The following is a 129,802-nucleotide window of genomic DNA, read 5'->3' as shown; positions in this document are numbered from 1 at the left end:
AGCAGGAGGGAGAGAGAAGCCAGAGTCAAGCCTGGGTGCAAATCCAGGCTCTGCCCCTGTTTTTCTGTCTGATCTGAACTAGCTACCTAACCTCTCTGAGCTCAAGAAAGACCTGCCACTGACTGACCTTGGGGCTCTCCAGATTACCCCCCGTCCTTCTGTGCCCGCACATTCCTCAGATGCCTGCCTTACTCCCACACATGCCATCAGCATTAGCACAGTCTCCCACTCATGCTGGTGGATGCTTATTGCATGTTTGTTGTAATGCTTCTGAGGTTATGTTTTCTGTTATGTTTTTGATACAGAGTCTCGCTCTGTAGCCCAGGCTGGAGAGCAGTGGCACAGTCATAGCTCACTACAGCTTCAAACCCCTGGGCTCAAGCCATCCTCCCATCTCAGCCTCCGAGTAGCTGGGAATACAGGTGCCCGCCACTATGCCCAGCTAATTTTTTGTATTTTTAGTAGAGATGGGGTTTCACCATTTTGGCCAGGCTGGTCTTGAACTCCTGACCTCAAGTGATCCACCTGCCTTGGCCTCCCAAACTGCTGGGATTACAGGTGTGAGCCACCACACCCAGCCCATTGTATCCTTCTTATGCCTTTGTGTCTTCATAGCTTAGCTCCTACTAATAAATGAGTACATATAATATTTGGTTTTCCATTCCTGAGTTACTTCACTTAGAATAATGGTGTCCAACTTCATCCAGGTTGCTACGGAAGCCATTATTTCCTTCCTTTTTACGGCTGAGTAATATTCCATGGCATATACATATATGTGTGTGTGTGTGTGTGTGTGTATATCTATACACACATTTTCTTTATCCGCTTGTTGGCTGATGAGCATTTAGGTTGGTTCCATATTTTTTCAGTTGCAAATTATGCAGCTATAAACATGCATGTGCAAGTATCTTTTTTATATAATAACTTTTCTCCTCCAGGTAGATACCTGGTAGTGGGATTACTGGATCAAATAGTATTCTACTTTTAGTTTTTTAAGGAGTTGCCATACTGTTTTCCATAGTGGTTGTACTAGTTTACATTCCCACCACCAGTGTAAAAGTTTTCCCTTTTCACCATATTCACACCAACATCTATTCTTTTTTGAGTTTTAAATTATCGCCATTCTTGCAGGAGTAAGGTGGCAACTTGTTGCGGTTTTAATTTGAATTTCTCTGATAATTAGTGATGCTGAACACTTTTTCATATGCTTTTTGGCCATTTCATTTTGTGTATCTTCTTTTGAGAATTGTCTATTCATGTCCTTTGCCCACTTTTTGATGGGATTATTTTTTTTCTTGCTGATTTGTTTGAGTTCCTTGTAGAAACTGGATATTTGTCCTTTGTCAAATGCAGTTTGCAAATATTTTCTCCTACTGTGATTGAGGGTTGTCTGTTTTCTCTGCTGATTATTTATTTTGCTGTGCAGAAGCTTTTTACTTTAATTAGGTCCCATCTCTTTATTTTTGTTTTTGTTGCATTTATTTTTGGGTTCTTGGTCATTAATTCTTTGCCTAAGCCAATGTCTGGAAGAGTTTTTCCGATGTTATCTTCTAGAATTTTTATGGTTTCAGGTTTTAGATTTAAGTCTTTGATCCATCTTGAGTTGATTTTTGTATGAGGATACTGTTTCATTCTTCTACATGTGGCTTGCCAATTATCCTAGCACCATTTGTTGAATAGGGTGTCCTTTCCACACTATATGTTTTTCTTTGCTTTGTCAAAGACTAGTTAGCTGAAAGTATTTGGCTTTATTTCTGGGTTCTCTATTCTGTTCCCTTGATCTATGTGCCTATTTTTATACCAGTACCATTCTGCCATTATGTACCTTTTTTTGTCGTTTTTTTTTTTTTAGATGGAGTCTCTCTCTGTCACCCAGGCTGGAGTGCAGTGGTGCGATCTTGGCTCACTGCAAGCTCCACCTTCTGGGTTCATGCCATTCTCCTGCCTCAGCCTCCCGAGTAGCTGGGACTACAGGCACCCGCCACCACACCTGCCTAATTTTTTTTTTTTTTTTTTGTATTTTAGTAGAGATGGGGTTTCACCGTGTTAGCCAGGATGGTCTTGCTCTCCTGACCTTGTGATCTGCCTGCCTCAGCCTCCCAAGGTGCTGGGATTATAGTTGTGAACCACTGCACCTGGCCCTTGTACCTTTTAAGTGAACCATTTAGCCCATTTTCATTCAATGTTAGTATTGAGATATAAAGTGCTGTTCTATTCATCAGGCAAGTTGTTGCCTAAATACCTTGTTTTTTTCATTGTGTTACTGTTTTATAGGCCCTAAGGCTTATAAAACAATATGCTGTAAGGAGGTTCTATTTTGGTGTATTTCGAGGTTTTGTTTCAAGACTTAGAACTCCTTTTAGCATTTCTTGTAGTACTGGCTTGGTAGTGGCGAATTCTTTCAGCATTTGTTTGTCTGAAAAAGACTTTATCTCTCCTTCATTTATGAAGCTCAGTTTTGTTGGATACAGAATTCTTGACTGACAATTATTTTGTTTAAGGAGGCTAACAACAGGACTCCAGTCCCTTCTGGCTTGTAAGGTTTCTGCTGATAAATTAGCTGTTAATCTCATAGATTTTCCTTTACAGGTTACCTTATGTTTTGTCTCACAGCTCTTAAGATTATTTCCTTCTTCTTGACTTTAGATACCCTGATGACATGTGCCTAGGTGAGGATCATTTTGTGATGAATTTCCCAGATGCTCTTTGAACTTCTTGTATCTGGATATCTAGATCTCTAGCAAGGCCAAGGAAGTTTTCCTCAATTATTCCCTCAAATAAGTTTTCCAAACTTTTAGATTTCTCTTCATCCTCAGCAACACCAATTATTCTTAAATTTGGCCATTTAACGTAATCTCAAATTTGTTGGAGGCTTTGCTCGTTTTTTTTAATTCTTTTTTCTTTGTCTTTGTCTGATTGGGTTAATTTGAAAGCCAAGTCTTCAAGCTCCGAAGTTCTTTCTTCTACTTGTTCTAGTCTATTGTTGAAACTTTCCAGTGCATTTTGTATTTCTTTCATTGTGTCTTTCATTTCCAGAAGTTGTGATTTTTGTGTGTGTGTGTGTGTGTGTGAGAGATACCTATTTCCCTGGAGAATTTTCATCCGTATTCTGTATTTTTTTAAATTTCTTTAAGTTGGTTTTCACCTTTCTCTGCTATCTCCTTGAGTAGCTTAATAATCAACCTTCTGAATTCTTTATATGGCAATTCAGAGATTTTTTTGTTGGCTTGTATCTATTGCTGGGGAGCTAGTGTGATCTTTGGGGGGTATTACAGAAATGTGTTTTGTCATATTACCAGAATTACTTTTCTGGTTCCTTCTCATTTGGGTAGACTATTTCAGTGGAAAGATCTAAAACTCAACTCCTTCTGTTCAGGTTCTTTTGTCCCACTGGTTATTCCTTGGTGTGGTGCTCTCCTTCTCCTAGGAATAGGGCTTCCTGAAAGCCAGACTGCAGTGATTGTTATTGCTCTTCTGGGTATAGTCACCCACTGGGGTTATACTAGGCTTCGGGTTGGTGCTGGGGAATGTCTGCAAAGAGTCCTGTGATGTGATCATCTTCTGGTCTCCTAGCTGTGGATACCAGCACCTACTCGGGTGTAGGTGACAGGCGAGTGAAGTAGACTCCGTGAGAGCCATTGGTTGTAGTTTTCTTTAGTGTGCTGTTTTCTCAAATGCTGGTTATGCTAGCAGTGAAGTTGTCACGTGGAGAGACTGAGGACCTCTGGTTAGTCAGGATGTTGCGGGCAGTGGTATTAGCTCTTGTCTTCTCCTTCCTGGGAATAGAGTTATTCTGTCATGAGTTGCTGTAACGGCCTGAGTTGGTTGTCTCCAGCCAGGAAGTGGCACTTTCAAGAGAGCACCAGCTGCGGTAGTAGAAGGGAGATACAAGCTTGCCCTAGGTAGGCCAGGGTAAGTATTCTAGTTTCTCAGGTGATTGGCAGGGCCATAAAGCTCCCACGAGTTTATGTCTTTTGTGTTCAGCTACCAGGATAAGTAGAGAAATACCATCAGGTGGGGGCAGGGTTAGCTGGGTCTGAGCTCAGACTTTCCTTAAGCAGGGCTTGCTGCGGCCACTGTGAGGGACGCAGATTGTCCTAAGGCCAATGGGGTTTGTTACAGAGGGGATTATGGCTGCCTCTGTTGTGCCATATAGTTCGCCAGGGAAGTGGGGGACAGCTGGCAGCGAGAGGCCTCACCCAGATCACATGCAGTTGGCAAGGCTCGTCTTGCTCCCGCAGTGCCCCACTAACAATGTCAAGTTTAGATTCAGGCAGCCTGTGCGCAGAACTCAGACCTTGTCCCGGGCCATAAGCTTCTCCACTGAGAAAGCAAGCACGGCTTTCAGGCCTTGCTTCTCCCCGTCTGCCCACGGTGTCAGTGGTGGCTCCTGGGCTCGTATTTGCAGAAGTTCCTGTTCTCCCCCTGGATTCTGCTCAAGAAAATTCAAGCCCAGTAGAAATTATTAGAAAATCCAGCTGGAAGCTTCTTTCACCCTGTGACCCCTCCCAAATTCTGCTGGCTGCTTTCCCCAAGGGCCCCTGTGAGATACAGCCAGGGATGGTGCCCTGGGCTTGAGCTGGACACTGGGAGTGCCTACAGGACTCTTCCCACTTCTGCTTCTACTTTTATATTTTGCATGGTTCTCTGAATCAATTTCAGCTATGGGTAAGGTTAAATCCCTGTCCTATAATCTGGATTTTCAGGTTCCCCAGGGGAGATGTGTGTTTGGAGGCAGATTTTCCCTCTCTCACACTTTGGGAACTCACAGTTTTTTGCCCGTCTCGTAGAATTGGCAAGGAGCATGCCACTTCTTTCAAAGGATCTGTGAATTCTTTCAGTTTTTCTGGTACATTCCTGTGGTGGTTCTTGGCATATCATTACATGATGTGGGTCTCCACATGCTGTTCTGTCCATCCAAGTGGGAGCTGCATGTTAGCCCTGTCTCCTATCTGCCATCTTCCTCAGACTTCTAACATTAACTTTTAAAAAGCTTGGTGGGAAGAGACCAGGGCCAAAGGTCTCCTTCTTGGAGATGAAAGCTAAGAAGCATTTTCTTTGGGACAAGTCAGAAAAATCCTGACCAGATCGGTGTGTGTTCCTGGAGATTCTGGCCCAGGCCTATTTCCTCCCCATCTGAGGAACTGCACAAACACAACAGAACCCTTCTGCTGGCCCAGGACATGGAGAGGCTGGAGTGAAGCTGATCAGAGCTGGGTTGGATCCTGGCTTCTGTCCCTGCACAGCTGTGGGCCTCTAGGATTATGCCTTGGAGACTGGCATCTGGCATCTGGCATCTGTCCAATGGGAATAGTAATTCAATCATATAGGAGGATGGTGAAGGCCTTAGAGTGAACTCCAGGTCAAAGGTGGGGGACAAAGTACCATGATCCTGCCCAAAAGTCCAGATAGACCTGGACCAGGGGCAGAACCAGGGGTCAGGGTGGGCAAAAGTGGGCCTAATTGGAGGGTAAGTAGGAAGGCTGGGACACCAGGGCCAGGAGTAGGGTGAGAGGGAGGCACCAAGGACACCAAATGTAAGGAGGTCATGGACTTGCAGAGGACTCGTGAGTGGGAGAGGGTCCCTGATTTGAGCCCATCAGTGATTGGCATAGTGGGCCATGAGTGACAGTTTCCCCCATGCCAAGCCTGAGAACTATGAGAACTGGGGAGTTTTTGCCTGCCCTTTGGGACCCTCTTCTGTTCTACACAGAGTAGCCCCTGACCCTGGAAAAGCAGTGTGACTTAGTGACCACTTCCAGAGTCAGAATGGGTGGCTGCCAATTTGTGTAATTTCAGGGGTTCTAAGGAAACTCATAAGTTGCCAACCAAAGAGGAAAACACTTCCTCTACCATCTTGTCCAAATTCAGGTCTTTTCAGCATTAGCAATTTTTATACATGGTTCTGAAAGTGTCTTGAGTCTTCTAGAGGTTCCATAATATTGCACATGGCCTTGGCGAGCACAGAGGTGAAACCGTCACTCCTAAGGCATCAGTTAGGCTGGTAACATCTGAGAGTGAGATCTGGAAGGTTGGAGGTGCAGGTGGTAGGTCAGGAGGCAGTAAGGTGGCTGGAGAATCCATGTGGGCTCTCCAAAACTAATAGCCAGGTCTCCTCCTCCAGTCAACTGGTGCGGTGCTTGGATCCAGTGACCATCAGTCAGAAGGTTAAAGGGCATGAGGCATTGGAAGAGAGCAGATGCCAGGCAAAGTGATCTTGTGTAGGTCTGATTTTGTTTTTGTTTAAATTCTAAGTACCCAGAGTTACCAAAACTGCAATGTCTGAGGGCACCCTTACCTTTGACACTAACTGCAAATTTAAGGGGATTCCTAAATCCATCCTTAGATTTTATAATTCACTAGAGGAATTCACGTAACTCACTGAAAAATGTTGTTGCATGACTGTGGTTTATCACAGGGAAAAAACACAGGTTAAAATCAGCCTAAGGAAGAGACACACAGAGCAGAGTCTAGGAGGGTTTCAGGTGTGAAGCTTCGTTGTCCTCAGGACGCTGTGTTCTCCTGTGTCAATGTGGGACAAAACACAAGGGATGTTGCCAACCAGGGAAGCTCACCCAGTTAAGGAAAAATTCCTGTGAATCACATTAAATCAGGAAGGAAGGCATTATTCAGAATTGTTTTTACAAGGGAGGGAGACTGAGCCCAGCTCCCAATTCAGTAAAGACAGAGGAGGAGTCATAGCCAACACCAGACTGAGGCGCAGCAGATGGAACAGGACTGACAGGAGACACCAGAGTTGGGAGTTCATGCTAAACTGGCCTAATAGGATTTTCCCTAAAGGCAGGTCAGACACTCACCCATCAAGGGGCAGGTGAGGAGAGTGATCAGATAGCAAGCGTGCTCAGACAGTAAAAGGGGAGGACCCTCCCTAAACCGACTTGGGGAGATTCTTGCTGAGCCAGGGTCGTGCAGGCCCAACAAGCACGGAATGGGTGTGGAAGGCCAGGGTTGGTGCCTAGAGGAGAAGAGGCTCAGAAGAGCGCAACTGGAGTTTGGTCAAACAGAAAGTCTTTCTCAACCCATGCCTCAGTGTCCAGAGTGTTTGCTGGGGCTTGACCACAAGCTGCACTCATGGCTGACCTGGAGTCTCCAGCCCCTCCCTGAGGTCTCACACCTTTAGTCCCCAGATCCTCTGGTTGTGAGAAGAGATACCCAATAGCCCCAAACCCCCATCATCCATCACATTGCTATACTGTCCTGTAGCCAAACCACCAGGGAAACAAAGACGTTCCTACCAGGCAGGGCATTCCAGGGGCCTGGAGATCACTTCCCAGGGGTAGGGGACAAAGGGAAGACCTCTCTTGGGGTAAAGTTAATTCTTCACTGCACAACTGTAGTGCAGTGAAGATTCTATTCCCAGAGGCCTGGGAAGGTTTGCAATTGCTTTGGTGCAGTGGGGCATGGGTAAACCTGCACCTTAGCTATAATAGCAGACAGAACCACCACAGTACAAATACAGGTAGTCAGTTGTGCAACTGTGTATTGATAGACACAATGACAGCACATCACCAGCTAATCCCACAATATGGGGTGACTACCTGTACAACAACGTCACTAAGCCCTTGGGTTAAGCAATGATACATGGCTGGGTTGGTAGAACAAGTCTCTGCATACAGGTGCCTACCACTCCCCATGGAGATGGAGATGGCTGTGGGCCTGTGTCACCCACCCTTGGCCTTATTTGCCATTCAATTGGACTGGCAGATGCATCTCAGGGCATCCTTAATTGCCACAGTATATAGTTCCCCATTTAGACAAGACCCCCAGTAACTGGAAAACGGTAAAAGCTACAGATTACCAGATATGTGCATCCTGGTGGTTCTACCCCTTGGCCTTATTTGCCTCCAAAGTGGCAACCATAAATGCAGAGCTGCAATTCATGTGCTGGCTAAACACACAGCTGCAGCCTTCAATGATACTCACCGTCATTTTACTCTTCCCAGTCAAGAAGCCACCCAGATCAGGCATATTCCTCTGCAAAATCGTATGACCCAAAATCATATAACTGCTGCCCATGGTGGAATTTGTGCATTAATTAAAACAAAATATTGTGTATATAGCCCTCATTACTCTCATAACATAACACAGGCTCTGCTGACATTAGATACCCAGAGTCCAGCCACAGAGTCTTTGTCTTAGGATCTTATCACCTCATGGTTTAATCAACTCCCAGACACGTGGAGAAACTTTGTATCTAGTGTAATTGCAATTGCGTTCATAATCCTTTGTTGTAGTTAGTGTTGCTGCTGGGGTATCTGGCTGCAATGCTCTTCCACAAAACTGGCCCCAGGGAAATCACAGAAAAACAGTGTGATGAGATTGTGAGGGCCATTCAAGGCTATGCGGGAGTGTGGACAGCATGGTGGGCATGGCCTATCAGACAGCAATAACTGAAGAATCCCCTAAGAATAACCTTACATTCCTTGGTGAATTTTTGTTCAATGTTCCAAGGTATGGATCCCGGGAATGGCCAATCCAGATGTTTACATCATACTTATGAAGAACGCTGTTCCTTGGATCAGAGGTTGTGCAAGGAACCAAGATCTTTTGTTTTGGGCTAGATGGAGGTTTCCTGGCAGAGTTGCTAGGCGGAGGTTGCTCTGGGAAGAATATCATCTAACCTGCATGCATTTGACAAACAGGAGGGCATTTCTTGTTTCACCTGCTGCTCCTGGGCTCCCTGTACGTAAGTTCCCTGAATAAAGCTTATGTCTCACCTGCTGTCTCCAGGTCTTTTCTTCTATCTCTCCAAGGCTATGTCCTGTCAGCTCATTAGCATAGGGGTCCAGCATGACAAATATAAAACGGTGTTTAACATTCTTTGAGTTATATTTATATAAATGTGTTATTAATATGTGTTCCAAAATTTTATGAGATTCTATAGGTCTAATATGTCTTAGCATATGTTATCAGAAATAATTATGATTATTATATTAAGTAGTTGTTTGCCACAGAAATAATTTCCTTGTCAACTGTGTCTTTACCAATGCTGTTCTCATACTTTTGTTATCTGCAATAAGTGTTTTACTTTACTTCTCAAAAACCAGTTTATGATCAGCTACAGATTGTGCCATTGGACTAAGAAAAAAAATAAATCTTCCAGGACTCTAATTCAAAAGTTGATGTGGTCATGAAGATTGCTAACGCAATATCAAGTGGAAGAAGGTAATTACATGGCAGTGAATTAATGGAGAACAAAAATAAGTTTTTAATGACTTTTTGTTTAATATACGACTGATTCTTTTGTTTTGTTTTTCTTAGTCAAGGAAACTTCTTTTTCCCTTTGGGCTCCATGTAGCTTTTAACAATTGAATAAAGTATACTCTCGTGAGCAAAATTTGAAGCATATTTCTTTCTCACTATCTGATTTCTCCAGAATTTGGAAACTATTTGTGAGTATTCTTGATTCATGGCAATAGAGTTATTTGCATAAGTTCAGTAGGAATCTGTTTTCTTTCATAAAAGGACACAACTAGAGACACTGGCTATTTTACCAAGGCTTTGACTGGCATGGCATATTTCCACATATGAGCAGGCTGCTTTGAGGAATGGTGGCTGGCTTATAGAGCTGATGAAAGCCTCTTTGAAAAATTTTCCTCAAACTTTGCCTATACAGTTCCTTTACAGGGTTCCTGTCCTGTGGTGAGTAAAGAATGTCACTTTCTGACAGGCCCAGGAAGCCCAAGTTATCTTGGGACCTTGAGGAGAAAGGAACTCACCTAATATATATAGGCATCTGCAGGCAAATATAAATCCTTGGCTGAGCTTGAGGCTTTAAAAGGCCTACTCTGAGATATCTTATGAAAAAGAAAATGTACTAGCAAAGTCAATTTCAAAAAAGAGCCCGTATGCCAAATAAGTATTCTTGCTGCACTTTATGCAAATGATCAGGCCAAGAATCATCAGACTAAAACTTCTTTTGCGAATAAATTAGCCCTACTATGATTTGTCTTTGGTAGAAATACAGGACTAGAGAGGGAAAAGGTGTGTTTCAAAAGAAACTAGAGAATGCCTGTTATTGGATTCTAGCTTTCTCCATTGTTTTCTAGCCGTATTGTTTGTCCACAGTTTATCCGGACTACATACTGAATTCTTCCCTGGCTACCAGTCTCCAAACTAATATTTTGCTTTTCTTTTTCTCTCATTTTTCTGACTTGGAATCACCAGAAATCAAAACTGTGCTTTTCTTAAAGTCCTGCAAACTGAAGCTGGAAAACTTTGTGTTATAGAATTCAGACCAAACTCATGACCAGAGACTCATTTGCTTCTACAGTGTTTTGTACAAAAGATGTTGAAGAACGGCCAGGCGCAGTGGCTCACACCTGTAATCCCAGCACTCTGGGAGGCCAAGGCGGGCAGATCACAAGGTCAAGAGATCGAGACCATGCTGGCCAACATGGTGAAACGCTGTCTCTACTAAAAATACAAAAATTAGCTGGGCGTGGTGGTGCGTGCCTGTAGTCTCAGCTACTTGGGAGGCTGAGGCAGAAGAATCGCTTGAACCCGGGAGGTGGAGGTTGCAGTGAGCTGAGATCACAACACTGCACTCCAGCCTGGCGACAGAGCAAGAATCTGTCAAAAAAAAAAAAAAAAAAAAAAAGTTGTTGTTGAAGAACAAGGAGAAAATGTGAAAGGAAAATCAAATCTTGGGACCCCAAAACTCACTGGAAATAGTTAAGCTTAGAAACAGAGTCACTCCAAAACCTGCCTTTGTTTTTGCTTCTAAGCAGATATTTGCAAAGACAAAAGGCAACATGTTCCCCAGGTAGCCTCTTTCACAAATTGCTCACAAGGAAACTCCTTGTGGGTCCCAGAATTTTTTACCCTGAGGCAGACTTTGTGTAATTTCACTGTGACAATGCAAATTAGCAACTTATCTTGACTGATACATGACAAATAACAAGACTTCTGCCCACCCTCAGAAAAATGCACATATGCCTGCTTCCTCTACTCTATGTTCACTTTTATCTTATATAAAATGTAGATTAACTGTGCATGAAATGAATGAATAATGGACTGTTCCTCTACCCCCTCCTTTCATAGAGAACCTGTGGATTCAGGGAGGATTAATGAAACCCTCACAAGAATGTGACCACTCAGCTCATTACCTATCCTGTCTTTTTTCCTTTCCTCCTTCCACTCCTGCCTGATTTTACCCATTTAAATATCGAAGCCCTCAAAACCCTCTGTGAAAAACGAGTGGACCCCAGATCCTCCTGTGACTTGTGTGTCTTTTTCCTGGGTGCATCCTCAACCTTGGCAGAGTAAACCTCTAAACTAACTGAGACGTGTCCCAGACCCTCTTTGGTTTACAAGTCTTGCCTCCTCTCTGAGTTGCTGGATGAAAGCAACTTCCTCTCTTCTTGCCTCAGTTTCCTCATCTGCAGAATCAGATCATAATCCTGGCCCACTGAGGGGATGATTATAAAACTCAATCAAATGGAGAAGTATTTGCAAATGGAATGTATTGCAAAGTGTATTGCGCAGTCCCTATGTAATCACCTTTCTCTTCCTGCCTCACAAGCTGGTGTGTGTGTGGGGGGGGGGGGAGTGTGTGTGTATGGGTGGGGGGAGGTGGTCACAATGCCCCCAGAGATGTTTGCTGAAGATTAAATAGGCCCCCATGGAAGGGTCAGGCAGTGGTTTAGCTGCCTTTGAGGCCCTTCTACCTAGGGCAAAGCAGAAAAGTCCAACAGCAATCTGGTTGCATGACTTCTTAGCCATGGAAGTGTGGCTGAGCAGTGGTCTCTAGTCCCTCCACCCTGCGTGCCTTGAGAGTGGAACACGGGGCAGTGGCCTCTGCTGGGGAGGATGCTGGGGGATCTCTGAAAGGAGGCAATGCCTGATTTTGTCACTGAAGGATGAGCATGATTTTTCCAGGTGGTGGAAGCAGGTGCTTCTGGCAGAAGACCCCACATAAGCAAATGTCTAGAAGCCACAAGGCATGGCCTTCAACAAGAGCAGGCCTGGTGTGGTGGCTCATGCCAAGGTGGGAGAATCACTTAAGGCCAGGAGTTCAAGAGTATCCCCGTCAATATAGTGAGGCCCCATCTCTAATGCATATATATTTTTAATTAGCTGGGTTGTTGGCTCACTCCTGTAGAACCAGCTACTCAGGAGGCTGAGGTGGGAGGATGGCTTAAGCCCAGAGGTTTGAAGCTGCTGTGCGCTATGACTGCAGCAGTGCACTTCAATCTTGGTGACAGACTGAGACCCTGTCTCAAAAACATAACCAAAATAACCCCAACGGCATTACAATAAATATACAATAAGCATCCACAAGGCATGTGTGGGAGACTGTGCTTATGCCAATGGCACGGGCAGGAGTAAGGTAGGCATCAGGGGAGTGTGGGTGCACGGCAGGACGGGGAGTAATCTGCAGGGTCCCACAGTGTGTCAGTGGCAGGTCTTTCTTCCTCAGACCATAGCAGACCCCTAGCCCTGAGGATGCGAGGCAGGTGGGTTGGATGAGAGGGATCTGGATGTCTGGTCTCAGGCTGCTCCTCTAAGCGCAGCAGCAAGGAGGGTGGGGCTGGACTGCAGGTGCTGCTGGGGAGGAGCATGTTTGCGAGCTGCTGGGAAGTTGTGACTTTCACTTTCCCTTTCAAATTCCTTGGTATATCCTGGGGGCAGGAGGACCTGTCTGGTTATTATACAGACTTGTAACTGGAGGTGGGATCCACACAGCTCAGAACAGCTGGATCTTGCTCAGCCTCTGTCAGGGGAAGATTCCTTGGTAAGCGGGGGACAGTTGACCTGCCTCCATCTTATTCTCACAGCTTTTGTAGATAAGCTGGGAGAGGTTAGATAACTGGTTCAGATAGACAGGAAAGTAGTGGTAAAGCCTGGATTTGCACCCAGGCTTGAGTCTGATTGCTTCCCCTCTCCTGCTGTGCTCTTAAACTATAGAGGGTGGGGGAAGCAGCTCAGATGGATTCACAAAGCTCACTGGGCTCAGCCCTGGTTTTGACTGCTGAGACACGACTGGGTGAACCCAGAAGGAAGGTTTGTGTTGGGGGTGCCCATCTCTTTGGGAGATTTGAAGGAACCAAAGAAGGTGGAGGAGAGGAGGTGACCCAGAGCCCAGCCTGTCCTTATGGCCAGGCCATACCCAGGCTGGCCCCAGGGTGCTGCTGCTGAGGCCCAATGGGGGCAACAGAATTTTTTTTCAGGTACAAGGAGTTCAGAGGTCATCTCACCTACCCTGAGTCTGAGCACCAGCTTGTGCCAGGCCCTGTGGGGAAACTGAGGCCCTGGGAACGGAATGACTTGCCCAGGGTCCCGTGTCAGGAGGCTGAGCAGGTAGATCATAGGACTCCACGTCTCTGGCCCTCACCTCCTTCCCTCCGTTCAGACCTCTGGGGTGATGGAGAAGAAACAGACTGTGCTGTGTCCCTGATGGGAAGCATGGCTGAGACAGGGGAGTGAGAAGGGCGCCTTGCAGAATGGTGCCTGTGGCATGATGCCAGCTTTGCAATCAAGAGATTCAAAAGCCACACTGTGGAATTGTGAGCATAACTTCAGGAGTGAGAACTTAGATCTCTGTGTTCACAGAAGGAGAATCAAACCTAGAAACTTTTGGATTATTAAAATTACACATTTTTGCTTCAATATTAGAGTCACGAGGCCAGATGTTGGCCTCCCCTCTGCCCTCCAAGAGCTGTGTGACTCTGGGCAAGTCACCTCCCCACCCAGCCTGAGTTTTTTCCCCCTCTCAAAAACCTGATAGAGCTGCCAAAAGTCCATGAAATCCGGGGGGTAATTTCTGTGAAATCTGAGTCATGGTCTTATTTGTTCTTCATCAAAAAGGGATGCTGAAGACTGTGACCCCAGTGCTGTGGGAGGCAGAGGCGGGAGGATCACTTGAGGCCAGGAGTTCAAGACAGCCTGGGAAACACAGGAGATGCTGTCTCTATGAAATCAAAAATTAACAAATTAGCCCAGCATGGTGGCGTGCACCTGTAGTCCCAGCTACTCAGAAGGTTGAAGGAGGAGGATCACTTGAGGCCAGCAGATCTAGGCTGCAAGGAGCTAGGATGGTGTCAAAGCCCTGCAGCCTGGGTGACAGAGCAAAACTGTTTATTAAAAACAAAATGAAAGGTGGGGCGCGGTGGCTCACGCCTGTAATCCCAGCACTTTGGGAGGCCGAGACGGGTGGATCACGAGGTCAGGAGATCGAGACCATCCTGGCTAACATAGTGAAACCCTGTCTCTACTAAAAATACAAAAAAAATTAGCCTGGCATCATGGCGGGCGTCTGTAGTCCCAGCTACTCGGGAGGCTGAGGCAGGAGAATGGTGTGAACCTGGGAGGCGGGGCTTGCAGTGAGCCGAGATGGCACCACTGCACTCCAGCCTGGGCGACAGAGCGAGACTCCTTAAAAAAAAAAAAAAAAAAAAGAAATGAAAATGGTGATTTCTCAGGAGGAGCACACTGTCTCAACCCCTCTTTTCCTGCCCAAGGAGGAGGCCCCGCAGCGACATGGAGGGAGCTGCTTTGCTGACAGTCTTTGTCCTCTGCATCTGGTGAGCTTGGCTCAGAGCCCTGAGGCGGGAGGGAGGGCTCTGTGTCTGGGCTGCACAGTTGGGCAGGGCTTGGGCTGGGCCAGGAGCCATCTGGGCTTCTTCCAGGAACCAAAGTCCCTTCCCAGAATTGACCAACTAGCAGACTCGCCCAGGGAGGACCCGCTGTATCCTAGTCGAGGCTAACGGGCAATATCCAGACTCAATATTCAGCAGAGGCTCCAGGTCAGGGTCTGAGCCAGGCCAACAATGACCAAGGAGGATGCGATCCAGGGTGCAGCTCCTCACGAGTGTGGGGGGAATCCGAGGCCCCAGCTCTCTCTGCCCTCCTGCTCCTCTGCTCTCTTCTGGTCCTCCTGTGTCCTCATGGCTCATGAGATGGTGTTGAGATGGCTCCTCTGGCCTAGGGGATCACACAGTGAAGAAAGCAGGAAGAAGGCGAAGGGATGCCCCTCTCCTGTCACCCCTGTCCCTTACAGCAAGAAGTGCCCAGACGCCCCATCTGCGTACTCCCCTGGTGAACTGCTGCCCAGGACTGGGTCCCCGTTTTACCCTTCCTGCATGGGGTCCCCAGAAGACAGACATCTGTGTGTCTGAACCCTGAGACAAAGGCAGGAAAGGGAAAGAGGGAGGCGAGTGGCTTTTGAGGAGGGGGCTTTAGTATGAGAGCTGGAGGATGGAACCCCATCAGGGGGCCCGGGAACCACTGAGCTGTTAAAATAGAGTCTGCAAACAAAGACCAGCTGCTGGAAGTGGGTGTGCCGGGGAGTGTGCAGTGACACACGGTGAAAAAAGAGAAATGGTAATGCTTGGAGCCGCCCCTAACTGGGACGGGCCTGAAGTGGTATTGTTATTATTTATAGTATCATTATTAGTCAGTTTTGTCTTATTTGTACCCTCCCTCTATCTCTCCTCTCCACCTTTTCCTAACATTCTATCACCAGTTTTATGTCTTCCATTAGCAACTTTGTAGCTGTAAACAATTTACTTAAAACTTTCATATACCCTCAGTTGTACCCAGTATTTCTTAACTTTCCTCTTTAAAAAATGACAATATTAATCCTCCTTCTCCTTCGTTCAGTGCTTCACATCCCAACTGCTACCTTTGTGCTTTAAAGTTTGTACTAATTGGTATTGGTAACAAGTATATTTAGTTCTCATATTTATATGTTGTGTATATGGTTGTTTTTTTTTTGTCTTAAAGAAGAGAATACTGAGAGCCAGTAAGACTGAAAGGATGGGCATCTTCATATACTGCTAGTTTGAGTGTGAATTGGTGCAATTTGCATACAATGTGGCTCTAGGTATAAAGCCTTTTGAGATGTTAATAGCTTCTGACCTAGTCATTCTACTCCTACGAATATCTTTAGGAAATAATCTCAAGTGTGGGCAAAGTTTTATGCGAAGGAGGATGTTCTTTGTAGCATAATTTATATGAGGAATTAGAAACACCCTGAGGTCCATCAGCTAGGGGAGGACAGCAGAGGGGACAGGGCAGCACCAGGAGGTCTCGGCAGCCACAGCAGGGGCTGGGCCGGCATCTGGCAAGATCCGGGTCTTTGTGGGACAAAGAATCTTAGAGAAGCAATGGGGACACAGGCTGTCCACTGCAGCACCAGTGAATTCACCAAGACGAAGAGTTGAGCAGAGGGTGTGAGACATGGATTTGCAATGAGGAGTCATTTACCATGAGCGTGTATACGTGACTCAATATTGTATATTTAAGGGAGTAGAGCACAGTCATTGAAGACATGGGATTGAAGCAGAAGTCCTGGCTCTAGCACTATTGTGAAAACACTGGCAAGTTCCCTAACTTTTGTGGATTCCTCTGTGTTTGAATGGGAAAGTTGTACCCATCTCCTGGCCTGTGTGTGATCATCGAATGAGACACATATAGGAGGCCCTGCACATCACAGACACGCAATACACACTGGCTATTACCAATTAATTATCACACATGCTCCCAGGCCCTGGTCATTGTCAGAATGTTCCTCCCCATCTCTATTCCTGTGTATAGACTCTGTAGTTTCTGTAATGATCAGATGGCTGCCCCTCCTCTGATTATGTTCTCCTCATACCCCAACAGGACGAGTGCACTTCTCCTTGGTGTGGGAGTAAGGGCAGAGGAAGCTGGAGGGAGGTGAGTGTCTGTAAATGGCAGACGATGGGGGCTCGGTGACAGACAAACAATCTGGGTTAGGTTGGTTTTGGTGTTTGCTTCCATCCCAGAGGGATCTGCAGAGCCCTGGCTGCTCAAGCCTCCCTCTGTCCACTGGTGGGTCACATTTGATCCCACGATTTGTTTTCTCCTCCTCAAGGGTGCAACAGAACGTTCCAAGTGGGACAGTGTAGGGTCCAGCCCCACAGGATCGGTGGGTCTCTCCCCGTGTGCGGTGACGAGAGAGTGTAGAAATAAAGACACAAGACAAAGAGATAAAAGAAAAGACAGCTGGACCTTGGGGACCACTACCACCAATGCACGGAGACCGGTAGTGGCCCCGAATGTCTGGCTGTGCTGTTATTTATTGGATACAAAGCAAAAGAGGCAGGGTAAGGAGTGTGAGTCATCTCCAATGATAGGTAAGGTCACGTAGGTCACGTGTCCACTGGACAGGGGGCCCTTCCCTGCCTGGCAGCCGAGGCAGAGAGAGAGAGGAGACAAAGAGAAAGACAGCTTACGCCATTATTCCTGCATATTAGAGACTTTTAGTACTTTCACTAATTTACTACTGCTATCTAGAAGGCAGAGCCAGGTGTACTGGATGGGACATGAAGGTGGACTAGGAGCGTGACCACTGAAGCACAGCATCACAGGGAGATGGTTAGGCCTCTGGATAACTGCGGGAAAGCCTGACTGATGTCAGGCCCTCCACAGGAGGCAGAGGAGCAGATTCTTCTCTAAACTCCCCTGGGGAAAAGGAAACTCCCTTTCCCGGTCTACTAAGTAGAGGGTGTTTTTCCTTGACACTTTTCGCTACCGCTAGACCACGGTCCACCTGGCAACGGGCGTCTTCCCAGACGCTGGCGTCACCCCTAGACCAAGGAGCCCTTCTGGTGGCCCTGTCTGGGCATAACAGAAGGCTTGCACTCTTGTCTTCTGGTCACACCTCACTATGTCCCCTCAGCTCCTATCTCTGTATGGCCTGGTTTTTCCTAGGTTATGATTATAGAGGGAGGATTATTATAATATTGGAATAAAGAGTAATTGCTACAAACTAATGATTAATGATATTCATATATAATCATATCTAAGATCTATATCTGGTATAACTATTCTTGTTTTATATTTTATTATACTGGAACAGCTCGTGTCCTCGGTCTCTTGCCTCGGCCCCTGAGTGGGTTGCCACCCACAGGACAGATACTGGAAATCCTCAAGGTAAGCCCCTCGGTGACTGGGCTGCTGGCAGCATGGACCCAGGTAGGCTTACCTCCTCTTCCCTGCTGGTTCCTATTTGCACTTAGAATGGAGGGTGGCACCTCCACAGCTGAGTGAGCCCCAGAAGAACCCAGATGGACAAGGGGGCCAATGAGTCTGCCCTGAGCAGCAGAAGAGGTCACGTGGAGTCCCCCGACCCAGGGGTCTGTGGGTCATCTGCATCCTGACCTCTCCTCAGGGTGACACTGCCCAGGTGCCCACTTCCTCCCTACCCTGGCACCTAGCAAATGACTCAAGTGGGGCAGGACAGCCTTGGGGAAGTGGAACCAGCAGGGGAGGGGAGTTGAGGAGGAGAGCAGGGTCCAGGAGGAGAGGAGGGGTGGGAGAGGAGGTTAACCAGCAGCCCCAACCTGTCACCTCCCGCTCTGCTCCCAGCTGACCCTGGAGTATTTCCACCTGAGGCTGGTCCCCTCCCTCCAGCTCTTGCCCTGCCCTAGCCCCTCTGCTCTGAGTGGCCCTGTGGGAATGCATCGGGCCTGTCCAGCTTCCAACTTAACTGGACCCCAGTCTGGCCTTTGCCACGTCCCCTCTGTGTGACCTGGCACTCCTTACCTCCCCTCTCTTGTACCATGAGAATAATATTTCCCCATGTTGTCTTGAGGATCAAATATTACATGGCTACCTGGCCTGGCCAGCGCCTGCCACACAATAGGGCCTTCCTAAGGGCTGGTTCCCATCCCCTCTACTGGTCTCCTATAGATTCCAGGTGGAAGCCACCCCGTCCCCCCAGCTGTGTTAGGACACCCGCCCTGCCCTGCCCATCACAAGCACCTGCTTACCAGGGATGACTGCCTCAGGCGGGAGCTGAGTCCAATCATCTAAAATACCCCTGGTCAAAGAAAAATCTGAGGCCCAATAGAATTTTAAAGAGTTTATTTGAGTAAGAAAGAATTGCTGAATTGGGAAACAGCAAACTGGAGGAGGCTTCGTGCTATGGTGAAAAAGTGTCGGAGACAATGTTTATCGGGTGAATATGAAACTGCAGTAAGGACATTATTTGATTGTTTGCACCTACAAAACTGCCTGTTTTGGTTTAGCTTGTTGGAAAATCCCTGGTCACGTTGGTGCCGGTGTGAGTTTAGGGAGGTCTCCGAATACAGGTGAGACCGGACCTTAGCCTTGCCCAGGTTTTTGACAGTGAAGAGAGAAAAAAGTCAAAGCAAAAGCAAATCAGCTTTTACTGCAAAACAGAAGTGCAGGCTCAGGGGTGGGAGTGCAGGTAGACTCAGAAGAGCCAGTCAGGCCCAGTGGGGTTTGGGGTTTCTGTCTTTGCTGGTTTATTAAATTAAGGTGTGCAGTAAGCATAAGGATTTCTGGGAAGAGGTGAGGATTTCTTGGAATTGGGGGGATGGGGGCCACGCAGTTTTGTACCAAACGTGTATACATGGAATGGCTGTGGTGCGGGTGGGTGTGGGGTTTAGTGAGACAAGGAGGATATGATTGAGTGTGAGGTGAAACCTGGGTCAGACCCAGCGCTGAGTTAGATCTTACTGGTCTTAGCCAGATTGGCCACTTCCTGTTTGTCAGGATCCTATGGGCCCGTCCCCTCCCCCTGTCCCTACAGCTGATTTCAACAGCTCCTTCTGTGTCTGTCATGTGAACCTGCTGCCTGGAGTTCTTGTTTCTTCTGTGACCTCCCAGTATCCACATCTCAACATGGCCCTCTGTCAGCTGGCTTTAAGTTTTATTTGTGTCTAACAGAAGTGCCCATCTGATATGACCGCAGTTTAGTTTCCCATAGCTTGCAGTTTCAGGAGGGTTACAGCTGTTCCGAAGGCCTCGCAGGTATTGTTTGCCCAAGAATGTTTCAGGGCTGATTTTTGTTTTAATTTTGCTTTGATATCCACCAGCCCCACCACATCAAGAAATACACAGATTTAGTGCTGGCGGTTCCTTCCACCCAAACCTGGGTTTCCTTCCTCCTTTTGGTGAAGAAGGAAAAAGAAAAAATAAGACAAGCCCTTGCCCAGCCAAGTCAGCACTGCGTTCATTTCCCTAAGCCCCATTTCCTCAGGATGGCTTCCTCCCCTTTCAGAGTTGCCGTGGCAACCAAGGCAGCTCTGCTCAGGAGCCGCCCTGGACCGCAAAACTGGGCTGTGCTGAGTCCTGTCCAAGATGAGGGGAGGGCAGGGAAGATTAGAAGCTGAGAGCTCTCAGCCGACCCTGGAATCCTTAGGAAGGGCTGGGCTGGGGGGCCAAGGAAGAAACTCTCCCTCCGAAACAAGATGATCTGTGGTTTAATAACGGGGCCAGCTGGGTTCAGAGGTGACAGTGGGGAGCCATGTACCCTGAGACCAGCCTGCAGAGGACAGAGGCAACATGGAGGTGCCTCAAGGATCAGTGCTGAGGGTCCCGCCCCCATGCCCCCTCGAAGAACCCCCTCCACTGCCCATCTGAGAGTGCCCAAGACCAGCAGGAGGAATCTCCTTTGCATGGTAGTTGTACTCAATGCTGCGGAGTTTGAGACATTATTTTTTAACTTTAAATAGCCCCACAGGTAAGCTATAAGGGAGAATGCAGAGACCACAGACATTTTTAAAACATAAGGAGTTTTAATGTTAAGGAATTTAAGGAGCAATGTCAAAGAAACGTTGGCCTTGGAGTCAAACCCTGAGCTTCCTGCTTGATGGTTTTGGGCGGTGACTCTCACTGTCTGGATTTTACTTTCTTCTTCTGTGAATTAAGAATGAGGTGGCCGGGCGCGGTGGCCCACGCCTGTAATCCCAGCACTTTGGGAAGCCAAGGTGGGTGGATCACGAGGTCAGGAGATCGAGACTATCCTGGCTAACACGATGAAACCCCGTCTCTACTAAAAACACACAAAAAATTACCAGGCGTGGTGGCGGGCGCCTGTAGTCCCAGCTACTCAGGAGGCTGAGACAGGAGAATGGAAAGAACCCAGGAGGTGGAGCTTGCAGTGAGCCAAGATCGCACCACTGCACTCCAGCCTGGGCGACAGAGCGAGACTCCATCTCAAAAAAAAAAAAAAGAATGAGGTCTCTTGTGTGTCCACAGCAAGAAACAATTTTACATCATGTCTCGGTGCACACACAAATACATACTGGTCCGCAGTTCCTTATCTGCAATTCCATAATTCTCAGATCCCTGCAAACCACACATTTTGGGGACAGCTGACTTCGGTAGTAATCCTGCTCTGTACTGACTTGAGTTCTTTGTAGACCTACCATTATTTTTTACATTTAATGTGAATATTTGCTTGTTTCACTGTTGAAACATGTGTGGGTTTCATTACAGGGAGCAGTCCAGCTTCTGCTGGGAATGGTCAGGAATATACCATATGCATCCTGTGTCCTTTCTAAAATAGTGAAAATTCTGAATGCCTAAACACATCTGGATTCCAGGAATTTACGTTAATGGATATATATTTGAAATAACCCACAAAAACAATACTCACCCCTGCTATGCTTGGTACACTCTGATATTTTCAAATTGATTTTCTTTTTAAAATGCTGCTCTTGAACCAATAATTTCATAACCCAATGATGTGTTGAAATTCAAATTTTGAAGACACTGGTATAAAGTGTTTGACCCAACAGGCACGTGGCAGATAGAAGTGATCACTAGGATGTTTCCACTTCCTTGGCCTGGAAGGCTCACTTTGTGTTGGCGCTGAGCTGAAAAGGATTCATTCCCCCGCCCCAAAGCACCGTGGCACTCCCCTGGTGTTTCAATGTTCTCAGGCTGCCATAGTAAAATATCACAGGCTGGGTGACTTCAACATCTAGCTTTTATTTTCTCACAGATCCAGAGGCAAGAAGTCCAGGGTGAAGGTGTCAGCAGGGCTGGAGTCTGGGGAGGACTTTAATGCTGGCTTGTGGAGGCTGCCTTTGCACTGTGTCCTCACGCAGCCTTCTTGTGTCTCATTCTCTTCTTACAATAGGACACTAGCCCTCTACATAGAATTAGAGCCCTAACCTTGTGATCTCATTCAGTCTTAATTGCTTCCTTAAAGGCCAGATCTCCAAATGTAGTCACCTGAGTTTAGGGCTTCAGCATATGAATTTTGGGGGCACACAATTCCCTCTATAGCACTAATGACTCCATCAAACATGTCCCACATCAGAGCTGTCCAGGAAAATTAACATGTAGTCATCTCTTATGCAATGGCTGTTATGCTCCCCTACACTATCATCCAACCTTATCCTTTCTTCGTTCCAACTAGAGAGCAGCATCTTTATTGAGGATGCCATTAAGTATTTCCAGGAAAAAGTGAGCACACAGAATCTGCTACTCCTGCTGACTGATGATGAGGCCTGGAACGGATTCGTGGCTGCTGCTGAACTAACCAGGTAACCTCCATGGGGTTACTTCCATTGGGCGCCCCAGCGATGCCACCCAGCTCTCCCCTGGGCTGGTTTTCCCTGACAGGCACACCTCCTCCAGGCAGCCCCCTCTGCTGGGCTTGAGGATGACCTTCTCAGCACTCCAGGAGGAATATTTCCTCCATGTCCTTCGCTGGCAGTGAGTAGCCTCAGGCTGAGGGGAGAGGAAGCCCACAGGGACAGGGTCATTTCTGCCATCTGCTGGTGATGGGAACTTTGCCAGTTACTTTCTCACTTTCAGCCTTTCTTCATCCATGGAGTCTTATTGTGAGAAAAATGAGATCATGCATGTAAAGTGCTTAGCATAATGACTGACACATAGTAGGTGCAAGTTAACGTTAACATCTTACAAGCTTAGTGGAAAGAGACCAGGGTTAAGGGTCTTCTTCTTGAAGATGGGAGCCCAGCAGGACTTGACCTTTGGGACAAGTCAGAAAAATCCTGACCTAACCAATGTGTGTTCCTGGGGATGCTGGCTGGGGCCTTTTTTCTCATCTGAGGAATTCCACAAACATGGCAGGACTCTTCTGCTGGTCCAGGATGCTGAGAGGCTGGAGTGGAGTTGCACACCGCTGGGTCTCTTTCCGGCTCTGTCTGTGTCCAGTCCCTGGGCTCTGGGCTTATGTCGTGGAGACTGGGAACTGTCATCTGTCCAATAGGAATAGCAACTCAATGTGATAGGAGTGTGGTGAAGGCCTTAGAGTCAACTCCAGGTCAAAGGTGGGGAACCAAGACCAAGATCCTGCCCAAAGGCCCAGGAAGACAGGAGCCAGGGGTCAGGATGGAGCGAGAGTCAGCCTTCATTGCAGAACAAGTAGGAAGTTTGGGGCACCAGGGCTGGGACCAGCGTGTGGCAAGAGAGGCACCAAGGGCTTGAAACTTAAGGAGGTCATGAACTTGCAGAGGACATGTGAGTGGGAGAGGGATATTTCTTCCCTGTCTGGATGATCCCAATACTCATGGGCATACAGGGTCATGGTTGCCTGTGTCTCTCACACCATGCCTGGGAACTGGCAAGTTCTGGGCTACCCTTTGAGAACTTCTTCTCTTCTACACAGAGAAGCTCCTTACCATGGCATGCCTTAGTGACCCTTTCCAAAGTAGAATGAGTAGCTGTCAATTTGTGTAATTTCAGGGGTACTGAGCAGACTCACAAGTCCCCAACCAAGGAGGAAAACACTTCCTCTACCATCTTGTCCAAATTCAGGTCTTTTCAGCATTAGCAATTCATATAGATGATTCTGAAAGTGTCTTGAGTCTTCTAGAGGTTCCATAAAATTGCACATGGCCTTGGTGTGCACACAGGTGAAGCAGTCACTGCTAAGGCATCAGTTAGGCTGGTGACACCTGCGAGTGAGACCTGGAAGGTTGGGGGTGCAGATGGTAGGTCAGGAGGCAGTAAGGTGGCTGGAGAGTCCATGTGGAGCCAGAATGAATAGCCAGATCTCCCACTCCAGTCAACTGGGGCAGTGGTTGGACCCAGTAGCCTTCAGCCAGGTGAAAGGGCATGAGGCATTGGAAGGGAGCAGATGCCAGGCAAAGTGATCTGTCTCTCCGGGGTTTTGTTTTTGTTTGAATTCAAAGTACTCAGAGATAGCCAGACTGCAATGTCTGAGGGCATCCTTACCTTTGACACCACCTGCAAATTTATGGGGATTCCTAAAATCATCCTTAGATTTTATAATTCACTAGAAGGACTCACATAACTCACTGAAAACTGCTATTGCACCATTGTGGTTGATCACACCGAAAGAACACAGATTAAAATCAGCCTAAGGAAGAGACACAAAAGGTAGAGTTTGGGAGGGTTTCAGGTGTGAAGCTTCATTGTCCTCAGGACGCTGTGTTCTCCTGTGTCAATGTGGGACAAAACACACAGGGTGCTGCCAACCAGGGAAGCTCACCCGGTTAAGGAAAAATTCCTGTGAATCACATTAAATCAGGAAGGAAGCCTTTATTCAGGATTGTTCTTACAGGGGAGGGAAACTGAGCCCAGCTCCAAATACAATAAAGACAGAGAGGGAGTCACAGCCAATACCAGGGTGAGGGGCGGGAGATGGAACAGGACTGACAGGAGACACCAGAGTGGGGGGTTTGTGCTAAACCGGCCTAACAGGATTCTCCCTAAAGGCAGGTCAGACACTCACCCATCAATGGTGGGGGTGAGGAGCATGATCAGATAGCAAAGTGTGATCAGACATCAAGCGGGGAGGACCCTCCCTAAACTGACTTGGGGCGATTCTTGCTGAGCTGGGCGGTGCAGGACCAGAAAGCAGTGGGTGGGTGTGGAAGGCCAAGGTCGGCGCCTAGTGAAGAAGAGGCTCAGAAGGGCCCAACTGGAGTTTGGTCGAACAGAAAGTCTTTCTCAACCCGTGCCTTAGTGTTCAGAGCATCTGCTGGGGCTGGCTCACAAGCTGCCCTCATGGCTGACCTGGAGTCTCCAGCAGCTCCCTGAGGTCTAACCCCTTTAGTACACATGTCCTCTGTAGGTCAGAAAAGACACCAAATAGCGCCAAACTCCATCATCCATCACATTGCTATACGGTCCCGTGGCCAAATCACCAGGCAAAGAAAGATGTTCCTACCAGGCAGGACATTCCAGGAGCCTGGAGATCATTTCCCAGGAGCTGCGGACAAAGGGAAGGCCTCTCTTTGGGTAAAGTTCATGCTTCACTTTGCTGCCATCCTGGGAGTAAAGTCTCTTTGTCCCACTCTCACTGCTCTTAGTTCATCTGCAGAGTTTCCGCTCTCCAAACACTTTGGCAGTTGCGGTGTTGACCTGCCCTTGAGTGAGGAGGCATCTTTATCAAACACCTGCCATGAAAGAGCATCTGAGATGCCTTTAAGATGTTTATTTCCATATGGAATAAGTACTGAGGAGTATCTATGATGAACATAACGTGTTTGAGTTTGAAAGGAAATTCTCTTCATTTGTAAAATTTGTTTCTATTTGATTGATAGTGGAAGCTCTGCAATTTACACAGGATAGAGATCGCATGGAGCTCATTTCATAGACAGGGAAACTGCATTTCTTAATCCTTTAACCTTTCCTTGTGCAGGGATGAGGCAGATGAGTTCCACAAAGCTCTGAACAAGCTTGCAAGACACGTAATCATGAAGGACAAAAACTGGCATGATAAAGACCAGCAGCACAGGAAGTGGTTTTTGAGAGAGTTTCCTCACTTGAAAAGGGAGCTTCAGGATCACATAATAAGGCTCCATGTCCTTGCAGACAGGGTTGAGCAGGTCCACAGAGGCACCACCATCACCAACGTGGTGTCCAGCACCGCCGGTGTTATCTCTGACATCCTGACCCTCATCAGCGTGGGTCTGGCACCCTTCACAGAAGAAATCAGTCTTGGGCTCTCGGAAACTGGGATGGGGAAGGGAATAGTGGCCGCTGTGACCAGGATTGCCGGCAATGCTGTGGAACAAGCAAAGAAATTGTGGGCACAAGCCCAAGCCGGCAACTTAGACCAAAGAGACCCTGACGTAGCGAAGGTAATAAAGGAATTTATGGGTGAGAACACACCCAACTTTCTTTCCTTAATTGACAATTCTTACCAAGTCGTACAAGGCATTGGGAAGGACATCCGTGCCATCAGACAAGCTGGATCCAACTCTCAATTGGTACCATCTGCCACACCCCTTGAGATCATTGGGCAAATCTCAGCTGAACGTGATGAAGAAGTGGGGAGAGTTACTGAAAGCCCCACCCTGGAAATGAGCAGAGGAACCAAGATTGTGGGTGTGGCCACTGGAGGCATCTTGCTTGTGCTGGATGTGGTCAGCCTTGCGTATGAGTCAAAGCACTTGCATGAGGGGGCAAAGTCAGAGTCAGCTGAGGAGCTGAAGGAGCGGGCTCAGGAGCTGGAGGGGAAGCTCAACATTCTCACCAAGATCCATGAGATTCTACAGGCGGACCAAGAACTGTGACCCCAGAGCAGAGCAGCCACCAGGGGAAGTGTGCCAGGCACAGGCCAGGACAAAATGCAAACTTTTGTTTTTTTTTTGAGATGGAGTCTCACTCTGTCGCCAGGCTGGAGTACAGTGGTACGATCTCGGCTCACTGCAACCTCCGCCTCCCAGGTTCAAGCCATTCTCCTGCCTCAGCCTCCTGAGTAGCTGGGACTACAGGTGAGCAACACCACACCCAGCTAATTTTTGTATTTTTAGTAGAGATGGGGTTTCACCGTGTTGGCCAGGATGGTCTCGATCTCTTGATCTCATGATCCGCCCTCCTCGGCCTCTCAAAGTGCTGGGATTACAGGCGTTAGCCACCACACCGGCCAAAATACAAACATTGTATTAGGTGGATAAACAGGGTGAGGTAAAGTTTATGGAACTGAGTGTTAGGGACTTTGGCATATCTGTAGCTGAGCACAGCAGGGGAGGGGTTAATGCAGATGGCAAGTGCGCCAAGGAGAAGGCAGGAATGCTGGGGCCTGGAATAAGGGAAGAGAGGGGACTGGAGAGTGTGGGGAATGGGAAGAAGCAATTTACTTTAGACTAAAGAATATATTGGAGGAGGAATAGAGGGAGACGTGCAGGAACCAGCAATGAGAAGGCCAGGAAAAGAAAGAGCTGAAAATGCAGAAAGCCAAAGAGTTAGAACTGTTGGATACAGGAGAAGAAACAGCAGCTCCACTACCGACCTGCTCCAAGATTTGATGTCCTTCCAAGAATGAAGTCTTTCCCTGGTGATGGTCTCTCACTCTGTCTTTCCTGCATCCACTCTCACTTGTCCTTCTGGGGGTGTATCTCAGTCAGCCAGTGGCTTCTTGATGATGGTGGTTGGGGTGGTTGTTGTGTGATGGGTCCCCTCCAGGTTACTAAAGGGTGCATGTCCCCTGCTTGAACCCTGAAAGGCAGGTGGTGGGCCATGGCCATGGTCCCCAGCTGAGGAGCAGGTGTCCCTGGGAACCCAAACTTCCCAGAGAGTATCTGAGAACCAACCAGTGAAAATAGTCCCATCGCTCTCACCCAGTGAGTAAACAGTCAGAAAATTAGCATGAAAGCAGTTTAGCATTGGGAGGAAGCGCAGATCTCTAGAGCTGTCCTGCCGCCGCCCAGGAGTGCCCTGTGTGTAAGTCCTAATAAACTCACCTACTCACCAAGCTGGACTTGTTCGAGTCATTCTTTGGTCTCGCAGCTCCTTCCAAGCTTTGGGGGCCATCAGTCTCAAGTTTTTCTCGTAATGGTGGTGATGGTGGTTGTGATGGCAGCAGAGTCGTGGGGGCCTTGGCAAGTGGCCGGTGCTCTTCCAGACCAGGGGACACTGATGGACCGAGGAAGTTCCAGGGGAACTTGAAACGCTGTGTTGGAAAGAGGTTAATTCGGGAAGAAATGAAAAATGAAAGGAGAGGCCAGGAACAGGTCGAGGAACCTTGAGGTGTGTCCAGGAGTTCAACCCCACTTGTGGTCATGAGACCTCGCCTCTCTGAGCCTCAGTTTCCTCATCAGCTATAGAAGGGGGCCTGGACAAGGTGATATCTCAGGTCCACCCGGCTCTCCCCATCTTGTGTCCTGGAGACTTGGGTCCAATCAACACTGACTGATGGCTGTGCCTTTGTGGTGCCGATGGAGGCTCCCCTGGACTCTGGGTGCCTGACTTCCCTTCCTCATGATCCTTCTTCCAGGGTCTCAGGGAGCGAGGCTTCCATGACCCCTCCTGCTTGCTCACTGGACTCTCACTTTCCCAGCTGGTCATTTCCCTGAGACCTCAAAACCCCACCAACCCCACTGGGGCACCCGCAGAAAGCTTGTACATGTCTGGCTCTGGCTGAGCATGGGTGTGGTTTCCATCTGCGAGTCAGAGCCTGGGATTGACATGGGACACTAGAGGCTGACTAGTGTCAGAGGGGCCTGTGTGCAGATTGGGAGAGGATTATCGACTAATAGAGGGACAAAGGGGGACATCCAGACAGCAAACACCCCCATCCAGTCTGTCCTCACGTTTTGCCCAGACTCCTGCAAGAACTTCCAGAATGGTCTTCCATGTGCAACTGCCCGTCCCTCCCATGTCCTGGATCATTCTCCACACTGAGCCAGGTTGGGCTTTAACAAGATCATTTTTTGGGTTTTTGGGTTTTTTTTTTGTTGTTGTTTGTTTGTTTGTTTGTTTTTTCAGACAGTCTTACTCTGTTATGAGGCTGGTGTCCCATGGCATGATCATGGCTCACTGCATCTTGGACCTCCCGGCCTCAAACTATCCTTCCACCTTGACCCCCTGAGTAGCTGGGACCATCCATGTGTGCCACATTGCCCAGGCTGGTCTCAAACTCCTGAGTTCAGGTGATCTGTTCACCTTGGCCTTCCAATGGGTTGCAATTACAGACACGAGCCACCGTGCCCACCTAAGAACATAGATTTGATTGAGCACCTGCTTCTGACCATTCAATGGCTTCCCATTACTCTTAGCACAAAGATGTAGGCCATGATGCTGCCTAAAGTAGCCTGTTGTGGCCTGGGGTCCTGTGAAGGCAGAGCCAGAGGCAACGTTCTGGGGCAGAGGGTTTCTAGGAAATGATTCTAGGAGCAGAACTGAGGATCCAGGAGGGAAGGAGGAAATGTTGATACAAGAAGTTTTTGAATGGGCCATCCATATGGGCAATGAGACCTTCTGAGGTGCCTTCAAGGAGCGTGCTCAGAATCTTTGTCTCCAGGGAGGAGATATGGAGGCCTTTATCCACTGCTTTAGCTGTGTCCCAGGGGTTCTGGTACATTGTCTCTTTGTTCTCATTGGTTTCAAAGAACTTCTTGATTTCTGCCTTAATTTTGTTATTTACCCAGTAATCATTCAGGAGCAGGTTGTTCAGTTTCCATGTAGTTGTGCGGTTTTTAGTGAGTTTCTTAATCCTGAGTTCTAATTTGATTGCACTGTGGTCTGAGAGACTGTTTGTTATGATTTCCATTCTTTTGCATTTGCTGAGGAATGTTTTACTTCCAATTATGTGGTCGACTTTAGAATAAGTGCTATACGGTGCTAAGAAGAATGTATATTCTGTTGATTTGGGATGGAGAGTTCTGTAGATGTCTGTTAGATCCACTCAGTCCAGAGCTGAGTTCAAGTCTTGAATATCCTTGTTAATTTTCTGTCTCGTTGATGTGTCTAATATTGACAGTGGGGTGTTAAAGTCTCCCACTCTTATTGTGTGGGAGTCTAAGTCTCTTTGTAGGTCTCTAAGAACTTGTTTTATGAATCTGCGTGCTCCCGTATTGGGCGCATATATATTTAGGATAGTTAGCTCTTCTTACGTTGATGTTTGTTGGTTTAAAAGATCTTTGTTGGTTTAAAGTCTGTTTTATCAGAGACTAGGATTGCAACCCCTGCTTTTTTTTTTTTTTTTTGCTTTCCATTTGCTTGGTAAATGTTCCTCTATCACTTTATTTTCAGCCTATGTGTGTCTTTGCACATGAGATGGGTCTCCTGAATACAGTACATCAACGAGTCTTGACTTTATCCAATTTGCCAGTCTGTGTCTTTTAATTGGGGCATTTAGCCCATTTACATTTAAGGTTCATATTGTTACGTGTGAATTTGATCCTGTCATCACAACGCTAACTGGTTATTTTGCACATTAGTTGATGCAGTTTCTTCATGTCATTATAAAGATCTTTATATATAAAAGTCTTTATATTTTGGTGTGTTTTTGCAGTGTCTGGTACCGGTTTTTCCTTTCCATATTTAGTGCTTCCTTCAGGAGCTCATGTAAGGCCGGCCTGGTGGTGACAAAGTCCCTCAGCATTGCTTGTCTGGAAAGGATTTTATTTCTCCTTTGCTTATGACAAAATCCCTCAGCATTTGCTTGTCTGGAAAGGATTTTGTTTCTCCTTTGCTTATGAAGCTTAGTTTGGCTGGGTATGAAATTCTGGGTTGAAAATTCTTTTCTTTAAGAATGTTGAATGTTGGTCCCCACTCTCTTCCAGCTTATAGGGTTTCTGTAGAGAGATCCACTGTTAGTCTGATGGGCTTCCCTTTGCAGGTAACATGATCTTTCTGTCTGGCTGCCCTTAACATTTTTTCCTTCGTTTCAACCTTGGTGAATCTGATGATTATGTGTCTTGGGGTCGCTCTTCTTGAAGAGTATCTTGGTGGTGTTCTCTGCATTTCCTGAATTTGAATGTTGGCCTGGCTTGCTGGTTGGGGAAGTTCTCCTGGATAATATCCTAAAGTGTGTTTTCCAGCTTGTTTTCATTCTCCCCATCACTTTCAGGTACACCAATCAATGGTAGGTTTAATCTTTTCACATAGTCCCATATTTCTTGGAGGCTTTATTTGTTCAGTTGTCATTCTTTTTTCTCTAATCTTGTCTTCACACTTTGTTTCAGTAAGTTGATCTTCAATCTTTGATATTCCGCTTGATCGATTCGGCTATTGATACTTGTGTATGCTTCACGAAGTTCTCATGCTGTGTTTTCCAGCTCCATCAGGTCATTTACGTTCTTCTCTAAACTAGTTATTCTAGTTAGCAGCTCCTGTAACCTTTCATCAAGGTTCTTAGCTTCCTTGCACTGGGTTACAACATGCTCCTTTAGCTCAGAGGAGTTTCTCATTACCCACCTTCTGAAGTCTACTTCTGTCAATTCGTCAAACTCATTCTCCATCCAGTTTTGTGCCCTTGCTGGAGAGGAGTTGCAATCATTTGGAGGAGAAGAGGCATTCTGGTCTTTGGAATTTTCAGCGTTTTTGTGCTGGTTTTTCCTTTTCTTCATCTTTGATCTTTGAGGATGATGACCTTCGGATGGGCTTTTGGGGAGGGGATGTCCTTTTAGTTGATCTCGATGTTATTGCTTTCTGTTTGTTAGTTTTTCATCTAATAGTCAGGCCCCTCTGCTGCAGGTCTGCAGCAGTTTGCTGGAGGTTCACTCCAGACCTTTTTTGCCTGGGTATCACCAGCGGAGGCTACAGAACATCAAAGATAGCTGCCTGCTCCTTCCTCTGGAAGCTTTGTTCCAGAGGGGCACTGACCTGATATCAACCAGAGCTCTCCTGTATGAGGTGTCTCCCTCAGGAGGCGCGGGAGTCAGGGATCCACTTGAAGAGGCAGTCTGTCCCTTAGTAGTGCTTGAGCGCTGTGCTGGGAGATATGCTGCTCTCTTCAGAGCCAGCGGGCAGGAACGTTTAAGTCCACTGAAGTTGCGCCCATAGCTGCCCCTTCCCCTAGGTGCTCTCTCTGTCCAGGGAGATGGGAGTTTTATCTATAAGCCCCTGACTGGGGCTGCTGCCTTTCTTTCGGAGATGCCCTGCCAGTGAGGAGGAATCTAGAGAGGCAGTCTGGCCACAGCTGCTTTGCTGTGCTGTGGCGAGTTCTGCCCAGTCCGAACTCCCCAGCCTCCTTAGCACTGTCAGGGAAAAGCTACCTACTCAAGCCTCGGTAATGGCGGATGCCCCTCTCTCTACCAAGCTCTAGTGGCCCAGGTCAACTTCAGCCTGCTGTGCTGGAGCGAGAATTTCAAGCCAGTGGTTCTTAGCTTGCTGGGCTCTGTGGGAGTGGGACCTGCTGAGCAAGACCACTTGGCTCCCTGGCTTCAGCCCTCTTTCCAGGGGAGTGAACAGTTCTGTCTTGCTGGGGTTCCAGGCACCACTGGGGTACAAAAAAAAAATTCCTGCAACTAGCTCAGTGTCTTTCCCAAACAGCCGCCCAGTTTTGTGCTTGAAACCCAGGGCCCTGGTGGTGTAGGCACATGAGGGAATCTCTTGGTCTGTGGATTTGCAAAAACTGTGGCAAATGCATAGTATCTGGGCTGGATAGCACAGTCCCTCCTGGTTTCCCTCGGCTGGGGGAGGGAGGCCCCTGGCTCTTTGCACTTCCTGGGTAAGGCAACACCCCACCCTGATTCTGCTCGCCCTCTGTGGGCTGTACCCACTGCCTAACCAGTCCCAGTGAGATGAACTGGTTACCTCCGTTGGAAATGCAGAAATCACCCACCTTCTGTGTTGGTCTTGCTGGGAGCTGCAGTCTGGAGCTGTTCCTGTTCAGCCATCTTGCCAGATCTTCCCTTATCTTTTTTTTGTTTGTTTGTTTGTTTTTGAGACAGAGTCTTGCTCTGTCTCCCAGGCTGGAGTGCAGTAGCACAATCTCGGCTCACTGCAAGCTCCACCTCCCGGGTTCACACCATTCTCTTGCCTCAGCCTCCTGAGTAGCTGAGACTACAGGCCCCTGCTTTTTTGTTTTGTTTTGTTTTGTTTTTTGTATTTTTAGTAGAGACAGGGTTTCACCGTGTTAGCCAGGATGGTCTCGATCTCCTGAACTCGTGATCCGCCCGCCTCAGCCTCCCAAAGTGCTGGGACTACAGGCGTGAGCCACCGCGCCTGGCCGATCTCACCCTATCTTAAGCTATTTCCAGAAGTAGAATGACTAGGTCAGAGGGTATTAACGTCTAAAAATATTTCCATACCTAGAACCACATTGTTATGCAAATAAATTGTATCAATTTACACTCACACCGGCTTTACAGGAGGGTGTTCATCCCTTCAGTCTTAAGAATTCTCAGTAGTCTTTCTCTTTAAAAAGAAAAACAGATCTTTACACGGAGAAAAGTTTTTCAAGTTCAGCTTGTGATTATCCTGCCTGCAGAGATGAGGGAAAAGAGCGAAAGTTGATCATGTTTAGGCATTACTTTAAGAAGACAAAAGAGCATTTTTCAACCACCCCTTCTGAGACCAGACTAAAATGACAGTCAAGGCACTTATAGGTATAATTGCAGCTGATATGGTTTTGGGCTGGGTCCCTGCCCAAATCTCACATCAAACTGTAATCCGCAGCGTTGATGGTGATGCCTGCTGGAAGGCGACTGGGTTGTGGGAGGAGATTTCCCCTTTGGTGCTATTCTCTTGATAGTGAGTTCCCTTCACCTTCTGCCATGATTGGAAGTTCCCTGAGGCCTCCCCAGAAGCTGATACCACCATGCTTCCTGTACAGCCCGCAGAACTGTGAGCCAATTAAGCCCCTTTTCTTCATAAATTACCCAGTCTCAGGTATTTCTTTTCAGTAGTGTGAGAATGGACTAATACAGCAACTAATGCTAATAGTGGCAAACATGTGTGGACTTTACTTTGCACCACTAACTGCTCTAAGATGTTAGAAAAAACTCACTGTACTCTTTCAAGAACCTTTGAAGTGTGTATCATCTGTACCACCATTAACAGATAAGGAAACTGAAACAGATGTTCAATGACTTGGCCAAGGTCAGAAATCTACTGATGGCTAAAGACTGGGTTCCTACCCAGTCATACGGATTCCAGAACCCACACACTGCCTCTGTACCTTCTCTGCTGACAATGAAAAACTTGAATGAGACCAACAGGAGATCAGAGATTTCAACAGATATTTGGAAGACAGAACTGGCTGAAGAAGTGACAACTGAATAGAGATGGGTGAAGGGAGCTGCGATCCACAGCAATACGGAGAGGACATCCAGCCAAGAAGAATCGCCTGCCAGGCAGAGCCTCAGAGAGAGGAGAAGTTCACCAGCCCCATGACCCATATAGGATTCAAGGCAGCCTCGGGTCTACACCAATGAAAAAATCAGAGAGTTCATGACTCAATTGAAAAGTCCCAGAAATAATATCTTTGTATTCTGACACTTTAGGGGATTCCCATTCAATCACCCCACAGGTAAGCCTGCCAGTGGACTTGTCTTCCTCCTACATAGGAATGGATCTAGGATCAGGTATATGAGAAAGACAAAATAAGGAAAAGACACCAAGACTAACAAATACAAAATGAGCCCAGAAGAAATGAATAATTTTAAAAATGGACAATAATTTTGAAAAACTCAAACTCATGTCCTTGGAGAGATTTAAGCTCATGCTGGCCAGGTGCAGTGACTCACACCTGTAATCCCAGCACTTTGGGAGGCCGAGGCAGGCAGATCACCTGAAATCGGGAGTTTGAGACCAGCCTGACCAACATGGAGAAACCCCTGTCTCTACTAAAAATACAAAATTAGCCAGGCATGGTGGCACGTGCTCGTAATCCCAGCTACTCGGGAGGCTGAGACAGGAGAATCGCTTGAACCCGGGAGGTGGAGGTTACGGTGAGCTGAGATCGTGCCATTGCGCTCCAGCCTGGGCAGCAAGAGTGAAACTCTGTTTCAAAATAAAATAAAATTGTATGCTTAACATGAGAACAAGATGTACTGAAAAGGGGGGGAAACAATAGAACAAAAAAAGTTCTTGGGAATTAAATGATTGACGAAATAAACAACTCAAGAGAGGGTTGAAAAAGTCTAGAAAAGCTTCCAGAAAATAAACCAGAAAGATGACAGGAGAAATGGAGCTAAAGTGGAAGTGAAATGTTACCATACATCATGATTTCCTGGAAAGCTACTTGAGAAAGAGCTGCAGGGGGAGTGGGAAGGACGTGCATGTGTGTGCACCCATGGTGAGTGGGTAGGGATAACCAAAAGAGAAAAAGACATGGGATCCAGGAAACAGGAAAATCAACCCAGTGAGAAGGGAATCCAAAGATCACGGCTGAGCATGCAGCAGGCCTACAGAACAACCAGTCCAGGATGGAATAAGAAGGGAAGGGTTCTGTGGGGACTTCACAGAATACCTCATATGATTCATAATTTGAGGGAAACTGAGGAAATCATGAAGGCAAACAGTGCCAAGGGGGGAAAACAAAGGCAATTAGAAACATCAGGAAAAACTAAAGCTGTGCCACAAAGCATGTGCAGCCATATTGTACAACTCAACTCTATAGTAAACAGTATTTAAAACATCACAAAAATGTAAACACGCTTGTTTGATTTTTAACTTTGAGCACAAAACAGAACATTTAAATACGAGAACCAAATAAACTTGTTGCCAATCAGTACCAAAATTAAAGTACAATGGTAGTGGTTGGGAAGGGAGGAACTGAAAAAGAAGGAAGATTAATATCCTCATTTTATAAAATGGGGAGTGAAGAAACACTGGCCATAGTGAGGGAGTAAGGAACAACATTGCAAGTAAATTGTTTACAGCGACAAAGTTTCTAATGGAGATTATAAAACTAGTGATATAATATTAGGAGAGGTGGGGAAGGGAGTTAGAAGTGTAAAGATAACTTAATAAAATAATAATGAATAAAAATATTAATAATAAAAATAGTAATAAAAAAATTCTATCCTAATAGGAGGCAAATAGTGATGTCTAAATTTCAAAATGGAGAAAAATAAAAATGCAATAGCTTATATTTATTGACCATCTGCTTTGCACCAGGAACCTTCTAAATGCTTTGCAGGCATTAACTTATTTTTAGTTCTCACAACAACTGTTAGAAAGATACTATTATCACCTGCACGTTTCAGATGAGGAAAATGAAGCTCAGAGAAGTTAAGCTAGTGACAGCACCCAGCTAGGAATTCAAACTCAGGCTTCCTATCTCCAGAGCATGCACTCTCACTATTTCATGTCCCAGCATAATTGTTCAAATATATTTATTTACTCCCTAAAGAAAAAGCTAGGGCCGGGCATGGTGGCTCACGCCTGTAATCCCAGCACTTTGGGAGGCCGAGGCGGGTGGATCACCTGAGGTCAGGAGTTCAAGACCAGCCTGGGCAACATGGTGAAACCCCGTCTCTACTAAAAGTACAAAAATTAGCTGGGCGTGGTGGCACGTGCCTGTAATCCTAGTTACTCGGGAGTCTGAGGCAGGAGAATCGCTTGAGTCCGGGAGGTGGAGGTTGCAGTGAGCCAAGATTGCGCCATTGCAATACAGCCTGGGTGACAGAGCGAGACTCTGTCTCAAAAAAAAAAAGAAAAAAGAAAAAGCTAAAATTGGGACTAATTGCTCTTAATTTGGGTAAGTGGAGCCGTCTGTACTAATTGATTGATTGACTGGGAAGGGGTAAGTAGAGCCCTCTGTACTAATTGATTGGTCTTAACCATCTGCTGCACTCACTCATTACTTTATTTTTTTAAGTTAAGAGGACAGAAGTCAGTTTATAGTAGTTAGTAACTGCTAACCTCAATAGCAAGTTAGGTTCTGGTGTCACTTTCCTTAAAGGTGATGGAGCAATGTGAGCCTGTGCTGGTGAGAAATAAGCCTGCCTCTGATATGGAAGTGCTGGGAAGGGAAGAGTGTAGTCCCTTTAAATGATATGGAAGGGGGAAGCTGAGCGCAGTGGCTCACACCTGTAATCCCAGCACTTTGGGAGGCCAAGGCAGACAGAGCACAAGGTCAGGAGTTCGAGACCGGCCTGGCCAATATGGTGAAATCCCGTCTCTACTAAAAATACAAAAATTAGCTGGGCATGGTAGCGGGTGCCTGTAGTCCCAGCTACTTGGGAGGCTGAGGCAGGAGAATTGCTTGAACCCGGGAGGCAGAGGTTGCAGTAAGCCATGACTACACCACTGCACTCCAGCCTGGAGACAGAGCAAGACTTCGTCTCAAAGAAAAGAAAAGAAAAGAAAAGAAAAGAAAAGAAAAGAAAAGTAGTGGGGGCCTCACACACAGTTTCCTGGATAACAGGAACTATTGTAAGAGATCCCCCCAAACCACAACCATGCAGAAAGAATCACAGCCCTGCACAAAGGCCACCTCTATGAGGACATCTGCCCAACAACTGTCTGTTTATCCTTGAGCTAAGGTGACCCTGTTATTAATTCTTGTACCTAGGGATCATTATTTAAAATAACTTACATAATTATCCTCATTTTGCCTTTAAAAACCTCTGCTTTCGGCCAGGAATGGTGGCTCATGCCTGTAATACCAGCACTTTGGGAGGCCAAGGAGGGCGGATCACCTGAGGTCAGGAGTTCGAGACCAGCCTACCCAACATGGAGAAATCCCATCTCTACTAAAAGTACAAAATTAGCCGGGCGTGGTGGCACATGCCTGTATTTCCAGCTACTTGGGAGGCTGAGGCAAGAGAATTGCTGGAACTCGGGAGGCGGAATTTGCAGTGAGCCGAGATCGCGCCACCACACTCCAGCCTGGCTACAAAGTGAGACTCCGTCTCAGGGAAAAAAAAAAAAAAAAAAACCTCTGCTTTCCTTTGTCTCCCTGAGTCTGCCTGTGGTCCCACCATGGGCTGTCCTGGCACATCATGTATTCCCGGATTTACAAATCCTTCTGCTCATTTTGGAATAAACTTGTTATCTTCAGAGACTCCCTCTCTGCTGTTATTTCAGGTTGACGATAGACTCCCTGAACGTAATCTCATAGCGGAGAAACCAGAATGGGGACTGCAGACTCAAATCCAGGTGAGAATCAGGTGTCTCTTAACTCCAGGGACATGGGACGTGAGCAGAGACCATCCATTTGGAGATTCCAAGGATCTACTGACTATGAATAGGGTTCAGCTTCACCGTCGACACTACAGGAAAAGTCACCCAGGATGTCTGCAGCTCCAGAGGAGGAGGCTTGGGCCAAAATCTTGGGTCCAGACGCAATTTCGGCCACTGAGAAGGCAAACCCAACTCGAAGAGGGAAATGAACTCTGAAATTGCTTTGGAAGATGTACGGTGACGTCGCCAGCACCACCTAGTGGAAGCTGGAAGTGTCGACAGCCCCCCTCACAGCCACCACCCCCACCCCGCCCTGCCCCGCCAATGGAGAGGTGTGCTTGGCCAGGTCATGCCCGATGTCATTGTCTGTGTGCACCATGACAGGGACCCCAGCGCCCTGTTCTGCTCTTTTTCAAGGCACCCTGGAAGGAGGTGGCGAGCTTCAAGCTGGGCATTTGACAATGGGGGCTTCTGAAGGCATCAGTGGCTAGCAGAGACAAACAGCTTAGGACTGCAAAGTGCAGAGGAAGGGAATTGTGTTTCATGCCCACAGCCCCTGGGGACCCCGTAGGAGGCTGAGGGAGCAGCCACTGGTCCCGGCCACTCACAGCCCGGCCACTAGCAGCGTCTCATGGACAATCCCTTTTGTCTTTCCTCAGATGGAAAAATTGGGCCCTGAGTAACAGGTGTCAGCTTCAGGAAGGTTCAGAAGTAGGTATAAAAATGACAAACACAATCAAGCTCATAATATTCTCCTGCTGAAGTCAAGACAAATGTATGTTTCATTTTGATGCACATATAACATTTAAGAGAACTGGACTCATTCACAGAGTTAACAGAGTAGTTTTTGGATTCAAATTTGAAATAGGTAATTGAGTAATTGATTTAGATGCAGGATTTCAGCTTGAACGCCTCTCTGCTAATAGGTACTGAGGGTGCTGCAAATAAGCTTTAGCCCAGGGAGAGGGAGAAGCCTCTAGCTCAGTGGATCCCAAACAGGAGAAATGAGGAGGGGAGGGGAGGGAGGGTGCTGTGGGCACCCACAGCACCAGGATCTCTGGAACATGCACCAAGGGGCACTGCCAACCTCTATCCCCTTCCCTCCAGCAGCCAATAGACAAAGGAGACTCTTGTCTGGAGTCATTGCGGTGCCAAAGCATGACCTTAAACATGATAGCACCTTGGCTGGGCGTGGTGGCTCACACCTGTAATCCCAGCCCTTTGGGAGGCCGAGGCTGGAGGATCACCTGAGGACCTGAGGTCAGGAGTTCAAGACCAGCCTAGCCAACATGATGAAACCCCGTCTCTACTAAAAATACAAAAATTAGTCAGGCATGGTGGCAGGCACCTGTAGTCCCAGCTACTTGGGAGGCTGAGGCAAGAGAATCATTTAACCCTGGCGGTGGAGGTTGCAGTGAGCTGAGATCGGGCCACTGCACTCCAGCCTGGGCAACAGAGCGAGACTCTGTCTCTAAATAAATAAATAAAAAAAAAAATAGCATTTAGCTGCCATGGAAAACTATATGGCAGTTCTTTGAAAACTTAAACATAGAATTACCATAGGATCCCTCAATTCCACTTCTGGGAATATACCCAACAGCATGAAAACAGGGATCTGACCAGATATTTGTACAGCCATGCTCATAGCAGCATCGTTCATCATAGCCAAACGGTGGAGGCAACCCAGGTGTCCATTGACAGATGAATGGATAAGCAAAATGCAACGTGTACGCGCAGGGAATATTACTCCGCCTTAAAGAGGAAGGAAATTCTGACCCATACTACAACAAGGATGAACCTTAAGGACATTCTGCTAAGTGAAATAAGCCTGTCACAGAAGGACACATGCTGTATGATTCTGTTCATGTGAGGTTCTTACGGTGGTCAAATTTATGAAGATAGGGAGCAGAGTGGTGGTTGTCAAGGGCTGGGGGAGGGAGAATGAGGAGTTCATGTTTACTGGGTACAAAGTGTCAGTTTTGCAAGAGAAGAGTTCTGTGGATGATGGTGGTTGCACAACAGTGTGAATGTAATTCCACCGAACTGTACACTTAAAAAGGCAAATTTTAGGTTATGAATATTTTACCACAATTAAAATCTTTAATTAAAGTCCTTTCAAAGCCCAACCTTTGCAGAAAAAAATAAGAGCACCTGAGCCCTTTTTGGTTTGCAAAACATTTTCACACACATAGTCATACATGCTTCAGCAACGGCCCTGTGATAAAAACATTTATTAATTTGGCTTCCCAGAGGAGAAAACCAAGGTTCAAATGGGGTGAAATGGCCAGGTGTGGTGGCTCATGCCTGTAATCCCAGCATTTTGGGAAGCCGAGGCAGGTGGATCTCCTGAGGTCAGGAGTTCGAGACCAGCCTGGCCAACATGGAAAAACCCCGTCTCAATTAAAAATACAAAAATTAGCCAGGTGTGGTAGTCCACGCCTGTAGTCCCAGCTACTCAGAAGGCTGAGGCACGAGAATCACTTGAACCTGGGAGGCACAGGTTGCAGTGAGTCAAGATCACACCACTGCTCTCCAGCCTGGGTGACAGGGACTCTGTCTCAAAAAAAAAAAAAAAAAAAAGTCCAGGTATGGTGGCTCATGCCTGTAATCCCAACACTTTGGAGGTCAGGAGTTTCAGATCAGCCTGACCAACATGGTGAAACCCTGTCTCTACTAAAAATACAAAAAATTAGGCGTGGTAGCAGGCACCTGTAATCCCAGCTACTAGGGATTACACGCCCGGCTAAATTTTTTTGTATTTTTAGTAGAGATGTTGGCCAGGCTGGTTTGGAACTCCTGACCTCAGGTGATTCCCCTGCCTCAGCCTCCCAAAGTGCTGGGATTACAGGCTTGAGCCACCATGCCCAGCCTTGAACCAAGGTTTCTAAGATGCTCTTAGCCTCCTTGAATCTGGCCTAGCCCACCTTTCCATCTTAGCTTTTCTGCACAACCGCCCACAGCTAGCCCAACCTATGCCTCAGCCAATCTGGTTCCCAACGACGCAGAGCTGGCATTGGCTGCGGAAGCCAGGCCTAGTCCTGTCCAGGGCCCCCCTGGCCACAGACAAATGCTACAGACACGGCTCGTAGCACATGGTTCTCTTTATTGTGATGCTCAGTGGAAAACATCTGTAAACCAGCTTACTGTAGTGGTGACAGCTGCAACACATGCTAAGGCACTTTTATTATATAAAAAAGGGGGTAGGGTGGGAGTTTCACTCACTCCTTTGTGACAGCAACTGGGACCTGAATTCAGAGCTTTGTAGGCATACGCAGCTTTTATATCGCTTCATGATTTGAGAGTTTGTTTCTTTAAAAAAAAAAAAAATGCCTTCTTGCCGTAAGTCTCAATGCAGCATATACAAAACAGTTAGGAATACAAGTAAATTCGGCAACCAGTGTAGACCAGTGAGGACGAGCTACTCTCTTCTAAACAAAGGCAGTGAGAAAGACTCGGAATTTTATCATTTATTACGAGAAAGGGGAAAAAAGAAAACCTTACTTTGCTTTCAAAAATACCTGTGCAGGTGGCAGATTTTTAAACTATACTGAGTCAACGGTGCAGGTAAGCTACCCTCGGGCCCAGTCCTAGAGTAGACACAAGATCGCCTGGGAGGGCCGCTGGCCCCTCTAACGCTCTGGCTGTCAGACTTGGGACAAGTCCCTTAACCATTAAATATATTTGGTCCCCAAGAGTGTTGGGAGAAGCCACTGGAAGGCTGCTGGCCTTTCCAGCTTGACCCCGACAGCCTTGCTGTGGCAGAGGCAGGCTGTCCTCGGTAAAGGAGGGGAGGGGGCATTGCACTTGAGACATTTTAGAATCAGGAGGGAGACAGTGGACAGTGGCGCTGCCTGGGACGGGGTGGGGAGGAATCCACTCCTCCCCTGACCCCAGCCTTCTGTGCCCTGCACAGAGGTGGAGCCCCAGGGCCTGCTCCTTCCGGACCACCCAGAGCCATGGGAATGGGAGGCCCAAGGGGCAGAGGTGTGTGAGGTCACCACGTGTGATTGCAAACAGCAAAGAAAGGAAGAGGAGTGGGGGCGCTGGTGGCAGAGGTCAGGGAGGCTGACGACTGCGGGGGGTCCGACTACCAAAAGGCCTCAGTCTGAAGAAAAAGAGATTCATAGAAAACTCTGGCCCCTCCCCGGGGGCCTGCCCTCCTCGCCTCAACATCTTGTGCTTTTTGGCAAGAGAGGGCTGAGGAGCCTGCTGGTCGCTCTCTGCCTGGGCCCGGGCCCTGTCTCTTTGGTATCAGATTCTGGGCGGGGGAGGGAGCTGGAAGGGGATGCAGCAGAGGAAGCCAAATGCCCTCAACAACACCTGGAGGGAAACGGGATGGGGGGACGGGGCAGAGGGCAGGAGGAGGCACGTTCATAGCAGTCCCAAGAAGGTGGGGAGAGGCGTGCTGCGGGGTCTGGGAAGGGGAGGCTGTGGTGTCCATCTGTCCATCCATTTCAGGCTGCAGGAGAAGAGGCTTATTCGGCAGGTTTGGCCTCAGCCCCATCCGCTTTGCCATCCACCTCTTCGTCGGAGCCATCCCCGGTGCCTTTCCGGGCCATTCGGCGGGGCACAACAAACGGCAGGTCCCCGCGCCTGGGGGCAGAGGCAGAGGCAGAGGGTCAGTAGGCCCGGCCAGGCCAGGGGCAGCCACAGCACAGCACACACATCTCAAAGCGAATTCGAGAGGGAAACCAGGTGCCTGGCTGCTCCCACCAGGAAGAAGCAAAGCAGAGCCTTGGGAGCCACAGCTGAGCTGGACAGGACCACTCAGGAAAGCAGGCGAAGCTTCCCGCAAAATGTTTAGGTGTCGGACATCTTCACATACAACAGTAGCACAAAAACAGCTCAGGCAAACAGGACCAATTGCAACAGAAAAGGCACAAAAGTAAGTGTAAAATGCCATCCTCTGTTGCAACTCCTATAAAACCGGTGAAACCAAGACAGGTAAACAGGTGTGCCTGTTCACACAGAGTACAAAGACAGGCACCCTCTTTCTACTACATGGCAGAAAATTCATATCCAATACTGACTACTTATGCTTAAAAAAAGAGCCCCATGAAGGCCTGGCGCAGTGGCTCACGCTTGTAATCTCAGCACTCTGGGAGGCCGAGGCGGGTGGATCACCTGAGGTCAGGAGTTTGAGACCAGCCTGACCAACATGGTGAAACCCCGTCTCTACTAAAAATATAAAAATTAGCCAGGCATAGTGGTGCATGCCTGTAATCCCAGCTACTCCAGAGGCTGAGGGAGGAGAATCGCTTGAACCCAGGAGGCAGAGGTTGCAGTGAGCCGAGATTGCACCATTGCACTCCGGTCTGGTCAACAAGAGTGAAACTCCGTCTCAAAAAAAAAAAAAAAAAAAAAGATCCCCACGAAAAAGATGTTAAGAAGTGAGAATCTCAGAGAGTAAGATCCTCTGCTTCAAACATTCACTACTTCTTGAGTGTTAACACTCCCTGAAAAATGCAAAGGAGCCTTTTTATCCTCTGTAGGCATTGTTCATGAGGCTCGTATTTGCTTTGCAGATATTTACGAGGCACCTAAACACGTGCCAGGACTGGGCCGGGTGGCCTCAAGCAACTTCCAATTCAAAAGACAATAGACTTTTAGAACAGGCTGGAAATAAACTACCTAGAGTTTACTGTGTGTAAACTAGTGTTCAAAACACTAAGCTAAAGCCTCAGAGGCAAGAAGCCAGAAGGGGCAGGGATTGCTTTGTGCAGTCCTTTCTTGGTGGCATTCGTGCCTTGCTGGTAGGTTCTGGTTGAGGAACAAGCTACCTTTTGAGAGACGTGCCCAGGCAAAGGGGTGGGTGGGCGGGGCGGCTCACCTGAGCTTGTTCTTTAGGGAGCTGACTTCACGGTTCATGGCATCGGCCGTCTCGGTGGCGTCCTCCAGCTCGCGCTGCAGTTTCCGGCGGGAGGCGTTGGCCCGCTGGGCCTCCTCTTCGGCCTCCTCAAGCTGCCGTTTGAGCTGCTTCAGGCGGGTGGATGCCTTGTCGGCCTGCGGAGATGGACGTGTGGCCCGTGGCCCCGGTTAGGGGCTCTGGGCATGCAGCCAGCCAGCCCCACTGCCCTGCCTGTTACCCTATCTGCTGCCCTGCCCCACTGCCCTTCTCACTGCCCCACCAGCGCCCGCACCTGGTCCTTGTACTGCTCGGCGTTCCTCCGCTCGTCATCCACCTGCAGCAGCACATCTTTCAGCTTCTTCTCGGTCCGACGCACCTGTTTGCAGGCTGCCTGGCGCTCCCTGCGTGGCAGACAAGGTGGCTCAGAGGGAACACCCTCCTCCAGAGGGTCCAGCCAACGAGCCCTAATCTGGACCACCCATTCCCCGGGGCTCACTGGCATCTAGGGATCACCTAGGGAGGCCTTTGCTGGACACCTATGTGTGCCTGGCTTCTTACGACGGGCACTGCAAATAGCCCCATTTACAGATGAGGAAACGGGCTCAGGTAAGGGAAGCGACACACCTCAAAGAGCATCTGTGTAACTGGAAAAGAGGTTTGGGGGCCTAGTGTAAATCCCACTCCCTCCAAGGAAGTCTCAGTCCTGCTGAGCACATAGAACAACTGCCCCAGTGGGCAGGACCCCCCTCTACCTCCTGCTCTGATTCACCCTCAGACACAGCCACCAAAGCTCCTGGCTTTAGAGGTGGAACAGAGAATCCTGTTCAAACCCCACAAGCTCCCCCAACCACCCAACCTGTGGAAGGGATGAGGGCCCCATCAGGAGGGAGGGAAACAGCCCCCAGGCTCAGGAGACAGAGGGCTGGTTGTGGCCCAGATTTGGGCGGGACTGCAGGGGGGCCGGAGTTTTTTCCAGGACGGCTGGGGTTGGGCGGGGCCAGGGGCACGTACTTGGTCTCGTTGTCCAGCTGCTCCTCCAGCTGTGCGATCTTGGCCTCGAGGGCGGTGATGGAGGCCTTGTACTTGGACTTGACAGTGCCCTCCATCTCCTGCAGCTTGACCTTGAGCTCCTTGTTCTGGCGTTCCAGCTGCTGCCGAGCATTCTCGTTCTTCTGGGCGTGGCTGCGCTCCAGGTTCAGGTCAGTGTTGATCTGGTCGATCTGCAGAAGGAGGGCCAGTGACCTTGGGGAGGGCTGGGGCCCTGGCTGGAGGGCATGAGCAGGGCCGGAGGAAGGTGGCAGCAGGATCCCACCAAACCCTTGGGGTCCAGAGTCTTGGGTCTCCCAGAAAAGGGAGGATTAGAAACTGCTGAATACCCAACACAGAAGCCAGAGGGGGACCTTTCATGTCCAGGGGCCTGGACATTTTCTCAGCACCTGGGGAGCAGCTGGCACTTGGCCTGTGCTTCTGCCGGCTGGGTCCGAGGCCAGCTCTGCCGTGGTGGCTCCAGCCAGAGCCCAGGGTGGGAGAAGGCCTGGCACCCACCTGCAGGTTGGCCTTCTTCAGCCGGTCGTTGATCAGCTCCGTGTTGCCCTGCTCCTCCTCCAGCTCCTCCTCCAGCTGGGCAATGCGGGCCTCCAGACGCCGCTTCTCCTCTAACGCCAGGGCTCTGCGGGTGGGCGGGAGAAGTGAGGGGCCTACCCTGGGGACACACCTGGTCCCCTCCAACTCTGCCCCCTCACTCGGCTCACCCTTTGCCGCTGCTGTTGGCGATCTCATCAGCCAGCTCATCCCGCTCCTGCTGGGCCTGGCGCTTGGCACGCTCCGCAGCTGCCAGTTCCTGCCACAAAGACCCAGAGTGTGACCTGAAGGCAGCCACAGCCCCACAAGACCATCCTTCCCAGCCCCAGGCACCCTCCTCTCAAGCCCTTCCCCAGGCCCACCTCCCACAAGAAGCCCTTCCTCCAGAAACCCTCTAGCTCACAGGGCTGGTGCCCCCCTGAAGATATAGTTTAAGCACCGTATGTTTATAAAACTCTTACATTTAAGTGCTAGGAATCAAGCCAGGTGCCAGGGTGTGGCGATAAGTAAGAAGTGTCCCGGCCTAACCAGGGAGACCACGTGCACAGAGCCACTCGGTGCGGCCCCTCCCTGTTCTGGGTGAGCCAGAGCCCGGAGTCAGCTCTGGAGGCCGCGGGCAGATGGCTACACCCCTGGACGCACTCGCAGCCGGCACATCACACTGCGGGGCACCCTCCAGACCTGGGAAACACTTCAGGACGGGCTCAGGTGCGATGGACAGGACGGCCGAGGGGACACTCAGATCCCTTCTCACCAGGCACCATTCACAGCAGGAGGTGGTGGCGGCCACAGAGTCTCATCTCGTGTGAGGGATGCCCATTTCACACATACACACTCTGATCATACCAGGGAACCCCCTATGTCACGGAACCCCGGAGGGAATCCTTTTGTAACTTGAGAGCCATCCCCAGCCAATTCCTGGAGCCCAGTCAGACTCCAGCCCTGTCCTCAGCTGAAAGCCCCACGCTGCCACCTGCTGGCCGCAGGGCAGCGGTGCCGCTCTCCACTGCAGCCCCACCCACCTCCTGCAACTGGATCATCTCGGCCTCCATGCTCTTCAGCTTCTTCTCGTTCTCTTTGGCCTGGGCCAGGATCTCCTCGCGGGAGGCGCGGGTGTCATCCAGCTCGCGCATGCAGTCCTTCATCTGGGCCTGGGGTGGGGACAGAGGCTTGGCACCCCACGCAGCTCCTTGGCCCTCCACCCCAACCCTCGCAGGTAACCTCGCCAACAGAGCTCATGGCTAGTGCTCCGCTCAATGCTGTATTTAACCAACTAACCGTGATGACAGGGCGAAAAGGCAACTAAAGACAACCATCTCTGTGTCCCACCCCATAATGCACACTTTGACAGTGTTGGTCACTGTGGACGCGAGCGCAAGCTGAGCTTCATTTTCTACTTTCTGTCCCCTCCTGTGGGCCGGAAGCCAGTGCCCACGGTGCCACCCCTAATGCGCACCTGCCACTCAAAACCAGTGCCCAGCCTGCCGGGCCGTCCCCACCACAGGCAGGAAACACCTTTCCTTTTGTTATTCTCCTGTTACTTGTTTTAACACTAAAGATCTTTGTCAAATAGCCATTTTTTCCTTTTGCAGATAAATCCGAAATTGAGATTCCCCAAATCAAAGAGCATGACTGGCTGCGTGCAGCCCGACCACACCAGTAAAAAAATGCCACCAGCAATCAGAGCATCTATGCCCACAACCTTGACCACAGCGAGGTTTTAAAGTTTTTGTGGGTTTTTTTTTTTACACTTTAATTTTTTTTTTTGGCCAGGCGCGGTGGCTCACGCCTGTAATCCCAGCACTTTGAGAGGCCGAGGCGTGCGGATCACAAGGTCAGGAGATGGAGACCATCCTGGCTAACACGGTGAAACCCCGTCTCTACTAAAAATACAAAAATGAGCCGGGCGTGGTGGCGGGCGCCTGTAGTCCCAGCTGCTGGGGAGGCTGAGGCAGGAGAATGGCATGAACCCAGGAGGCGGAGCTTGCAGTGAGCCGAGATCGCGCCACTGCACTCCAGCCTGGGTGACAGAGCGAGACTCCGTCTCAAAAAAAAAAAAAAAAAAGAAAAAAAATTTTTTTAAACTGAGGTTATTCTTGTTACATGATATGGCGTATCAGAGCTGTTTTTACGTGTTAATTATTCTTTAATTATTGGTGAGGTGAAGATTTCCAAGTATGTGTCCCACACTCTGGGCTGCTTCTCAGAACCATCGCCCCAGAGCCCAGAAGGCTGGAGGGTGTCAGGACCCAGGTGGTTCTGGAAGTCTGCATTGAGACCTTCTTGAACTCCACCCATGTCTAGGCTTGTACTTGTTTGCTGCTGTGTCTTATGTACTCAGTCATACACCGTTTTGCAAGTTTGCTGTTGGACTATCATGTTTCCACTCACCTCCGAGCCTCTGAGCCTCTGTCAGTGAGATGGGGCTGGAAGCACCCAGGACCTTCCCAGGAGGCACCACCCTGCCACGTTCCCGCCCCAGGCCGAGCCCTGGCACCTTCACATGTAGTTGGCTCAGTTGGGTGCCGCCCGCCCTCACCTGGGCCCCGCCCACCCTCACCTGCAGCTTCCGCAGCTGTTTGATGGCTTCGTCCCGGTTCTTGTTGGCCGAGTCGATGTGTGCCTCCAGGTCCTTCAGGTCCATCTCCAGCTTCTTCCGGGCAGCCACTGCCATCGAGCGCTGCTTCCTCTCGTCCTCCAGCTCTGCCTCCATCTCCCGCACCTGGGGGAAGGAACATCAACAGCTTGGGAAGCTGGACCTACTCGGAGACCCTGCCCTAGCTCTGAACTCAGGAGCCTCAGGCCAGTTCTGCAGAATCCATGGGGACTTGGGGGGCCACTGGGGATTACTGACCGTAAGAACTCTAAGAAGATGAGTCACTGAACCCTGAGACAGGGGGCTGGAAAGAAGGGATATGGGAGGGGTGGCATGGTCAAGGGGCCCTAACACAATCCAGGTGGAAGGAGAGAACAGAAGCCTGCATGAAGCCAAGGCAGCCTTGGGCACCCGCGGGGTAGCAGGAGGCCATGCACACCTGTCTGACCAGCTGCTTCTTCTTCTCCTCGCTCTGCTCGTCTCGGCCCTGCAGGTCCCGCTCGAACTGGGCCTTCATGGCCTGCAGGTTGACCTCCAACCGCAGCTTGGCATCTTCAGTGGCCTGCAGCTCGTCCTCCAGCTCTTCCAGCTGCGTCTTCATCTCCTCCACCTGCTGCTCCAGGGCCCGCTTGGACTTCTCCAGCTCATGGACCTGAGCCCCAGAGATCCCAAGTCAGGAGCAAAGGGACTGGCAGGTACCTAGGTCTGCGAGACCCGGAGTCCGTGCACACACCGACCGTCTGTGATGACCCCACTCGGGCCCCTCCCAAGACCTGGCTGCCAGGCCCAGCACTCACGCTCTTGCCCACGTCGTCCTTGGAGCTCATGAGGTCCTCCATCTCCGTGCGGAACTGCTTGTTGAGCCGCTCCAGCTCCGCCTTCTGCTCCATGGCTTCCTCCAGGGCCCGGGCCAGTGACAGCGCCTTGGTCTCCTTCTCTCGGGCCTCCGCCTCAGCCCGGTCACGCTCCTCTGCATACTTGGCAGAGATGGTCTTCTCCTCCGCCAGGAGCTGGGAAAGAGGTGGGCACCATGAGGCTCAGCACCACAGGCTCAGAGCTACGGCCCCCAGCAGGGCAGAGCAGCTGGGCCTAAGCTCCCTGGGGAACGAGGAGCCCAGAGGCCACGGCGGAGAGGAGCAGGCCTAGGAAGCACAGGCCCAGGGCTGTGCCCGGGACAATACACACAGTCCTGTGCATCCTCATGATGGGATGACTGCCGACCGGGGCAGGCACTACTGCGAACGCCATGTTGTAACGTCTGTTTAATTTTCATCACTTACTAATCACAACCCTTTATGGCATGCTGCCCCTTCCATGAGAGCCCTCCAAACCTGTAAGAGCTTTGGTTCTCCTGAACCAAAGTTGGCATTTGGTTGGCATTTTTCACGAAGTGAATACCAAGCTGGCTGCCAGGAAGCCTGAACCCCATTTGTGGTCTCCTCTAATGATAGCTTCTGTCCCCTGGCATCTGTTCTCTGTGTGCACCCACCTGGCTCTATCCTACTTCCCCACCTTCCCTTCCTTTCGGCCCAAACCTTAATTATCCCATGGGTTGCTAACCATTTCCTAAAGGACCAGATAGTGCATTCTTTAGAGTATGCAGGCCCTACAGTCTCTGCAGCAATGGCTCAACCCCACTACCACGGGCAAAGCAAACAGAGACAACACGAGAACGACGGAGTGTGGCTGTGTTCAGTCCATCTTTCCCTGTGAAACTAAAGGGGCCGGATCCGGCTGCCGCAGTTGGCTGCCCGATGTCTTCTACTGTTCTATCCCACCCCCGAGTCCGCATCCCCCTCAGCTGCCCTCAGATCTTTTGGAATAAGGAAGTGATATGAACACATAAATAAATCATTTAAAAGACAGTCAAACCAGTTCATTACAGAAAATCTGAAAAATGTAAAAAACCAGAAAGGAAAAGTCACTCCTCAACCCATCGCATGAAGACGCCCTCTTCCGCTGGCCTTCTCCCTGGGACCCTCGACAAGCCAGAGACTGGGGGGGCCTCTAAGCGCTGGCCCCGCACGGCCCCTCCCAGGCGAGACCTTGAGGAAGCCCGGGCTTTCTCTGACAGGCCCTTCACCTTAGACTCAGTGCTTGAGGGAGAGGAAATGCAAAGGATGGGGCCAACGGCCACACACCTGGTCAAACTTCTTCTGCTTCTTCTCCAGGTTGCACGCGCTCTGGCGCTGGTGGTCCAGGTCCACCAGCAGGTCGTCCAGCTCCTGCTGCAACCGCGTCTTGGTCTTCTCTAGCTTGTCATAGGCAGCCACCTTCTCCTCATGCCGCTGGCTCAGGCCCTCCAGGTCCTTCTGGAGCTTCCTCTTCACCTCCTCAGCAGTTTCCAGGCACCCCACACTGTCCTCCATCTTCTTCTTCATGTCGGCCACCTGGGCAGGAGCAAGGAGTAAGCAGATGCCCGAGATGGCACCTGCTCAGGTGGCACACCCGCCCCTGGGGCAACTGGGAGCCTGCCTGCCACACTGTGGAAGGGGCAGCAGGGATCCGCCCAGTTATGAAACTGCCTCCCCCAGTCACTTCCCTCTCCACGGGGGTGAGACAAATAGAGCTTCTGCAAAGGGGCATCTGTCCACTGTGTGAAGCCCGGGGGAGGCTGACCCCCAGGCCCGCTGTGGGGGTTCCCAGCCCTCATCCACACCAAGCCTCTTGCTCTGCGGAGACTGCTCCCAGAGAGCAGGGCCAGTGCCCTGTAGGGGTGTCCACGGGGTCCCCATCACCCAGCCCCATCCTTGCACTTGGAGATAAACCTGCAATCACGCACGCTCGAGGGCTACTCCTACCCTGACTGTGGAATGGACTCCCAGCCCATCCTGAGGTGGTTCAGGCCTTCTGGCCTGGCACATGGAGGCCCAAGATAGGATCTAGAGCAGGAGCTCTGAATACATATTAGGCTACGGACCCCTTGGCAGTCTAGAGAGGCCTAGGGACTCCTTCTCACGACAGTGTTTTAGCAGGCATGAAATAGACATATGGGATCAATAGGGCAACCAGTACAGAAAAATGCAGTTGTCACACATTCTAAAAAACCATGGCTCAGGAAGCCACATGCTGCTAGGTAGCACATCAGATAGCAAACTCAGTGCAGGCCTGGGACCCACGAGGCCACGGAGCTCGGCTGCGACCCTGACAGGGTAACTGGCCATTTCTACAGATGACGAGGGTGCAGGGACTGCCACCACCATGGCTTGCTGCCTACATCCATAATGGAAGCAATGCTGAATTTCAGCTAAAGACTGGTGGAAATAAAGGTGTAAAATAGCGAAAATAGTGGTGTCCCCCATCTAAGTCCACAGATCCCTGGATTCCTCTCCTAGGGACTCAGGCTGAGAGCACTAATGTGGGAGAGCAGGGTGGGCTTCCCTGGGGGAGAGCAGCAATGGTCCGGCCCAGTGGGCAGGGCTGTCCTGCAGTGCCCAGGCCAGTGCCCGGCCAGCAGTTCCCCAGCCTGCAGAGTCCGGCCGGTTCCCCAGGCCTCCAAACCTGGGCATGGAGGGTGGCGATCTGCTTCTCCAGGTTGTGCTTGGCCTCCTCCTCCTCCTCCAGCTGCTCCCGGAAGGAATTCTTCTCATCCTCCACCTGCTTGAGCTTGGTGCTCAGGCTCAGCTTCTGCCGGTTCTCCTCCTGCAGCAGCTCCTACTCGCAGGTTGGGAGGGGTGCGGGCGCTCAGGAGAGCGGTGTCCAAAACCCAGGAACCCCACACCCTTGAGGAGAGGGAGGAGCTGGTCCTGCTGATTTAGGGGATGGCCACGTAAAGACCTGGTGGGAGCTGGGAGGACGCAGAGACCCACCCACAGGATGAAGGAGATGAAGGAGAGGATGGGCAATCCCATGGGCTCTGGAGCCAATGTTGCGTGGACACAGGGGCCTTTCTGGAGGAGTCCACCTTCTGGGAACCTGGCGCCACCCTTACCTGAGTGTCCTGCAGCTGGGACTCCAGCGCAGAGAAGTCCTTGGTGAGCTTGCTGGACTTGCTGTCGGACTGGCTGAGAAGCCCGGTCATGTTGTCCAGCTCCACCTGCACCGGGCGGGGAGACACAAAGGACCATGGACCCAGCCCCACTGCTCCTGCCCCACCTCAGCTCCTTTAGATAAAGCTGGACCTGAGTCACAAGCTGAACCGTGAGGGTCTGAGGATCCAGTTTGGGAAGAGAGAGGGAGAGCACACATGCACCCGGGGACCTGGGCCACAACTGCTGCTGGGGCCCAGTGCCCGTGCCAGGGTCCCGGCGGAGGCCTCACCTGCAGCTTGGTGACCTTGTCGGCCAGCTCTGTGCGCACACGCTCTCCCTCGTTGAACTTGACCTGCAGCTCCTGCAGCTGCGCCTCCACTTTCTTGCGCTTGTGCTCCGAGTCCCCTTTGCCCTGCAGCAGCACCTTCACCTCGTTGGCCAGCTCCCCGCGCTCATTCTCCAGGGTCTGCTTTGCCTTCTCAAGGTTTGCTTTCACCTAGCGGGGAAGAAAGCAAAGACATGAGTGGCGGTCTCCTGACACAAGGCTGGCTGGTCTATCATCACTGGACTCTAGATCCAGACATCGCTGCTTCTGCAGCCCTGACGACGGTGTGCCTGAGTCCTGGACTCAGACGGCTGAGGCCTCATCTGTCCTGTCCTCTTCTCTCTTAGCTGGTGGGTGACACTTGGCTCCTGTCTTCACTGCTTAGGACATCTCACAGCTTCCCATCTCTAAAATAATACCTGCCCAGCCTTCTGCCCCGGGTAGAGGCCAGGTTCTAGGGCGCGGCACTGGTGTTGCAGATGTTAGCAATATTTATAACGCAATGAGGGGGAACTATAATTGTTTGTAGTTAGACTTCCAATAAAGCCTGTCTGAAGTCTGATGTTCAAAGTAACAACATAATGTTTTCACCCTCAAATAACCACATGAGACAGACATATTATAATCCTCCCTTATGAACAGGGAAACTGAGGCACGAGTCACAAAGCCCCTAAGAGGGGGAGCCTGGCCTCAGAACCAGGCAGTTGGGTTGGACCCTGCAACTGCTCTGCAGGACTGGTTTGGATTCTGTGGGCCCAGAACGGGGAACCCTGCCTCCCCGCTGCAGTCTCAGGGAGGCTCCGCACCCGCTTCGTCTGCTCCAGCTGCTCCGCCAGCTCCTCCACGGCCTGTGAGTGCTTCTGCCTCATCTCCTGGATCTGGGCCTCGTGGGTCTTGGCCTCCTCCTCCAGGGTCTTCTTCAGGATGTTCACCTCCTGCTCACGTTTCGACCTGGACAGAGAAATCCCCTCAGAGCGGAGGCCGGGGGCGCTGGAGCGAGGCTGTCCCGGGGGCTCTTCCCTGACCAAAGAGAGGCCTGGCCAGGGCACAGGCACTCCACGCAGCTTTTCTACCCATCGGCCCCTCCTAGCCATCTATCCCATGGCCCAGGCTCAAAGACGCACTATGAGAGGCTTCTGTAGCCTTGCAGCTTTAAAGCCCAGCCTTGCCTCACCCCCAACTTTGAGCCAGGTTCTTCAACAGGCTTTCTACTCTGTAGAGAGAAACCTCTGAGGAACCAGCAGCTTCCATGTCTGCTGGTGCATAACATGGCCACGGTGTGTGTGTGCAGAGGCCCGGGGTCCATGTCTCCAAGCCAAGGCCCCCCTGGCTGCCCTCCCCATCCCCAGGGACTTGGTCCCAGGGCACACCTGAGCTCCTGCTGGGCAGCTGTGGAATCCAGCGTGTCCTCCAACTCTGTTTTCAGCGCCTCTAGCTCTTCCCCAAGGTCCCGTTTCTGCTTCTCAGCTTTATTCCTGGAAGCACGCTCAGACTCCAGGTCTTCCTGGAGTTCAGAGATCTGAGACTCCAGCTCCCGGATCTTCTTGAGGGCCATGTTCTTCTGGGCAGCTTCCTCTTCCACTCTGCCAAAGCGACCAGCAACATCAATATAAGGACAGTTTCACCTCCAAGGAGCAGAGTTTGCAGGACAGGCCTGAGAGAGGTGCAGCAGCCAAAGCTGCCTCCTGTGGTCACAATCATGGCACTTAGGATTGGATGCTCAGCAGAAACAACATCTGAGGCAACCAGATTGAAGGGCAACACCCCTCTGAGAACTAGAAAACGTCATAGAGGAATCGTTTCAATTTCCAAAGTAAGATTCACTGCTTCAAATATTTTTAAAAGTCAAATGATTTGTTAAATGGGAAGAAAAGGAAATAAAATGCTACACCACAGGATGACTGCAACTCAGTAAAAATACAAATGTGCTACGGACTTTAGATGGTTATGACGGGTCAACGTAGGCTCACCAACTAGAACAAACACACCACTGCGGTGAGGGGTGTTGACAGCGGGGGAGGCAGCGCGTGAGTGGGGCAGCGGATAGATGGAGAAACTTCTGCTGACTCTTGCTGTGAATCTAAAAACCACTCTAAAAAATAAAGCCTTTTTTTTTTTTAAACAGAGTCTCACTCTGTCACCCAGCCTGGAGTGCAATGGCACAATCTTGGCTGACTGCAACCTCTGCTTCCTGGGTTCAAGCGATTCTCCTGCCTCCGCCTCCTAAGTAGCTGGGATTACAGTCGTGTGCCACCACACTGGCAAATTTTTTATATTTTTGGTAGGGATGGGGGTTTCACCATGTTGGCCAGGCTGGTCTCGAACTCCTGATCTCAAGCTTGGCCTCCCAAAGTGCTGGGATCACAGACGTGAGCCACCGTGCCCGGCCAAGTCTTTTTTTTTTTTTTTTTTTTTTTTTTTTTTTTAAGTGTGCCTATAGCAAGAAATTAGGAAAGGACTATTGTAGGTGGGTGATAGAGCCGTGGATGACTTTTTTTCAAATTACAAACAAAAGACAATGAGGCCCCTCACCGTGCCCTGAGTGCACAAGAACTGTTTTGCTATGAAATAATGGCTCTTCTAAGACAACAGTGGAAAGAATGCTCACAGCTCACTGGTGCAGAGAACCAGGGCCAGCAGCAAGCAGGAAGGGCTGGCCCAGGCCATCTGGCCTCGGGCGGGCAGGCGGGGTCCTCACCTGGCCAGGGCGGCCTGGAGCTCCTCCTCTTTCTTGGCCAGCTGCATCTTGAGCTCCGCGATCTGCGCCTGGAGCTCGGCGATCTGGTCGCTGAGGTCCGTGGAGTCTCCCTCCAGCTTCCGGCGGGTCTTCTCCAGCTCCTGTCGCTGCTTCTCCTCCCTGCGGAGGCGCTCTGCAATGACGGGGGAGCCCACATAGCCCTCAGTGCCATGGGTTCTGTCTCCATGTCAATTACTTATACAAAATACTGAGTACTTGTTATGAAACGTGTGTCAGGCTTAAAGCATCACAAATACACAGACACTCACACCCAACTCCTGGATGCAGGAAGAGGACATCACCGCAAACTGCCAGCCCGTGGCGTGTCTCTCTCCAACTCACCCCTTGTCCTTCCCTGCCAGGAATTAAGTACTCTCCTAAAGCTGGTGTTCGTAATTCCCTTGGTTCCCTTGAAGGCCATACCATGTCTGTATTTCTAAAAAACATGTTCAATTGTGTGTGAATCTGAACTTATATAATGGAACTGCCTTGTGTGAATTCCACAGTTGGAATCGCATGGTCAGGGCTCGACATCTAGCTTTATAACCCTGTGATGTCACTTGGGAAAGCTACTTTCTATACCTCGTCTGAATAATAAGCAAAAGGAGACGGCCTACTTCATTAGGATGTTGTGAGGCGCCAATGAGTTACTATCTTAAAAAGCACCTAGAACAGTGCCTGCCTCGTGATGGTATTCCCTGCCGTGCCTTTGCCACCCCATCTCATGATCTTGAGATGTGGCCCGTGAAGTTTCACTGGAATAGATGTGTAAGGACATTTGTCTAGGATTCCATTATGAGAATACACCACAACTTATTTATGTACCCGTCCTGCAGCTGGCAGGCAGCTGGCAGGCATGCGGCTGTGTTCATCTGATCAATGCTGCTGCAAGCATCCTGCTCACTCTCAGTGCACACAGCTGAGTGATGGATGGAACGGCCAGGTCACCTCACTAGGACTGCCGGATCGTTCTCTAACGCCGTCTACCAGTTTGCAGTCCCAGCAGCAGCATGTGTGTGCTCTGACCGCTCCGTGTCTCTGTTAGCGCTTATTAGTGTCAACCTTTCATGTCTGTCCATCTGGTGGGTGCCACCCCTAGACCTCCTGGATGACCAAGTCTTCTGGGCTCCTCCCAGGTGAGGGAGGGTGTCTGTGAGGGAAGAGATCTCTCTGTGTCCAGACCTCTCTTCTGCTGGACCTGACTCACCTCATCCCCTGCAGATGTGAGGGGGCCGGACAAGACTGTGAAACTAAGCTGGGGATAATCCTCCCGGCGGTCAGGTTTTGGTCTCCCTCCCCTGCGTATGAGCTCAGAGTTCCCAGAGTAGTCAGGGTTCCCCTGTTCCCCCAGCTGTCCACTCCTCTCAAGGGGCAGGGCCGGGGGTCCTCAGACAGCCACGGACCTGTGCTTCTACCCCAGCACCCCCTCCCTGCCACAGATCCCGAGAGCACACAGAGGCAAGGCAGGATTTGTCACCCTGCCCCAAGTCAAGCAATGAGCTTCCGCAGTATTCGTCTAGGACTTTACGGTACATATGTGTTCACATGTATTTAATGAAATTTTCACAGACACCCTAGCACTGTGTCCCCTTTTTAGGTAAAACTAAAGCTCATGGAGCTTAAGTCATAGGTGCAAGATGAGCCAGCTAGTCAGTGACAGAGCTAGTGAGTCCTGTGGGTCAAACCCAGGGCCACCTAGGAAGTCTCAGAAGCTTCCAAAACCCATGGCACACAACAGAGCAACGCCAAAGCTCTCTAAACATGCTTCATGCAGGGGGGCATCTAGCCACAGAGCAACAGGGGCCTGGAGGCTCAGGTTCCCCCAGGCACCAGACACAGCTCCCCTCGACCTGGTGACCTCAGGTCTAAAGGGCAGCAGCCAGCGCTGTAGTGTAGCCCAGGCTCACCCATGAGCTGAGGAGGCCTTGGTGTTCCGGTCAGACAGGCCGGCCCCTGCCCGCCAGCCCCTGCCCATCACCTCCTGCCTGTCACCCCCTCACCTTCCAAGTCGGTGATCATTGCCTCATGCTTGTTCTTGAGCTTGGCAAGGCTCTTAGATTTCTCCTCCTCTTCCGTGAGGTTGGTGGTGAACTCAGCTATTCTGTCTTCCAGCAGTTTCTTTTCCTGGGGAGAGGGGAGTAGGCCGGCATTTAGTGTTGGTTGAGCACAGAACACTAGCTAGCCTCAAAGCACGACTCGCTCGGAAATTTGGGGCTGAATGGAAAAGGCTTTAGACACTTGATCATGTTCATTAGGATTTTCCTGGATCAAAGGATAATTTTGAAAGGTCACGAATTCCCCTGAAACAGCGAGATATGCTTCCCTAGAACTGAAAAATGTGGGTGCCCAAGCCCTTTCCCTTCCCCTGTGGGCTTGGGTGAGAAAGGATTCCAGGTGACAGCTAGTGTCAGCAGGGACAGATGGCTCCGCTCCTTCAAGAGGCTGCCACACGGTGCTCACCTGCGCCACCAGGCCACCTTCTCCGTGCCCCCCTCTCACCTGCCAGGTGGGCCACGGCCCCTCCCCCTCTTCAGCCCTGTGGTGCCCCAGGCTGCTCTCCTTGCTTTCTGCTCTGTGTGGCCCCCACAACACCCCTGCCCAGGGGCACAGCTCGGCACAAGCGCCTGAGTCCCCTCATCCCAGTCCTGGGTGGGCGTCCTGCCACCTCAGCCTCTGCAGGCTTTGGGGCTCCCATGTTCTGAGGAGCCCCGAGAGGTGGGGAGGCTGCCTTCTCTAACTGGTTCCCCGGCTGCTATCTGCTCCCTGGGCAGACACCGACAGGGACCCAACTCATTCTCAGGAGGAACAGCTGCCACCCGGGGACAGTGGAGGAGGAGTACTCCATATTTCAACACAGAGCCACCAAGGTATCCCCAACCCCGCAGTGACCAACACTTGCAATGCTGCACAGATGGCCACCTTTACACAGGCTCAGGTCTCACGGCTGGCAAAGAAGAGCTTTCCAGAGGGGAACGGACAAACCCTTCCCCAGGACCCCTTCACTTATGATGAAATCCCTCAACTAAGGCCCATGGGACCTCCAGGGAGCACTTGCAGTTAAGCAGAAGCACTCATGCTGCAGGCAGAAGGGACAGGAAACAGCAGCAGCGGGGCTGGAGCCCCGCCCTGCAAGGGTGACCACACTATCCCATCCACGGTGCCCCTGGAGCAGCGGCAGGTGGCAGCCGCGGGCCTCACCTTGGCCAGCTTGCAGTTCTGGTCCTCCAGGATGATCTGCTCTTCCTCCAGCTTTTTCAGCTTCGCCTCAGTGGTCACCTTCTCCAGCTGCAGCTTCTGCCGGGCGCTCTCCTCCTCCTCCAGCTGCTCCTCAAGCTCCTGCCGGGGGCCAGAGACACAGTAAGGACAGCAGGCCCGGGGGCATGGCCAAGATGAAGGCAGCAAGGTCCGAAGGCCAGGTCCAAACGCCAAGGAGAAAATAGCAAGGTCTGTGAGCCCAGGGCCATGGCCGAGGTGGGGACGGCAAGGTCTGCCAGCCCAGGGCCACAGCCGAGGCAGGGCCCAAGCCCCATTTGTAGGATTGCAGATTTCAAACTGGGACACAGGGCCAGAACACCGGTGCAATGTTCTGAAGGGTTTCCTGCAGCAAGCTCCCGCCCATGAAACAGGCAGGACGCAGAGCTGCTGGCCCTGTGCCCCTTCGGCTAGCCAGGGCCAGGGCTAATGGCAGGGAAATCAAACTGGCCTTGATGCTGGCCCAGGCAGTGTTCATGGAGATCTCAGATGCACGTGTCACAAACTACCAGCCCAAAGGGGAACACCTCTCACTGAGTGCCCCAAGCAGACAGCGTGAGGAGCGGCCTCCTCGGACCCTAATTCCATGTTCTCCCAGCTCCTGGGTCCCTGCTCCTCCGCCCCGCCCTGCCCCTCTGGCGCCACCCCTCCCCGGGTGCAGCCGGCAGGAACCTGGATGTTCTGCTGCATCTTCTTCTTCTCCGTCTGCAGGTGCTGGCAGCGCTCCTCCTCCTCCTCCACCCTGGCCTCCAGGTCATGGCAGATCTCTTCTAGTTCCTGCTTCTTGGCAGTCAGGCGGGCCCGGAGCTCCTCAGCCTCGGCACACAGCTCGGTTTCTGCCTGGAGCTGCTCCTGCAGCTGCAATTTCTCTGCCATGAGCTGCAAACAACAAGTGGAAAACACAAGCTCCTTGCAACACCCTCAAGCCACTCCATCCTCAAGGATGGACGCCGTGGCTCAGGATCCCAGAAGGAAAGGAACATGCAGACGAGAGGAGCTTTCATCTGGAGAGCTCTGAAGCTTCCAGGCACCTTCCAGACATCGTGTCCTTGATTTTTCACTACCCCATGAGCTCCAGAGCAAGGTCCCAGGAAATGGGCTCAAGTCATGTGGTAGTGCTGAGGTCTGAACCCAACACTTGTGAACGTTCCATTCTATTAAGTGGCCTCCCTACATCACTTAACACCGAATGGGGTCTGCAGAGAGACTGCTCACTGTTCCTACAGTAATAGGAAACTCAGTTGTAGAAAACTCCTATAGTAATACAAGCTTCCAGCATGCCGTGCCTGCCGATGGCCAACAGGTGGCAGCATCGGGCAGGTCGCGCGACCTGGACAGAGCCTGCGCTGACACCCACCTGAGACTGCAGCGTCTCCATCTCCGTGAGCCTGTTCTCCGCAGCCAGCTGCTTCTCTCGGACCTTCACCAGCTCCTCCTCCTTGGCCATCATCTCCTCCTCCTGCCGGCTCACCTGCAGCAGCGGCTTAACCTGGGAGAGGAGATGGAGGTAGAGACATGCTTGGCTGGAAGATGCCCGCCTCTGCCAACAGGTGTGAGGCCTCTCCCTCACCTCTGGAAACATGAAAGTGAGGGGCAAGAAGACACGCAGTGGTGGGAGCTGCAAGCAGGCACATCCTTCCTGGCGCTCTGTACCACGGGCTTCTGATCTGCTAACTACATTCCAGGGAAACTATCCCTGCATGTGCGTGAAGATGTTCACCTCAGCATTGTTTATAACAGCAAGAAAATGAGGAAGGACCCATCTCTGAAAAAGTACCCAGATAATGATGTGTCCCCTAGGGAACAGCACACTACCTCTAAAAAAATGATACTTATGAAGGAATCATAAATGGAACGTACAAACTATAATACTGTTTATATGAGTCAAACTCAGCTGTGGAAGAATGTACACTGTGTACATAGCTGAGGTTTATAGGCAATGAGAAAAAGAGCCAGAGATTAAACACTAAAATAGCTGCTGCTGTTGGTTTAGGCTAAGGGTTTATGTGTGAATTTTTATTTAATTCTTTAGGCTCTTTGTTAGTTGGTTTTTCGCCATTACCATAAATTATGTATTATACACAAAACCAGCCCGGACAAGTTTAAAAATAAAGAGATTTGTTTTTTTTTTTTTAAAGGCCAGGAAGGTCAGCCTGGGCAAGAAAGTGAGACCTTGTCTCTACTAAACATCAAAAAGGGCCGGGCACAGTGGCTCATGCCTGTCATTCCAGCACTTTGGGAGGCCAAGGTGGGAGGACTGCTGGAGCCCAAGAGTTTGTGACCAACCTGGGCGACAGTGAGACCACACCTCTACAAAAAATACAAACAATTAGCCAGGTATGTATGGTGGTGTGCACCTATAGTCCCAGCTACTCAGGAGGCCCTTCTAGCACGCACCTTGGTGAAAAGCCGCCACCACTGCCAGTTCCGCAGCTTGAGGTAGGCAGCGCAGTTCCGCTGGAGGACCTTCATGGCGGTCAGCTGCTGCTGCCGCTTGGCAAACGCTCTGTGGGGTGAGGAACATGGTCAGCGCGGGGCAGTGGACAGCAGATCCGACCTAACAGTCCTGGCCTTGTCCTCAAGCTTTTCTGGGGGTCTACCCTTGTTTGGGGCACCTCAAGAAAGAAATTCAGGGAAGGGGTCTGGTCTTGGGGTTGAGGTAAGTTTCTCCTACTTACTGGCTGTGTGACTCCATGAGGCACTAATCTTACAGTGGGCGAAGGACCTAGGTCACCAGACTACCCCTCCACTGAGGAGCCCACGGAGGTGAAGGCTCGTGTGAAGTAACCAGAGATCCTACTCAGCGTGGGGACTCGGCATGACCCTTGGTCATTAAGCCGACTGGCCCTGGGTGACTCGGGACTTCAGCTTCCCACCCTTCGTGCTGTTCCCTATCTGAGCTTTTCTTTGGTGGAAGAACGTCAGGAGCTGATGTTCTGTGAAGGTGGGCTGCGGGTGTCAGCTGGAGGGCTTTTGGATAAACAAGCCTCCATCTGTGCAAATGCCACATGCTTGGGCTTCGTCTCCCAGAGCTCGGCCCTCCTGCTAGGACCCTCATCCCCGAGCACAAGGGCACAAGTGTGCAGTGCCCACACCCGCTGTCCTGCAGCAGGGGGGCCGCTCCTGCTAGGACCCTCATCCCCGAGCACAAAGCACATGCATGCCCACCCCTGTCCTGCAGCAGGGGGGCCGCTCCTGCTAGGACCCTCATCCCCGAGCACAAAGGCACAAGTGTGCAGTGCCCACACCCGCTGTCCTGCAGCAGGGGAGCCCTCACTCCCCAGGGGGTCAAGGATGAGTCTGGACTGAGGATGGCCTGCTGCCCTGGAATCACAGGGTTCTTTAGGGACAGGCAGACTCTGGGTGCTATCCCCACAAGGGTCACATGGTGAGGAGTCCTGATAAGCAGGATCTTTCAGGCAGGCAAATCCAAGCAGAGTCGGCCTCTTCCCACCCGTCACTCTAAACCCCAATCAGAAATGCCCAATTCAGCCAGGAACAGTGGCTCACGCCTGTAATCCCAACACTTTGGGAGGCTGAGGTGGGCGGATCACTTGAGGTCAGGAGTTCGAGACCAGCCTGGGCAACATGACGAAACCCCGTCTCTACTAAAAATACAAAAATTAGCCGGGTGTGGTGGCATGCGCCTGTAACCTCAGCTACTAGTGAGGCTGAGGTAGGAGAATCACTTGAACCTGGGAGGTGGAGGTTGCAGTGAGCCGAGAACGCGCCACAGCACTCTAGCCTGGGTGACAGAGTGAGGCTCCGTCACAAAAAAAAAAAAGAAAAAAAAAGAACTGCCCGATTCTACTCCTCAAAGGTAGAAATCCAGGAACGGGGGTAGGAAGAGCCACGTGGGCCTCCCTGACAGGCATGTGACTGGCTGCAGTGGGGTGTCCTAGACCACGGCCTGCTAAGTGCTCTTTGGCAACAGAAGGGCGTGGCAATGCCTGGCGTGTGGGGCAGGAGTATCTCCCGGGACTCACTTCCTGGCCAGGTAGCCCCTGCAGCAGGCCTGGAACCCTATGATGACGTCGGTGATCTTCAGGTCCCGCTCCTCCTCCAGGTGGGCCAGCACACCGGCGCGGAAGAAGACTTTGCTCTGGCCAATGCGGTACAGGTTGCTGTCGAGCTCCAGGGCTTTTATCTAGGTGGGAGGAGTAGGCCGTTTACCTGGCCAGCAACTGGCCACGGCTCCGTGAAAGGGTGGCCCAGGCACAGCTGGAGGTGTGCCCTTCACCCTTCTTCCCACTGGCTGACGAGCATCTGGAGAGCAGAAAGCCATCTCCTCTCCCTCCTTCTTCCTGTTCCCCATCTCCCCGTCACCAAATGCAGGCTTTGCACATAGTAGGTGTTGAATTTTTCCTTCTCCTTTCCTCCCACCAACTCCCTACTCTGCAGCCAAAGCTTTCTGATTCTTTAGAAAGAATGTGAAGTAAAACGAGGCCAAAGGTAGCGGCTGCTAACCTGGACACGCCAGAAACAACAGGATGCTGGGAAGGGGAAAAAAGGAGCAGGGTGGGATTTAGCCCTGGCTTGGCACTGAGTCACCGCAGGGCCTTCATTCAACCGGAACTCAGAGCATGCGCACGGCCCGTCCAGCACTGCGCTGGGGCTGGGAGTGGGGAGGGAGGGAGGAGAAGCCCAGGTCACGGAGCACCAGGCCTGCTGCCCTGGCTGTGAGCTGCCCTGGCTCTGAGCTGCCCTGCTCACCACACTGGACGTGGAGTCAGACCCGTGAGCAAGAAAGCAAGAGAATGTCCCCCAAACCAAAGAGGCCATCATCTTACATCAGAGCCCGGCCACGGCTACAGTTCTCGTCTCCTCCACACCACCCTGGTGCCAAACACCATCCCTGGCTATCTGAGGACGAGGGGCTGCTGCAAAGGGCGCCCGGCAGAGTCAAATGCGGAGCATCAGAAGGGACACAGCCTGGGCATCCACCGACCACTGATACAGCAAGGCGGGCCCTGGCCATGCGGGCACTCCCCAGACAAGGGGCTGCCCATCCAGAGAGGCAGGGACAGCAGCTCAACTCACCATGAGCACGCACGCCTGCTTCCCGTCCATGAAGCCCTTGGGAATGGAGTTTGGAGTCAGGATCTCATATCTGAGGAAGGAAAGAGAAGCCTGGTCATTTTACCCATTGCCTCGATTCCACATGCCTGGAATATAAGCGAGAAATTAACATCATTTCTACAATGCAACAGACACAGAATTCTTTACACAAACTCTCCTAAGGAAAGAAGACACAGGCAAATCCCACCCCACTCTTTTCTTCAGCTGAATGAGACAAGGAAGGCTTGGTGTTTTCCGGAAAGTGAATGGAAACTCGTGTAGGACCATTTCAATCACTCAAGGGCGTGCTTCAGGTTGGACTCACTAACTGCTAATTGCCTGGGATCCTCATCTCTCACCCAGGGACAGCCATGTTCACACAGCTTCCCTGGGACGCTGCAGGGAGCTGCTAATAAACAAAGATGGCCCAAGAAATAAACGGCTGCATCCCGACAGCAACTGACACTCAGCACAGTCATTAGAGAAATAGGAAGGCATCACCGTCTTCGCACACAGCAACACACGGCCATGTTTTATGACTTTCATTTCCACAAAGTTCCTGTAATACCCCAGGTCTCTGGCTGATTCTTCTACATTTCTTTTCCTAGCTCCTCTAACTGTAGCAAATAGCACCAGGGTCGGCAGTTGCTAGGAACAAAAGTCAACGGGATGATGATGACCTGCATTTCGGTATTAAAATGGGGAAGTCTCCTTTCCTGCCAAGGGTGGAAAAGAGAAGGAGGTGGGGAAAAGCTGGCCAGACTCAGTTCTACATGGATGGAGGATGTCGCTGCCGCATGACAGGACCCTGCCAGGGAGCAGCAGCCCACCTCTGGGACTCACTGCATGCACAGCCGGGCCCAGGAGAAGCGGGCTCCGGGCCCTGGCTCACCTCTGCCGAAACTCCTGGAAGACCACCCTGTTGGGGAAGCCCTGGCGGCAGATGCGGATGCCCTCGAGAACGCCGTTGCAGCGCAGCTGGTCCAGCACGAGATGCGGGTCCAGCTTGCCGGCCTGGGGAAGAAAGCACACGCATGCAGTCTCACTTCTGTGCCTAGAACAGTCGGAGAAAGGTCGGGGAACCCCTATGAACCTGACAGGGCAAGAGCCTAAGGCAGGGGGTCAATGCAGCCCACAGGTTTGGACAATAAAGTCAAAGGATCCAGGTCTGGGAGGGGCCAATGTCACCAAGAGGAAGTGCGGGCTGTGAATGTAGCATATCTCCTAAGCGAGCCAAGGCCCACCCTGCAGAGAAACGACTGAGGGCTCTGTGCATGCTGAGGGGCTGGAGGGGTGCTTTTGCTGGGAAGAAAGACGGGCTGAGCACCCCACACCACGGTGCCCTGCCCGGGCCACCCCACCAGGCAGCCGCACCTTCTTCTCGTGGTTGGGGATGATGCAACGGACGAAGTTGGGGTTGGTGTTCCTCAGCGTAGCCATCAGCTTGGCCAGCTGCTCCTTGTAAAGCTGCCCCACAGTTCGGAACATGCCCTTCCGCGTCTTGAAGGCCCCAGGCAGTGCCGTCTCTGACATGCCGGCCACCTGGTCCAGGCCAACGATACGGTCCACTGTGGAGACCACAGAGAACACGTGAGTGCCCACGCCAGTTGCAGCCGGGTGGGCGGGGGCAGCACGTAGGAGAGAGAGACAGGCACACGTCGGACAGAAAAAGAGGAGACAGAATGAAACAACAGGACCCTTTCCAATTGGAGCCTACACTGGGTGCTAAGGTCATTCCCAAACACAGAGGGAAGCCAAGGGGGCTGCAAAGGCACTGGGCTTGTCTCTCGGGGAGCCATGCGTCTGCCACGGCCACCTCACCTTCCTATCACCTACCTTCAGCCACTCTCGAAGCTCTTATTTCCAAAAAGACTCAATGAAGCTAGTCATGTATTTTGGAATAGTGAGAATTCTACTAGCCTGGCTCTGAGGAGGGGTGTGAAAACCTGGCTTACGAAATTCTGCTGTCCTATGGTCACAGTTAGAAAAAAAAAAAAAAAAAAATCAGTATCTTCAGTTCTCACTGACCCTGTCGTAAGAGCACCAGGCTGGGAGTCAGGAGGCGGAGCTTGGAGCCACCTTGTCACCGTCTGCAGAACCCGGCAGGGTCCCCTCTATATCTACGCAGACATCTCAGGAAGAGAGAGCTCCAAAGAACTGCTCTTGATCAAAAATACTCCAAAGTTTAGGGATCTTTTCATGTCCTTGTATTTCATTTTGTCTCCTGGTGCATGGGTCTTTCTCATGTAAACCGACCCTCAAGGGAAGCAGCCCCTAGCACTGGAACTCACACCCAGCAGCAATTAAACCAATTGCATCCTCCAAGGTAAAAAACAAACAAGCCAAATCAAAGTGGCCAGCGATTTGAGATCAGTTTAAGCAAGAGCTAACGTTAAATGTGAAGCCTTACATTACTGGATATAAAAGTGAAGAATACTGACGAAGCCCGTTTCGTATTCCTTCACGGCCAGATTACTATTATTTACTTGAAGACAGCAAAAAGGATGCTTGCTTAAGACAGAAGCCAGGAGTGTGGATGCAGCCTACAAACCAGTCAATTAAAATGGGAGGTGGCTGGGAGTGGTGGCCTGTGCCTGTAATCCCAGCACTTTGGGAGGCTGAGGCAGGTGGATCACCTGAAGTCAGGAGTTCGAGACCAGCCTGACCAACATGGTGAAACCCCATCTCTACTAAAAATACAAAAGTTAGCTGGGCGTGGTGGCGGGCGCCTGTAATCCTAGCTACTTGGGAGGCTGAGGCAGGAGAATCACTTGAACCCGGGAGGCGGAGGTTGCAGTGAGCCGAGATTGCACCATGGCACTCCAGCCTGGGTGACAAGAACAAAACTCCATCTCAAAAAAAAAAAAAAAAAGGGAGTCATCTTTGACCTTACGTACCCACCACAGGGCCAATATTCCTGGCTACCACAGGTTTCCTGGGCATGGCAACTTGCAAAAGCCACTCAGGTTGTCCAGGGAAATGTTAATGTGGCCTCACCATAACTGGCCCTTTTAGCTGAGTGTGTCCTGGCCCCACCCCCATGGAGCAGACCTTGCCGAGCAACTGTTGAATGAACACACAGATGCCACTTCAGCTTTCAGGTGCACAGACACAAGCAGTGTGCATACCTGAACCTCATGCTAAGACACTCGCAGCCATTCAAGCAGTTTAAGACACTGTCTTTAGGGATGAAGCTCTAAGGAGGATACAAATTTTTAAACAACTTTTGCTGTTTTAAGATTTTTTTTTTTTTTTTTTTGAGGCAGGGTCTCACCCTATCACCCAGGCTGGAGTACAGTGGTGCGATCACAGCTCACTGCAGCCTTGACCTCCTGTGCTCAAGTGATCCTCCCGCCTCAGCGTCCCGAGCAGCTGGGACTACAGGCATGCACCATCACACCCAGCTGATTTTTTTTTTTTTATTTTTTTGTAGAGATGAGGGTCTCCCTATGTTGCCCAGAATGGTCTCAAACTCCTGGACTCAAGCAATCCTCCCGCCTCAGTCTCCCAAAGCGCTGGGATTACAGTGTTTTAAGATTTGAATGTGACGTCTCCAAATTCCAGACACAGCCCCTCATTTGCCCAGTTTGCTACTACAGGCCGGCAATAGGTACAGTGCGGGGAGCCTGCCCAGGAGCCCAGGGGCAGATCAGGGAACTGGGGTGTAAGCAGGCAGGAAAAGCCAAGGCGGGGGCGAGAAAAACTAGGCAGAAGCGTTTCTTGCACAGCTCTGGACGCACCACACACACAAGAGACACCACTCGGGCGGCCAGTCACCTGGTTCTAGGTGGAGAATAGGAAAGCGATGATAGAAATAGGCTCTCTGAGTGCTCTGCATCTCTGCAACAGAGAGGTTAAAGCAAAACCCAGGCAAAGGAAAAGGAGAAACCAACAGAAAGAATTAAAAAGAACCACTCAAAGCAACCAGCCTACCAAGGAGTAGAGGCGGGAATGCGACATGGCGCGGGGCTGGCAGCCTAGGCTGCAAGGCTCAGGGCCGCCTTTGACTTTCCCACACGCGGAAAGCGCTCCGCCCAGGAGGACCCAGCCACGGTGTGTGCTCGAGGGCCGTGGCCTCCTGTTTCGGTCCGAGGAGCCCTCTCTCATGGGAGCTACAGAGGGTGGAGACCACCTGGCCTATGTCAGGGGGACATGTGTACCCCTTGTTTGGCGGCCCGGCCCACTGTGGAGGTGGGAGGATGACCAGCCGCAGCCAAGAGGAGGCAGGGGGCGAAGGGCAAAGGGCGTACCATCCTTCCACAGCTCCGACACAAACTTGTCAGACGACTGGTGGAGCAGCGTGGCGATGTTGTCATTCAGGGGGTCCATGTTCTTCATCAGCCACTCATCAGCTTTGTAATCCACCTGCCAGGGTCAGAGAGGCTGGAGTCACAAGTTGCGCTGGGGACATGCGTGCTCACAGGCTCTCTGGAGCCCAGGCTAACCGTGTGTGTGGAAGTCAGAAAACGTGAAGACCCTTTGACCCAGCATTTCCACCCCTAAGAAGGAAGTGATGAGGATAAGGGGTGCAAGGCATCAAGACGTTCTCTGCGGCATCTCGTGCAGAGCCAGAGCCTCAAAGCAAGGTATGGCCAACAACAGGAGCCTGGCTCTAGACATGGCGTGGTGGCCACACAGTACCGTGCTGGGTTTCAGCTTTTTTTTTTAATTTTTAGGTAATATGAACAAAGGAAAAACAATCCTGGAAGGACAACAAAATGTTACTATTTATTTTTAGTCATAAGACAAGTAATTTTTGTTTTTTCTTTGGCTTTTTAGAATGTTCACATTTTCTCTGAGTATGTGTCAGTTTTATCTTTTTGGAAATATATTCTGTTTTTAAATATATTTTTTTAATTGGGCAGCCTCCTAAACCAGAGGGTTCAGAGAGACTCCTAGAAATAGATTCATTTTTCCTTATTTTAAATAGAGATAGGGGCTGGGCATGGTGGCTCACACCTGTAATCCCAGCACTTCAGGAGGCCGAGGTGGGTGGATCACAGGAGTTCAAGACCAGCCTGGCCAACATGGCGAAACCCCATCTCCACTAAAAATACAAAAATTAGCCGGGTATGGTGGCACGTGCCTGTAATCCTAGCTACTAGGGGGGCTGAGGAAGGAGGATCGCTTGAACCTGGGAGACGGAGGTTACAGTGAGCCAAGATTGTGCCACTGCATTCCAGCCTGGGCAATAGAACGAGACTCTGTCTCAAAAAAAAAAAAAAAAAAAAAAAAAAAAAAAAGAGAGATAGGGTCTCACTATGTTGCCCAGGCTGGTCTCAAACTTCTGGGCTCAAACTGTCTTCTTGCCTTGGCCTCCCCAAGTGTTGGGATTACAGGCATGAGCCCCGTGCTCTGCTAAAATATATACTTAACAAAACAAGTAATACACCATGACATCTTCATTGCAAAAGGTCCCAGAACAATACCCAGAGAGCAGCAGGGACCTGGGCCTCCCTCTTCCCAACACAAACTGCAGCCCACAGGTGCTCCCCTCAGTATGCAGGCGAATGTGCGCTGCTGCAGCCCAGGGGTGCTCCCCTCAGTATGCAGGCAGATGCATGCTGCTGTTTATCATGAGGTAGGTGATGCCAGTTTCCTTTCCCCAGGCTCAGACCCTCCCACCCAGGCCAACATGCTTGTCCTTTTAGCGCACAGCACAGCCCATGGAAAGACGCACCATAGCTGATGCCATCATGCAGGCCCCTTGGTGGGCTCTAGGGTGTTCCTAATTATTCAGCATTACAAATAATCCCACAGCAAAAGCCCTCCTGGAAGCTTCTGCACCAATGACTGTGTGCGTTTCCCAAAGGTGAGAGTGGAAAAGGAGGCTCAGGAAACATTCGCTGGTTAATGGTGTAAATCGCTTTTTTGGCTTTATTATTTTTTTCACTGGTAGTTTAAGACAGTTGCTTCCGCAGCCCCAGGAACCAGCCAAGCTAAGTAGAAGAGGCCGGCAGTGGGGAGCCGTGTGCTAGAACCGGGCCTGGACTCCCTGTGGCTTGGGAACAGACCTGTGAAAGCTCCCACATCTCCTCGCCAGTCACCACCAACTAGTCACCACCAGCAAGATGGCACAGCCCCTGCCTAATCACAGCAATTAACTGTTAGGGTCTTTGTGCAAGAAGCACACAATATGCTGAGAAAAACCAGCTTTTGTCTAAGCATGCACCTCTATGGACTAAGTTGGGTCTAAGCCCCAGTCACATGCAGACTGGGAAGATGTCTGCTGGGTAAGTGTTGAGGGCAGGTCCACCACTGACTGACTGCGGCAGACTTGGCAACAGCAGCTGTCACCCACAGCAGTGGCAATTCCCCACCTCCCCCCTCCGCAAACTGGGACATGTTTGGCGATGTCTGGAGACATTTGGGTTGTCACAACCAAGGACAGTGCTCCTAACTCTAGTGGGTAGCAGCCAGGGATGCTGCTAAACATCCTAGTATGCACAGGAGGGTCCCACAATAAAGAATGACCCAGCCAGCAATACCAGGAATGCCAAGGTTGAGGAGCCCTGCCCTGGAGCACTGATCCGTGCCACGGCTGGGCCTCAAGAGCTCATTTAATCCACGTAATCCTGTATGGTGGGTGGTCATTCTCATTTTCCAGATGAGGAAACCAAGGATCAGAGAGGTTAAGTAACTGACCCGAAGTCAAACAGCTTATGAGTGGCAGAGCTCTATTCAAACTCTGAGCCCATGCCTTTAGCCAAATCTCTGCACCTGGCAGACAGGTCCAATAATAATGCATGACAGCATGACGACAACCAGCCTGGGCACCGCGGTGGAGTGTCGCAGGCTTCTAACAGCACGGACCAGGTGAAGGGGCTCTGCAAGCTGTGTAAATGCTGATGCTGTCACCGGCCACATTACTGGGTGAGTCACTGTGCAAGAAATGTACTCAGGTCACACCCCTGCGTCCCCAGGAGCTGCCCAGCTCCTGGTCCTAGACAGCCTTGACTCCACCTCTTCTGCGAAGGTCTGGCCAGCACCTCCCCGTGAGTGCTCCTCACCTTGCCAGCGTAGTGGATAATGCAGAAATCAGCTTTGTCCTTCAGCTGCTTGGGCTTCTGGAACTTGGGGTGGGTGCCCTGCTCCTGCATCACCTTCTCCACAAAGCTCTTGTCAGTGGCTTTGGGGAACCAGCACTCCTCGTCCAGCAGGGCCAGGATGCCCGGGGGGCCTGCCTGGAGGAAGCGCAGCATCAGCACAGGTGAGCGCACACTGGGAGGGGCACCCCACCCTTCAAGAAGCCAAAGCCCGGACATCAGAATCCCCTGAATCCCACAGAGGGTGGGCGACGCGCTCCCCAGGAGGAGCAAAGCACTCAGTTGAAGATTTCTAGTTTATAAAGAAACCTCTGGGGCCCAGGCTGTGGCTGACACCTTTACCCAAGGATCCATCATGGTGGTTCTCCATCATTAGTGAAACCCCCAGTGGGTTTGATGAAAAGTGCAGATCCACTGACCTGCGGGGCCAGAGTTTGACTTCACGGTGTACTGGGGTCTGCCCAGGAGGCTGCCCTCAACAAGTACCCTGTGATCCTGCCACAGGAGATACCACCCCACATGCTTTGCGTCTGCACGTCTATGATGAGATGGAGTACGCAGGAGGAGCCCCTTGAGGAACAGTCCCCAGGGACCCAGCAGCCTTCCACACACTGAGTTTACAAGACAAGAAAGCAGATTCGGACACTGCAGAGAGGCTGTCTGACAAAACTTGAAGCCCGGTGGGTTCTTATTAGTTGGAAAATTCAACTAATTAAAGAAAAAAGCTCATTACAAAAGTAAATTTTTGGCCAGGCGTGGTGGCTCACGCCTGTAATCCCAGCACTTTGGGAGGCCGAGGTGGGCGGATCATCTAAGGTCAGGAGCTTGAGACCAGCCTGGCCAACATAGTGAAACCCTGTCTCTACTAATAATACAAAAATAAGCCTGTAATCCCAGACACTCAGGAGGCTGAGGCAGGAGAATCGCTGGAACCAGGGAGGCAGAGGTTGCAGTGAGCTGAGATCAAGCCATTGCACTCCAGCCTGGGCGACAAGAGCAAAACTCCGTCTCAAAAAAAAAAGGAAATTTTTTCAAACTAAAAAAAACTTTGTCCTAGGCCTTCTGATTAATTAACCATAATCAAAAGAAAACCCAGAGACAGGCCAGGCATGGTGGCTCACTCCTGTAATTCCAGCACTTTGGGAGGCTGAGGCAGGCGAATCACGAGGTCCCGAGATCGAGACCACAGTGAAACCCCACCTCCACTAAAAATACAAAAAAATTATCTGGGCGTAGTGGCAGGCGCCTGTAGTCCCAGCTACTCGGGAGGCTGAGGCAGGAGAATGGCGTGAACCCGGAAGGCGGAGCTTGCAGTGAGCTGAGATCAGGCCACTGCACTCCAGCCTGGGTGACAGCGAGACTCCGTCTCAAAAAAAAAAAAAAAAAAAAGAAAACCCGGAGACAGAAACAGCTCAGGCTTCATTACAGATCACAACCCCAACAAGCCTAAAACACAAACAGGCGACCCAACCTCCACCTCGCAAGAGGTTTAAGTATGAACTCATTAGAAAAGGTTCCTCTTTTCCATCTTCACACAGCTAATGCTGGCAACAAAAGCACTGCTGCTTGCTGGTTTTATGGAGGGATGAGCTGAGCTTTGGTACGTGTACACCTGGGCAGAGCACTCAATGCCCAGGGTCTGCACCGTTCCATGCTACAGTGAAAGCAGCCCGCGGTAGGGCCTTACTACATCCATGCATGGCTGTTTCTTTAAGACAAAGAAATGCTTATCGAGCCCAGCCTTCAGGAGGATGCTGGGTGGTCTTCTGGGACTGAAAACAGGATGCTAGGGCCTCAGCCACATCCACACCTGGTCCGGCAGCTGGGAGAAGCCCAGCCCACAGCTGCAGCCCAGAGCATCTCCTCTAATGGAGGCACCCACCCAGGCCTCCCAGGCACCGGATCTCAGCCTCAGGGCTTTGTCCTCCAGGTGGCACCAAAAGGAAGGGGAGTTAAGACATCTCCACAACCAACACAGAGCTGAGGTGAGGAGCGGGTGACCCGGAAGGGAAAAGCCAGAGGCAGGTGTGAGGTCAAAGTGCGCCTGGCACTCACTGGCTTCTCAATGAGGTCGATGCAGGGCTGCAGGTCGAGGCCAAAGTCGATGAAGTTCCACTCGATGCCCTCGCGCTGGTACTCCTCCTGCTCCAGGATGAACATGGTGTGGTTGAAGAGTTGCTGCAGCTTCTCATTGGTGTAATTGATGCAGAGCTGCTCAAAGGAGTTCAGCTGCAAGGAGAGAAAACAGTGTTAGAGATATGCCAACCCTGCACTAAGAGGCCCAGACACCCCTTGAGAAGCAGGGCGGGGTAGGGATACAGGAAGTGCCTCCTTGGGCACCTCCATGCCGCTGCCTTTAGAGCCCGGATGCTCCTGGCCTTCCCTTTATCCACCCAGCAGTGGGTAACATTTACTCTTTGGAGCCGGGGACCGTGGGCAGTCTGGTAAAGCCTTTTCAGAATAGTGCTTTAAACTGCATCCAATAGATTACAAAGAAAGTAGTTATGTTGAAATATAATCATCAAAATATTGTGATCGAGTAATACATTATGCTTCCTTGTTTTTTATTTTTATTTTTTATTTTTTGAGACAGAGTCTCATTCTGTCACCCAGGCTGGAATACAATGGTGCAATCTCAGCTCATCGCAGCCTCTGCCTCCCAGGCTCAAGTGATCCTCCCAGCTTAGCCTCCCTAGTAGCTGGGACCCCAGGCACACACTACCGTGCATGGCTAATATTCTTATTTTTTGTAGAAATGAGGTTTCACCATGTTGCTCGGGCTGGTCTTGAACCCCTGAGCTCAAGCAATTCTTCTGCCTCAGCCTCTCGAAGTGCTGGGACTACAGGCGTAAGCCACTGCACCAGGCCTTTCTATTTTTTTATTGAAGAGATGGGGCCTTGCTTTGTTGCCCAGGCTGGTCTTGAACTCCTGACTTCAAATGATTCTCTTGCCTCAGCCTTCCAAAGTGCTGCGATTACAGGCGTGAGCCACCGCACCCGGCCTCTGTGCTTCCTTATTAACGAGAACTAGCCATGGGCTTATAACTTCCAAAATTTTGAGGTAGCGATGGAAAAATGACACTACCAGATCTCTGCAACAACCGGAATGTGACACGAAAACATCTGATTTCTATTGGTGACAGATCACAAGTACCGCTAATACAACTGTGGTTTGTATAGTTTGTTCAGTTTGCAACTGGAAAAAATACATGATTTCAATGAGAGGTTAGTAAAAAATAAAGATGTAATTTTCTCATCCCAGCTCATGGCTCCTCTCAAACCTCCCATGGACTCCAGGTTAAGAACCTCTAATCTACTATAAGTATTGGTTTCCCTGCTAGACCTCAAAGTCGTCATGGGCAAGGGAGATGTCTTATCCCGATGCTCAGGGAATATTTGCTGGAAGAATAAACAGGAAGCATCTGCCCAGGAAGCCTCCAAGAATGTGACCTAAAAGGTCCCATCCTCCCAGGCTGGACAACATAGAGAAACTCCATCCGTACAAAAAAATACAAAAATTAGCCAGGTGTCATGCCACATGCCTGTAGTACCAGCTACTCGGGAAGCTGAGGTGGGAGAACGGCTTATGCCCGGGAGGTCGCAGCTGCGGGGAGCCATGTTCACACCACTGCACTCCAGCATGGGTGACAGAGCAAGACCCTGCCTCAAAAAAAAATAAACAAAAGGTCTCATTTTCTCCAGCATTTCTAGTTGAAAATGAGCACTTCTGTTTAGCTTAAAACACATCTAACGGAGCCTGGGCCACACCGTGAGGCCCCATCTCTACAAAAAATTTAAAAATTAGCTGGGAGTGGTGTGTGTGCCTATAGTTCCAGCTACTAGGGGGCTGAGGTGGGAGGATTGGTTAAGCCCAGGAGGTAAAGGCTGCAGTGAGCTATGACTGCACCTCTGTACCCTAGCCTGAGTGACAGGGCAAGACCCTGACTTTTTTTTTTTTTTTTGAGACAGAGTTTCACGCTTGTTGCCCAGGCTGGAGTGCAATGGCGCAATCTTGGCTCACTGCAACCTCCGCCTCCTGGGTTCAAGCGGTTCTCCTGCCTCAGCCTCCCGAATAGCTGGGATTACAGGCATGCACCACCAAGCCCGGCTAATGTATTTTTAGTAGAGACGGGGTTTCTCCATGTTGGTCAGCTGGTCTTGAACTCCCGACCTCAGGTGATCTGCCGGCCTCAGCCTCCCAAAGTGCTGGGATTACAGGCGTAAGCCACCGTGCCCAGCCACAACCCTGTCTTTTAAAAAAGAAAAGAAAAAAAAAATACCACACCCAACCAAAGTCTCCATGCAAACGAGATGGCCAACTCAGATTGGTGCGGGACCATGAGAAGCAGGGTTCTTAACTAAGGATAAGGCAACCAACAGGCCAAGGAGGCAGCGGGGTGGGTAATGAAGGGCGAGGCTCACGTCAAAGATCTCGAAGCCGGCGATGTCCAGGATCCCGATGAAGGAGGCGCCCTGCCTCTTGGTCTTGTCCAGAGCCTTGTTGATGCGCAGCACCAGCCAGCGGAACATCCGCTCATAGGTCGCCTTGGCCAAGGCCTCGATGGCGAAGTCAGCCTGCGGGGCACACCCAGGAAACGTGGTGTCAGATACAAAGGATCTGAAAACCCTCATACCCTTTGCCCCAGTAATTTCACTTTTAGAGTCCTCCCCCTAGAGGAACAGCCCTAAGTATGTGGGGGAAAAACAAAATCTTCCTGCACAAATAGGTTCACTGTGGTGAACCTATTTAAATGATGAAAAGTTATTTAAAATGATGAAAAGTAGAAACAACCTAATATCTAACAATACAGGGACAATAAACTTAGATCTTTCTAAATAAAATGGGGACACACTAAAGGATTTACAGAAAAAGTGATGCTTCAAAATAAGGCAGTGGTCTACGGCCATACCACCCTAAACGTGCCTGATCTCATCAAAATAAGGCAGCGGTCTACGGCCAAACCACCCTAAACGCGCCCGATCTCATCAAAATAAGGCAGTGGGCAGAGGGGCAGGGGGAGATAAGATGAACGATGAGCCGAGACTCGCTGTGAGTTAGTAACTCTGAAGCCGCCTACGTGACAGGCACGTGGGGCCCTTTACACTCTCCCCTCTTCTTTGTTTTGCACGTTTGAAAAGCTCTGTAATTAAAAGCCAGAACGAGAACAAAGTTTAATTCTTTTTTTTTTAAGTCTTGTAGGAAAGAGCTGCCCAACAATATTCATCACTGGGAATTGTTTTCCTTCTCTCGATTTTTCTGTATTAAGAGTCATGTAATATTTTTGTAACAGAAAATGGAGGTTTCTCCTTAATTGTCAGGGAAACGAACAGGTGGCAATAATAATACGCAATGTCTTTTGAAAACAACAGTCTTGTCTTTCATGCAATGCTTCTGCACAGAAACAGCCGTGAGCTGTCAGTGTACAGCAAATGGGAGGACTAACAAAGTGAGCTTCCAGGTATTTTTGAGAGATGGGTTTGGCACCCTAAAAATCCCCATGGCCAGCACCATAAAAGAAACTAGAAACCCTGGAGAGAGGCAGAAAGCAGTCCGCACTGGGAGGGACCTCCACTCCGGGGACAGGCAGGCACATCAGTCTGGCAGGAAGGAGGAAGCACTGCTGCTCATTTCTCAGCACACGTGGCAAGCCCAAGGCAGCAGGTGGTAGAGAAACAGCCGCTTGGCACAGGCTCGAGGATGGCAGGAACCGCCACCAGTTGAGCTACAGTGGCATCAACTTCCTGCTTTTATACCAGACAGGACATGCCTATATCCTTGATGACCAATCAGCCAAAATACCGTCTCAATGTAAAGAGGCACAATGCAGCCTCAGGATGGCACTTCCTGGGCATGCCATGAAGCTTCTCCAGTGCTCTAGATGGGGTGATGCCACCTCTCTCTGGGTTGCTGTGAGGACTGCATCAGGGAATCATGTGCAAGTGTCTGACACGGACACCCCAGGATGGCCCAGAACAGTCTCAACTGTGCTGCTGCAGGGACATTCACCCAGGAGGCAGCCGGCTGCCCTGGCCCCAGAGGACATACCTGCTCTTTAGTCTGCGCCTTCTGGACGTAATCCCGTCCCACCTTGATGCGCGGGGTGAGGATTCCTCTGGTGAAATCGGTCACATTGATACCCAAGAGATGGGACACCTTTTGGGCAGCTAAGATTTTTCAGAGAATAAGAGAGGGACAAAAAGTCCTAATTAGACCCAAGAGAATAAGTCCCTCTGCTTGACTTGGGAGCAGAGAGGAAGAAAGCCATGGGGTGAATGAGCAATCATTACCACGACAACCGCATCTGGGCCCTTCTTTAGCAGGGCCACAGACACCTAGCACCCCCCAGACTCAGCAGCCACATGCAGGTCAGTGGGCAGGGCAGCTGTACCTCCCCCAAGCCCCACGGGGCAGAGAGGAAGGCATCCTGACTGGAGGCCCCAGCGGCAGCAGCGGTTCCTCTGTCCACTCTCAGCCGCACACCTCAGAGTGTAAAAGCACGTCCCTACCCACCAATGGGGCTGAGAGGAGCAGGCCGGCCTGGTGCTGGGGCACGGAACAGCACAGGATCCCACAGGAGTGTCTTTTTTTTTTTTTTTTTGAGACGGAGTCTTGCTCATGTTGCCCAGGCTGGAGTGCAGTGGCACGATTTCGGCTCACTGCAACCCCTACCTCCTGGCTTCAAGCAATTCTCCTGCCTCAGCCTCCTGAGTAGCTGGGATTACAGGTGCATGCCACCATGCCCAGCTAATTTTTGTATTTTTAATAGAGATGGGGTTTCACAATGTTGGCCAGGCTGGTCTCAAACTCCTGACCTCATGATCTGCCCGCCTCAGCCTCCCAAACTGCTGGGATTACAGATGTGAGCCACCACGCCCAGCCAGGAGTGTCTTTTACAATCCACACACCCATGCGTTACATCTTTAGAGAGACCCTAAGGAGGGCATGTTAAGACTGAATAACTTGTATGGGGTCATTTGCAGCAACCCTAACAAAGGGGCTGAGTCGGGTGCGGCAAGGACATAATTTCAGGATCTCAACATAGTCACGGGCAAGGCTCCCGTTAAGGAGGAGCTACGGCAGAAATCACTGGTGTCCTGACGAATCGTTTGCTCTCAGGAATGAATGAGGGAAGCCCTGGTCCACATGATCACAAATTTAAGTTATTCTGAAATGCTTACTTGGTGAGAAAAAAAAACAGGGTCATGTTTACGTGTGTTTTACATCTGTACAGAAAATACCGACAGATATACGGCCATAAACACAACTAACATTAAAAAGAAAGAACAGTGTCCGAAACTTCTGCAAGACCTTCCCTCCTGAGCAAATCCGTGGCCAAGCACCTGCCCCATTATTTCCGGCGAGAGGCCCCGGGTGTTACCTGTGTTGTCGGGCATGGACGCCTGGTCAGTGTTCCGCTCCTTCTTGAAGACGATGTTGCCGAGCTGAAGAACCCCTGAGATGACCCGCAGCAGGCCTTTGGGTGCAATCAGAGGCAGCTCAGAAGCACACATGGGTCATGGTGATTCCCGGGGGTGGGGGCCACTCATCCAGGGATCCTCAAGCCAGACAAGCCAAGCAGGGACACCCCCCAATTCCCTGGGGCCACAGGGGCACCAGGTCTACGTCTAACAGTGTGTGGTGGGCCCAGCCACCCTAGAGGGCTCACCCCCTCCCGGCCGGCACGGCCTATCCACACTGCCATTCATGCTGGGCTTCACCAGCACAAAGTACCCATCCATCCCCAGCTTCTTCCACACTCCCCGAGACAGGACATGAATATTCTACTTTTAGCAAATGGCAAGGGCTGTGCAGTGGACCCGAGCCCTGGGCAGTTAAGGACATGTCCTTTGCACCCTTTCTGAATGCCTGTGGTACCACCAGGAACAAATAACCCTGAACCTCAAATCTGAGGAATCATTTGCCCACACACTGAAGGCCTTCCCCTTCCCCTGGCCTCTAGCAGGCTCCCCAGGCCCATCAGCTACCCTGATGCCCCTGAGGGTGTGGGTACCAGCCTTCCTCCGCCCCACCCTCGACCACAGGAGGGCCAGCCCTGTACCCATTTGCTCCTCTTCTGGGATGCCCATAATCCTCATGGCCTCCATGGTCTCCTGGAACATGTCCTTGTCCTGCTGCCCAGGGATGGTGACGTGTCCATTGGACAGGAAGCGGTATTTGTTGTACGGCTCCAACAGGAGATCGGCTGTAAGGGGTGGAGGGCAAGAGCACCTCAGCGAGGTGCTGAAAGCAGAGGCTCCATCAGCGCTGTGACCTCGAAGGTTGGAGAGACTGGGACAGACCCTGAGCCCTGAAGTGCCCTGGAAACCGCAGAGTAGCCGGCGACGTTCAGCTTTCCTCAGTGTCTGAGACTCTGACACTCCCATCTCCTGGCCCAGGAAAGCGCCAGGGTCCTGTGATTTGCAGCTACACGTGCAACCCACCCTAGCTTTTCTCTGGCATGGTCAGAAACCGAAGACCAAGTCCTTAGGATGGCGCAGAGAATAGGAGTCACTCTCACTTCTCCCCGCTAAACCCAAGGCCAAAAGTTTTCATTTCCCAAATGATGTCTATGGCCCAATTCTGGCAAGAGGCCCAGAGCCCGGCAGCCCCGGTGTCAGGCTGAAGCCGACTACTCACTCTTCAGGTGCTCTCCAGCCCCAGAAAGAAGATAATAGAAGATGTGGAAGGTCCGTTCTTCCTTGGCTTGGCGGATAGCACGAGATTTCTCCAAAAGATCTTTGCAAATATTAAGGAGGAACACAAGCTGGGGGGAAGGCAAGCCCTCCACTGTCCTCATTTTTTTTTTTTTTTTTTTTTTTTTGGAGACAGAGTCTCGCTCTGTCACCCAGGTTGGAGTAGAATGGCGTGATCTCGGCTCACTGCAACCTCCACCTCCTGGATTCAAGCGATTCTCCTGCCTCAGCCTCCCAAGTAGCTGGGATTACAAGTGCCCACCACCACACCCAGCTAATTTTGGTATTTTTAGTAGAGACAGAGTTTCGCCATGTTGGCCAGCTGGTCTTGAACTCTCGACCTCAGGTGATCCACCCACCTTAGCCTCCCAAAGTGTTGGGATTACAGGCATGAGCCACTGTGCCTGGCCAGCCTTCCATTTCCTCTTATTCTCATCCAAAGGAACTGAACTTCACCAGGAAGGAAGAATGGCACAAAATGGCAAAAACACAGCAAAAGCGAACTACCTTGGTTCTCACCTTCAAGGGGCACGGCGTGTCCAAGAGGAACTCACACCCTCAGGAGCCTTGTCTCATTCTTACAGGTAATGGGAACAAGAACATTCCCACAAGCAAAGGCTAAACGCTGGCACGCAGAAGAGATAAAGTGGCATCCCCCAAATGCCCACCTCTGGGAGCCACACTAGACGGCTTTCAACAGCTCCATCCCATTCAAAGCACAGGTTATCCTGCCTGTAATAAGGAAAGCCCTACGCTCTGTGTTGGGTTTGCACTAGCCGATCCTGACAGTCCCCAACTCCACAGAGAAGGTGTCACGACGGGCCCATAGGGGGAAAGTGCTGGAATCAGGAGGCAGCTTCTTCTCTACAGAGGTCATGCCTCCCCTCCGGATCCACAACTCTTATCCCAACGAACCACAAGGATACAAGTCTCAATGTTGGCTCCAACGATGTAGCCGTTGACATCAAAGTTGATGCGAATGAATTTGCCCTAAGAAAGGATAGCAAGAGATCAGGGGTGCCCCTAACATGGGGAGCTAGAGAGCAACGGGGAGACCAGAGCCCCCCACCCCACCTCCGGTGGGCACAGCTTGGAGGGAGAAAACCCAGAAACGGGACCCATGTACCAGGCCAGGGGCCCCCTACGCCCACACCGAACGGGACCTCGGGACTCAGGCGCCACACTGCCTAAGGCCATGAGCCTAAGACAAGCTGATCCCACACCCAGGTTCCTCCACAGAGGGGGAAAGAGACCAGCTATCTGGAAGTGTTCCTCTCTGCCTGACCCGGGAACTAACTGGCTACTGGTGACAGCAGAGCACTCTGGGGCAGAGCAGGCAGCACCCTCACTGGCATTTCCACCTCTCATGAGGGAGGCTGAAGAAGCTACTCGTGGCCTTCGTCCTCAAGAGGGGCAGGGCAGGTCCACACCAACTGGCATTCAGTCTGGCCTAGTCCACACGACAGGCCAGATAGCACCGAGTCTGAACCGTCCTCGGTTTTGAGGGGAGGGCACCCAGGAAAAGGCAGCATGAGCCAAAGCTCCGGGCAAGGCCCTCTGTCCCCAGAGCCGGGGCGCCACCGCGCTACTCACGAAGCGAGAGGAGTTGTCATTCTTCACGGTCTTGGCATTCCCGAAGGCCTCCAGGATGGGGTTGGCCTGCAGCAGCTGCCGCTCCAGCTCGCCCTGCAAGGAACCCAGGGATGCAGTGAAGGCCGGGCAGCGACCTGGGCTGCCGAGCCTGCCCTGCCTGGAAGGAGAACGATGGCAGAGCCGTGTCAGCATGTCCAACGTGCCAGGAACAGAGGTTTCCGGGTGGGCTCCAGTGTGCGACTCCAGCGAAGGCCAGGCCCCGGTATCATCCAAGTGCGGCCTTCCTGCCAGGCTTTGGAAACCTTGGTCAGTTTGAACTTACTTCCATGGCCCTGGAAACGGCAGGCAGGAAGCTCCCTCAGCTCTAGGAACCTGGCCCTGGAGGACCCATGTGAAAGCAGCACTTAAACTAGGGAGCCGGCAGCACAGACACCCTGGGACAGTGTCTCCATCCTGTATACACCAGCTTCCCTCTACCTCCTTGCCTCTAATCCTCACATTTTTATTCCTTTTCATAGAAAAAGCAAATGAGGGGATCGGATCTGGAAAATATACACGCTCATCTCATCTGTGTCCTGATAAATGCTTCACTTTCTTGTACCAGCCCCTCCACTGCTGCGCCCAAAACCCACCACGGCAGGCAGTGAGCACGGGACCCATGAGGCCCACTTTGGGCTCAGCTGTTTACTGAGAATGTCAATAAATCCTACTGTGAACTCCAGGGTGCTTTGTGGTAGACAAAATGCACCCTTGTGCCTTCTTATCCCTGGACCCCCACCATACTCAGGGGGCAGGGCAGAGCGGCCCCATTTCACAGAAGAGGAAGCTGAGGCCAAGGGAGGGGTGCTCAAGGTCATCCAGCTATCAGTCAGCAGAGCGGGGTGGCAGCATTCCAGTCCCCTCCCTAACCCGTCAGCCACTGCCTTGTCTTCACACCTGCACAGCAGGCCCATGCAACCAGGGATTAACTAACGCTGGCTGAGAAGACTAGGGTGCTGGTTCCCCTTAATGCCTGAGTGCCCTCTGGGGGAAAGAACATCACACAAGGGCCAGGCAAGGCTTTGTATTTATTAAAGGCTGGAGTCAAGCCAGGGTTTTCCGGGAACAGCAGCCGCCTGTGAGTGATGACAAGGAAAACTGGGAGGAGTAGGAGCTCCCAGGAGAGCCACGGACCCTGGCCTTACAAGCACACCTGCCACAGACGAGATCCATCTGCAGGGCACCACGGACACTCTGGAGTCTAGCCGAGCCAGACTGGAAGCCCACCTGAGACCACAAGGGACAGAGCAAAGCCTCCTCCTCTGGCAGCCCTCCTAGGCCAGGACCCCCCAACCCAGGGCTAGGAAGCCTTCCGCTTGTGAACCATCCAGACAAGTGAGGGCATTGCTCTAGTGCCCGCCCCTGAAGGAGGGTCAGCGGGGCCAGGTCAGAGGGCAGGGGTCAAGCTCACAGAGCAGGCTCTACGTGTGCGCTGGGCACCCGTGGTAACTGGACACCGGGCTTCCACCCACAGGCCTCGGGCGGGCCTGGGAAGTCGGCTGAGGCAGCCCACGGAGCCAGATTTGGATGAGAATGGCTCCCCCACCCACTACGCCGTTCCTCTCAGAGCACAGGCCAGGCTGCCAGGCTGCCAGGCTGGCTGAACTGTTCCCGTTCCCGCAGACAGAAGGGAGCGTAGCCCCCTCCAGCGCCTGTGCTCGCCCTGGCTGGGAGGCGAACTGAGGCCTCTGTTTGGGACCACACGCTGTTGCCGTGGAAAGTGGGGCCGCGGGGCCAAGTCGGGAGCAGCCACTTCAGATTCCAGAGCCGTGTTCCCTGCTGACAACAGTGATGACTAACCTATGGCTTTTTCTCTACTGACATCTAATTGGGCACAGAAGAGATTTTAACTTTTCAATGAACTCTGTGTAACATGAAATGATGCGGTACTGTATAAGGTTTGGGGTTACCCATCGGTTTCTGAAGGGCTTCACTGGGTGGTGTTTCTGCCAGTGAGCCCCAACTAGTGCACAAATAACACAGCAGGGAGAGTCAGAGGTCACCGTTCAGGCTCCGGGCATCTGCCTGGAAAGCCCCTTGGACCAAGCTCTGCTTTGCCAACCTACAGCCCAGGCCAAACCTGGCCTCCCTGCAGCAAGGTGAGGTCTGTAACAACCCCTCTGCTGGTGTTGGGAGGGTCAACTCGGCCACTGCAAGTGAGACAGTGCTGGCTCCCAAACCAAGTTCAAGGGTGTTCCGTGCTCCGGCTGCCTGTGGAAAATCACAGCACAGCTTCAGGCAAGGAAATCAACCAAACCAGCCAATGGCCTTTCACGCTGACAGCCTAAGCTATGACTGGAAGCCTGGGGCAACCTACTCCCTCACTCTAGTGGGCTCAGGGCAGGGACGGCGTGCCTACCAAAGTCTGCGTTTTGACAGCGTGGCTCCCACTGTCACCCCCAACCCCAGCATGCTGTCTTTGCTGAGTGCTGCCTTCCCCTCTACAACAGGAACCCCAGATGTAAGGCATATGATCTATTTCACTGCTCTCTGTGTCCTGTCTCCTGTCTTCCAGGACAGGAACTCCAATGTCACCCTCCCAAGAACCAGTCACATACTAGGCAATCAATAAATACTTGGGAAATTGATTTTACTGCAAATTCAGAGATGGAAAACCACAGCTAGAGAACTCCTAACCTCACAGCTCTGCTTTTAAAATAGGCCTCCTAAAAAGAATGGAAAATGGGGGGTAGGGAGGGAGAGAGGGAGAGAGGGATGGAGAGAGAGAGACAGAGAGAGAGAGAAGAAAAGAAACTTTATTAGTTTCTAAATATAACTCCTGACGCCCCATGGAAAAAGATTCCAAACGTCTTGAGAAGCTTGGCACATGAAAAGTTACTTTTGGTTCGGTTCCAGAAGACTGTACTCATTAGGCCATTCTGCAGGCCACACCCCAGACCTGCATGCAGACACACACCCCTCCTTACTTACGAAGGCCGCACACGGCATGCCAGTAAGGTGGAGCCACTGGGAGCGGCCAAGCTCCCCTGACAGGCTTCAAGGAACACCACTGGCACTTAGCTTTCACAGGGGAGTTTAAGAGTGTGTGCTTGAGAGAGAGCATCCCACAGCCATGCTTAAGTCTGATCACCCCAACCTCTGAAAAACTCCAACATGAGAACTCCCCGGCACTGCTTCTGACTGGCACGGCGGTGGCAGGTGAGGGCAGCCGGCCATCTGCATCTGATCTGGACCACAGAGCATGGAGGGCTCCGTGAGAGAGGAGTCCCCGTCCACCATGCCGGGGTCAGGTTCCGCATGGGACATGACAGCTGTGGTGCGCTGTGGGGAAATCTGGGCATGACTGGAGTTTCTGAGAACAACTAGGTGTGAGGCCCGTCCCCATTCTGCAGGAGCTGTCATTTCAGAGTGCACAGGAGGTCACTGTGTGCCACACCCAGCCCCTCCTCCCAAGACAGTCAGTGAGCTGAGCCTAAAAGAAGAGTTCTAGCTGCAGAAAGTGACAAGTGTGGGGTGAAAAGCTGCTTAGAACAAAATACAGAATTCAAGGGCACACGATGGGCAGAACACGCATTCCCAGTGCAGAACGTGCAGTAAACGTGCAGCTCACCTAGCGAGGACGCTGCTGGGTTCAACCATAATCCATCAAAAGGGAGAGGAAAAAAATGGAGGTGAGATGACTTTCCAATTGCCCTTTCTCTCTTCGCTGGGGTGGTGGGGGTGGGTGGTTGTCCACCCAGAGGCATTTCAACAGCAGGAAAAAGAAATGGAATCAAACACAGGTCTGCCTGAGACCCTTCAAGCCTCCATCAACCTGAGGACCAAGTCTTGGAATCTGCCTTCCAGCCTCAGAAGGGGAGGACACACAGCAATCAGCTGCAAACGCCAAGAGGGCTGCTATGCAAACTCCAGGACCTCGCCAGTTTCCACAGCAACTCAGAAGGCTAAGAGGCCAAGGACGGAATGGGCTTGCTACCGCCAGACCACTCCCAGGACAGGCCACACTGTCGCCTCAACGGAAATGGGCCCAGCCTCTGCCTCATTCCCCAAAGCATCCTCTTGTAAAGCTGAAGCCAGGACCACTAAGTGCTCTTCCTCCATCATCCCACCAAGGCCAAGCAAGCGGCCACGGGGACAAGGGCTGCAGCACTCACCTGGTCCTTCTTGCTCTTGTGCGAGGACGCCACGTACGCCAGATACTGGATGACCTTCTTGGTGTTCTCCGTCTTGCCAGCTCCAGATTCGCCACTACCAAGAGAGGCAAGGAAGTCCTGGGCTTAGGCATGGCCAAGTCCTTGACCTCTGTCCCTTCCCACTGCACACTCCGCTGCCTTGCGTTCTGTCGGGTGCCCGTGAAGGACCCAACATGTGGCAGAAAACGGGACTGCCACATAAACGCTCTGGAATCCTCAGGCAGTCCACTTCCCATGGCTCTCCAGGGGCCAGACAGAAGTAAACTGCAATCCACTGCCTGCCCTGGTCACTTGGCAGCTTTCACATCCAAGTGTTTTAAAAATCAGTTTCAGGCAGCTGTGGACTTAGGGGTCAAAGGCACTTGTACATGTTCCTTTGAAATGTCACTTTAAGGAACGTTCTGTGCCATTAGCTCCCTTGGCAATGGGGTTTATGGATCTCCTTGTTAAGTTCAGAGGCTGAGAGGCCCCAGTGTCTACATCAATCCAGGTAAAGAAAAGCCACCATCCAGAGCAAGAAGGAATGCCTTCCGCCCAGAAGTTACGGAGGAGCTGGTTCCCAGCTGGATTGTGGAGAAATCTTGCTTTTCCTTTCTGCCATAAGCTCCACCCTCCTTCCCACTGGCTCCTTGAGGAAGGATGATTGAAATTGAGCTCATCCATGCAGTGGGACCACTGAGTAGCAAACATACAAACTGAAGTCCTATCCCTTGGAGAAGTGGAGGAGGGGGCCTTGAATTGGGAATGAAGGACTCCACAAGCCCCAGTTGTGGTTTCAGTAGGAGACCTCAAGAATGAGAACAGATTGGGGTGAAACGAACCACTACCCAGACGGAGAAATACTTACGTGCACAAGATGGATTGATCTTCTCGGTCTGAAACAAAGGAGACATCAGATTAACTCCCGCCAGATACAAAAGCCTCCCCCACCTTGTTCCTGAAGAGCTGCCCGTCTCCCAGACAGGGAGTACAGTGCCACAGATGCTGTCTTTGCGGGGATCTCACAGCCCACCCTCACACCTGGCTGGGAGGAGCATTTGCGGGGGAGAGTGCCATTGGGCAGCTGCTCCTGCCGCCCAGGAGCTCAGACTGCCCATGCACGCAGTTCAGCCCCCACCAGAAAACCAGAAATAGTTCTGTGTCTCCCACCTTAGAGGAACTAGTGTGTGGAAAGTTCTTCAGGAGTTGACTTTCCTGGGAGCTGAGTGGGGACCTGCCCTGTGTGTTTATAACGGGGCGGGGGGCTGAAGCTGTTATAAGTAAGCCTGCTGCAGGTGCTCTAAAAACCATCCCCACCGAAGGAAGGAGTGCCATTTAAGAGGCTGGGGGAGGAGGGGTGACGAGGCCTGGCTTTGCAACGGGACAGCCCTGGGATAAGATGCTGCCTCACAGCCTGAGACCCAGGACAGGTGCGCAGGCTTCTCTGAGCCCCAGCTCCCTCCTCCGCAGCGTGGGATAACAGTACTTGTGTCCACAACACATGTGAACACACCAGCATGGTGTCTGGCAAGTGGAAGGCGTGCAATGATGTCACTTTAGAGGCAGCTTGTAAAGAATGACAGCTTCTGATGGGTTTCTGTGACAACCTGTTCTCTAGCCGGGTGTCAGGAACTTTCAGCAACTATCAACAGCTCTATGAACTGCTCGGCAAGGAAGGTTATAAATACCCACCCTCCCCCAGTACAGGAGGGGCAGTAATGCCCACACTCTGAAAGCTAAGTTTGCCAGAAACACTAAGGCATCCTGGCTGTTCAGTACTGGGTATTCAAGCAACAGCTGAAAATACAAACTCATTTTTTTCCGTTTTATCCCACCCCATCTAATAGCCTCACCGTCCTTGAAGTCAAATTGGCCTGAATCCAGGATCAGGCTACTTACAAATATTTGAGCTGCAGTGAGGTATTTAATTCTGAGTCTCAGTTTCTACATCCACAAAGTAGATCTGCTACTAATTCCCTTGCAGGATTAGTTTGAAAAATAGAAATAACACATAAAATGGACCTGCCACAGTCTCCCTGTAAAGACAGTAAGCTCCACAAACGGTTGCTGTCTATACCGACTTCCCCATCGCGACGTCGCCACGATGGGTGGCAGTGGCGTTGTCAGGGCAGTGGGAGCATCCGTGGCTGTTGGTACAGTATCGGCACCGGGTGGAAACACGGATTCAGCGATGTGTGAAGGACACACTGAGTGGCTCGCACAGCCTGGTCAGGGCCCTGCATGACTAGGCACTGGGAGAATGACTCACGGCTTTCCAAGTGCATGGCCTCAGGAGACACATTTAACCGTTCAACACCAGTAGACACCGACCAGCTAGGCTGCCTGCCTCTTCCGAGGTGAGCTTTCTAGCGTGCCTGACCTCAGCAGCGTGTGGGGCTGGGCACTGCCTCCAATCTCTTCTTCTGCCCACTGGTCGGTCATTCAGGAGGGAAAAGGAAGCCCAGACAGAAAGAAGAAAAAACAAACCTCACACCCAACACCAATGGCAGCTGCCCCTGCCCTGGGCCGCAGCTTCCTCCCAGCCCCCTAAGCATCAACGGGGTGGGGGCGCAGAGGGGCTGGGTCACTCCCATTCACAAACACACCCCACACCCTGCTCTCTGATGTGGAAACTGCTCAGGAGACAAGCTCTAGGGGGGCCTTACTCCCCCTTGCCTTTCTCAAAAAACACAGAGTCCGTCAAGCCTGCACAGCAAGGACAGAGATTAGAGACCTGCATCCTTGACAAGACAGACGGGAAGACAGAAGGGAGGGAGGCGGCAGGAACGACAGCCTGGGGAAGACAGAGCAATTTCATCACTGGCCCCTAACAACAGTGTGGCAACCGATAAGGGTTCGGAACAAACATTTTTGTCATCCCAGCCCCTTGCCCTCCCCGACTGCGTCTCCCTGTGGTCTGCCCCAGCTGTGGGCATGTTTAGTCACCGGCTCTACTAGCAGGCAAGAATGTACCTGCGAGTGCTGGCAAGTCATGAGCAGCAATGGCCCAATGCTACCATAAAAGGAAACATTCCCCAACCCTTCCAGAGGAACCGTTTTCCCAGGGCTGTCCCTAGGATGGCTGGAATTCCTCTAATTGTGTGAGGAGGAGTCAGAGGCTCTGCTGCTGAACAACAGGAAGCAGAGCCCCCAAACACACTCGAGGGCATGCACACACAGGCACATGCACGCACAAGGACACGGACACACACATAGACACACAGCATCTGTGCATACACAGTCACTTATGGAGGTAGGTGTACAGAGGTACGTGTGCACAGAAATACATGCACACACACATGTGCAAAGCCATATACATAGATCCACACATGGACGCACACAAGGCACACAGCTGCACATGCATTCACAGATGCATATCCACAAGCACAAATGCAAACACAGGCACGCAAGGCACATGTATTCACAGGTGAACGTGAACATACATGTATGTACATAGCCATGCACACACACTTCAAATTCCGAAACCCCAGAGCCAAACTCATTGTCTCCTCTCCATCCACCCCAGCATCCCCAGCTCTCTCACTTCTCCAGCCTTCCCCCTCCAATTCCTGAAGCCAATTTACCACTGTCAACACAGTCTAACCATACCTTAAAGAAATCTGGATTTGTTCTGCCAGGAACATTCATTTGGACAAATGCTTTCTGAAAGGCAAACTGCTGGGAGGCCTCCTCATTGCACCTCTTGCCGCACTGCTTAGTATCCCAAATTCACCTGCCCCATGCACCACGAATCGTACCATGGCCCCAAGCAACCCAAAAGGTCCTTCCAATGCTCAGGAAGGGTTTTGGTCGTTATCTTGTGTGGCCTCCAATAACCTTACAAGGTGTTGTATTGTAATGTACAAAGCAGGTATTATCGTCATTGTTTTGCAATCTTTCCACACAGCGGTTCGTCTGGATTTGTTCCTGATCTCAGAGGCATCTCTTCTGGGCAGTGGGGTGGTTAGAATTCTTAGCAACCAGTGGGCTCTTGGCCTACTCAGTTTACTCTGCAGCCCACCTCCCCACCCTGTGCATTCTGCTGGAGACTGCCATTGGCGCCCACCTCACCAACCCTTCCCCGCACTGTCATCTCACAGGATGAGCACATTCAGAGTCCGGCCCAATCCGCTTATTTTGGCTCAAGTCCTTATTTGGCCTGTAAGGACTGAAGGCTTATTTGAAAACGCCCTTCCTTCCTCTACACGGGAGGAGGCCGCCAGGGACAAGCCTTTTCTGGGACACGAGCCCCCTGCCAGATGAAAGTCTAGCCGTGGTAGGCGCCTGAACCCACTGCCCCAGCCCCTCTCTTGGTGAGGGTGGGGTAGAGACGGGGTTATGAGTCACTCTGCAGTAGTTTTCAGACTTTTCAAAAAGCGGCGGCAGTCCTTCCTCAGATAAAATCTTCCCAAATCCCTGAGCAAGGGACAGTGGGTGGTGGAGACAGGGTTCCTCAGAGCACAGTTTGACAACCACTGGTCCATGTGTCTGGAGCAGTTCTGCAAAGGAGGAAGCCACAGCTGAGAGCGCTGCGGCCCTGGGTTCCACTCTTCCCCACGCGATGCCTGGCCCCTTGACCTCTCTGGGAATGAAGGGACTGCTCTGAGGATGGAAGGAAATGGTGTTCCCGTCATACACGGTGTGAGGCAGATGCCCAGACATGCCGTCCTCACCCCCCTGCTGGCTCGGAGCTCCCAACTGAGCAATTCCCTGGCACCGCCACAAGAAAGTCTTTTATAAAAGTTACAAATTCAGGAACCAGGCCATTTTCTCCCTGGATTTCATTTTAAACCTGAAATGTCCTGAGGCCAAGCCCATACAGTGAGGGCATCTGAGCTGATGTGGCCATCTACCTGTGGACAGGTGTATCCAGCCAGCTCAGCAGGCTGGGCCCAGGAGGGAGGAAGGGAAACCTGACCACAGGTATTTCATCCCAGGTGCAGACTTCTGCTGGGGGCTTAAGGCTCACTTCCTCTGTGAGAGGAGCTGCCGCTCACTCTTGTCCATAAAAGGCCACAAGACTCACAGAGGGGTGACATCAGCCCGACAGGAAGTACAGAGGAAGGGGCCTGGTTCACCAGCAGCCACTGCTGGGACTGACTCATCACCCTGCTCCCAAGATCACACCTCCCGAGGTTCCGGCATGGAGCAGCTCTCTCGGGCTCCACCTGGGAGAGGCCCCTGCAGGACCCCATCTTCGGCTCCACTGGACTTCTTGAGAAATGGGTATGGGCCAAGAAAGAAAGACAGGAAAAAGGGCAGTTTCAGGTTGGACAACATGCCCACGTTGGGTGAGACTGATGGGATAATCTGACACAAATGGGACCAAAACTTTCCACCACCAGGGAGCCTTCTGCTTTCAGGGAAACTCCAGAGTGGCCCCTGGGGGTGGCTTGCTGTATGTGTTGGCACTGTGAGCCCTGCCCTGCGTTGCCAGGATGGGCGTCTCAGGCTGTCCTGGGCAGAGTCCTAGACCCAGAGTCACTTCTCCCCGAGACCCTCATGTGAACAGCATCTGGGTCTCAGTTGGTCAAAGCACAAAGCACCTACGGGGCTGAAGCCTGGAACTCAGGGGCTTGGGAAGGCCTTGGAGAGCACCTACTTTAACTCGGCCCCAAGATCAGGGCATCATTCTTCTTTCCTAAGAAACCCGATGACTTGATCAGAGTTGCACAAATGGGGCTGAGAACTCAGGTCTCTGGAAGCCTCACCCACCCCCAGACTCCCCTCCAGCGAACACCCCTATGGGCACAGCACTCGGCACCTCCCGCAGGCCTGCCTCAGTGCTGCAAAGAAAGGGCCGCGACACTCTCATGACGGGAAGCTCTGCTTCTCCACAGCCAGCTCAATTCACAAGCTTGGGTTACAAGTCTTTGGGAGGCAAACAGAGAGAAGAAAAGCCAGTGCAAAATGATGCTTCATATTAGCAGAGGCTGCAGATCTATGCCGAGTGGGGTGGAGCTTCCTGGCAGCCTGCCTGCCTAGCAATCCGCCAGCAAAGGAGGAAGCCCCTGCCATGGCTCCCAGGCACACAATGAGATCATGGGCAAGTGTGCCCTCCATGCCACCACGGTAGGCCCAGACCAACGGACATGCCTGCTCAGCAGCATCCACGCCAGAAGCCAGTTCGACTTGGCCCAGTGCCTCTGCCCACAGCCCCTGTGTTCCCCCAGGTGGAACCTTGGTTTGAACCTGCTGAGACCCAAGTCCCCAGTTACAGGAGGGAGAGAATGGGTAGCCCTCCCCGTCCAGGCACCCTGGATAATTTAAAAAAAAAAAAACTTCGAGGGATCACTCTTAACTTTCATTATGTCAGACTAAGCAAGGCCCCAAACAAGCCTTCTCTTGGCCAAAATGCATTAGGAAAACACAGGTAAGTTCCCAGCACACAGGCAAATCTGCCAGAAACAGCACTGCTGTTTCTGTGGGTGGGGCCAAGAGGGGGAACTTTCTCCTTCTGGGGTTGTTGCCAAGGCAGCTCCAACAGGTTTGTCAGACTGGAGGGAAATTCAAAAGCCACATACAAGTGCTGACCACCCACAGCTCATGCCACCGGGACACTCCCAGTCCAGTTCCGCCTTGCTCCTACCTAACATTCCCCTTGGGAAAAGGAAAGGCAAGGCAGGAGGGGCCCCTGTTGACTTTTGCAGAGGGCTGGAGCAACAGGGAATAGGAGGGAAGGAGCTGGGACACACACAGGGAGCATGGAAGACACAGCCAGGCACTGCTCATGACAAACTCGGCTCCCTGTTGGAGCACAAACAGGCCTGCAAAGACAGCAACCAGCTTTGTGAAACTCCCTTTGATGAGTCAAACGTGCTTGAGAGCACCAGGGACACCAATGGCAGGAGGTGAACAGTAACAGCGCATGAACATGCTGCCTTGGAGGTGCGGTCGGTAGAAGGAAAGGCGTGTCGGTGACTGTTAGGCCAGGATTCACTCCTGGAGCACAGCTCACACTTCCTCTCCTTTCAGCTTAGACCTGGGCCCTGTTGTATCTGTGGACCAGCTCATGTGGAAGAGACAAGATTTTCAGGAAGAATCCTGAAGCCAGGTGGGAATGACATCCTGAGCCCCCATCAGCACCGTCTGTTTGCCAAAAGAAAACCTGGGGTCTCAAGAGTTTATGGAGTTTATGATCAAGGTCCACACGGGGCTGACAGCCTTGGTCAAGACTAAACAAATTTGACAGAAGCCACTTGCGGAATCCCAACTTTTATACCTGCAGACTTTCAGCTCATTTATCTTTCTTTAGTTGTAGGGAATTACTTTGGTTCTCCACTGATACCTTCATTCCAGAAATCAGGTAGGTAAAGGAAAGCAACTCCTTTCTCTGCACACACTGTTGTTCAGCCCTGACAAACTGGGACACAGTTCAACTGAAGTCTCTGAGCCGGAGCTGGAGAGAACAGGAAAAACGGGCTGGTAGGTGACACTCACCAGGCAGCAAGAGAACTCGTCACGGGAGGCCAAAAGCACAAAGTGGCTTAGTGATTAGGGATTTGATGTGAGTTTTTGTTGTTGGTTTGTTTCAGGGGATGGGAAGCAGAAACAAAAAACACTGGGCAAAGCTTCCAAACACCCCCACCCAAAGTTTCAGGTTCTAAGAGGCCACTTCCTATTTCCCGCTCGGTGGGCATGTTGGGCCTGTTGGGTTGGATTTACAAAAAAAAAAAGTAAGCCTAATGCTGAATCCTTGAAAAGGGCCCGTTAACCACAGATTCCTCTTCTAGAGAGAAGACGTTCTAGAAATGAGACTGACAGGCAGGACCATCAGTAGTTCAGCAGCCTCATGCTGGGGCCAGGCTTTCCTTCCTGGGGGAGCAGCACAAAGCAGCCAGCTCGCATCAGCTCGAGGACAGCACCTCCCGGCTGCAGCCATGGTGTTGGGTGGTGGCCCAGGGCCTGCTTCCCACAGCACCTGTCTGGTCCACCAGCAGCCCAGGGAACAGAAAAGCGTTTCAGGGCTGCAGAAGAACCAACTCTGGATCAAGCACATCTCCTAAAGCTCCACTGAGGCCACATCAGCCCCAGGCCTCAGCTCTGCATGGACCAGACCAGACAAGCCAGAGACCGCGTCTGCTATCACGTTCCAGTGTGTGGTACGGTCGCTGCAGGGGAAGCGGCTGTGACAACTCACTTCCTGCGCCTGGCCTCTCGGGGGAGTCTTTTTGGGGAGATTCAAATGGCTGCCTGGAAGATGCATTTGGCCATCACCTTCGTTAAGCGACCAGGAGTGTGGATGGAAGGAATGAGAGATGTGAAGGCTCCGTGGAAGGTGGGGCAGTTCAGTCAAGAAGTGTTTGGACTCCTACTGCCAGCTCTAACAGGTGCTTATCACAGGCATCACACACATGGCATCTTACTTTTTACCATGGCCCTGCCAGGGAGTGTTATGAAGCCCAAGAGGAGGACAAGAGAACGAAGACTCAATTAGAGTGAGTTGACTTGTTCCAGCCAGGTTGCAGTTAGGAAGCGAAAGAGGCAGATTCCTGCTCTGTCTAGTCCAAAACCCACAGTCTCTCCTCCACAACACACTTCCTCTTGCTCAAAGGCAATACGTGGCACTTTTCCCAAATCTAAGGCTGAGACAGGCCCAGCAGCCCCTTTTTGGTGCCCTGTAGAAGTGCTGTGTCATCTATCAAAGGCCCGTACCCACCCCAGAGGCTCTCAAGGCTCAGTGGGGCGCCCCTCTCTGTGCTGGTCTCTTGCTCTCATCTTGAAGCTGATGTGCCTATCTCTGTGCATGAGACAGTCACCTCTTCCAGGCAGGCCCCAGCCTGCTGTCTGTACACTCTCTGCAGAGTGCCCAGCACACACACAGTAGGTGTTCAGACAGCACAGGGAGACCAGCGGGTGCAGACACAGAACACGCCCCATCTTGGAGAGCCCACGCTGCCTCCATGGGCACATTTAGGCACACAGGGCCTGCTCCCGACCTCCCCAGCAGACAGCGGGGCCTTTGTGTGCTGATGGCTGGCAGGGCTGGCGGCCTCCCGGCTGGGTGCATTCCTCCTTCAGCAGAGTCATCCCATCTGTGGCTTCCACGGCACTCCTTCCTCAGCTGCCTGTCCCGGTGAGTTGACTTAAACAGAGCTTTTCTGCCCCTTGAAGCTTTTTCCTGAGCCTCTGCCGAACGTGGCACTTTTCCTCAGAAAGACCTTGGAAAGCAGATGGTTCCACAGAGACACAACTAGCGGGGCAGGGAGAATGTGGAGAGAAGGAAAGAGAGGGCCTCTCCTCCCCTAGTGCCCCCCAACCACTGAGCCGGAGATAAGAATTCCCTCAAGACCAGCCAGAGAAAATGAAGGGCACCAATGCCCCGTGAGCCTGTGCCGGGGTAACAGGCACCAGGACAGAAAATCAGGAGACTGCTTTCTGGGGCTGGCTCTCTGCGGGCTTTTTGACAAGCCAATTAACATATCTGTGCCTGCCTCTTTATGTATGAATTCGAAGAGCCATGCTCAGACGTGAAGATACACAAAAATTCTACTTCTCATTGTTTACAGAAAAAGGTCAGACACCGAGGGGCATGTGCACACTCACTGGCACTCTGAGCGGCTGCTGGGTGACCAACCACCTCTGGTGCAGCTTCCATTGGGAACCAGGGATCGGGTGGGAGGGAGACAGGCCACAGAGCAAAGGGTTAAATTGCTCTCAGACAAGTTTAGGCCTAGAATGAAAGCAGATCTGCTTCCCCCAAAATGCTGGGAACTCATTAAAATATTAATACCATAAAGTCACTGAAAGTGAACCAAACCTGGCATTCTACCTAATTCACATAGAAGGGGCTTTTTCTACTCACTGGGGAGATAACTGGGCTCATGTCAAATTCCTCAACCAGCGAGTTCTCCTGTAGAGACATACACACCTTTCCCCACAGGGGAGACCCCAGAGGGTCTGGCCCGGGATCCAGAAGCACCATTTCCTAGGCGAGGCAGACCTTTTGCAGACCACAGCTGCTTCCACCTGAACTCTACAGCAGACCATTGTGCCTGCCCCGGGACAGAGTCCCACCCATCCTCCGCTGCCTGGCAAGGGCCAGCAACACAACGTTTATGCTCTCTCACTCTCCTGGCCTTGGCCAGTTCAAAGCCTTCGGTGCCATCACAGAGTTCCGAGGAACAGTCCAATCCCCAAGGCAGGAAGACCCAGGAACGGCCATGACAACGAATTAACAACATGGGAAAGCCAGGGGCAGGAGGGTGAACCGACCATGTCACCCAAGGCCATGCTGGGCACGTCTGGGATGCCCTGTAACTACTTACTGACTGACACACACCACCGCCTTTCTGCAAGATCCGAGCACCCCAGGCCTCGCCACACCTGACAAAACTCCCAGGACACCTGACGCTGGCTCAGCCATGCTGGTGCAGGTGCAGGCAGCAAATGTCTTGTTTTGCAGCTAGGGCCACAAATATCTGTCTATAAACATGCCTCGTCTCTCCACCTGGACCGCCAGGGCATCCAGTAACAGGATAATGTCAAAACCTCCTGGCATTCTGGCACCCTCTGTCAACAACCTCCACGGCCTAATCCAAGGCACTACATGCTGTTATGCCCCACCCGTGCCCACGGCAGACAGCACTAATCCATCTCAGAGTTCCTGCATCGAGTCTCAAATCCTTGCCAGCACAGGGCTCCAGGCAGCCACTACTGATCGATCGGAGATGACACTCAAAGTAAAACTAATCTGCAATGCTTAGTCCAGTAGTTCTTAACTGGGAATAATCTTGCCCCCCAAGGAACACTTGATGGCAATGTCTGAGAATATTTTTGGTTGTCACAACTGGAGAGGGAAGGTGTAGCTGGTACCAAGGGAATAGAGGCCAGGATGCTGCTAAAAATCCTACAGTGCTCAGGAAGATCCCCCACCCCCAACAGAGAATCATCCAGCCTCAAATATCACTAGTGCCAAGTGTGAGAATCCCTGGCTTAGTCTGACAATAGGTGAGTGACATATAATTTATCCTCCAAACTGGGATGCTTCTGAAAGTGAAAGAGAGTGCTATTAATAATAACTGTGGAACAACAGGCATAAATCAGGACTGTACAGGCAAACCAGCACACTAAACAGATAAAGGCAGATGGAGGTCCCCAGGAAGGGTCAAAGAGCTCCTCTCCTACAAGTCCCCAGACAGAGCCACCAACTGTCCTATTTGGCAGAATAAATGCTAGTATGTCATAAGGCACAGCCAGCTCAGGAAGGAAATCTTTGTCCAGTTCTTGTTTAAAGAAAAAGCACAAAAGGAACTTTCCGGCTGTGCCTTTTAAGATGTAAGTGGCAGAGAACAAATCTGTTTCCCCCAAAGCCAGGTGGGCAGCATGCACTAAGACTTCACTCCAAAAGACAGGAGCAGATTTTAACAGCCTGCAGACCCCGAGGCTCCACAGGTGACACATGACCCAGGGCAAGAACCAAAGGTTCCTCTGGACATTTTTCTTTTACTAGTGAACCAGCTTGTCATAATATGGACAACTTCTGTTACTAACTTCCTCCCTGCTCCAAGAACAAGAAACCTATTAGTATTTGCTTTGCTGGTCAGCTATATACAGAAAGAAGGAACTTTCTTTTCTTTTTTTTTTGAGACCGAGTCTCACTCTGCTGCCCAGGCTGGAGTCCAATGACACGATCTCAGCTCACTGCAACTTCTGCACCCAGGTTCAAGCAATTCTCATGCCTCAGCCTCCTGAGTAGTTGGGACTACAGGCATGCACCACAATGCCTGGCTAATTTTTTTGTTTTTTTAGTAGAGACAGGGTTTCGCCATGTTGACCAGGCTGGTCTCGAACTCCTGACCTCAGGTGATCCACTTGCCTTGGCCTCCCAAAGTGCTGGGATTACAGGTGTGAGCCACCACGCCCAGCCGAAGAAGAAAGAAAATAGCCTAGAAATGTCCTCCGTCAGTCAATGTGGGAGCTCAAGAGCTGCAGCAAGTCCAACGCTAGGCAGAAGGCAAAGTGAAAACCTCTCAGACTGAGGGTTAGGAAACACATGGACCCAATTCCTGCACGGACTGCTTTAAAGGAGGCATCAACAATGCAAGTTTCCCGTGCTCACAAATGTATTTCCTATCCCTGGTCTCCGAAAGATGAAATCTCCCACCTGGCCGGGTGCGGTGGCTCATGCCTATAATCCCAGCACTTTGGGAGGCCGAGGCAGGTGGATCATGAGGTTAGGAGTTCAAGACCAGCCTGACCAACATGGTGAAACCCCGTCTCTACTAAAAATACAAAAAAATTAGCCGGGCGTGGTGGCATGCGCCTGTAATCCCAGCTACTCAGGAGGCTGAGGCAGGAGAATTGCTTGAACCCAGGAGGCGGAGGCTGCAGTGAGCCGAGATTGTGCCACTGCATTCCAGCCTGGGCGACAAGAGTGAGACTCCATCTCAAAAAAAAAAAAAAAAAAAAAAAAAAGAAATCGCCCACCTACCTGCCCTCATAATTTGCAAATCTGATCAAAGCACTTGATTCAGAATCTTGACAAATCATGAAGAGACCCTGAATTGCACAGATGTACGAGGGCAGTCCCTAAGTTCCTATCAAGGCCATTCGGTTATGGCCAAGACAAAGGAAAGCTCTGGTTATATGCATCCTTTTTTTTGTCCCCCAATTACTTTCAGTGTATGGAGCTTTCAGGCCACCATCAAATTTTTGTTGTTGTTGAACAAATAAAAATTGAATGAATCTCTTGGAGAAGGAGTCCCACAGGTTAACTGAAGACAGTCTGAAGTCCAGATCTGAAGACTGTCTCCTGCCTCATCAGTACACATTACTGAGTCTTAATGTCTTGCCTAAAAGCAAAAATGCCCAGTTGCTAGATAACCATCCCAATCCAGGATCCAAGTGTGAGAACAGGCCCTTACTCAGTAGCTCAGATCTCAAGATGACTCCGGAGTACACTTCTTGCACTAGGCCAATTAAGACAGCTGGGAGCAAACTGACTCATAACCTCTAGAGACAAAGAATCAGACTTTTCTGGAATCCCACAGAATGTTTTTCCACCAGGCTGTTCTAGTTAGCATTTTGAAACAGACATTCTACTTTAGAACTGAAGGGCTGACTTCCTCAAGATATTCTGATAGACGTGAACATAAGCCAAAGACTCGGCCAAACTTGAGCATCCTACATAATGCATCAAGCTCAACAGTGAAATGCCTCCTCCACAGCACAGCGCGGGTGGTGGGGGACAGGCCGCAAGCTGCCACTGTAAACCACTAAACCAGAGACAAAGTGGTTAACCCAACAAGATGCATTACCACCACTGTCTAGATAGACTGCAAAGTTTAAAGAAAAAAGGATCCGTATGTAATGGGACATAACAAACCACTATCCATACAAGATAGGAGAACACAGCCCTGCCCGAAAATTGGGTTTGAGTCAGGATTACGTATGCCAGGTACTTAGCTAAGCTCTGAGAATATAAAGGCAACGTGGGCCCCATCTGTATCTAGGAGAGAAAAAGAAACGTGTAAACACTGCAGTCAAATAAAGCACTACCAGGGCTCTGATGCAAATCTAGCCCAGATATTCTCCTTGAAGGCCCTAATGCTTCAGTCATGTTTTTTAAAAAAAAGAATAGGGATTTGCCATGCATTGCAGGCAGATAGGGCAGGTAGGGTGTTTTGAAGCAGAAAGGGCTTTTAGGGAAACGTAAGGAGTTCCACATAGCTAGGAAGGTGGAGAGGTAGGTAAGGGGCCAATTTTGAAGGGCACTGTACACTACCACAGAGTCTCAGTGTTATTAGGCTAGTGCAAAAGTAATCGCGGTCTTTGCCATTAAAAGTAATGGCAAAGACCGCGATTACTTTTGCACTAGCCTAATAGCTCTGGGGGAATGAGGAGCCTTTCCATGATTTGTCAAGATTTCAAATCAAGTGATTTGATCACATTTACATCCCAGAAAGATGGAAAGATGACCAGCTGGTGGAAGCAGAGGGTGGGGGTCTCTATTAAGAGTAAAGGTGGCTGGGCACAGTGGCTGACGCCTGTAATCCCAGCACTTTGGGAGGCCAAGGTGGGTGGATCACCTGAGGTCAGGAGTTCGAGACCAGCCTGGCCAACATGGCAAAACCCCATCTCTACTAAAAATACAAAAATTAGCCGTGCATGGTGGCACGAGCCTGTAATCCCAGCTACTAGGGGGGCTGAGGCAAGAGAATCGCTTGAACCTGGGAAGCAGAGGTTGCAGTGAGCCAAGATCATGCCACTGCACACTCCAGCCTGGGTGACAGAGCGAGATTCCATCTCAAAAAAAAAAAGAAAGACAGAAAGGGAGTGGTAAAGACTGTCCAATGCTGGGGAGAGGTGAGGTAGGAATTCCTGAGAGCCGTGGACTTAGCAACACACAGGTCATAGGTGACCTCTGTCGGCCAGTCTGGAGAAGGGGTGGGGACAGATAGCCAGGACGAAGGGAGTGACCAGGAGGTGGGGATGGAGGCAGTGAGCACAGACACTTCCTCCACAAAGCTTCACTGCGATGGAACAGAAGGGGCACAGAAGCCAGAGTGACAGGGGGGCAGAAGCCACCCGAGGCTCTGCATCTGTTTGTATAGAGATGGGAAGAACTCAAACGTGTTTCTAGACTGTGGGGAAGGAGCAAGAGAGGAAGAGGGAAAAACACAAAGGGAAGGGAAGAACAAGAAGAAGAAGAAGGGGCCTAAAAGAAAGCAGAGGGGGCAGGCACAAGAGCTCTTGAAAAGTATGAGAAATTGAGAGAAAAATTAGGAAATGTATATTTTAAAGCTTCTAGAATATTCTATCAACATATAAACATGTCCTCTGGATAGCCATTGGCCCTGGCTTTCGTACAGAGGTCTACAGACCTCCATGATGCACTGCCCATCACCAGCCACTAGATCAATGTGGCACCAAATGTGACTTAGCACCTGCAAAGGTGTCGATGAGGCCCCAGGTGAAGACTCAGCCCCAGGTGGGCTCACAATACGTCACCCACCTTGCATCATACTCCTGTAGGCGGTGTCTGTGATGGCGTAGATGTGAGGGGGCATCTCGTGCCTCTTCTTGCCCTTGTACATTTCCACAATCTCTTCAGAGTAGATGGGCAGGTTCTTGTAGGGATTGATGACCACACAGAACAGGCCTGAATAGGTCTAAAGAAAAAAGCGGCAAATAGGAATGGGTTAGGAAGTCTGATTCTCAGTAGTGTACAAACTTTGCAGCAAAATATCTGCGGCTTCAAAGGATCCCTGAGTCAGCCTGATGTGAAGGCACTCCCTGACGGCCCTCGCTCCCAGTGGCCCAGCTCCCGCAGCCCTGCTGCAGCTGTGGAGCACCAGCATCCTCCTTCTGCCCTGTAAGTGAAGATCCTCCCTCTCCACTGCAGGAGTGCTCCAGCCTCGTAGGTCAGTGAGTGTGCGTATCCACCAGGCAAGGTCCGTGGCCAAGCGGACAGCAGAAGTCCAGTTACAAAACTCAGATCCGAGGACAATGAGAGATGTCTTTGTCATCATGAGAGAGGCACAAACAGAAAAGGGATCAGCTGCAGCACAGCAAACTGTAGAAACACAAATCATTCCACACCGAAGGACGCTGAGAGACAATGAAGCTTACACCTTTCTAGCACTGGAAAAACGCACTGTGTCCTAAACCAATTAGATCTTTTGTGGGATAGTGGGTCCCAGACAGACACCTCTTTCGCTGGAATCTTCTAGAGACATTCACATGCAAATCCCTCAAACACTTTAAGACTATTTCACATCCCCTGTGAGCTTTCTCCAAGACTTCTTCTCTGGAGGGGAACCCAATTAATCAACATCCTTAATGTGAGGTACCTAAAATATACCCAATACTCCAAGTGTGACTTGATCAAGTTCAAGTAAGACCCCCAGAGTCAGATGTCCTGAGTTCAAATCTCAGCAAGGGTAAGGTTCTTAACCTCTACTCCCCTCCATTTCTCGATGTGAAAAACGGGGACAGGCAGAGCTCTAGACCTCATTGGGTGGTTATGAGGATTAAACGAAGCACTTAGCACAGCATGCAGCATCGCCTTGGAGAGTAGCTCTGAGTAGGTCAGGAGAACCATTTCCAACAGCAACAGTTTATACACATCTGTCCTTCCTCGTCTTCAGGTAAATACACCTTACCTTGTGACTACCTCCGTGTCTTCAGGGAAATATACTTTACCTTGTGACTACTAATTCTTTTCCTAATAAATTTCCTGTTACTTTTTCTCCCAAGATCCCTCTCCCCAACAACAACAAAAAAGACTCCTAATAGCTGCACAAGACTCCCAAGACCACCCAGGGTGGCAGGTGCTCAGTTGGGGGAAGCAACTCTCTTTAAGCAACTGGAGTGACCCAAGTACCCTCTTCCTAAGAAAATGGGCCTGAGGGGCCCGGCAAAGTGAGGCTGGGGCTCCACGCACCACATCACCTGTGGCCCTGCCTCTGTGAAGTGATGATGGAAGGTCACAAGGCATTGGGTAGAGCTAGGAGCAGAATCGGGTCTCCAATGCCAACCTCCTTGGTCATGGAGGCCAGTTCTCCGAGCTCCTTCCAACCTTTTGTTTTCTCCATCACAAGTGGCCTGCACCTTCATTGTTCATGAAGCAGCCACCATCTGAGGGACTGTATGCACTGTGGGGTCAACTCAGCCCCCTCCACCTGTGCCCTCTCCAGTCGCTCCAAAACTGGGGATGGATCTTGTGGCTAAACCCCAAGACAGGGTCCACACAGGAACCAGTCATGAAGAGAAGGCTCTTCTCAGGCACTGGCCAAAGGCTATGGCACAGGGAATTTCCAAGCAGCAATTAGACTAAAGGCAGAACCCAGAGGGCCCCACCAACCACAAAATGGTATGCATTCAAAACAGCTGAGGCCAGGCACAGGGGCTCACACCTGGAATTCCAGCACTTGGGGAGGCCAGGGTGAGAGGATCGCTTGAGGCCAGGAGTTCGAGACCAGCCTGGGCAACAAAGCAAGTTTCCATCACTACAAAAAATAAAAAAAATAAAATTAAAATTAGCTGGGTGTGGTGGCATGCACCTGTAGTCCCAGCTACTCAAGAGGCTGAGACAGGAAGATCACTTAAGGCCAGGAGTTCGAGGTTGCAGTAAGCCATGATGGCAACACTGTGCTCCAGCCTGGGTGAAAGAGGCAGACCCTGTCTCTTAAAAAAAAAAAAAAAAAAAAAAAAAAAAGAGCAGCTGAGCTTAGAAATGGACAAGCGTGTTTGGCTGCTTGGAAAAGGGGATGCAGGGCCCTTGATTTCCTTTCTTCCTGGGATAATTAGTCACTTGTTTTCCCTCCAACTACTCTTTTCATAAGAGACCAGGAAAGCGCTGAAGAAGTGTAAACACGGTATTGGCAACCTGCGGGTCCAGGCATTTCAGGAGGAAGAGACACGGGAGCCTGTTCTGGTTTTTCCTCTGCGTGAATGTCGAGTGGGGACAAGACAGAAGGCCAGGGAGCAGCAAGGTCACCCCAGGAGCTCAGAAACAATCAAGCTTTGTTTCTGGACTTTGAGAAAACCCACACTCTAGGAAATCCAGCCCAGGAAAACCAAGGACACGTGGTCGCACACTAAGGGAGTGCCATGGAGCCAGATGTTTGGAAACAGCTGGTGCTGACAGCAGAAGGGGACTGCGGGTCATTAGGACAAGTCTTGCTGACAGCTGGGTGGGCAGATGGTCCTGTGGAGTGGTCTACGGGGGCTCAAAGTTCTCTGGGCTAATCCCGTCAAATCAGTGATGATGGAGCTAAGCCCTGCGGAATGAGCACTGAGGCTCAGGTGGGAGGAAGGAGATTCACTGGATGCTCGTGGAGGCAAGACATTGAGCAAGCGGCTTTGCTCCCACGCGGCGTGGCCACGGCACGGCGCTGCTCCATTCACAAGCCACAGAGGCTCTTTGTGCCCATCCGCCCCCATCCCAGGGCCTCACCCCCTGAAGAAAAAGACAGAGCAGCTGTGGCTCAGAATTAGCCACGCCGCCCACAATGCTGGGCAAACAGGCTGCACGAAGGCTCCTGAGGTCATGATTTGGAAGCTTGATGGAGAGATAGACCATGAATGAGGCAGCACCTCCCGCCCAGGCGGCCCCGCCCAGGGGTGCTGACATGCTAATAGCTCTGCACCTGCTGGGGTCTCCACTAGAATGACTGCAGAGGCCATCAATGGGCCTCTTAGTGATGATGCTTAGAAGAAGGCTGGTGAGAGGCAGGAGGAACTGCACACCAGAGGTGACAGCAAGGAAGCAAAAATGAGGGTTAATGCCTCCAGCCAAAGAGTTCTGGAGAAAAGATGTGGGCACTACCCACCATGCCCACCCACAGTAAAACCTCTGCATGTGGCTTGCAATGGAAAGACGCAGCCACTAACACTGAATGTATCTGAATAATGACTGTTCCCTTTCGTGGGAGGGAGAGGCCCTGTGCAAGCTCAGGCAGGCTCGGGTGCTCCACTTGTTTCAATTCATATTCAGCAGATCCCAAAAAGAGACTCAAGTTAAAAAGGCACCAATAAAGAGCCAAGCAGAGAAACAGGAGTTACTTTCACTTGTAACACACATCAGCAGCCTGAGTCCAGGCCCCCAGGCCTTGCCCTGAGCCAGGTGCCAGCTGGGTGCTTTAGAAAGTTCCCATGGACGCCGGGCGTGGTGGCTCACGCCTGTAATCCCAGCACTTTGGGAGGCCAAGGCGGGAGGATCACAAGGTCAGGAGATCGAGGCCATCCTGGCTAACACGGTGAAACCCCGTCTCCACTAAAAATACAAAAAATTAGCCGGGTGTGGTAGTGGTTGCCTCTAGTCCCAGCTACTCAGGAGGCTGAGGCAGGAGAATGGCATGAACCCGAGAGGCAGAGGTTGCAGTGAGCCGAGATCGAGCCACTGCACTCCTGCCTGGGCGACAGGGCAAGACTCCGTCTCAACAAAAAAAAAAAAACTTCCCATGGAATCCTCGCAGATGAGGAAGTGAGACTCCACATAGCCATGTCTCACGGCCAGTAAGGGGCAGAGCTGAGATTTGAACCAGGTCCTGGAGGCTCCAACTGTAGCACTTAAGGGCTCTGCTTTACTGAGCAGAGGCCATCTCAGCTTAGTGGCACAGCAGAGTGGGTGTGACATAAGCTATAAAGCCTGCCAAGAGGAGCGCCTCCCAATCCCAGACAATGAGGCTGCGGCTCCCATGTCACCCCCACAGACACACTGTGCTTCCTTAAAGCACAGTCTGCCATTCATTTATTTGCAAGTCACTAATTCTGAATTTCAGTGGTTAATACTCCTTAGGGACAGGGGCCTTTAATTTGGTCCACATGATAATCTCACCAAGTAACAGATGAGACACAATAGGTCTGAAAATCAAGAACCCAAGTTCCAGCCTCAGCTTGGCCAACACCTGGCTGTGTGATCCTGCTTAAGTTCCTTGCTATCTCTGGGCCTCAATTCTTCCCACCTGCCGTGTTAGAAAGCTGGGCTGGGGCCGGGTGTGGTGGCTCATGCCTGTAATCCCAGCACTTTGGGAGGCCAAGGTGGGCAGATCATGAGGTCAGGAATTCGAGACCAGCCTGGCCAATATGGTGAAACCCTGTCTCTACTAAAAATACAAAAATTAGCCGGGTGTGCTGGTGGGCACCTGTAGTCGCAGCTACTCAGGAGGCTGAGGCAGGAGAATCGCTTGAACCCGGGAGGCAGAGGTTGCAATGAGCCAAGATGGCACCACACCACTGCACTCCAGCCTGGGCGACAAAGTGAGACTCCGTCTCAAAAAAAAAAAGAAGATTGGGTTGTAAACGAGACTGTTCCACATATCTACTTGTTGATAGGTCTTTGATGAGCCAGGTTCATCCCCAAAGGGTGGGCATCGATGGCAGAAAACAAAGACCTCGTGGTCACAGACTTACTTAGCAATCAACAAGGAAATGCAGTCCTAGTCAGGAATTCCGGGCAAATAAAATGGCCCATGGCTCCACTGAAGGCTTTAGCACATTGCGGGGCACTCAGAAGCATGAGTCTACCTCGTAGAAATGTGCTTAAGTCTGTCTGAAATCATACAGAAAATTAAACAGCTGACCCTTTGAGAGTTGCTGTCTCTGTAACAGAATGAGCCTGCCACCACCTGCTTTTATTACATATGTGATCATGAGCAAAATCCCTCAGTCTGAAAGTTGGTCTTCCCATCTGTAAAGTGGGAAGGTCATAATAATCTTTTTTCTTTTTTTTATTTGAGACAGGGTCTCACTCTCTCGCCCAGGCTGGAGTGCAGTGGTGCAATCTCGGCTGACTGCACCTTTGACCCCCCAGGCTCAAGTGATCCTCCCACCTCTGCCTCCAACAAGTAGCTGGGACTATAGGCATGCCACACTATGCCCAGCTAATTTTTTTATTTTTTGTAGAGATGGGGTTTCACCATGTTGCCCAGATTGGTCTCAAACTCCTAGCTCAAGCAATCCTCTCGTCTTGGCCTCCCAGGGTCCTGGGATTGCAGGCATACACCACCAGGCCTTAGCCTATAATAACCTCTTCATGGCTTTTTTCCACTAGGTCAAAAACATTTTGAGGACTGTTTTATTCAGCCCAAAGTTCAAGGTGGCTAGAGCAGCATAAAGAAATAAAGAGCTATTTTAGGAATAATAACAAGCAGATATTTCTTTCCCACTGGGGACAAAACCAGAAGGAAATATCTTTGAGTTGAACAGAGGAATTTGGGGTTGATATTGGACAGGACTTTGTGACCCCAGAGCCTGTTGCCTCCGGGATGCATAAATGCTCATCTCCCTGTCTCCTAACTTGGTGAGGGACTGTGTTTCTGCATTTTCTTTCTTGCCAGAAGAAAGAAAATGATGCCCCTGATCTGCTGCATGTGCTGGCCCTTTGCACATGCTGCTCTCTGGACCCTCAATATACTTCCCCTTGGTCAAGCCTGGCAGGGGACCAGCACTAAAGTGCTGGACAGAGTCCTGGAGCAAGTCTTACTCTTGGTGGCTCACCTCTGCTCAAAGCACACTCCCTAGGGAAGTAAGCCACACCAACAAGCATCCGTAAAGAACAAGATGGGCCGGGCACAGTGGCTCGCCCCTGTAATCCCAGCACTTTGGGAGGCCCAAGCAGGAGAATCACTTGCGCTCAGGAGTTCGAGACCAGCCCTAGGCAACATAATGAGACTCTGTCTCTAATAAAAATATTAAAAATTAGCCAGGCGTGGTGGCACAGGCCTGTAGTCCCAGCCACCAGAGAGGCTAAGGTGGGAGGATTGCTTGACCCTAAGAGTTTGAAGCTGCAGTGAGCTGTGATCACGCCACTGCACTCCAGTCTGGGCAACAGAGCTACTTTGGGAGGCTGAGGTGGGCGGATCACGAGGTCAGGAGTTCGAGACCAGACTGGCCAACTAAAAAAGACCCTGTCTCAAAAAAAAAAAAAAAAAAAAAAGTAAGATGGCAGAGATACCAAAAATGGGCTTGGAGCAAATGGTGAAGGGAGAGGAGATCCAGTGATACAAGAGGAACAAAGCAGGAAACCAGGAACTGGCACTCCCTACTTTAGAAGGAATCTACTACATTTTTAAAGTGCAAAAGGCTTATTGGAAAGAAATCGCAAGAGATAAAAATATTTTTAAAAATATCTTTTAAAATATTTTATTTTAAAAGCATTTTTTTTTTTATTTGAGACGGAGTCTCGCTCTGTCGCCCAGGCTGGAGTGCAGTGGCGCCATCTCAGCTCACTGCAAGCTCCGCCTCCCGGGTTAACGCCATTCTCCCACCTCAGCCTCTCCGAGTAGCTGGGACTACAGGCGCCCGCCACCACGCCCGGCTAATTTTTTTGTATTTTTAGTAGAGACGGGGTTTCACCGTGGTCTCGATCTCCTGACCTCGTGATCCGCCCGCCTCGGCCTCCCAAAGTGCTGGGATTACAAGCGTGAGCCACCGCGCCCGGCCTTAAAAGATATTTTTAAAAATATTTTAAATAATTAAGATATTTTATTTTAAACAATTTTAAAAGATATTTAAAAAATAAAATGTTAAAAAAGAAGATTTTTTAAAGATATTATTAAAAATAATTAAAATTTTAAAAAAGAGGCCAGGCGCGGTGGCTCGCACCTGTAATGCCAGCACTTTGGGAGGCCAAGGCAGGTGGATTACCTGAGGTCAGGCATTCAAGACCAGCCTGGCCAACAGGGTGAAACCCCGTCTCTACCAAAAATACAAAAATTAGCCAGGCATTATGGCAGGTGCCTATAATCCCAGCTACTCAGGAGGCTGAGGCAGGAAAATCGTTTGAACCCGGGAGACAGAGGTTACAGTGAGCCAAGATCACACCACTGCACTCCAGCATGGGCAACAGAGCAAGACTCCATCTCAAAAAAAAAAAAAGAAAATTAAAAAAGAAGGAATCTACAACATTGACCTGAACCTTCATATCTCCACCAAAACTTGAGGATGAAGGCCAGCGGGTGGGCATCCCTCAGACAGGGCCATGTTCTTCTCCCTACATATGTTCTAAAACAGGCTTCCTGTTTTGTTTTTGGCTGCAAAGGGAACAGAATAATGCTGTAAGAACATCCCACTAGGATGTTCAGACGTCAAAGTTCAAGGATGTCGCTCCAGCACTCCTTCAAGCCCCCTTCTCAAACAGAGAGCCAGGGCCCAGGCACGTGAGGGTGATGGGAAGACCTGGCCCGCCCCCACCTCGGAGCCCTCAGACCTATCCTGCGGGGTGCCACAGCAGCCACTTACGTAGATAAGCCCTGAGTAGTAACGCTCCTTGAGGTTGTGCAGCACCGAGGCTTCGTTGAGGCACGTGAGCTCTGCCATGTCCTCCACCTTGGAGAACTTGGGCGGGTTCATCTTCTGGATGTCATCCTTGTTCACCTTCACCTTCTTCCCGTTCTCCACCAGCTCCACGATGGCCTCTTCGCCCACCTCCTCCTTGAGGCTGGCTGGCTCGAAGCCACTCTTGTCGGAAGGCACCCATACCAGCTTCTTGGCAGCCCAGTCGGCCTGGGCCAGCGGGTTATTGATGAAGTTTTTATCCACATAGAGATACTTATCGGCAGCTTGCTGTGCCATGGTGACTTATAGCCAGGACCTAGGGGGGGAAGAAAAAGGCAACACATTACATACAACTACGTCAGCCACACAAGATCACTCATGCTCACACCTCTTCTCTTTGCAAACTGTATAGGATTAAGACGCAGTAAAACTCTATATAACCAGGCTGCACAATTTTCTTGCTCCACGCTTTTGTGATAAAGATATACATCACTGAAAAAACAAGCTGGGCTCAGGACAGTGGCCCATGCCTGTAATCCCAGCACTTTGGGAGGCCAAGGCAGGCGGATCACCTGAGGTCAGGAGTTCAAGACCAGCCTGGCCAACCTGGTGAAACCCCGTCTCTACTAAAAATAAAAAAATTAACCACACGTGGTGGTGCACACCTGTCATCCTAGCTACTCGGGAGGCTGAGGCAGGAGAATCACTTGAACCCAGGAGGCGGAGGTTGCAGTAAGCCAGCTCACACCACTGCACTCCAGCCTGGGCAACAGAAAAACAAGGTGATAGCAGGGATTTTGTTAGCAACTAATGGTAAGGTGTATCGCCCTAGGGTCAATACACAATCAAGAAAACTATTGTGCCAAATGAACATAACAAGTCTCAAAGACAGATGCAATTCAAGTCGCTATGCTACAGATACAAAGGTAGCAAAGTAGCCACACAGTTTAGGAGGATTTCCAACAAAAACAGGTTTCTAATCAGCCAAAAAACACAACTGACTACAACCCCACATAGTGGAAGTTTCCAGTTTAAACAACTTGTTATTAGTTCATGAAGTCAACCAAGACAAGAGAAGAAAATAAAACATCAATACATGTTGCCACCAGATTTTAATTCCATCTTGATAACACAGCCCAAAAAAAGCAAAGAGAAAAGACGCCAGGTTACAAGAAACATGGAAAATGCTAAGAGTGCTTCCCTTTGGGGACACTAAGGTCAAAAGTGACCCTCACAATTCATGGGCCAAGAGAACTTAAGTTCATGTGTGTTTGCTTTTTTCAAAACTCATTTGCAAAATGAAGATATAAAATAGGCTGGGGACGCCGGCTCAGGCCTGTAATCCTAGCACTTTGGGAGGCCGAGGCGGGCCTGAGGTCAGGAGTTTGAGACCAGCCTGACCAACATGGAGAAACCCCGCCTCTACTAAAAATACAAAATTAGCCAGGCATGGTGGTGCATGCCTGCAATCCTAGCTGCTCAGGAGGCCGAGGCAGGAGAATCACTTGAACCCAGGAGGCGGAGGTTGTGGTGAGCCGAGATTGTGCCATGGCACTCCAGCCTGGGCAATAAGAGCAAAACTCCGTCTCAAAAAAAAGACATAAAATAATAATGCCTTATATATCTGTATGGTTTTATAGTTTATGAAATGTTTTCACACGTATTTCGCTATCTCGAAAGCTCTTTGTCATAACAACTCTGTAAACCAGGTAAGGTATATATTATTACCACCAATTTACAGATGAGGAAACAAGCTCCCTGGATGTAAGGGGCTTCTCCATAGTCATCCAGTCCTGTGGCCTTTCCACGGCTAATACCATCGTTATTCCTGCTCAGAGGCGCAGGCTGGGATCACCTGAGGTGACTACTCTAGTGTAAAACAGACTCAGCTTGTGGCCACCAGAGGAGGCAGCCCAGAAGCTCACTGCCCAGCTCCCGCTGGGAAATCAAGGAAGATCAGGAAGGTTTTTTTCCCTCTGTGAGATCAAGCCCCCTCCCCTCAGGCCCCTGCAATCCAGGAAGTCCCTAGATCCAAATACAGAACACCATGGGCTTTCGTGCATCCAGATTCCAAGAGGGACTTGGATCCCAAGGAGGCTGGGGGCATGGGAGGGAAAGAACAAAGGGAAAAGTCTAGGCTGCCCAGAACTTTTCATCTGGGCTCATTAGTGGTTTTCAGTCAAGGCCGAGGGGCTCCCCTGAACTCACTCCAGGAGGGGCTGTTTTCCAGGAAAAAACCTTTTTGCTGGCTCCCTTTTGCCAGGAGGGACACAAGTCGCAGGAACAGAGCTTGGCAGTGTCACCAGGTTCCCCGACCGGTGGCTCTGTTGACATTCCCAACACAGGCAAACCCCACAGACCCTTGTGGGGGCCAGGGGGCACATCCACTCTGCAAGGACCACCCTGAGAGAAGGCCGGGCTCAGAGTGAGTCAGAGCAAACAAGACAGGAACAGTGGCTGTGAACTGCCTGGCCGCCCCTCGTCTTTGCTGCGGGTCTGAGGTCTAGGGTCTACGCCAGGAGCAGCCCCCAGGGCACCACCAGCTTATTTTCAACTGTCTGCACTTCCACCCTGGCCAGTCCATTCAAGCAAATCCAAGGTTTCTCCCTGCCAGGTAAATCCTAGTTGTTCTTTGCCTCCCTACCATGTGTCTAACCACTAACTAGTCAACAGGCACCCCTAGCGTCCAGCACCCAAGCTCCCCAAAGTCTCCCCATTGCGTCCCTGCCCTGCTCAAGACCTTGCAGCAATCACAGAACACAGGTCTCAGGGGCTGCGGGTTCTCAGCCTTTTCATAGACCCCAAACCCACGAAGGATAACTCCATGAATAGCAGAGAGACTCACTTGAACCCCATACCCCCAAATCCTAAGTGTGCTGCTGACCCCGCCAATGAAGGCATCTGAGGACATCGGTGCCCCTCACGAGACTCCTACCGAGAGCAGAAGGGGCAGGGGACGGTTATTAACTACCTCCCAGCACCAAGCTCAGTTTATTCACCACCTCACCTAACTGGCAACCATCCTGGGAAAGAGCTGTCTCATCATCCCCAATTCATAAACTAGGAAACAGACTCAGAAAGGGCAAGTCACTTGCCCAGAGTTGCCCAGCCCAGGCATGGAGTGGGACGCTAACCCAGGGACGTCTGGCCCCTGTGCCTGGCCTCCTCCCAGAACAATTGTGCCTGGGGTCCCTCGGAAGCCAGGCCAGCACTGGAGCTGGACCCTAACTGTCCCCACGAGATGAGTGTGATTTGGGGAGTGGAGAGGAATGCATTCCAGAGCGTTCAACAAATATTTGCCGGATGTTATCGGGTAGGCAGGAAGGCTGAGTGAGCCTTCCCAGTGTGGACCACATGGCCCGTCAAAAAGCAGGCACGTTACAACTCAAGATTTACTCCCTCAGCCCGCTACTGTCGGCAGCAAGCTTGCAGCCCATCAGCAATGGCAGAATGAGCTCTGACCATCCTCAAACTCTGCTTCGCCCCAGCAATGCCAACCCTAACAGCAAAGAACCCATCTGGTAGCCTGGCTTCTCGGCAGCCCATGGGCACCCTCAGGCTGCAGGACCCAGGCACTCAGACTGCCCTGGAAATCTGCTCTGGAGGGTCACAAACATCACACCAGCTGGCAGGAAGGAATTCCACCCAACCAACTGCCCTCAGAACCTCACCCTGCCCGACTTTCAGGCCTTGGTAGGAGGGCAGGAGACAGTCACAGGCCAGTGGTGTCCACTTGAAGACTAGCAGAGGCCTGGCCACCAAGCCATAGTTCCTGCAAGAGGAAGAGAGAATGCATCCCGCCAGGGACACCCCCCGCCTCCAAGGACCAAGGCTGCAGCCGAAGGTCAGAGCCCCCGCTTGCTGGGCACCTCCCTCCCAGAACTTTTCATTAAGCAAGGCTGGGCTCTGCTCAGCCTGGCCAAGGACAGGGCTATTTGGTTTCCGCAACTCTGCTAGAATGACGTGGGTTAGCAGTAGCGCCAAGATCAATACACGGGTTAGACCAGCAGGGAGAGCCGCAAAGGTCAGGATAAACAGTGGAGTTTCTATGAAAGCCCCCTCGCCCACCTGGGCAGGATTAGCCACATTCAATGATGGGGGGCCACAGGGCTGCAGCAGAGCTGCTGTTTCCACCTGTATCCTGTGCCCCTGGGGGCATGTGTGTGTGTGTGTGTTTTCATGTGTGTGTATAAGTGTGTTCAGTCAGGTTAATACTCAGACCTCTCCAGGATGCATGCGGGTTAAACCACCTTATCTATAATCCATATGCCTCATTTATGAATGGGGGATAGTGAAGAGCTGCTAAAAATTCAATAAGGGGCACGACAGCGGGATACCCGGGAGGCAGCCTATCAAACACAGCAGCCAGCATGCAGCCACTCCTCCCTACTCTGTCCTGGGGCTGTTAAACGGCCTCTTTGAAACTTTTTTTTTGAGACAGAGTCTCGCTCTGTTGCCCAGGCTGGAGTGCAACGGCGAGATCTCAGCTCACTGCAACCTCCACCTCCCAGGTTCAAGCAATTCTCCTGTCTCAGCCTCCCGAGTAGCTGGGACTACAGGTGCCCGCCACACAGCCAGCTAATTTTTGTATTTTTAGCAGAGATGGGGTTTTAGGTCAGGCTGGTCTTGAACTCTTGACCTCAGGTGATCTGCCCGCCTTGGACTCCCAAAGTGCTGGGATTACAGGCATGAGCCACCGTGCCCGGAAGAAACTTTTTAAAACTGCCCATAATATAAAAGTTTTTGAAAATAAAAGAAAAATAATCCCCTAAATTCTTGAACTCCCCCCATCACCCCTCCCCCCTTGCAAAATCAGTTTTCTCTTTCTTTTCGTGGTCCTTTCTGGACCTGGTTCATGGAAACACTTGATTTTTAACTATCATGCAGAGGACAGAGTTTCAGATTTTGTATTTTCCTTACTTACTATGACTATTTTCCTGTAGGGCTAGGATTTTGCTTGGTTTTTGTTTTTTGAGATGAAGTCTTGCTCTGTCACCCAGGCTAGAGTGCAATGGCACGATCTCAGCTCACTGCAACCTCCGCCTCCCGGGTTCAAGCGATTCTCCCACCTCAGCCTCCCGAGTAGCTGGTATTACAGGCATCCGCCACCATACCCAGCTAATTTTTGTAGTTTTAGTAGAAATGGGGTTTCACACCATGTTGGCCAGGCTGGTCTCAAACTCCTGACCTCAGGTGATCTGCCTGCCTCGGCCTCCCAAAGTGCTGGGCTTACAGGCGTGAGCCACCGCGCCCGGCCCTAGTGTACTACCACCTTGAGATACATTCCCAGAAGTGGAGTTATGGGAGCAAAGAACATACAAACATTTCTACAGTCCTGGGATGTCCCATCCAATTGTTTTCCAAATGGGCTGAATCGACATGCATTGCCATTTGAGCAGGATGTACATGTGAAAGCAACCAATCAGCATCATCTACCACTTAAACACACACACACACACACACACACACACACACACACACACACACGAAAGATCTCCGTGGCTCAGAAAGTCCCGAGCTCCTGTGGGAATGGGCAGGCCAGCAAGAGGTTCAGAAGGAAGCAAGCAGCTCTCGCCCCTGGAGATGAGATTGGATCAGGCTGAGGCCATCCCCCAGCGCTTTCCTTCCCGCCGGCTTCCTGCGGGTGCCAGTCCAACTCCAAGAAACCCAAGCAGTTGCCTTTTTAGGCCATAATCGAGCGGGACACAACCAGAGGCTAAATTAGGACTCTCAGGAAATGATGAAACTGAAAGTAAATAGGTTGACCAAAAACATCTTCTTTCAACCCAAAATGTAATGCCTCAATTATTTGCCTTCTCCCCTTCCCCGCAAACATCCATATGGATCTTTTATTTCTCCCTGTTTTCCCAGAGAATCCTCTCCCTCCCTCCCTCCGTTTCTCTTTTTACTTATTTGTGGGTTTGTCTGGAAAATGAACAGCTAGCACCTTAAAGACAGAATTTATTCTGCTCTCAGATCTTTGGTCGAAATGTTGAGAGCATTTCCACTCCCAGACAATGAGGGCTGATGTAAACCTTTCCGTGGGCCAAGTTCTAGGCTGGGAGTGTCCAAGTCATCACCTGCACCATAAAGCTGCATAGACCGAGGGCCTGCTAGTAAGCGCTGTGTGTTCTCACTCAATCCTTGCAATAATTTCATGAGGCACATACATACTCATTTTACAGGTGGGGGAAATGGGGCTCAGACAAGGCACAAAACCTAGAGTCAGACTCAGCCCCGTGTGGCTTCAATGCCCTGCTCCATTTCCCCCTTAGCTGCCTTCCTGGTGAGGTCAAGGGGGCTACAAGAAGCAAACAAACAGAGAACCCCCCTTATTAATTAAGCAGACATTGATAATGCCACCTCAAAGCTGTAAACCCCATCTCCCCATGCTGGCTTGCACAAGGGACTCCATCCTTCCAACCTAAATCGCTGGGTGCTAAAAGTAAGAAAGAAGGTGGGAGTGTGACCTTGGGTGAGCCATTTGAGTTCTCTGTGCCCAGTCTGCCAGGAGTTGACCTAACCAATCTCCAATGGCCTTGGGCACGCCAAGGCTTCAGTTCAGACACCCCAGCAGCCTCAGCCCAGACACTGGAAGCCCTATTCCAGCCTCACCACTGATGTATGCAAGCAGCCCCTCTGTTTGTTTTTTTCCATCCCTACCCCCATCCTGGAGAACACAGGTGAACATGTCCTTTCTCTTTCTACTTGCGGCCGTTGGTTTTGAGTTAAATAAAACTATCAACGTAGCTGGCTTCCATTGTTAAGAAAGATTCTTTGGGCCAAGCGTGGTGGCTCACGCCTGTAATCCCTGCACTTTGGGAGGCTGAGGCGAGTGGATCACCTGAGGTCAGGAGTTTGAGACCAGCCTGGCCAAAACAGTGAAACCCTGTTTCTACTTAAAATACAAAACTTAGCCGGGCGTGGTGGCGTGTGCCTGTAATCTCGGCTACTAGGGAGGCTGAGGCACAAGAATCGCTTGAACCCAGGAGGCAGAGGTTGCAGTGAGCCGAGATCATGCCACTGCACTCCAGCCTGGGCAACAGAGTGAGACTCCATCTCAAAAAAAAAGATTCTTTGAAAGCAGCTGCTATAATAATGTAGAATTTTTCAAGCTCATTTGATTCACTTATTCAATCAACTAATACATAGAGAATCCACATGCAAAAAAATCATGACAAAGGCTTAAAGATCTCAGGGGGTTTCTAATGAGGTCATGCGGCAGGACGGACATGCACCTAGGTGACTAGGTGGAGTGTCCACCTGGGCAGTGTGGTACAGTAGACAGAAAGCAAGCTCCTGGGCTTCCTTCTGTCCTGTTCACTGCTGAATCCAACACCCAAACGCAGTAAGCACCCGCTAGACAGATCTGCCATGTGGATGAATGCAGAAACTCCTTGCTGTGTGGCCTTGGGCCGGTGCCACCTCTCTGGCCTCAACTGTAAATACAGATAATATTTTATGCTGCCTTCCTGCCTCGCAGGGCTGCTTAATGCAGCATGTATTCCTTAAATGCACATAACGATGAGACAGGACACCTACCATAGTGGAACATTCATGCAGAGAGGAAGACCCACGTCAACAACCAGCTCCACCACAGACTCAATGAAGAAGAGGAGAGGAACATGCAACTTGCCGTGGGAACAAAGAGAAAGGGACACTTCCTTGGACACTCAATCGAGAGTGTCGTGGAGGATGTGACATTTAAACTGGGTCCTGGAAGATGGGTAGAATATTGGCAGGGAAGGGAAGAGATGGTGGAAAGGTATTCCAGGCCGAGGGAGAAAAGCAAGAGCCAACGTACAGAAAGAAGGTACGGTCCCTTAATAACCACATACAAAACGATGCTACGGCACTATGGCTATCTGGGGCCAGAGAATCCTTTGTGGTGGGGCTATCCTGTGCCTTGTGGGGTATTCAGCAGCAGAGCAGCACCCCGGCCTCTACCCACTAGATGCCAGTCACACCCTGTCCCCAGTTGTGACAACCAAATATGTCTCCAGACGTCACCAAAGGTGGAAATTGGGGGTTGCGGGGGAAGACAAATCACGCCCAGTTGAGCCCACTGATTGAAGGGGTTCGTATGAGCAAACGCAGCACTATGAAGCCAGACCTCTCAGTCATCACCGTCCCCCATCTCTGAAGTGCACGGGCCAAATCTCCTTAACAAAACAGAAATCCTCAGGGCAAAAGGATTCCCAGGACCCCATAAAAATGGCCATTATAGATGGCATTGTCACCAAGGAATGACAGCCCCTTGTAACATACTGTATTCTAAGAGATCTGACCTAGATTCTCCTGCTGGACTGTGCTTTAAAGATCCTGAATACCCAATTTAAAAGTAAACCAATCAGGCCGGGCGCGGTGGCTCACGCCTGTAATCCCAGCACTTTGGGAGGCCGAGACGGGCAGATCACGAGGTCAGGAGATCGAGACCATCCTGGCTAACACGGTGAAACCCCGTCTCTACTAAAAATACAAAAAATTAGCCGGGCGCGGTGGCGGGCGCCTGTAGTCCCAGCTACTCGGGAGGCTGAGGCAGGAGAATGGCGTGAACCCGGGAGTCGGAGCTTGCAGTGAGCCGAGGTCACGCCACTGCACTCCAGCCTGGGCAACAGAGCAAGACTCCGTCTCAAAAAAAAAAAAAAAAAAAAAAGTAAGCCAATCAGCTGGGCAGAAGAGACTGATGTGCCTCCCCAGGCAGGCAAGAAGCACCTTCAGAACCTCCAACACGGCAGCCAGCCTGCGACTCATAAGCAAAGTCACCAGCATCAAAAGGTCCAGATGATTAACGGAAGACAAGCGGGAGCCACATTTTGGAGGTTGGGGGTGGAAGTTGTTGACACAGCTGTGCCAGCTCACCCCACCCTGGGAATCCCATCAAACGCTAATTTTTTGTTTTTTGGTTTTTTTTTTTTTTTTTTTGAGACAGTCTCTGTCACCCAGGCTGGAGTGCAGTGGTGTGATCTCAGCTGACTGCAACCTCCACCTCCCAGGTTCAAGCAATTCTCCTGCCTCAGCCTCCCGAGTAGCTGGGACTACAGGTGCACACCGCCACACCCGGCTAATTTTTTGTATTTTAGTAGAGATGGGGTTTTGCCATATTGGGCAGGCTGGTCTCAAACTCCTGAGCTCAGGCAATCCGCCCGCCTCGGCCTCCCAAAGTGGTGGGATTACAGGTGGGAGCCACCACACCAGGCCCAAACACTATTTATTGAATAGTTTTGGCAAATCAATCTGGATTAGACACAGGAAATCCATGGCTTCCACCACTGGGACAGCCAGATTATTTCCCGCCCAGAGCTCTTCCCCATACCCCTTCATATATTAATAAATATATTTAAACACCTACCAACAAGCCATCTCCACCTGGAGGATGCACCATCACACCTGAACTCCCCCACCTTCTCTCCCCAGACCCATACTCTCTTCTGGGTGTCCATCTCTGGGAGACACTGTCCATCTGGTCACCCAAGACAGTCATCGTAAACTCCTCCCCAGCCCTCCGCCAACACCACTGCCCGTGCCCTGTTCCAGTCCAGGCCCACAGGCCCTCCCTTCTGGACTGCTCCAACTGCCTCCCTCCTGGCCTCCCCTGCCACTTCTACAGAACTCCTGATGACTCACAAATTCAAATTCCTATTTATATGACTTCCTATTTTATTGACATTACTTGGTCAGTTCAAAATGGTTCAACTGCTCCACACCTTCTCCAGAATAAAATCTGCATGGTAAGCATGCCCTCTAGGACCCCATCCATTCATCTTGCCCCTGTCCTTCCTTTCTGCCACAGTGGTTCCCAGCGGCATATAATCAATTCCCCATTCACACTACACTCTGCTCAGGCCTCCAGGCCTTCAAAGAAACCAGAGAAGTGTCCTTCGTACTGGGAACCCTCTCTGAGATCTCAGCTCAAACGTTCCCTTCTCTGAAGACTTTCTGCAGCAAAAAGACGTTTCATATATATGTCCTTCCCGTCTGTGCTCTGTACTTGTTCCACCATAACCAAACAGCTAAATACTCATTATTTGTAGTTTTATTTGAGGACAGGAATTGGGTCTCATTCCTCAATTCCAAATGTCTGGCACAATGCCTGGCCCAGAGCAGGTACTCGGTTAAAGTGTCCTGAATGAATAAATGAGAAACAAGGCCAAAATGAGGAAGAAAGACTTAACAGGGAAGGTCCCAAGAGGCTGGAAAATCCCCTTGGGCTGTGGCTGTGCAAAGAGGGACAGGGCTGGAGAGCTGAAGGTAACAGGAGAGCCAAGTTGAAACCACACACGCATGAGGGTTATAGCCACCTAATTTGTTACAAACGCCAAGCCATTTATGGACTAATTTTTATATCCTTAAAACAAAAAGGGAAAGAAGGCATACTGGGGATTTCAATCTACAAAGAGAAATAGGACTGAAGATAATTTACTGGTTTTGCATAAAGTGCAACCATCTCTGTTTTCTAGAACCTTCTAGCACCCCCGATTAACTAATGTAGAGGCACCTACCACCTACTACCAGTCCGACATACCAGAAAGAATCTTGGCTGGTATGGCCTCTGCTCTTGCTAGGATGCCATGAGAAGGTCGTGTGCCCTCCTGGAATGCTACACCTCCATCTATCAAGTAGGTGCTGGGAACATCAACCTTTGGTATCAACTCAGAACTGAGAGACAGAAGTGGAAAAACCACAGCCATGTGAGGTCCTGATTCTGCAAATCCCAAGGTAAATGCTTGTAATGCACCATGATGGGGTTTATGGCTTTGGGGCCAGACAGACCTGGGTTGGAGTCCCAGGTCCCCTACTCACAATTCCTGTGACCTTGAAGCTGCTAGCACCTCAATTTCCTAGCTTTAGAATGAGGACAAACAACACCACCACCACCACCTAACATCAGAAGAGTTGTAACTCAAGTTCCCTGCGAGAACGGCATGATAGGAATTTCCCTCCCAACTCCTCTATCTTGTGATCCTGAGCTATTTAATCCCCATTCTTCCTAGGAATGACACCTGGGCACTCTGAAAATCAGTTACCAGGAGTCTAGTGACTCTTTCTGCAGGCTATGTCCATCCATAGAGAACAGTTCTCAGCGACAGTGACTATAAAGACAGCAATTTGCAGAGGGAAGAGGGTTTCATGGCCAAGTAAGGATGGAATGCCGCCTCCCTATGGCCCTCTTGCAATCACAATATACACAAAAGGTTGTAGGGAGCAGCCTGCAAAAAGAAATCTGCTTAACTTAGGCCGAGCATGATGGCTCACGCCTGTAATCCCAGCACTTTGAGAGGCCAAGGCGGGTGGATCATAAGGTCAGGAGATAGAGACCATCCTGGCTAACACGGTGAAACCCTGTCTCTACTAAAAATACAAAACATTAGCCGGGCGTGGTGGCAGGCGCCTGCAGTCCCAGCTACCCTGGTGGCTGAGACAGGAGAATGGCGTGAACCCGGGAGGCAGAGCTTGCAGTAAGCCAAGATCACACCACTGCACTCTAACCTGGGCAACAGTGTGAGACTCCGTCTCAAAAAAATAAAATAAAATCAATCAATCAATCAATCAATCAATCAATCTGCTTAACTTCATCCCAGGAATATCCTGAAGGAAAAATCTCTCTCCGTGCTGGTCTGGAAAATGCTGGTCTGGTGAGATGGGCACAAAGCGTGTGGCAGAAGAGCTGGATTTGAGTCTGGCGAGGTGCTGACCAGCTGTGCAATCCTGCGGGCACCACCCAGGCCTCGGCTTTCCCACCTGCAAGATGTCCTATCTGCACACAGGAATGCACAAGGCCACTCTCTGCAATACACACCAGGGCTGTTAGAGCAGTTATCTACAGGGTGGGTCAGCAAAGTGGCTCCTCTGTCACCCAGGGCTAATAACCTACAGCAGCCTCGACCTAGGCCCTCACTCTCCCTAGGCTAACAAGGAGTGGGGGGCTCCTCCCAGCTGCCCAGGGCCCAGGAGGTAGGAGCTGAGGACTGCGGGTGGGCCCCTTCCCACCTCAGGAATGTTGTTTGCTTATAGAAGAAGCTGGAACTTGTTTCCATTAGCAGTATTCCAACCCAAGCCTGTGTTGATGCTTAGCAGATAAAAAAACCAGAGAGGAACTTAGTGCCCAGACCCCAGAGCCTGCCCCATCTGCAGGCTCTGCCTTTGCCTCCTCGAAGCAGGCATGGAGGGGGGCTCAGGTGACTGCTGAAAGTCCAGGGAACACTGAAAGATGACGGCATTTGCCTGTCCAAGGGAGGGCCTGTGGTCACTTTCACTTTGCCTGGCACCCAAGGAAACTCAGGCTATCAAAAACACCAGTATTTCAAATCATGTTGTACACGATGGATATAAACAATTTTTGTCAACTTAAAAATTAAATGAACAATTTCTTTAAAAAAAAATGACACCAGATACCAGAATGTGGTACATAGATTCCCTCCTCCTGCATAGGAAGGGGTGGGGGCAATAGCTTGGGACAGGCTGGAGGGGATAAACTGGGGCAGCTAACCCAGGATCTTATCAGCCACTTAGGAATGTGGACTTTATTCTAGGGATAGTTGGGGAGGAGCAGAGGTGACATCAGATTTGTATTTTAAAGTAATTGGCTGGGGGTGCACGGTGGCTCAAGCCTGTAATCCCAGCACTTTGGGAGGGCAAGGCAGGTGGATCACAAGGTCAGGAGTTCACGACCAGCCTGGCCAACATGGTGAAACTCCCGTCTCTACTAAAAATACAAAAATTAGCCGGGCGTGGTGGTGTGTGCCTGTAATCCCAGCCACCCGGGAGGCTGAGGCCACGAATTGCTTGAACCCAGGAGGCAGAGGTTGCAGTGAGCCGAGATTCCACCACTGCACTCCAGCCTGGGGGACATAGCCAGACTCTGCCTCAAAAATAAAAAAAAAAAAAAACCAGAAATCATCCTCCCTTACCTGCAGGGAGGGAGCAGTGAGAAGTCAGTGGTTGGAAAATACTGGGGACTTGCAAGGAGGGAGCTTCCGATCTAAGAGAAGAAAAGACAGTTCCCTGACCAGGCTAGGTGGAGAGTGATTAAATGACACGAGAGGGACAAGTGCAACCACAGACTTTACCCTCTGATCTCCTACTCCATAGAGCCTGGCTCGAGGAGAGTCCTGGAATCACCGTCCTACGACAGTGAGAAGTGACTGAGCAATCCCAGGAGCTCCAGGGCCAGTGTTTCCAGAGCATCTTGGGCACAGATCTCATGCGGCACGTGTCACACGGACTACACAATAAAGTGTCCAATGGGGTGTCCTCCATTAAGATACCAACTTCAGGACCACAGAGACATGGCTTGGGGTCCTCAGCACAGAAACCATTTCTGAGTCACTCTGTTGCCCAGGCTGGAGTACAGTGGCACGATCTTGGCTCACTGCAACCTCTGCCTCCTGGATTCAAGTGATTTTCCCATCTCAGCTGGGACTACAGGCGTGTGCCAGTGCACTCAGATAATTTTTGTATTTTAGTAGAGATGGGGTTTCACCATGTTGGCCAGGATGGTCTTGAACTCCTGACCTCAAGTGATCCACCTGCCTCAGCCTCTCAAAGCGCTGGGATTACAGGCATGAGCCACTACACCCAGCCTGAAACCATTTCTTAATGAATAAATCAATCAACCAGTGAGCCAGGGCAGAAAGCAGCAAAAGTTTGAGGCCAGCCCTGCCATCACCCCAGAATGACAGCCCGCCCAGCATGGATAGAAGTGTGCCCCCCACAGCCTTTATAACCCCACCCCAATGGCTTCCACCAGTGCCTCTCAACCATCTTTCCAGCCACACCTCTCTTGTCCACTGTTAGAACCCTCCATTCCAGTCACCAGAGCACACTCCCCAGAGCAGCCTTTGCTTCAGCTTTCACCCAGAGAAAAGCTGGAGGGCCCATCTCCCCAATTCTCCACAGACTGAGAGTCCCCAAAACCAAGTGGACATGCCATCTCCCCCAGGCAGCCTCTCCTAGTATGAATTACTCATAGTATGAATTACCCTAGTATGAATTACTCATCCTTCTCCCTCCTCCCCGACAGGCCCGGCGCAATCTGCCTTATACCAGAACCATGGCTTCATTGCCTGTGTCCTCCACTGTCTCTTAGAACTCTCTAGAGGCAGGGACTGTCTCCCCACCCCTCTTGCTCTTGCCCAGGGTGCTGCAGAGAGAGCATCAGTGCTTGTTGAAAATAACTGAACTGTTCAAAGTGCTTGCAAGTATTTTCTGGGAACCTGGGAGTCCAAGAGAATGACGACTCCAAGGGTAGCTGGAGGGAGAGACGGAGGGAGGGAGGGAGAAAGGAGGGAAGGAAGGAAGGAGAGGAGGAAACAATAGGTTAAGCAGCTTTTGCCCCATGTTAAGACGCCAGGCAGACAGACCTAGGGCTGGATCTGCAGATAAGTCATCTACACTGGATCCTTGGCTTTGCTTTTAATTGGTTCAATATTTGCACAGTGACATCACACCTGCGCCTTACCTACTCAATAACGAGCTTTATCTCAGCCACCCAGGAGAAACTGCAAAGAAAAGCAAATTGTTTCAGGTATGGTGGGGACGTCCCCTCCTAAATAGTGAGGGGCAGATGATGCCCTCTGACTCACCCCCAGGTTGGAAGCGGCTGAGAGGGGAAGGGTTTGGTTGGGTTCATCAAGCACACCAAGCATGTCCCTCTGCAGATGGTATCTCCCCAGCTGGCTGGAGGCTTCCCACACCCCCAGGAGGGGGAACTTGAACCCTTCAGATTCCTGCAGCAAAGTTATTCCTTCCCTTAGCTTCTGCTGATAGAATGGTTTTTCTTTCCTCAAGCATGTGAGCACAGTTTGCTGAAACCCAATGCAGAAAAATAACCATACTCAGAAGATGTAATTATATGGCCACCGTCTCAGTGGGAAAGTGCAGCATGAGGGCTTTCTGAGTCCACATCATGACTGCTGAGAAGTGCAACCGGAGACCAGAAACAGAAGGCCACTTTTGAAGGTCGCTCAGCCTAGAACCCGTCAGGCTTTCAGCAGCTTGTTCTCCTCTGAGTGATTATTTAAATAACACAAAAAAAAGCGAATGAATGAGAAGCCACTTTCACCCAGTAGCCATCTCACCTCTAGTCCTGCGGGGCTGAGGGCTCCAAGGCAGAGATCAGGTCACCACTGCATCCCCAATGCCCCACATATGGGAGGGGCTGAACTAAAGTCATGGGAGAGGTTCCCATCTTCCCAAAGGTCCAGACTCCAGGGACCAACTCCAGTCAAATCTGCGACACCCATTCTTAACGTTAAGCCCAATCATCTTCTATCTTATTGTCCAAATAAGTCCACATGACTATGGTGTGGCTCATGTCTCCCCTTAGCAGGACAGATAGCAAGGGCCACCCACAACAGGCCATAGCTTCTCTGTGACCTCCGTCCCACCCTCTGCCTCACTGATAACTATATCTGCCGTACACTAATTTTTATTTTGTTTCCAAGAGACACATCACTGGCCAGGGGTCAGCAACAATCTCCCTGCATTGATCAAGCGGTCATTGCAGTGGACTCTGATCCTGGGCTTCAAAAGGAGAGGGACCTGCTCATGGTGATTATTCACTTACAGCCTTCACAGAAGACATCTGAGGACGAGCCGCAGCCAGGAGGTAGACAGGCTGCCTGTGGAATGCCAGAGCCACCACTTAACTAACAGAACAAACTTTGCCAGCTTGACTTGGGCCCCAAGCCTCAGTTTCTCCACCTGTAAAATGGAGCTGATCCCAGCTACCCCCACGGACAGCTACAAGGAGCCCCAGTGGGTCTAGCTGACAGCCCCTACCCCCACCCCACCAGCCCCTTCTTCTGCATTGGATCGGAGTATCGTCTAACTCACAGTGCCACTGTGAGGACAAAATAAGCTCCCAGAGCTGGGCGCGGGGCAGCCCCGCACACCAGCCCCTCCCCCATGATCTTTGCCTCCTCTCAAGACAGCCTGTGTCGCCACTGAGCTCATAATGAGTCAATCACAGACGCTGCCCTCACACAGCCCACTTCGAGGGTTTGAAGTCACATCCTGCCTAACCCAACTCAACATGATTTATTCCACCCCAGGAATGTAGCTCATTTCCCAGAACTTTGTTAAGCCCTTTAGTTAAAGAGTCTGATCTGGCAAGGGGCTCCCTTTACAGCCCTGGCTGAACATGCAGCTCAGCTCGGGCCTGGAGGCAGGAACCACCCTAAGTCAGGGCTGCCAGAGGCACCAGGGCATCTCATCCTTGGGACCCCAACATTTATCTTAAGCTATAATTTTTATTTTTTATTTTTTTTGAGACAGAGTCTCACTGTCGCCCAGGCTGGAGTGCAGTGGCACAATCTTAGCTCACTGCAACCTCCACCTCCTGGGTTCAAGCAATTCTCCGGACTCAGCCTCCCAAGTAGCTGGCATTACAGGCATGCGCCACTGTACCCAGCTAATTTTTGTATTTTTAGTAGAGACGGAGTTTCACCATGTTGGCCAGGCTAGTCTCGAACCCCTGACCTCAAGTGATTTGCCCGCCTCAGCCTTCCAAAGTGCTGGGATTACAGGCATGAGCCACCGCACCCAGCCTTTTTTTTTTAATTTTAATTTAAAAACTTTTTGTCACAAATACAAACATGTCTAACAAAACTGTCACAATGTGACATACACATGCTATTCACTCTGATTCTTTTCCATTCAAGTCTATTTTATTTCATTTCTAAACATACTGGTTGCCGGCCAGGCATGGTGGCTCACGCCCATAATCCCAGCGCTTTGGGAGGCTGAGGCGGACAGATCACCTGAGGTCAGGAGTTCAAGACAGCCTGGCCAACATGGCAAAACCCCGTTTCTACTAAAAATACAAAAATTAGCCAGGCGTGGTGGTGCGCACCTGTAATCCCAGCTATTCGGGAGGCTGAGGCAAAAGAATCACTTGAACCCGGGAGGCGGAATTTGCAGTGAGCCAAGATCCTGCCACTGCACTCCAGCCTGGGTGACAGATCGAGACTCCATCTCAAAAATAAATAAATAAACAAACAAACTGGTTGCCACTCACTTCACGACCCACCAATGAATCTCACTTGAAAGTTCTTGAAAAACACCACCCTGACTTATCTACGCTAGGAAGGAGAGGCAAGATCTGCCCAAGATCACACAGCCAGGCCAAGCAGAAACTCAAGTCCAAAGCCAAAGGGAAACTAGGTGAAGGGCGGGGGGAGGGGGGTCGGGGGAGTGTCCCACTCCAGGCAGGTGAGACTCAGCTGTAGCAACCCAATCACCTGACACATTCATCTCGTGGTGTTTATATCATCTGATCCCGCCAGCCTTGGCAAAGTGAAGGGTCACGCGGCCCCTCCCCCTAAAAAAGGAGAGAGCCTCAGAGGCTCAGGGAGGCTAAATGACTTGCCTAGGTACAGGGCTTCCCGGGAACATCCTTGCCTACGTGCAGGTGCAAGAGCACAAGAACGAAAGAGGAGCCCGCCTTCCTCAGCATCCAAGGTAACAAGAGATCAAGTGAGGCACCAGAAACATCACCCCTCCCATCTCCAGGCCCAGTCCCACACTGAAGGGATACCCAGAAGTGACGGTGTTCTAAAGGCTTAAATACAAGAAGGATCATCAGGGAGGGGAAGGCCACTGTGCTGGAGCTACAGTGATGAGCCCCAGGAAAGTGATCCCCACATACTTCTACCCCTGGGGTGGCACAACCTAGACTAGAACAAACCCCCGTCCTGATCCTAACGGCCCCTGGGCTGCATCTGTTATGCGACACTCACACGTGTGCACACTCTACAAATGGAAAACCCAAAGCTTCTATTTGTCTAGGTCAGTGGTCAAGGACCCCTTGAGAACTTGTGAGAGGCGGTGAACGCCTTGCATACCATGTTAGGGGGCTCGCAGAGACTCTGCAGTGCGGTCCGTGGACTTTTAGGAGTCCCCTGGTCACAAGCTCAAAGGTAATGGGGCACTAGTGTGGCCTCCTTTTCTACCAAGGCAACATGAACAAAGACTTGAGGGGGGATCTCTTCCTCCGTCACCCTCTGGAGGGTTAAGCAGGATCTCACTGAGGAAGCAACGCTGTGGGCAGAATAACCCAATAGTGAGAGTCCACGTGGCACAGGAGGGAGGCCGATTCTCCTGCGCTGCTCTGGGGTGCCCTGGACTCCAGGAACAAGAAGCCCAAAACTGAAGGGTGAACGGTCTCTCCTCCCAATATTTCCATCCCTTGGTCTGGTTCTCAACTGAGCCAGCACACAGCCAGCCCTGGGCACACAGAAGGCATGGCAGGCAGTGCCAAGCTTTCCAGAGAAGCATCCCAGAGCCTCCTGCATTCCCTGGGGGAAATGATCAAATACAACTGAGGATGAAATCCACTTATTTTGCACTTTACAGAAAAATTAACTTACTGCTCCTAGACTGGGTTGTGGCAGCACCCTTGTCTGAAAGGCTGGCCAACCCCAGTGTCCTTGAGCAGGCAGCCTGGCTGGCAGGATGACCTTACCACGTCCTTCCCCAGAAACGTGACTACCGCTTACTTTACCACCCACCAAGCAGCGCTCCTTTGCCCAGGCCACAGTCTGGTTTGAAAGTGGCCAAAGCTGTGGCTGCACATGAAAGAAGGAAGTAGCAGCGGCCCCTGCTCTAGAGAGCTGCCAGATTTGGGCCAATGCCATCCTGCCCTGGACACAGCCCCAGGCCCCCTCCTCCCCTCCTCACTCCAAGATGGGTGCATAGAGACTTGCACACACACAGATATGCATGCACACAGACGCGTGCAAAAAGATCTGTGCACATGGAAGTGCAGAGACATGCACACAGAGACCTGTGCACACAGACATGCATATACACAAACACACACACAGAGATGCCTGCATACAGGCACCCCAGAGGATGCTGGGATATGGCCGAATGTGATACTCCAGAGTCAGGCCAACCTGGAGGTAAGCACTGGATTCTCCTCACTGGTTCAGGAAATCCAGCAAATTATTTAAATGTCCTGAACCTCCCTTTCTTCATTTGTACAACGGGAATGAGAAGGCCCACCTCCCAGGACCCTACTGGCAATTAAATAACGGCCACTTGCACTTTATTCTGAGTGCTTTTCACCAGGAATCTCACTTTACCACACAGCATTCTTGTGAGGTAGGTTCTACTGGTATCCCGTTTTGCAGATGGGGAAACTGAAGGCCAGAAAGCTTACTTGCTGAAGGGCACACAGGCACTAGCTGCTGGTGTCTGTACCCTGCAGGTCTCACTTGGGGCTCCGGGTCTTCCATGCCTAACCACTCTGCTCCACTGCCTCCAGGGGTGCAATGAGACAGTGAATGCACACAGAGCATCCGGCAAGGCTCCACATAGGACCTGGTCAACAGCAGTTGCTCTGTGATCAGGAAGGGGAAGTGCAGAGGTGGACCCACAAGCTTTCCAGTAGCCCAGGGCCAAAGCACCAGTATCTGCCCTCCTGGCTGCTACCAATTCCCTCCAGCAGACTCACTTTTAACCCAATTTCTCTAAGATAACAGTGCTGGGAGGTGGAGGAGTGTTATCTCCCCACCCTTACCCCTCCCAGCTGTCTAGATCGCCCTAAACAGCCAGGAATTTAATGAGCCTGGAGTTGTCTCTGACTCCCAACCACAACCAATTCGGAATGCTCCAGGTCCTGCAGCACAACAAAGGCTGCCCTGCAAAGCCCCGGAAGAGCCTGCGAAGCCTGCCCTATCCGCAAGAGCATCACATTCTTCAGATTCTTTTGTAAAAGCCAGAAGTAAGGCAAGGGGGTGGGGGTGGGGGGCTCTAATTTCGACCCAAGGGTCATTAAAGCCTGTGACCTGTATTAAAAGGGAAGAGACCCACCCCTCTGCAGCCCCTCTGTACCATGCTGGTCCTCCAAGGTGTATGATACCACACAGGTCTGCACACCAGGGCCTCACAACCAGGAAGCGCCCTCAGCCTAGTGTCCCCTCTTTGAGGACATCAAGGCTCCAAGACACACAGCTAGTCAATGGCAGGAGAGATTCTGCCAGACTGATCTTCAGCATCGTACTGGTGGCCACTATTTCTTTCTGTCTAACATAGGTTTAAAGTTCTAGCCAGAGAGTCCACAGAACTAACCCCAGGTAGAGTTCAGGGGAGATGTCGAGGTGCTGATGGAGACTCGTGAATTCCACAGTGCTCGGCAGCAAGTAATTAATCTCATGATGAGGCGTTTTTCATGAGCACTTGGCATTATATACCCACCTCCCCCTCGCCCTGGCAAAGGCAGGAAACAGTGGGCGGCAGGCCGGCTCTGGGCAGAAGGCGGGCTGAGAACAGCATGCTGGTGGGCTAGGAAGGTACGAGGGGGCGGTATCCATTCTTCAGAGGGAGGACAGCAAAAGCCCAGGTTCCCCACAAGGACCAGGCTGACCAGACCTCACACCAGCCTGCCAGCCTTCACCTGCTGTCTACACGACAGGTCTCTTAGGATGGAACAGGGAGGGCTGTAATTTACAGCTGGTGCCATAAAGCCAACTAGGTAATGCGACCCAGCATCCACCGCTGTGTGGCTATGCATGGAAGTCTACAAAAAACCCAATTTCACAACTATTGTCCATATAATGGTTGAAGTGGGATGAGAAGGCAGGAGAGGCGATGGAAGTAGATATGGAAAATAACTGGCCTGAAAATGAGGAGCTGGGGGAGGATTTTAGATCATTCACTTGCTACCTGGGGCTAGTCACGTAGGTTTTCTTGGAGTCTCAACATTCCCAGCTATAAAATAGGAACACTAATACTGCCACCCTGATGGGATTGAGAGACTTTTGTTGCAATAACCTGAAAGTGACTTTAACCTTTATAACATGATAGAAAAAATAGACTGAAATTTTTAAACGGATAAAAATATATCACCTGGCACTGTGCCGGATAAATTGTGGACAGATAAAACATAGAAACAGTAAAGCTAAACTTTATTAGCATCCAAACCCTCTGTGGCATTTATTTTCCTCATTCCACAGATAAGGAAAACTGAGGCACATAGAAAGATTGCATGACTCACTCAAGGTCAAAGGGCCTGCAGGTGGGAGAACCAAGATTAGGGCAGATGGTCTGAGTCCAGAGCGCCTGCCTATTTACCTAAGCACCAGACACACGCCCATCATGCTGGCGAGGCTCAGAAGCCAAAGAAATAAAGCCATCTACCCAGGGCACATCAGGGTCTGTGCCACCCGCATTCTGGTATGAATATCCTCACCTGTTTCTCAAGCATGTATCAAGTACTCACCATGGGCAAGGCACCATGCAAGGGTCCTGGCGGCAAGGCCTCTAAAAGGGGAAGCAAGACCAGCACATAAGCCAGCACAGAGAATTGCTAAGACATGAAGGAGTCCACTGGGAACAGTGGCATAAGCGAAGCATTTGGCAACGCATGCTCGAACCGCAGCCATCCAACACTCGGGCCAGTAACTGGGAGTTTAGGTTATAGTCCTGCACCAGCTTTCTACCACAGTTCCTCCTTACCAGTGTCAAAAGTGCTTATGACTTAACAGAGGGGAGGAGCCACCTCCAAGAACAATTGGCTCACAGGCACAGGGCAGAAGGCAGGGCAGCCTGGGAGCTGGGAGCAGCCAGCGCAGCTCCCACCCGGTTCTTAAGTGTTTTGATCAGAAGTAGAAGCCCGGAGCAGAGAGCAAAGTGGGACAAAAGGAAAAAGCGCTGGTGAACCAGGGGTGGGGAGTGGGGAGTGGGGAGTGGGGGGGCGGAAAGCAGGGCAGGAGGGGCATTGATACTTATCGGGAGTCCATCATGAACTAGACACTGCTGAGAGCATTTCATACTTTAGCTACCCAGAGAACACTAACAGATCGTTCTATGAACTGGAGTTTACAGATGCAGAAACTGGAGCTCAAAGCAATTAAACAACTGGTAGAGCACCATCCTGGAGGGCTCGTCCCCCGGATCCGAAGGCATCCACAGAATGTCCCTGGATCAGAGAAACCTCTGCTGACACAAACACACTCCCCTACTCCCTTCTTCCCTGTTATGGATTGAATTGTGTCCCTCCCAAAAATATCCATTATGTTGGAGCCCTAAATCCCAGTACCGCAGAATGTGACTGTGGTATTTGAGGACAGGGCCTTGGAAGAGGTAATTAAGTTAAAATGAGGTCCTTCGGGTAGGCCCTAATCCCATGGCTGGTGTCCTTATAAGACAAGGAAGAGACACCAGGCGTGTGCGTGCACAGAGGGAAGACCATGTGAGGACACAGTGGGGGCACAGCCATCTACAAGCCAAGGAGAGAGGGCTCAAAGGAAACCAAGCCTGTCCACACCTTGATCTTGCACTTCCAGCCTCCAGAACTGAGAGGATAAATGTCTGCTGCTTAACCACACAGTCTGGTACTTCGTCATAGCAACCTGAGCAATTTATTTGTTTTTATTTGTATTTTTATTTTGAGAAAGGGTTTCACTCTTGTTGCCCAGGCTGGAGTGCAACGGCGCCATCTCGGCTCACTGCAACCTCTGCCTCCTAGGTTCATGCGATTCTTCCTGCCTCAGCCTCCCAAGTAGCTGGGATTACAGGTGCCCACCACCAGGCCTGGCTAATTTTTGTATTTTTAGTAGAGACGGTTTCACCATGTTGGCCAGGCTGGTCTTGAACTCCTGATCTTAGGTGATCCGCCTGCCTCGGCCTCCCAAACTGCTGGGATTACAG

The 129,802-nt window shown here is 50.9% G+C and overlaps 2 protein-coding genes across 7 annotated transcripts; one reads left to right on the top strand and one right to left on the bottom strand.

The window, feature by feature from the left end:
- The first annotated feature begins 13,509 nt into the window (after positions 1–13,509).
- On the top strand, positions 13,510–26,296 carry LOC100590522 (apolipoprotein L2). 3 transcript variants are annotated; one of them, XM_003264694.4, is made up of 7 exons: positions 13,510–13,529; positions 14,484–14,546; positions 16,630–16,683; positions 16,862–16,891; positions 17,900–17,964; positions 22,166–22,292; positions 25,385–26,296. In XM_003264694.4, the coding sequence occupies exons 2-7, from the start codon at positions 14,503–14,505 to the stop codon at positions 26,259–26,261; spliced, it is 1,197 nt and encodes a 398-aa protein (XP_003264742.2). In that variant the 5' UTR covers positions 13,510–13,529; positions 14,484–14,502; the 3' UTR covers positions 26,262–26,296. The 3 variants fall into 3 exon arrangements, with proteins under 3 accessions (XP_003264742.2, XP_030671497.1, XP_030671496.1); XM_030815637.1 differs by lacking the exon at positions 16,630–16,683; XM_030815636.1 differs by lacking the exon at positions 13,510–13,529 and having other exon boundaries at positions 14,503–14,546; positions 17,900–17,922.
- A 14,335-nt stretch (positions 26,297–40,631) lies between these two features.
- On the bottom strand, positions 40,632–112,089 carry MYH9 (myosin heavy chain 9). Of its 4 annotated transcripts, none has more exons than XM_030815632.1 (42): positions 112,071–112,089; positions 107,111–107,462; positions 99,378–99,534; positions 85,290–85,317; positions 84,404–84,497; positions 80,250–80,342; positions 79,583–79,646; positions 78,601–78,699; positions 78,023–78,166; positions 77,342–77,437; positions 76,009–76,127; positions 74,385–74,537; positions 72,018–72,191; positions 69,927–70,100; positions 67,167–67,281; positions 66,694–66,756; positions 64,291–64,484; positions 63,809–63,930; positions 62,899–62,968; positions 61,845–62,005; positions 60,256–60,364; positions 59,216–59,347; positions 58,531–58,737; positions 57,805–57,942; positions 56,607–56,730; positions 54,568–54,739; positions 53,240–53,452; positions 52,676–52,820; positions 51,834–52,040; positions 51,505–51,609; positions 51,075–51,227; positions 49,715–49,963; positions 48,371–48,583; positions 48,013–48,225; positions 47,538–47,699; positions 46,000–46,128; positions 45,148–45,236; positions 44,942–45,065; positions 44,408–44,616; positions 43,689–43,797; positions 43,379–43,551; positions 40,632–42,141 (listed from the first exon to the last, which is right to left on the bottom strand). In XM_030815632.1, exons 2-42 carry the CDS (start codon positions 107,441–107,443, stop codon positions 42,024–42,026), a joined length of 5,946 nt encoding a protein of 1,981 aa, XP_030671492.1. In that variant the 5' UTR covers positions 107,444–107,462; positions 112,071–112,089; the 3' UTR covers positions 40,632–42,023. The 4 variants fall into 4 exon arrangements, with proteins under 4 accessions (XP_030671492.1, XP_030671493.1, XP_030671494.1 ...); XM_030815633.1 differs by having other exon boundaries at positions 40,996–42,141; positions 66,694–66,699; XM_030815635.1 differs by lacking the exon at positions 40,632–42,141 and having other exon boundaries at positions 43,375–43,551.
- Positions 112,090–129,802: the final 17,713 nt, after the last annotated feature.

The sequence above is a fragment of the Nomascus leucogenys genome, chromosome 7b, assembly GCF_006542625.1.
Source record: "Nomascus leucogenys isolate Asia chromosome 7b, Asia_NLE_v1, whole genome shotgun sequence".
NCBI classification, from domain to species: Eukaryota; Metazoa; Chordata; class Mammalia; order Primates; family Hylobatidae; genus Nomascus; species Nomascus leucogenys.
The sequence above is the reverse complement of the archived record's forward strand: the minus strand, read 5'-3'. Positions and strand labels throughout refer to the sequence as shown.

Coding starts and splice junctions, on each gene's coding strand:
- LOC100590522 (XM_003264694.4), top strand. CDS start 14,503: ATGGAGGGAGCTGCTTTGCTGACAGTCTTTGTCCTCTGCATCTG. Junction 16,684..16,861: donor GCAGAGGAAGCTGGAGGGAG/GTGAGTGTCTGT, acceptor CTCCTCCTCAAG/GGTGCAACAGAACGTTCCAA. Junction 16,892..17,899: donor AACGTTCCAAGTGGGACAGT/GTAGGGTCCAGC, acceptor TGCCACCCACAG/GACAGATACTGGAAATCCTC.
- MYH9 (XM_030815632.1), bottom strand. CDS start 107,443: ATGGCACAGCAAGCTGCCGATAAGTATCTCTATGTGGATAAAAACTTC. Junction 85,318..99,377: donor CTACAGGAGTATGATGCAAG/GTGGGTGACGTA, acceptor CCTTTGTTTCAG/ACCGAGAAGATCAATCCATC. Junction 56,731..57,804: donor AGAACTGCAAGCTGGCCAAG/GTGAGGCCCGCG, acceptor CCCTCTCCCCAG/GAAAAGAAACTGCTGGAAGA.